Source organism: Coffea arabica, chromosome 7c, assembly GCF_036785885.1.
Source record: "Coffea arabica cultivar ET-39 chromosome 7c, Coffea Arabica ET-39 HiFi, whole genome shotgun sequence".
NCBI lineage: Eukaryota > Viridiplantae > Streptophyta > Magnoliopsida > Gentianales > Rubiaceae > Coffea > Coffea arabica.
This window is the reverse complement of record NC_092322.1, coordinates 7,231,928-7,357,282: the sequence shown is the minus strand read 5'-3', so window position 1 is coordinate 7,357,282 and position 125,355 is coordinate 7,231,928. Positions and strand designations below refer to the sequence as shown.

General features: G+C 37.7%; 16 protein-coding genes and 2 non-coding genes across 35 annotated transcripts; 11 read left to right on the top strand and 7 right to left on the bottom strand.

Annotated features, from left to right (window-relative positions):
- Nucleotides 1-10,487: 10,487 nt before the first annotated feature.
- On the top strand, nt 10,488-13,725 carry LOC113701916 (V-type proton ATPase 16 kDa proteolipid subunit). The gene is made up of 3 exons (XM_027222818.2): nt 10,488-10,784; nt 10,889-11,174; nt 13,253-13,725. Exons 1-3 carry the CDS (start codon nt 10,706-10,708, stop codon nt 13,383-13,385), a joined length of 498 nt encoding a protein of 165 aa, XP_027078619.1. The 5' UTR covers nt 10,488-10,705; the 3' UTR covers nt 13,386-13,725.
- A 2,203-nt stretch (nt 13,726-15,928) lies between these two features.
- On the bottom strand, nt 15,929-20,043 carry LOC140010102 (uncharacterized). Its single transcript, XM_072056438.1, has one exon. The coding sequence runs from the start codon at nt 19,566-19,568 to the stop codon at nt 16,170-16,172; it is 3,399 nt and encodes a 1,132-aa protein (XP_071912539.1). The 5' UTR covers nt 19,569-20,043; the 3' UTR covers nt 15,929-16,169.
- A 6,953-nt stretch (nt 20,044-26,996) lies between these two features.
- On the bottom strand, nt 26,997-33,482 carry LOC113701498 (kinesin-like protein KIN-7E). 2 transcript variants are annotated; one of them, XM_027222196.2, is made up of 13 exons: nt 32,979-33,482; nt 32,378-32,467; nt 32,161-32,261; nt 31,949-32,062; nt 31,798-31,879; nt 31,653-31,720; nt 31,499-31,564; nt 31,273-31,397; nt 30,340-30,676; nt 29,954-30,058; nt 28,927-29,874; nt 27,944-28,263; nt 26,997-27,617 (listed from the first exon to the last, which is right to left on the bottom strand). In XM_027222196.2, exons 1-13 carry the CDS (start codon nt 33,187-33,189, stop codon nt 27,296-27,298), a joined length of 2,889 nt encoding a protein of 962 aa, XP_027077997.2. In that variant the 5' UTR covers nt 33,190-33,482; the 3' UTR covers nt 26,997-27,295. The 2 variants fall into 2 exon arrangements, with proteins under 2 accessions (XP_027077997.2, XP_027077998.2); XM_027222197.2 differs by having other exon boundaries at nt 32,965-33,099.
- An 8,763-nt stretch (nt 33,483-42,245) lies between these two features.
- Nucleotides 42,246-43,559, top strand: LOC140010737 (glyoxylase I 4-like). Its single transcript, XM_072058109.1, has 3 exons — nt 42,246-42,506; nt 42,655-42,772; nt 42,969-43,559. Exons 1-3 carry the CDS (start codon nt 42,331-42,333, stop codon nt 43,275-43,277), a joined length of 603 nt encoding a protein of 200 aa, XP_071914210.1. The 5' UTR covers nt 42,246-42,330; the 3' UTR covers nt 43,278-43,559.
- A 2,308-nt stretch (nt 43,560-45,867) lies between these two features.
- LOC113701250 (B-box zinc finger protein 19-like) lies at nt 45,868-50,537 on the top strand. Of its 4 annotated transcripts, XM_027221810.2 has the most exons (7): nt 45,868-46,014; nt 46,117-46,325; nt 46,470-46,596; nt 48,705-48,801; nt 48,906-49,021; nt 49,114-49,356; nt 50,169-50,537. In XM_027221810.2, the coding sequence occupies exons 3-7, from the start codon at nt 46,504-46,506 to the stop codon at nt 50,175-50,177; spliced, it is 558 nt and encodes a 185-aa protein (XP_027077611.2). In that variant the 5' UTR covers nt 45,868-46,014; nt 46,117-46,325; nt 46,470-46,503; the 3' UTR covers nt 50,178-50,537. The 4 variants fall into 4 exon arrangements, with proteins under 4 accessions (XP_027077611.2, XP_027077612.2, XP_027077609.2 ...); XM_027221811.2 differs by having other exon boundaries at nt 45,883-46,596; nt 49,114-49,171; nt 49,262-49,356; XM_027221808.2 differs by having other exon boundaries at nt 45,884-46,325.
- Nucleotides 50,538-53,551: 3,014 nt separating this feature from the next.
- On the bottom strand, nt 53,552-54,138 carry LOC140010303 (protein Brevis radix-like 3). The gene is made up of 2 exons (XM_072056865.1): nt 53,995-54,138; nt 53,552-53,869 (listed from the first exon to the last, which is right to left on the bottom strand). Exons 1-2 carry the CDS (start codon nt 54,136-54,138, stop codon nt 53,552-53,554), a joined length of 462 nt encoding a protein of 153 aa, XP_071912966.1.
- Nucleotides 54,139-55,525: 1,387 nt separating this feature from the next.
- On the top strand, nt 55,526-61,504 carry LOC140010446 (probable serine protease EDA2). Of its 3 annotated transcripts, XM_072057481.1 has the most exons (12): nt 55,529-55,858; nt 55,974-56,099; nt 56,238-56,393; nt 56,604-56,786; nt 56,869-56,985; nt 58,230-58,283; nt 58,359-58,430; nt 58,839-59,044; nt 59,189-59,283; nt 59,645-59,719; nt 60,155-60,238; nt 60,852-61,504. In XM_072057481.1, exons 1-12 carry the CDS (start codon nt 55,634-55,636, stop codon nt 60,965-60,967), a joined length of 1,509 nt encoding a protein of 502 aa, XP_071913582.1. In that variant the 5' UTR covers nt 55,529-55,633; the 3' UTR covers nt 60,968-61,504. The 3 variants fall into 3 exon arrangements, with proteins under 3 accessions (XP_071913584.1, XP_071913583.1, XP_071913582.1); XM_072057483.1 differs by lacking the exon at nt 59,645-59,719 and having other exon boundaries at nt 55,526-55,858; XM_072057482.1 differs by lacking the exon at nt 58,359-58,430 and having other exon boundaries at nt 55,527-55,858.
- Nucleotides 61,505-62,122: 618 nt separating this feature from the next.
- Nucleotides 62,123-64,762, bottom strand: LOC140010447 (fructose-bisphosphate aldolase 1, chloroplastic-like). Its single transcript, XM_072057484.1, has 6 exons — nt 64,493-64,762; nt 63,404-63,673; nt 63,181-63,290; nt 62,999-63,089; nt 62,649-62,918; nt 62,123-62,549 (listed from the first exon to the last, which is right to left on the bottom strand). Exons 1-6 carry the CDS (start codon nt 64,667-64,669, stop codon nt 62,271-62,273), a joined length of 1,197 nt encoding a protein of 398 aa, XP_071913585.1. The 5' UTR covers nt 64,670-64,762; the 3' UTR covers nt 62,123-62,270.
- A 1,454-nt stretch (nt 64,763-66,216) lies between these two features.
- On the bottom strand, nt 66,217-69,948 carry LOC113698982 (protein CHAPERONE-LIKE PROTEIN OF POR1, chloroplastic-like). Of its 5 annotated transcripts, none has more exons than XM_072057486.1 (5): nt 69,646-69,948; nt 68,267-68,450; nt 68,073-68,185; nt 66,961-67,328; nt 66,217-66,660 (listed from the first exon to the last, which is right to left on the bottom strand). In XM_072057486.1, the coding sequence occupies exons 2-5, from the start codon at nt 68,398-68,400 to the stop codon at nt 66,514-66,516; spliced, it is 762 nt and encodes a 253-aa protein (XP_071913587.1). In that variant the 5' UTR covers nt 68,401-68,450; nt 69,646-69,948; the 3' UTR covers nt 66,217-66,513. The 5 variants fall into 5 exon arrangements, with proteins under 5 accessions (XP_071913587.1, XP_027074793.2, XP_027074794.2 ...); XM_027218992.2 differs by having other exon boundaries at nt 66,884-67,328; nt 68,267-68,466; nt 69,646-69,934; XM_027218993.2 differs by having other exon boundaries at nt 66,884-67,328; nt 68,267-68,434; nt 69,646-69,934.
- Nucleotides 69,925-69,997, top strand: TRNAE-CUC (transfer RNA glutamic acid (anticodon CUC)). Its single transcript has one exon. It is a non-coding gene; the product is annotated as a tRNA-Glu (tRNA).
- Nucleotides 69,998-71,112: 1,115 nt separating this feature from the next.
- Nucleotides 71,113-73,613, top strand: LOC113698604 (probable pectinesterase 53). 3 transcript variants are annotated; one of them, XM_027218481.2, is made up of 5 exons: nt 71,113-71,232; nt 71,800-72,190; nt 72,356-72,545; nt 72,678-73,120; nt 73,250-73,613. In XM_027218481.2, exons 2-5 carry the CDS (start codon nt 71,829-71,831, stop codon nt 73,398-73,400), a joined length of 1,146 nt encoding a protein of 381 aa, XP_027074282.2. In that variant the 5' UTR covers nt 71,113-71,232; nt 71,800-71,828; the 3' UTR covers nt 73,401-73,613. The 3 variants fall into 3 exon arrangements, with proteins under 3 accessions (XP_027074282.2, XP_027074281.2, XP_071913586.1); XM_072057485.1 differs by lacking the exon at nt 71,113-71,232 and having other exon boundaries at nt 71,469-71,896; nt 71,973-72,190; XM_027218480.2 differs by lacking the exon at nt 71,113-71,232 and having other exon boundaries at nt 71,466-72,190.
- An 857-nt stretch (nt 73,614-74,470) lies between these two features.
- On the bottom strand, nt 74,471-80,267 carry LOC113699297 (PHAF1 protein At3g51130-like). Of its 2 annotated transcripts, none has more exons than XM_027219550.2 (15): nt 79,886-80,267; nt 79,623-79,705; nt 78,621-78,695; nt 77,736-77,803; nt 77,536-77,641; nt 77,362-77,422; nt 77,106-77,272; nt 76,532-76,594; nt 76,313-76,360; nt 76,116-76,229; nt 75,920-76,019; nt 75,753-75,829; nt 75,392-75,496; nt 75,217-75,275; nt 74,471-74,703 (listed from the first exon to the last, which is right to left on the bottom strand). In XM_027219550.2, exons 1-14 carry the CDS (start codon nt 79,980-79,982, stop codon nt 75,228-75,230), a joined length of 1,212 nt encoding a protein of 403 aa, XP_027075351.1. In that variant the 5' UTR covers nt 79,983-80,267; the 3' UTR covers nt 74,471-74,703; nt 75,217-75,227. The 2 variants fall into 2 exon arrangements, with proteins under 2 accessions (XP_027075351.1, XP_027075352.1); XM_027219551.2 differs by having other exon boundaries at nt 75,759-75,829; nt 79,886-80,209.
- A 6,101-nt stretch (nt 80,268-86,368) lies between these two features.
- Nucleotides 86,369-96,344, top strand: LOC113698098 (zinc finger CCCH domain-containing protein 44). Of its 2 annotated transcripts, none has more exons than XM_027217781.2 (11): nt 86,369-87,182; nt 87,387-87,466; nt 88,738-88,925; nt 89,496-90,396; nt 90,496-90,623; nt 91,621-91,680; nt 91,761-91,811; nt 91,988-92,058; nt 93,305-93,438; nt 93,553-93,624; nt 93,715-96,344. In XM_027217781.2, the coding sequence occupies exons 1-11, from the start codon at nt 86,788-86,790 to the stop codon at nt 95,913-95,915; spliced, it is 4,281 nt and encodes a 1,426-aa protein (XP_027073582.1). In that variant the 5' UTR covers nt 86,369-86,787; the 3' UTR covers nt 95,916-96,344. The 2 variants fall into 2 exon arrangements, with proteins under 2 accessions (XP_027073582.1, XP_027073583.1); XM_027217782.2 differs by having other exon boundaries at nt 86,476-87,182; nt 93,721-96,344.
- Nucleotides 96,345-96,780: 436 nt separating this feature from the next.
- LOC113700138 (uncharacterized) lies at nt 96,781-101,964 on the top strand. 2 transcript variants are annotated; one of them, XM_027220642.2, is made up of 15 exons: nt 96,782-97,166; nt 97,383-97,464; nt 97,599-98,057; nt 98,397-98,562; nt 98,708-98,860; nt 99,088-99,185; nt 99,344-99,435; nt 99,760-99,830; nt 99,928-100,063; nt 100,573-100,632; nt 100,738-100,820; nt 100,899-100,975; nt 101,066-101,136; nt 101,355-101,412; nt 101,531-101,964. In XM_027220642.2, exons 1-15 carry the CDS (start codon nt 96,916-96,918, stop codon nt 101,651-101,653), a joined length of 1,980 nt encoding a protein of 659 aa, XP_027076443.1. In that variant the 5' UTR covers nt 96,782-96,915; the 3' UTR covers nt 101,654-101,964. The 2 variants fall into 2 exon arrangements, 1 of the variants encoding a protein (XP_027076443.1); XR_011817743.1 differs by lacking the exons at nt 101,355-101,412; nt 101,531-101,964 and having other exon boundaries at nt 96,781-97,166; nt 100,755-100,820; nt 101,066-101,103.
- A 693-nt stretch (nt 101,965-102,657) lies between these two features.
- On the top strand, nt 102,658-107,013 carry LOC113697771 (uncharacterized). Of its 2 annotated transcripts, XM_027217352.2 has the most exons (5): nt 102,658-103,260; nt 104,056-104,225; nt 105,277-105,340; nt 106,323-106,392; nt 106,525-107,013. In XM_027217352.2, the coding sequence occupies exons 1-5, from the start codon at nt 102,957-102,959 to the stop codon at nt 106,643-106,645; spliced, it is 729 nt and encodes a 242-aa protein (XP_027073153.1). In that variant the 5' UTR covers nt 102,658-102,956; the 3' UTR covers nt 106,646-107,013. The 2 variants fall into 2 exon arrangements, with proteins under 2 accessions (XP_027073153.1, XP_027073154.1); XM_027217353.2 differs by lacking the exons at nt 106,323-106,392; nt 106,525-107,013 and adding an exon at nt 105,867-106,185 and having other exon boundaries at nt 102,817-103,260.
- Nucleotides 107,014-107,861: 848 nt separating this feature from the next.
- Nucleotides 107,862-107,934, top strand: TRNAK-CUU (transfer RNA lysine (anticodon CUU)). The gene has a single exon. It is a non-coding gene; the product is annotated as a tRNA-Lys (tRNA).
- On the top strand, nt 107,917-111,748 carry LOC113698046 (protein FMP32, mitochondrial-like). Of its 2 annotated transcripts, XM_027217714.2 has the most exons (7): nt 107,919-108,429; nt 108,778-108,909; nt 108,995-109,054; nt 110,184-110,260; nt 110,991-111,047; nt 111,238-111,304; nt 111,410-111,748. In XM_027217714.2, the coding sequence occupies exons 1-7, from the start codon at nt 108,253-108,255 to the stop codon at nt 111,527-111,529; spliced, it is 690 nt and encodes a 229-aa protein (XP_027073515.1). In that variant the 5' UTR covers nt 107,919-108,252; the 3' UTR covers nt 111,530-111,748. The 2 variants fall into 2 exon arrangements, with proteins under 2 accessions (XP_027073516.1, XP_027073515.1); XM_027217715.2 differs by lacking the exon at nt 110,991-111,047 and having other exon boundaries at nt 107,917-108,429.
- Nucleotides 111,749-116,861: 5,113 nt separating this feature from the next.
- LOC113698140 (cytochrome P450 84A1) lies at nt 116,862-121,102 on the bottom strand. The gene is made up of 2 exons (XM_027217847.2): nt 119,661-121,102; nt 116,862-117,716 (listed from the first exon to the last, which is right to left on the bottom strand). Exons 1-2 carry the CDS (start codon nt 120,588-120,590, stop codon nt 117,093-117,095), a joined length of 1,554 nt encoding a protein of 517 aa, XP_027073648.1. The 5' UTR covers nt 120,591-121,102; the 3' UTR covers nt 116,862-117,092.
- Nucleotides 121,103-125,355: the final 4,253 nt, after the last annotated feature.

Genomic DNA, 125,355 nt, shown 5'->3' with positions numbered 1-125,355 from the left:
ATTTATAAAATGTTTATAGATTATTACACCGTTCACGAACAGTTATATGGACAATCATTTTTATTCCCCTCACAATGCTGAATGTGCCCTCGGAAATTCTGTCAAGAAATTAGAGGTCCAGCGGTAATCCTCTGTGTTTTATGTTCCGGGAGCTCGGTCAAAATAATGATAAGATCCACTCAAATTTCAGCTCCAAAATCGGATGCAATTTCCTACATTCGCCCATGAGGTGACCTGTAACCTGCGACGGAAGGTCTACGACCAAATCAACCCTGAAGTCCACGTGTCATTCGCCAGACGCCTAACACTAGTCCCACATTCCTCTCGTGGGGGACGCCAGATTGGATTGGCGGCTCACGTTTTTAATGGCTCCCCTCTTTGATGGCTCGGCTTTCTTTTCTTTCTTTTCCTCTTTTTCCAAATCCTGTTACCCTGTACCATATACTATTTGTAAAAGTTAACGATATTGGTACTCCCTGAACAGGGCAATAGGTTGTTATCGTTTGTTTTTAAAAAAAAAAAAAAAAAAGAATAGGGCAACAGGACAAGGGTTTTATATTGGTACTCAAAAAAAAAAAAGAAAAAGAAAAGCTTCAAACACTCCATTTGTTTGACTTTTTTTTTTTATAATTTTTATGTAACGGCACATCTAACCTAGTCTAACATACTCTAGAGTAGTTGGTCCAACTGAGCTGAAATAATTGACGAAAATTGAACCACCATTGAATCAGACGAATGCACAACATATCTGTATGAATTTAGAAGAAGTCACATATATAGTAGCACATTGGTGGTTTGACCTCCCACTTCACAATTTATGTAGTGGCCAACTTATCTAGAGGAAATTAGTTTGTTTTTTATATTGACTGAATTAATGATTACTGCTCCTAAATCGTTATTAATATTATAAGACTCCTCCTTACAATCTCTATCTCTAGTTTCTTCTTGCTTCTGTAGCCATTAACCACCGTGCACTGCCCTTAATCAAATGCAAATCAATACTAAAATTTTAAATAACCCAACAACCCAAAACTCCAAGCCACGGTTCTCCCTTACTTTAGGGTTGCAAACGAGCCGAATCGAGTGGAGTTTTGGCCTAATCGAATCGAGTTTTGACTTAATTTTATCGAACTCGAACTCGAACTCAACGAGCTGACAATTTTGAAACTCGAGTTCGAGCTCGAAAAAATAAAAATAATTATTTTATTTTGTAAAAAATAAAATAAAATAATTTTTTTCTTAATAAATAATAAAATATTAAGGATATTTATGTAATTTTACTATTAAAATAAAAAAATAAATCTATATACTCGAGATCGCGAGTCGGCCTGCGAGTTAACAAACTTAATATATTGAACTCGAGTTCGAACTCAACTGTAACTCGACCAGCTCGAGCTCGAGTCGAGTTTGAATCGAACTGCTCAATTTGTTTGCACCCCTACTTTACTTGAAAGATGTGAATTAGTAATTTGGATGAGGCGCGGAGGTTGGGTTAGCTGTGACTTATTGCCAGCAAAATTTAGAATGAAATATGGGATTAAGACGAAAAATGTAAAAATTTAAAGAGCATGCAATTAGAATAAGGCTTTTGGTATAAAGAAGGTTTAAAGAATAGTTTTGAAAGAGTAGATTTGTAAGTGTTGAGGTGCATATTTGTCAGTTTAGTTGACATAAAAAACAAAAATTAGAGTGCCTCAGACTCTTTATGGAGTGCTAATAATATTATTTGTCAATATAAATTATAGTGAAGAATTAATACCCTCTAGTGTTCGTGTTGTAATTAAAAATTGGTATTCTTGGTAGTTTTTTGACTGGAAAACTGGAATGATTTCGGTCGACAAGTATTAGAGAGAAGGAAGCATAGAAAACGTAGGGATTGGAGAAACAGTACTGTACGGGCAGCAGAGTCATCGTGGCAGGCAGTCGTTGGTTGGAAGTGATTGTACACTGCTTCACTTGGAAGAAAAAACTGGTAGGGTGGGGAGAAAAAAAGGACCCCACTTAGACAATTATGGACCCAATTTGAAAAACATCCCAAAATATCTCCAGGGTTTCTTAGTTTGGTTTCGATTGTCAGGGACTCATCAGGAGTCTACTATAGAAATTTCCCAGCAACCCAAGAAACAAAAATTGACATGTTACAATTTGTATACGTATATAATGTAGTTTTGACCTCCGTATGCTGCTTCGGAGCAAGTCTCTACGCATTTCTAAGGAATTAGTTTGATCGAAAAGTTAGAATACCCCAAATGAGAAAAAAAAAAAAAAAATATATATATATATATATATATATATATATATATATATATATATATATATGTATATGTAATGTGGCTTCCATTTGTTTCTTTTGCTGTTTGTTGTTTTTACTTGGGAGGGCTTAAATTCATAATTCTTCAACCCAAGTTCATATTTATTTATTTATTTTTTGCTAAGACCATTAGTGTGTTTGGATAGGAGATTATTTGAGGTATTTTTTTTAATGAAAAATACTATATTATTTTTTGATATGATGTATATGAGATAAAAAGGTGATGAAAAAATGCGTTGATAATGGAAGTGTAAATAAGGTGCAAACCATACAAATTCATTATTACTCTTGATCTACAGTTATCACTGTCAATGAAATTAATCGTGATTTGCAAAACAAGGTCCTCTCACTTGATAAAGATTGACCAACTAAAAGCAGGCAGAAAATTCTCGATCGCCATCTCCAACCCAACCTTTCTGCTTTAAAGGATTCCCTCATGTTTTGTTCTGAAAGGTTTGATTAGTTATCTCTCCCACAGCCATCAACATAATTGTCTCTTTCTTTAATAATGTGTTGTTGGGATGTATTCTGAACATTTCCTTTTCTGATTAGCAAATGAGAAACTCTTCACATAGTTGTCGAGAATTGAGATTGAAAACTGTTCAGATAAAAAGAAGAAGAAGAAAGAATCAATCACATAATTAAAGGGATAAGTTCCCCGGGACAGATTCCTTCAAATTATAACAACCCAAAACTTCAATGCATAAACATGACCTGAATTACGACGAGAAATTGTGGGTCGCAGACACCATTAATCCAAACAAAGCTCCAAATTCTGTTTAAACTTTGGAATTTGATTCCAACTATATATGATAACATAATTGGGGAACATTACATGCAAGAATGATTCTGAATAAGCTTGGTAAAAATGATTTCGATCGCCATTTTTTTTTTTTTGGTGCCGTAATTTATCATGCCTTCGTACATGAAGCAAGAGATTATACTTCATTGTCAGTTCTGTTTGAGTGGAGTCTGTGTGTGGAGGGAAGATAGCAACAGGAAAGAATTGATCGCATCAATGAAGAGGGTTGGCCGAATGATTGGTATAGTTTAGAAGAGAAGGGTTGAGGATGGAGATGGCATGGATAGTTTTTGGGTTAGGCTTTTCTCTTTTCATTATTACTGAAAGGACATCATTTTGGAACCACAGAAACATATTATTAGTGCTATGTGATTAATTCCAGAGCAAGGCATAGATAGTAAGATAATTTAAAGTGGTGCAAAAGTTAACATTCTTTTCTCTCTTTTTTTTTTTAGTTATCTTGAAGCTTCCCCTAACATTTTTGGAAGGGATTACTGGCTTATACACTAAGGTATGCCTGCTCATGAAGAAATTAATTTGCAGGGGATGCAGTACTAATCTAGTAGATGCACTCAACAAATCATCAGAGATGTAAGTGCCCTTTTGAAGAATTAAATATGCGTCTTGAAAACCATATCCGCCACCACTTACAATAATAGACTACTAGTACCACATAATTGTGACACTGAAATCCATGGCCGTCCTCAATCCCTTTGCAAGATATATATATATAGCTGAAGTAGTAGTGTCACAGCCATCTTTGTATTGGATGATGATAATAATCTTTTCTTCATGCATGCATCTTGCTGGAGAAGACAACTGCAAGCCCATTAACCGTCTTCGATCGAAACGTGATTGTTTATTTTTACGAACCAAAAGTTATCGCTTTTCTTCTTCGGATGAGGCTGACAACTGCAGTATCATATGCAAATGAATTGCACATTTAAAACGAAAGCATGCTGACAAGGTGATGGAGAAGAAAGGTGTCCAGGTCCTTGAACCTAATTATTTCGACCAGCTTTGCAACAGCTTCATTTTTGTACCAGAAACGGAATTAAGAAGCAAGAAGAGACCTATCATGCAGAAAAGAAGAAACGCGGGTTGGTCAGGATGGTAGAGTTGGTGTTATGCATTTCTACCAACTCGAGTTCAAACTTCTCTTGAGATATCTGTTCTTTCGTACCGGACTTATCTAGTGCGTTGTTGGCAGGTTATTGCATGAAGCGGATTTACTCAGTGCGCACTCTTGGATAGTAGCTGTAGGTTCCCTTGTCTAAAAAAAAAAAAAAAAAAAAAAAGTAAGAGGAAAGAAAACATTCCCCGAATCCACCCCTTCATCTTTGATCGGTCATGCGTCTGATATATTTACCACCGTGAAGAATGTTTCTTTTTCTAGACTCCTGAATTTAGATTGTTTTAAATTCATTTTATCTGTATTTTTTTTTTCTTTTAACGCTTGATATAAATTGATACAAATGCATGCATCAGATTCCGGATCTGCTCCATTGAGTTTCTTGCTTCTTAGTTGTTTTAGACTTCATTCTCTCTAGATCTCTACACTCTCCAATTATGAAAGTTGTGCTCGCAAATTCAGTTCGACCATCCAATGTTATCATCATGAATTGTTCCCTGCAATTACCACTGTGATCTGTGATTGCACAGGGTAGTGTGTATGTAAATGAACAATTAACAAAAGAAGAGGTTTTGGAATTCTGGGACAGAACTAATAAGTTATCAAAAAAAGAAAAAGAAGAAAATTTGTAGGAAGCCAGTAAACTAGCAAAAATGGAGAGAAGCTGGAGCTGGTCGAGCGGGGCGGCAAGCGTAGTGCGAAGTGTGATGTGGACGCGGCTATCCACGTAGGACGGTGCGGTCGGCCGTGCTCCCCAATCATGCGGCGGACCGCATCATTGAACTCAATTGGGACCCCCACTTTTATGGTCCCCCACCATAACCTCCGCTCCTGTTCCTAGCTGGGTCGGTGCCCTTCGCTGTTTCTTTAATTTAAACCCAGAAAATTTTCCTTTTTCTCCGAGGAGGGAAAAAAAATAAAAATAAAGAAGACGGCAGAACTACTAATGGCTCATACCCATGTGCGTATAATATAGTATTATTGGCGCCCTGCTTATTTAATCATTATTCCCAACCAATAGCATTGCGCGTGATGTCGTGAATGCTGTCCTGGCAGGTTGCTACTTGCTGACTTCTACGCCCTGTGAACCCAACAACAATGATAAGTACCTAACCATTAATGAGTTTTGATCCGATGTCAGGGATGGCATCTTAGAGTTCTCCCGTGCATTACAAGGAAGAAATGGTTGTATTTGAAAGAATATTGTAAATTTTTTTTTTGTGATACGAAGTATACGAGACAAAAATATAATAAAAAATTATGTTTATGATACATGGTAAATAATATTTATAAATTTCATTTATAAATTAGGGTAACCAAATTAGACCCATTGGGCTTCCTTTCTTCAAAAAAATTCAGAAAATGCAGTGTTTCGTCTCGAGCAGTGTAAATTGTTACTGTTAGACCAAAAAAAAAAAAAAAAAAGGGATAATAAGTAGTTGTCCATGCATGTGTACTCTTCTACAGAGTACCTCCCCAAAAACGAAAACAAGAAAAAAAAAAAAAAAGGAAACAAAAAGTAACCAGCAAGAGTGATACCCGTTAGCGTAACCAGCAAAAGAAGATCCCTTTGGGGGGTCCGTTTTAGATCTTGACCTCGGCCACAATTGACATTCCTCCAAACCACAAGAAATGAAAATGAAAAGTGAAAACCCCGGCCAGCCCTCCTCAATTCTTTTATCATTCTTCCATAACATTACACCTTAAATCATCTTTAAAATGTAGTGTTGGTTAATGACATTGATTTATGGTTGCTGGTGGTTGATAATGAGAAATCACAATAACGATGTCTTACATCCATTCCTCTAGTTTTCTACACCCTTCACTTTGGGATCAATTTCTCTTTAGCACAATATTTGGAGGTGTGAAAAACAAGCTTCTCCTGTCCAAGTATCAAGGGCCATACACACTATCATTGCACCTCTTACAGGTAGTAATTCAGACATCTCCTCTTGCTACTAAAAGAATTTATTGCGACCTGTTTTACTTTCAAGACTCCAACCTCTCAACCATAAACCCATGATTGAATTCAGCACTTTTAGGCTTAAATAATACTAATAATTAGCCAGCAATTTGTTTGACGCCAAATATTCCCGATTTTTGTTAAAGATGAGTAGTAATTCTTTTCAAAGTAGCTTGTCATTGTGAGGGATGATGATTGACCATCATGTGAATTAGAGTGGGATATCCTGTGGCTAATTAATGGACCATCGAATATAAAAGAAAAGCCAATTGACTGATTGAAAAGGGTACAAGCCATTTCTCCATATGGGTATATGTAGAGCTAATTAAGCTGCGAGAGGGCCGTGACTTGTAATACTAAAATCATTACGGCAAAAGCAAAATTCATGGTTTTTTTTGTGTGTGTGTGTGTGTGTGTAGGGACTTGGTTACATGAGGAGTACAAGTCAAGCAGATCTAAATGCGCAGGAGAAAGATATGAAATGAGTAAAGAAACGAAGAAATGTGGCAGACAGACAGATGATGATCAGCGATATAGTAGTATATATCTCTTCTTCTTTTTTTACAACCTAGAAAAAACTTGTAGGGAATGAAGCAAACGTGTGTCAAGAGAACAAACAAGAAGAAGGAAAATGTTTGTTGTTCTAGTCACTTTCAAATAAAACAAACTCGAGTGGCACATACTGCTTTTACCAATTAAGCAAATTCGTACCAATTTCTTGTTAAATAGTTGCAGCGCTCCTTATTCTTTTCCTGCAGTATTCTTCTTGTTGGGAAAATCCCTCGATATTGCAGGATCCAAAGACGTCGTATATTTGATATTTTAATCTTGAGAGGAACTCTCTAGCCAAGCGAAATTTTAGTGGTTTCAAGCTGGTCCATTCGATTGAGATAGCTAGAATGATGGTCACAGCTGAGCTGATAGGAAGGGCCTTTTTTTTTTCCTTTGGCATGGTGATCAATGGAGTATTCACAATTGGCTTAAACTGGACACTGCCCCGTGTAAATGGAGGAGCTTTCTAAGGTTTCAGTGGGGGGTCCGATCAAATTCACATCATCAATTATAACGCGTTGGGAATTGACTAATTTGATCTTTCTGCTGCGTATTCTGTTGCACAGACATACATGCCTGTGATTTGGTTCTAGACACATTTTTTTCCTTCTTTTTTTTGCCTTGATGAGCAATCTTTGTTCTTGCTGGACGAGTTTGTCAAAAGTTAATATGATTCTCTGTTAAAAAGCATTTTTTTTTCTGATCTACCTTCCCTATCATTTCAATTTTGCTGGTTGCTGAGTTTATGTGGAAGATTTCGATTACACTTGTCACGTACACGAGCTGATTAGACATCTCTCTATTATGAGCAATAATTTACATGCTTATCTGCTAAGTTCTCATTCAGCTCTCGCCTCGAAAAGTTTAGGAAAATTGAAAGATGATTGCCCCGTTTAGGAACTAAGGCAAAAATTTCAAAACCGTGTGATCATGATTCCCATTGTAATTTCAAAGAAAAAACGATCGTTAGCAAATCTCAATGGTTGCATGAGCTAAAGGCTTTTTTCTTTTTTCTTTCTTGATCGTCAGCCTAAAAAAAGAGAGAGAGAGAGAGAGACAGGTGGACTACTGAAATGATACACTGAAAATTGCATATAGAACATTCTTGTGGCCTGTCGGAAAGTGTTGCACGCGATTTCTGATCCTAATTTTCCCAACATTAAGGAATGACTAGGTTACGGGTCCATTAATTTAGGAATCTTTAGGCGATTAGGGGGCGGCGATATTTCATCAGCTTCGCATAATATTGATTAGAATGATTTGATGTTTAAGCAAAGTTTTATTTGCCCAGTTTAGCATCCCCTGATCAGGGAATTCTTTTGTATTTGAGGCACAATATTAATTAAGTCTCGAGTCAGTTGGCAATTTGAGGGAAAATCGCATGGAAAATAGGAACCGGAAATGTAAAAAAAATTAATGACTAGAAAGCGTATCAGCAAGGCAAGGGTTCTTGATCGATCTTCCCCCTGAACTTAATTGGATACAGTATTGGAGTTGCTTGTTCCTTCTGCCTCTTAAACTCGATCTCAATGACTTTATGATACCATCCCAGCATTTTTCTAAATGAACCTGACTGACATTATTATAAGAAGTTGACCCTCATCCTAGTGGTGGCTTCTTGGGATAAACTTTTTCAAGAAAACTTGGCATACAAACTTAAAAGCCAAAGCTATAAACTGTTGCAACTTAACCTTATATACTGCGAACTATGAGATGAAGACAACATGTCAACAGCTAACTATTTCTATTTGCTCATAAGATCGAAAAACAAAAACTAGACCCACTAAACTGTATGGTTACCTGACATTCTTCTGGTTTCGAACCAGTTTATAGTAGTATAAATTATCATCATGCATCAGGTTGAGTACTGGAAATATTAGGTCCAATTTTGAGACAGTCTCATTTGGATTCTGAGCCCACACAGTTACAGTGCTGAGAGCGAGAACAACTGAACAAAAATGCAAGGATGGTAGACCAACCTGGTGGTCTCTGTGGGGGCAATTGGTTTTAAGTAAGTGCGAAAACAACATATATGGAGAAGGATAATTAAATCACCTCCTCAGAATCTCCTAAAGAATGTTGGTCCTGAACGAAACTTGCCTGAATGCAAGGATGACAAGAAGTGGTCTCATCTCATGGGGTTCATCTACTTTAGTTCACCAGCCACACGGAGTACTGAAAACAACCAGAGAGAGAGAGAGAGATGCCATGCACTTCCTGGGAGTTAATTCCTCGAGCATTATCGGTGTTTTTGCGAATCCTTGCTTGACAGCTTAGGACTGGAAGTATTTCATTGTTCCTTGTCTTTGACTACTTTTTTAAGTAGGGGCTAGCCTGGCCTGCGCAGTCAGTATAAGACAAAGTTTAGTTCAAAAGTGGGGAAAAAGTAATTCCAAACTATTACATTTTACAATCAATGAATATTGAAGTCATCATCCTAGATTTCTTCCCCCGCGCCCGCAGAGTAATTGCCCAGCCAGATCAATGACTAATGTTGCTTCCTTCGAGACCATATATTTACACTAATGTTGCTACAAAATTAAAATAAAAAAAAATTCTACCATAGAGAGCTTAATTAACATTGTTTTTTTTATTTACACCAAAAATTACGAAGATTAAAAGTTTTTTAGACAGCATATACAATAAATAAGTAGAATGCATTTACGCTCCCATAAAGATCAACATGTTCGTATAAATTGTGATTAAGTGGCTTTTACAAGGAAGGAATTATTGAAGATAAAACTTATAGACTCGCAAAATAAAAAAGTTGAAAAATATGATCAAAGCAAAGACTGCATTTAGAACGAGATATGATCATTATAAGTTTTAATCATGCCCTTCGGACTAGGGGTGTTTCGCGAATCGAGCCGCTCGAGAGCCGATCGCGAGCGACTCGAATACGAGCTCGTCAATATCAAGTTCGAGTCGAGCTCGAGCCAATTAAGTCGATCTCGAGCTCGAGCTCGAGCTCAAAAACATTAAACTCGTTGGCTCGCGAGCACAATTATATATATTTTTTATTTTTTATTTTAATAGTAAATTACATATATATCCCTAATATTTTATTATTTGTTAAAAAAATTATTATTTTATTCATTTTTAAAAATAAATAATTATTTTTTATTTTTTAAAAATAAAATAATAATAATTATTTTTTAAAAATAAAATAATAATTATTTTTTTATTTTTTAAGCTCGAACTTGATATTTTGAGCTCGTCGAACTCGAGTTCGAGCTTCACAAAATTAACTCGAATTCGGCTCGTTTGCACCCCTACTTCGGACTGACAAGTGCACCTATAGCTTTTATGGATTTGATACAGTCTTATTTGAATCAGTTTGTGATTGTTTTCATTGATAATATTTTGATTTACTCTAAAAACAATGAGGAACATGAGAATCATTTGAGGGCGGTGTTGAAAATTTTAATAAAAAAGAAGCTGTTTGCCAAATTTAGCAAGCATGAATTTTGGCTCAACAGTCTTTCAACTGAAAATTTGGACGCTGCATATATGTCTGTTGTGGACGGTTATCATGTCTCTCCATGCTGGACTTCCATATTTTGATCCTCATCAGTCTAAAGGACTCACTGCAAGCCCAGTTATTCGTGACCCATGTCAGAAAACCTCATCTGTTACCATATGGATCCAACTTAAATACCACAATCAGCCCAGAAACTTTCCGTCCAAAGGAGCCCGCCCATAAACTGCACTACGAAAATTCACGAGCATAAATCGATTTAGCTGACGGAGGGAAGAAAACGTGTGATCTGGAGCGAAACAGCGCAGCAGCGTCATAACACCCAAAATTACCAATCGGATCGCTGCAACAGAGAGAGACAGAGAGAAAGAGAGAGAGAGAACCCCCAATTCCGGAAAGCTCCTTCGATCGAATTTCCGATCAAATTTCTAGTTTCTAACCTAAAAGCGATCTTAATCTGAAGAAAAATGTCATCAACTTTCAGCGGCGATGAAACTGCTCCTTTTTTCGGCTTCCTCGGCGCGGCTGCCGCCCTCGTCTTCTCCTGTACGATCCCTAACCCTAACATAGATGACTACTTTTTACATTTTTTTGTGAAATTTCATTTCGATTTATGTTTTTCATTTTTCGTGTTTATTATGGGGATTTAGGCATGGGAGCTGCTTATGGGACAGCCAAGAGTGGGGTGGGAGTGGCATCAATGGGGGTGATGCGGCCGGAGCTTGTGATGAAGTCGATCGTCCCGGTCGTTATGGCTGGTGTGCTGGGTATCTACGGTTTGATTATTGCTGTCATCATCAGTACTGGAATTAATCCTAAGACCAAAGCTTATTACCTCTTTGATGGCTATGCACATCTTTCTTCTGGCTTGGCTTGCGGTCTCGCTGGCCTTTCCGCCGGAATGGCCATTGGAATTGTCGGTGATGCTGGTGTCAGGTAGTTTAACTTGTTTTTGTCCTGATTACTGAGATGTATTGTTTATTTGTGTTGGTTCTTGCAGCTATTCTTTTGCTGTTGTTAGTAAATTGTGCTTCTACGGGTTGGATATCTGTGTCTAACTAACTTACTGACATTTAGTTTAGGCCTTTTTTGTTTGAACTATATAGCGGTCTCATTTTTTGGAGCTTGTTTCTGCTCATTTTGCTGGGATTTCCGGATAATATCCCTTGTAGATTAGCAGAGCTTATGAGAACACATGCTATTTTTAACAGATGTTATAAGGTACATGTTGGTATGGGATAAGCCTACTGCATTTGAGATTGTTCGACTCTAATTAGAGGCTTGTCTTCTTAGAAAACGTTATGAATGTGTTGTGCATTTCTGGTCTCCGTGCTTGATTGTAACCTTACTTCAGGGTTAATGCGCATTTCCATATTGTATTACTATTCATGTTCCTTATCATGTCGAATTTCTGGTTTTGTAATAAGTCAGCCTGCTATTTATTGTTGCCTCTTGAATTTCACTAGAAACCTAAAGATCATAAAGTGAAGTATGATAGTTGCCTTTTTGCATTTCAATCTGCATTAGATAGATGATTATTGATGAACTTCAGTAGATGACAAACTAGCGGTTGTGTTGACTTTCTAAACATAGTAGCTCTGTATCATTAGTAGACAAACATGTAGAGATCGTAAGCTGATGTGAAGAAACTTGATTTTGTTGCACAGATGAATGTAGTAGGTAAAATTATGAAACTATAATTACGAGAAACTGTCTCAAATGCCATTGTAAAGGGCATGCATTCAGTTAGAGGCTCCAGGGGTCTTGGGTAGGCCTGACATCCTCAATGCTCAGATTCTGCTACCCAATTGGCAAACTCAATGTCAATGAACTGAAAAGTTGGATTGATATGTTGTTGACTGTTAGATGCAATACCAGGACAGTGGAGTAAGAAGAATGAAAATGGAGATAAAGGAGGAATTGCGCTATGATCTATGTACTTTCTGTAATACCTCTTTGGAAAACTTTCAGATAGTGAAATACATGACAACCTTTTATGGTTATAGTTAGGCTTCTGGAAGTTTTAGCAATGCTAATTAAGAAGATTAGCATGTTGAGATGAGTATTGTCTCCTAGTTTTATTAACCAATGTTGATAGTCATAGTTGACTTACCGCTGGCACCAAAAGTATCTTGCACCTAATTACCTTTTCTATCTGAATTACTTGATAACCATGTCTCATAGGAGGTGTTCCTTCTATGATTATATTTTGGCTTCTTGAAATTTCAAAAATGCTGATTAAGAAGGTTAGTGTGTTGCGATGAGTATTTTGTTCAAGTCCTTTTAATTAATTTTCATAGTCATAATCGACTTCTTGCCAGCCGCAAAAGTGTCTGATACCTTGCAATCTGAATTAGTTGGTAACCATGCAGTCTTTTTAATCAATGTTATTATTGTATTATGTTTTATGAACCTTCTTTTGAAGGTAGCTGAGTTATTAAAAAAAATGAAAAGAAATTGAATCTTACAACTGTTCCTTATATTAATGTACCTAATACTTTCCAGTCTGTTTGTATTTTGGTATTTGTTTCATCAACCTACTTTTCAATGCAGTTGGGTTGAAAAATAAAAAAGAAGAAGAAGAAGAAAGAGAGACTTGAATCTCTGATGCTTTACATGACTTAAAAATATTCCTTATCTTAAAATACTTATGGCAGGTAAACATGCAAAAAAGAAAAGGAATTGTTGTGAGGTTACTTTGAAGGACTACTCTTTAGTGATCGTGTCCTTTGATTGCTTATTTCAACTGATAAACTTCTTGCTCTACTTGTTACAACCTGTCAGTCACCTTTGTGTTGTAATTAGTAAAATGGTTTCCCACTCTTAGCATAGCCTTTAAACTTAAAACAGAAAAGCTTTGAGTATGATTTTTGTTCATTTATGATTTATGATGAATCTCCTGGGCTCAGCAGTTATCATCCTGTTATGCACCTCCAGTGATTTTCTGCATCTAATGTTACTTATTTTATGTCCACTATCAAGTGTGCTTGAGAATTTTTATGTTACTACTGCAGAGCAAATGCACAACAGCCAAAGCTTTTTGTTGGGATGATTCTTATCCTCATTTTTGCTGAGGCATTGGCACTGTATGGACTGATTGTTGGGATTATCCTTTCTTCCCGAGCAGGCCAATCCAGAGCTGATTAAGAATTTGTATTCCGGTTTAACTTATAAGCTGGAATATTTTTGCTTGTCCACGTGTGGGGAGTTATGCTAGTCATGGAGTGGATTCTTTTTCTCTTATATTTACTTGTGTTTCTTATTCATCATCTCATTTAGTAGTTTTATGCTGCTTGTAAATCTGGAGAGCACCTCCCTCCCTAGAATAAAGATTTGTAAGGGATTGTCCCATTATTGCTCTGCTGTACTTTACAGGGAGCTAAAGGAAACTATATTGTGGAACTAGTGCCAGTGTAGTAGGATTCTTCTTATTGTTGTTAATCCAGAATTATAATACTCAAATGCAGTTTCAACTTTTAACTCCTAATGGTGTGTGGTACTCTAGAATGGAAGTATGTTGTCATTAGAGGATTGGTTGGTTCTATGCTACATTGGGTTTTGTTTTGCAGAATCTAATATATACTTTTCTGTACTAGTTTAAATTAAATTTGTGTATGCCAAACTGATACTGTACTTAGGTTAAAATAAATTTGTAGTAATGTAAAGTTGACCAGTGCGTCTCTCCGATGTCTGATTCTTCTTGACCTGGAATTAGATGGACAGGCTGCTGCGATGTGTTTTGTATTTTGTGTTCTCAGAGCGGACATTTGAAAGGATGAAATTGCTAAATTTCTTATTGATGTGCGTCTTTTGATTGAGTACGTCATAATTTTGTTTAAGTGATTTTAGAAAAAACAAATATAGTGATTATTAGCACTTTTTGGGAAGTTTATGTACACGAAATAAAAATGATGGTAGAAATGTACATTCCAAGGATATTCTAAAAATTCTTCCCAAAAAAAAGCTCGTGAATATGATATGTTTGAGCGTTTGCGCATCATTCTAGGCTCTTCAGAAGGCCACTGGACTTTATGAACCACTGATCTTCTTCCGAATTGCACTTTGAATCCGTCACCATTTGTGTTTGAGAAGCACCGGCTTTACACTGGAGCAGGAGCGATGAGCTACCTCATTGGTCGCAGCAGCTTGATCACGCGTACCAAATGAACAAATTATTCACTCTTTGCCAATAATTCGACTAAACTGTCTGCAATGCGCGTATATCAGAGACAAAAGTCTATCCAAAACATTACTACTTGGCCTCGTCTGCTTCCAGCTTTCCGCTAGGCTGCCTCCATCCATAAACTCTTGCCCCAACTATCAATTACACGTCGTACTATTTTAGTGATGTGGACCGTTACATGAGACATTAAGGTTTTTTATTTGTAATTAAATTTTGAGTTCAATGACATATAAATATAATCATAAAAAGTACTGTTGCATTATAAACAAGTTTTTTAATCATATTTTTACTCTTTTTTTTTTTAAATCTCACGTATATTATATATAAAAAAATGCTATATTTTCAAAAAAAAAAAAATTCAAAAAAACTCAGGGGAAGGGAAACACGAGGCCATACAAAAGTTGGAAATGAGTTCACCTGAAGGCCCCCAGATGAATCATCTTCGCTGTCGTCTCTCATCAGTCCCTATCTATGATCTCCTGGGCTCTCCCCACCTCCCACCTTCCACCTTCCACCTCCACCTCCTATAAAAGTTAAAAAAAACTCTTCTTGTCAGCTCTCCTCTTCCCCGGACTCTCTGGTCCCTCTCCATGGCATTTTGCCTTTAAACAGAGATAAAAGACAGGGCCAAACTTAAAACGGACAAGAGCCTCCACAATTTATATTTGGATAAGAGCTTCGAAATTTATATTTGGATAAGAGCTTCGAACTTGGTAGACACCAGAAGTTAAAATAAATATTGAAACAGTAGTAATTCTTCACTACGCATTAACAATTGATCAGCTTAGCTTAGCTGTCTTTGAATCTGATGAATGATTATTCATTAAACACAAGGGATTGTAGGTGGCTTCTGGCTCCGGCTATGGTAGCTAGAATGCCCTCTCTTGATCTAGCTTTGAACATGGCACGGGTCCCGTAGACTATTTTGACTTTTTCGCACACCTTAATGCACCTTTGGAGAAGGGAAACAATTAAACAATTCCTAGTAAAAATTTTGATTTTGCCTGTTGATGAATCTTCTTCACTGGTACTAACTCCGTAGCCTCTGGCATACTATAGAGAGAGAGAGAGAGATAGAGAGGGAGGGAGCATGGAGACTGTTCCTAAACGTTAACGGCTACATTTTCAGCGGCCCGAGAGGACCATTATTTGTCAGATGTTGGCAGATACAATCCACGTGACACGTGACGGCCACTGCAGCAAATTCAGGTACTTTCCGCTCGTACTTGGCGGGAAAGCCCTTTGGCGGGGACGGGACCCATCCCATCTCCCTCTTTAGTCTTTTCTGATTCCTCCGCCTCAACTCCGGACCAGTCCAAATCATTGACCCAAATCAGCAACACCCCATTCCCCACCACCACCAGCCCCCGCCTTTTTTTTTTTCTTTTTTTTTTTTAAAAAAAATGGATAATCTTTTATTGATTCATCACCCTTCTTCCCTGGTGGTCCAGAAAACAACCAACCACTCCTACTCACAAAATCCCGGCCGTCACGGGTCTTCATGCTCTAAAACAAAAACAATTAAATGCTGGCAAAAATCTTGCAGAATCAAGATTGTTGACAAATGAAATAAGATCCTGAAATTCAAATCTAACTATCGTTACAATTTTTTTTTTTAAATGTTCCCCCCCCAAAAATTTACTCCACTAACAGATACCCCACTAAAAGGGCAAAAAAAAAAAAAAAAGAAAAAAATTTGTGGAAGGAATTGGATTTTTGGGCCGCTTGCTGTTGCATTGTGTGACCTTTCATGCAGGTGAGGCTTGGGAGGTGGGGTCGGCGGAAGATGGCATATCGGGGCCAACCCGGCAGCCTTCGAGCATGTATACGATATCGGCCATGGTGGGTCGGTCTAGAGGGTCTGGTGCAGTGCAAAGTAAGGCCACTTTTATGCCTAGCAGGAATTCTTCCCATTCTGATGATTCGGGGTCTAGCTCCAGCAGTCCTGGTTCCAACAGTTCTGATATTTGCCCTCTCTGCAGTTGCCTTTTCACCCATTTCACTATGTCTTCGTCTTGAGTGAACATCACTGGCCGCTTCCCCGTTAGTAGCTCTAACAACACGATGCCGAAGCTGTAAACATCTGATTCCTTCGTAGTTTCGCCCGTTACTGCTGCCTCTGGCGATATGTAGCCTAGCGTTCCCACTGATGTTGAAGTTGAGGGCTCTGCTGGGGTTGCTACGGTCAGCTTGTTCAGGCCAAAATCAGAAAGATGAGCTTCAAAATCTGCATCAAAGAGAACGTCTTGTGGCTTGATATCTCCATGGACCATTGCAGCGGTGTGGAGAAAGGCAAGCCCCCGCGCGATGCCCAGTGCAATTAGGTGCCGCATTGGCCAGTTCAGGACATGGCCATCCTGGTGCGACGCTTCTTGAAGCAATGTGGCTAGATTTCCGTTGGGCATGTAATCATAGACTAGAAGCCTGACATCAGGAGGGCCGGCATAATATCCACGAAGAACCGTTAGGTTCCGGTGCTTCACTTTGCCTAGTGATTCAGCTTCTTTTCTGAACATGTTCTCGTCCAGTGACCCATCAGGGAGCCTGCGAATAGAGAGCACCATTCCATCATTGTAACATGCCTTGAACAATACCCCATATCGCGTTCTGCTCAACACATTCTCCTCGTCAAACTGCCTTGTTGCTTCTATGGTTTCAGCCAATGTGATCTTGTTGTTGAACATGACAAGTTTGGGACCTCCATTGTCCCCACTGCCTCGACCGCCACTTGTTCTAGTACTTGCTCTTGCTGGACTAGGCTTCTTTTCCCCAGTAGCCCCTTGTTTGAGCTTCTGGCGCCACTTCAAAAGACTGTAAACGTAGAAGCAACAGCAGGATAATGTCAACAAAGTCCCACTTGCAGCCACAGCAATAAACAAGATTAGCCTATTCCTCTTATCACCGTTATCAGCTTCCTCGCATTTTTTGTCCAGTGGCATCCCACACAGGGCCTGATTACCCCTGAAAACTGAAGAGTTGTTGAACCTGGAACCCACAGCAACAGGAATCTCACCTTCCAAATTATTATTTGAAACATTGAGGTTGGCCAAGCTCGAGATGAGTGCGAGATTTGCCGGAATATCGCCGGTCAAATTGTTTGAGGAGATATCGAGGGTGGATAAGTTCGACAACTTTGATAATGAATCTGGTATATTACCAGAAAGATCATTTGCTCCTAATTCAAGAGAATTTAGCGACGAGCAATTAGAAATCTCTTCCGGTATTTCACCTGTGAGATTGTTCCTACCCAAATCAAGCGCTTTCAAGCGTGACAAACGTGAGAGATCAGCTGGAATTCGGCCGCTCAAAGAATTCGAGTGCAAATCCAAATTTTCAAGAGCTGAACAGTTCCCCAGCTCAGAAGGAACCAAACCAGATATGTGATTCTTAGACAACGACAGAACTACTAAGGATTTCAAGAATCCAAATGTAGAGGGAATATTACCAGAAAATAAATTGGAAGAAAGATTTAAGTACCGCAATCCCATTAAGCTGCTGAAACCTTCAGGAACATCCCCAGATAAACCATTCTCCTGCAATGCAATCACTTGCAAGTTAGGCAAACCCGCGAGATCAGCCGGCAACTCCCCCGAGAAATTCTGTTTGCTTAAATCAATAGCAGTCAGCTTATACAGATTTCCAATACTAGCAGGAACAGCACCAGAGAAACCACTGCCACTCAAATTCAGTACAGACAGCTGCCTTAAATTCCTAAAATTCGTGGGCAAACTCCCAAAGAATTTGTTTCCAGCCAAATTCAACATGTTCAAATTGCCCAGGCTGAGCAATTCCTCAGGCAGGCTTCCATTCAAACTATTATCTCTCAAGTTAAGTGACTCCAGCTGAGTAAGGTTACCGAAGCCAGAGGGAATCGAACCCGAAAACCGATTTCCACCCAGCGATAAAGCCTTCAATGCCTTGAGCTCAGCCAAAAAATCAGGAAGTTCTCCGGCCAACAGATTTCCCTCAAGATCCAAAGCTTTCAAATTCCCACAATTCGTGATCCCAACAGGAATGTCACCCCTAAATGAATTGTTCGCCATCCTCAACTCGCCCAATCTCCGCAAGTTCCCAATCTCCACAGGTATTGAACCCGAAAAATCATTCTCAGAAACATCCAGGGCTGTCAATGTAGTAACATTCAGTAAAAACCAAGGAAAACTACCGCGTACTCGATTGTGCTGGAGCTCTAGAACCTCCAAAACGCTGAAACAGGGCCCTGCTGACTCAGCCGAATCAATGCCTGTGAACTCATTAAACCCCAGCTGAACGTTCCGAATAGAAGGCGGATAAATCGAAACGTTGCAAAACATCGAAACGGGTAATACACCCGAGAGATTGTTATGCGACAGAGAAATGACAGCAAGCTTCGAAAGAGCTCCAATCGCCGCCGGCATTACGCCGCCAATGGCGTTGCCTTCGGAGCTCAAATGCAAGAGAGACGAGCAGTTAGCGATTGCAGAAGGCAATGTACCTTGCAAGTTGTTGTAGTCCAGCCAGAGGTACTCTAACCGCTGAAGCTGCCCGATGCTGGCCGGAATCTCACCGGAGAAGTGATTGTAGGATAAGTTGATGAGCTGGATCTGTGAAACATTCGAGATGCTTCCGGGTATTCCGCCGGAGAATGAGTTTGAAGAGACGTCGAAGTACCGGAGGTTTGTGGGGAGGTCGCCGGGGATTTCCCCAGATAGTTGGTTCCCGGCGAGGTTGAGTATTTGGAGGTTGGTGAGGTTCGAAATTTCCGGCGGCAGGGCGCCGGAAAATGAGTTGTACTGTAGGAAAACAGAATGCAAGAGGACACATTTGGCAAGAGATGATGGGATGGAACCGTTGAAAAAATTGGAGCGGAGACTTAACTTGCGCAGCATGCGCAAGTCAGAGATTTGTGGGGCGAGTGCACCGGTGAGCCGGAGGCGCGGGAGGCGCAGCTCGTTAACTCGTCCGTTGTAGCAAAACACCCCCCGCCAGTCGCAAGGGGCCGAGGGGGTCGACGGGTCCCAGCCGCTAAGCGCCCCCAGCGGGTCATGAAGGCTGGCTTTGAAAACCGTGAGCGCCCGAATCTCGGCTTCAGTATCGGACGAAGCAGCCAAGGATGACAAAGGGGTGCAGATAAATAAGAGTGAGACAAGGATGGTGATTGTGGCCATGGTTGGTTCTTCACTTTTATGCGTCTTTCTGCGTTTCAGATGTGCTGTTGTGGGGAAGAACACGGGTGGGGTGCAGCAGGAGTTGATGAAAGTGCGCAGCGGGCGCGTATTTTAGCAGCAAAGAACAGGGATAAGAGGAGGAGGAAGACAGATTGGTGGCGGTGGCGGTGGCGGCCATATGGTTGCGCCACTATGGCGCAGGCTACAGCTTACAACACAAACACACACTACTACTACCACTACTACTACTTTTTGTTTTATTACACAAAATTAACTTCACTTCACTGTACACTCTGCACTGCCTGCTTTTACTCTCTCTCTCTCTCTCTCTCTGGCGTCTTATTATTAAGTCTGACAATTGCAAGTGAATTGTGAGGGTTGCAGTGGCAGTGTGTGAGTGTGTGTGTGTGTACAAAAACAAAACCAGGTGAAGGAACGCTTTTCAAAGGTGACCGGGGAAAGTCATATCATATGGGAGTGGGGGGTTGGCTACTTTTAACCTCTAATGGGTTGAATCATTGAACCCCCAATCTTTCTTACCGTCCTATCGCTCTTCCTAATTCTTGTCTTCATATCTCTCTTTTTTTTTCAATAATTTTTCTGCAAATCTTTCGCTTGTAAGTACTACGAACTCAAAGACTTTTTAACTCGCTTACGAAATTGGCCAGGACTCTCTCTCTCTCTGCTTTACAGTAGACCTAATTTACCGACTGCCTAATTACCCTTTCTTTGGTAACCAACATTAAGCGAGCGGCTAAACCAAATACTCCCACAAAATATGTAATGAATAATGAAGCATGGATGCGGCGTAATTAAGGAAGACGTTTAGAAGAAGGAGTTGATTGACCAATTGAAGCTGGCTTTTGGAAATGGGACAGAGAAATCACAGGGACGTTTTCTGATATGATGATAAACCGGGGGTTAAGAGATGCATTTGTAATTATAACCCAGAATTAAGAATAATAATACCGCAGCATACATCTGGGGCTGATTAAACAGTCTGGTGGTACTAATTCATAAAGTTTGGTTGATTTGATTAAGTGATGTGATGCCAGGGAGGAAAGGAAATGTCTCAAATCATGTCCTCTTTTTTGCCGGGATTTAGATCCCTCCATTTTTTCTTTCTCTCTTTGGGGGGTATTGACTTGCCCTTTTTGAGCTTTTTCCCTTAATTTGCTGAGTTGGAGCCTGCTTTGTGCAGGGGTTCTTACCTTTTTATTTGCTGCTGTTGTTGTTGTGGTCAAATCAGATGTGGTTCCAATTCCATTCCATCCAAAGCACTGCAGCAGGCCAATGAATGAATGCTGTTCCCACTTACACCGCACCTCACAGGTTTTTTTTTTTTTTTTTTTTTCAGTTTAACACATTTTTTTTGTAGTTCCAACCAACAACCTTTAGATGTTCTTCACTCCAAGACTTTAAGATTTGGCAAAATTCATACAAATGCTCGTGCACACTCGTTTGATTTGATGATGATTCAATTCCCGTCGATCTCTTTTAAACTCAGTTAAACTTTTTCTTAAATTTAGATTAAAACAAGATGATATATAACTATGGATGAAGTGACGATGATAAAACTAAAAAAAAAAAAATTTTGTAGTTCCGACTCAAACAAAGCATAAGAACAGCTATACTGTGCCTGTTTTGCTTGAATTCTTGAGTGAAAGTCCAAAAACGTGTAATATTTTGCCATACCAAAATGTTTCGCGATGCCAGGCGCATGGGCCCTATGGTAGAACCGGTTATTATTGATAGTGTATATAGTAGAAATTCAAACATGTGGGGCATCAAAAATCTAGAGCTCACAAGCCACGTGCCAGATGGATGACGGCAGTAACCATTCTATACTTTAAAAAAAACAACTGGAGAAACTGTGGATGCTGGGGAATTTTTTTCGTTTTCTTTTGGCGGGACTGCTTTGTTTGTGCTTCCTCCCAATTTCTTTTCAAATTGGATCATTTTAGCCCATTCCATTTTTCTTCTCTTCTTGTAATATTAGCATATAAGTTTTGGGTTTCGGTCACATACGTCAAATTTCTGAGTCTCATTCTTTAAATTTTCTTCTGCGAATTTGAACTTCAGACCTTTAAATCTAAAAACTTCCAAATTAAATAAGGTAGCAAAATTACAACATAATGACCCCAATTGGCTGTGTATTTATGTGTATGCTAGGGACATTAGCTGTCGATTTTCTCATCTTTATCATTTTCCTCTCAAACACTTAAAGTTGCCAAATACTCACTTGTTCGGATTAAATTTTTTTTAATTAAAATAATCACGACAACACTTTTGATGATGTGATACTTGTGAGATTAAAAAAAATGATTGAAAACAGTCGTGATGCAAGTAAAAAAATTTTTCAAAAATGATTGAAAACTGAGTTTGTTTGGACAAAAATAATTTGGTTTGCAAAATTTATTCTCACAAATCCCAATAACCTTTTTATCTTCCCAATCATCTTTTTATCTCACATACATTATATCACAAAAAGTGATACAGTAAATATCTCAAATAAATCATCCAAACAAACTCAAGTGACCCATCCAAGACACGAAGACACGTTGATATGAATAGGAATCCCATATATAGAGCAGCCAGATAGGAGTGATTCAAACCCGTCATTCGCTCCAAAAACCCAGTTCATAAAAAACCATTGGGTTTTTGGGCAATTAATCCAAAACCAACCACCTATTCCTCATCATATCATAAAGTGATGGTCTTCTGTCGACGTTAACACAGTGAAAAGTTTACCAACAAAAGAGAAGATCCATTGAAGACTCAAACCTAAAATTGCCAACAAATTAAGCATTGTCATAACTCAGAAGAGATGATGCTGAGCTTTTAGACTCTTAAATACGGTGAAGCCCACTATAACTACACAAAACAGCAGAAATAATTGCATTACTGGAAAAAGAAACAAATTTAAAGGGGAAAAAAAAAAAAAGAGAGTCATGGCTATGATCATAATTTTTTTTCTCCCCCTTTTGTCACTATGTCCCATCAAACAAAAAGTTTGTTCATATGATGCTACAAGGCTTGCTCCGATGACCAGACCAAAAATATAGCATGCACTGCATGCCATTGATTACCATTTCTCCTCTTTGTCCATTCTATTTTTTCCTTTTTATTTTTTGGGCGTAGTAAACCATTCATATTAAAAGGAAAAAAAAAAAAAAACTACCAAATGGAATTTATGGGGGAGAGGGATAATAGTAGTAGTGATTCTCGGAGAATGATACTACTCCCTCCGTCCCATTTTGATAGTCCTGTTTCTTTTTTCACACAGTTTAAGAAAAAGTAGTTAACTTTGTTGGAAAAGTAAATTTAGATTGCTATTTCCTAAAATACCCTCACATTAAATATGGTACAATTTTATGGGAACTTGAATTGATGGTAAAAAAAAGAATTAACTCTCATTAAATAGGATAGGTTTATAGTAATAACTACTTACATTGAATAAGGGTATTTTAGAAAAATTAAAATACAACTACATTCTTCAATTGAAAAGTGGACTACAATTTTGGAACGGATGAAAAAGGAATACATGACTATCAAAGTGGGACGGAGGGAGTATGTATTATTCCAAATTCAAACAAAGTAGACTGGGATTAATTTTTTCCTCCTCGGGTACAGCAATAACACTAATGAACGCCGGTCAAACCGATTAGTGTTTGGTTTAGAATTGTTGTAGTCTGAATTAATTAGTGTATAATATGGATGCCCCAATATGGATGCGTAATAGTAACTATTTGGTTCTCAGCTTCCATTGTCAGATGTGGCACTAAAATACTACTGAATTTGGAGCAGTAATGACAGACTAATTAGTTGTGGTAGTTGACTTCTCTTTCATTCCTTCCCACCATCTTCGCCCCCAAAACCCCCCACCCCACGCCCCAATGAGAGTTATTGATTGTTTGGAATTTTATTTTTAGAAGATTTTGTAAAAAAAAAAAAAAAAAAGAGTAGTATAATATTTGATATTTATAAAGTAAAAAAGTGCGAAAAATCATAATATAAACAAGGAATTTTGTAGGAAGCCCAAAGAAAAGCTATATGGAAGGATACTCATCATAATGTAAACTGACAGATTTTGGAGAATGAAGCCCACAGTCAAGCCCAGTAGCTTTGAGCGGTCTTGTAGTCTCCACGCCATAGACGAACCCAAGCAGTACTTTTAGAAATTTCTCTATATTAACGTGCCAACAACTAATTCCACGCCATGTATTGTCTTTTCTTTAAAGGTTTTTTTTTTTTTGTAATTTTGTTTAGCAGGAAAAAGATGGGATTTAAGAAATGGAGAGGGGGCGAGAGATTGGTTTTCTTTAAAGGTTAATGATTCCATATGTCCTCCATACTCCTCCGTGTCACTTTTAAGTCAATATAAAAACCCAAGAATAATAGACGAAACAATTGGAGAAATACTCATTGAAGTTGAATTTGATCAAAACTTGTGCTAACACCTGTGAAAGAGGTGAAGTTATTAGGAAAAATATATGAGGAATAATTTTTTCATTGCATGGGAGATATGATTTGTTGACGTTATATGCGCATCCAATAATTCGACTGTTGATTTCTAGAAATTTTTTTTTTTTTTTTTTTTTTTACCCCGAAGGCACGAAACGAGACCACAGATAGCATGTAAATGGCAAGAGACGTGGAAAAAGCACATGTTAAAGCAAGACCAAAAAAGGAAAAGACAGAAAGCCCGAGAAAAATGCAAGCTGCATTGGGCTGCACTTTAGCTTCGCTGAGTACGCCGTACCTCATATGACCCACTCGTTTGCTGACTCAAATCAATCGGCCCATTCTTCTACAGACAAAACTGGAAAAGCTGTAACAAAATCATCCCGAATCATAAGTCTGCATTGTAACAAGTGAAATTGTATTCTTATAGTCTTGACCAAAAAAAATATATTCTTATTTGAATTGAAGAATGGCAAGAAGAAAGAGTGACTAAGTCTGTTCTTGATGACATCATATCTACCAATTTTCGGGAGAAGACGAAAAAGGAAAAAATTGGGGTGTGAAAATGTGGATGTAAAGCAATAAGAAAAAGAGCATAACAGGTGACACAAGATGTCGCAACAAAAAACCGATAATTTGTTGGGCGAAACAGAATACTGAATTGAACTATGTCCTCTATATAACTAAAGCACTACTAAAAGTTGGAAAGCATTGCCAATTGAATCTCATAATCTTGCTTTTCTATTTTGTTTTGTCAGTTTGTCGTGCTCTTTTCTCATGCAATATTGCTGTCCATTCTTCTGTTTATGCTGCTCCTCCTCCTCCTCTTATCTCCTGCACATAGAACTGCTAAGTAGATGTATGTTGATATTTTTTTTTTCTCTTTTTTGGGAAAAAAAAGGAAGCCCACACCGCTCAATTTTATTGACAATGCTACTGGATGGAAATTGTTGGATCCTTTTTGTTTTTGACAGCCAAAATATGGCTGTTAAATGATGTAAAAGGAAGACAGTCTAAGCGATTATGAAAAGGATGAATCTTACATACACTATTTGTATAAATACCATCACCATTAGATATATATCACATGTGCAAAATTTACTCACGTATCATCCATTCAATCGTGATAGCTGTTTACTCTTAGGAAAGGTTAAAAGTACTATGTTGATCGAGAAAATAGAAAATTTATAAGAAAAAGGAAAAGAAGTCAGTTCATGGAAGAAGATACTACACTTTCTTTGCCGGCAAATGATACGGAGTGCACGCGATTAACAAATCTATGACATTGATCATAGACCTCAGTTCATAAACATTTTTATCTTTGTGTCCGTCAAGACGAAAATTACATAAACAAATATCCCCATTAGAAGAGCTTAAAAACCACAAAAGAAAGTTATATGTGGGCAAGACCCTTTTTCTTTTAGATTGTCCATCCAAATAGACTCACGATTGCGTGCATTCTTGCTAGTAATTGCTTTAAACAAAAGCATGCATGCACTCTTTTTTGTTTCACAATCCTTCGATTCTTCCTCGTTGAAGAACTCGGATTTTCATCTCAAAAACAAGCTCGAGACTTTTACTGATTATTTTAGTTGATATTTGCTAATTAAAAGGTGTAACTTGGTGGTTTTTTATTATTTTTAACTTTACTTGTCCCAAGAGCCAAGAACAAGACTTCATAACTATGCAGTTTAAACCATGTCTGCTACTGGCGGCTCCTTTTGTGCAACTGAACCTGTCGTCGTCATCATTGGATGGGTTTCCTGGATCATCCAGCAATTCCTAAGTGCTACATAGGAATCACGACATTCAAGCAGGATAGACCAGACTAGGCAACCACCAATGGGTACGACAATAAGTGTATAAACGATGCAGCTCGATATCGCTAACTTGGGGAGCTGTCCAGAGTGATCAAACCGCCTTATCATGAACTTCATTAACCAGTACGTAAATAAGCAGGCCAATACAGCTATTAAGCATCTCCATATAACTTTCAGCGGATGATAGAATGGTGAGTGATAATCCACCGTTAATCTACTCTCCATCTTTTGATTATCATCCACCTTTTCTCTTGTCTCCATCTTTTCTGCAGTCTCCATGTTGACACTTAGTGACCCATATTATAACTGGCCAAAAAATCAATTGCCTGCTTATTGGGATGTTTCACAAGACAATATTGTGTAACGAGAGGACGAAAGGATTCAACGTTATGGTAGTGTGAAAATTTGGGAATTAATGTGTATATATAGCAAGAGAGAGAGAGAGAGAGAGGATTTATGTTTTGATTCAGTTATCAAATTGCGTCACCCGCATCCTCAACTTTTTTTCTTTCAAGAATCATAAGAAAATCGAGAAAAACAAACTTTGAATCGAATTTTTGAAGTCGAACATGTTTAGAAATAGTGTGTATTTGAAATAATTACTGTGAGTTGGTTCTATATTTGCTAGAGAATTGGGAGTTCTTATCACAGTGCATGACTACTACTTAACAAAGATTCACTGGCAAATGCTAGCTTTGCTTGTTCTTCCTCTTTTTAAGCTCATCCTTCCCTTTAGCAGTAGACGACGACTTGCGAGCCTGAGGCCCTAAAGCCGTAAGACCAACAGCAGGATACTGGCACAATACAAAAACCGGGACCGGGAGACTTGCCTCTCTCTACTGGCTTTCCTTTCAACTCTTTCAGTGTAATTACACCCAAACCTTTATTTTCGCTCTTCAGCATGTGGTATGATGTACGCAAGACAAAAAGAGTAGGTTAAAAATTGTAATTGTGATGCAAACAAACTAATAATTGACAAAATGACGGCTATCCAATTCTTTTTTCCGTTTTCCTTTCTGGGCGGTCAAGAATTTGGATGGTACAAATTAATTCACAATTGGTGCGATGAACACTAACACAAACAAAAAATGCAAATCTAATGAGACTTGAACCAAAACCATAAGTTTTGGCCATTCAGCAGCTATTAGAATAAATTGCTCATGCATCAAACAAATCTTTATTACGTGCTTTAATTAGGCTGAGCATAAGTTTTGGCCAATCCTACTCAATGCAAGTATATAACAGGAGGAGTAAGAGAGTACAAATTGTAACATCACTGGGGAATATACGATGCTCCCTACAATCAATCTGCAATCAGCAAGCAAATTTAAGAATGTGGACAAACCAAAGGCGAAACCCACCCCATTAAAAAATTTGAGCCTGCAAAGGATCTGAACAATTGTGTGAAATCTTCCTCTCACGAACTCCATTCATATTCATCATTTACAAAAGAGCTATCAAACTCCGTTTGAAACTATAGGTTTTTGATGAGCTTCGAGGTGTAAAGTTGAGTCCAAACATCTCTTTAGGAGCATGTTGCCCTGGTTCAATAAGCCCGACCACCTTGGCAACAATATAGGCACTGTCAGCAATGTGGTTCATGTCTTCTGTGTTGGTCCACAAGCGCTGAGCCAACTGTAACCTCCTGAGTTTTGTGTCAAGCCCAATACCCCACTTAAGGAAGAGGCTTTGCCTTTCTTCTTCTGAGAACTTCTTCAGCATTAGCTTGCTTAGCGTCCGCCTTTCACGACGAAGAGCCTTCATACTGCATTTTGAAATTCCAAAAAAAAAAAAAAAAAGATTCAACACAAGCAGAGATAGTTTCTCCTTTGGCTTTGGTTATCCGACTCTACATGCAATCTATCAACACATGGAACGAGTTTCTCTATAACTGAATTTTTAGTAGAAGCTGCATATGCATTCACTTAAATGGTTTATCATGAAGCACTTTTAATGCTGCTACAAGTGCGAGAGATGAATAAAGAAAAGAAGAGGCTCGTTCATTGTGAGAGGCACATTTACATATATCTAGCTAATCAAAAATTTAGTTTTCTTTTCTAGTGAGCTTTCAGCTTAGAATAAGCACTTTACCTTGAAGCGAGAGATACTGTCTGACCATTTAACATAGTTTTCTCTCCTCGAGAAAATGTATCCTTGAGAAAGATCATCCTCCTCATCTCCACCTCCATATATATGGCATCTGTAGGATCACCTTGGAATAGAAGGTAGAAATAGGTTCTATGCGCTAGTGAAACACTACAAGCTTCCCAGAGTTCAATAATTTCTTTTTGAAGCCTCTTGAATTCAGTTGGCCAATTCCTAAGACCGACGTGCTCGTCTTCTATTGGATCCAAGCCAACATCTTTAACAATCTTCGTAGCTTGGCTGGATTTTTCTTCTGATTCTTTTATCTGTAAGTACCACAACCAATTGATAGATAATTCAAAGCCGCAAAACTTCAGGTACTCTACATTATACTACTAAATATATGGAAGTCTTGACTACAGGCCTTTAAATATAGCTCAAATCTATTTGGTTTCTTGCACGATCAAAATTTACAAGAAAATCTGTTTTAACTCCTTACTTTTCCTCGGCTAGGATTCATTGAACAAACCAGAATTACAAGTTGACAACAGTTTCTAGTTTTGCTAAAAGAATAAACCTCAGTTTGCTCAGAAAAAGCAACGAGGATAGACACCATGTGGTAGAGGAACAGGATTACCAGCAAAAACACTTATTCACTATCATAAAACATGGTTTATAAGAAAAAGACTTAGGAATCAATTATACACAACTATTATGCATGAACGTCTTACATGCATCATAACATTGGAGACACTTTTAACTTGGGCATGCCTCTCTGTCAATGTGAATTGCACTTGTAATGCAACTTTCACATTATTCTCTTCCTGTCATATTCATATTCAATAAAAACCTTTGAAGCTAAAAATAATCTTATTGAAGAGGATAATTTTAAAAGCCAATTTGTATATGTAGTAGGTGACACAAGGTTGAAAGCAGAAACGTTATTTTTGCCCAGATAGAGAGAGAAAGAGTCAAAATGCAAAACTTACAGGATTGTCAGGAACTTCAGGTTCAGGATGAAGCTCCGTTGTCCTTGGGCATGTATCAACCCTGATAACATTATCAGTGTTAGAAGATATCTCATTTGACGCTTCAAACTTATTATCAACCACATTCTCTGCAGAAGGGTGAGAACCTTCCCTTGATAACCTTTCCACATCAAAATCAAATTTCAGCAGTTTCCTCTTAATACCCTCTTTTCTGGCAATAAATTCTCTCTCAGACCCATCCGGTGGAGTATTGTTTGTCATAGTAATGCTTGCATTGCAGCTTCTGCTTTTAGTCAATGACAAGCCTTTTGAACCAACTGAATCCGCTAGAAGATCCTGAAGAGGAGATGAATTTGCAGTAGGAACATAAGAAGAATCAATACAATGTAACTCTTTCTCATCCTTCGATTGTGGCAACACCAATTGCTCATCTTCCATTAATGGCGGTGATACAAGTTCTTTATCTTCCTTTACTGCAATTGGTGCCAGTTGTTTTTCTTCCTTGAGTGAAGGTGATGCTGATCTTCTCCCATCCTCCAATGGAGATGATTGTAGTTCAGGAATTTCCTTGTCTCCACCAGTTATTGATAAAGCATTGGATTGGTGTTCTAAAGGACATGGATAACTAAAATCTTCCACTTCAATGCAACGAACTTCCTTGCATAAGTCTTCTGATGTTCCACTGCTTCTTTTGTCCATTTCCTCCCATCCTTGACATGATTCACTTTCGCTAAAATTAGAAGAGAGTACTAACATCCTTGGAGTAGTATTGTTATCCTGAAAGTTGTTTACAAAGTCTGGTACCCGGATAAAGTTATCCTCGGAACTACTCCTGCTGTTTCCACAAGAAAACGTTGGAGAATCTAACAGACTGGATGTATCAGGTACTGGGTGTTCAGAATCTGGTGACTCATGGATCCGCAGGTGAGGGTAATTCCTCAAACCAATCTGTTGACAGATGGTAACTAATAAATATGGAAAATGCGTGTCAAGTAAAACATATTTAATGGCTTTTTATACAACTTACCCCCCTAAGAGAATTTCTATCTTGTCCAAGAAGCTGTAGCAAGTCTTTGAGTTGAGATTGAGCAATATCACGCTGTAGAATCAAATTTTTTACCTCCTTCTCAAGCTACAGAATTGTCAAAGATTGATCGTGAGCTAGTTTGTCCCCAAGAATAATTTGTGACGTCCTATTGATTTCCACTAACATACTTTTCTTCTAATTATAAGTTCTCTACAAAGAAGAGCAGTGGCATTCTCCAATAAATTGCTATGACAAATTAAGCTGACAGCTGGTGAAATAAAAGAGATAATAAGTTGGGCACTAATGCACCAAATCTACAGCAAACCATCCACATTTCTAGCACAATATGTTTCCGAAGATGTGTAGCAGATTGTTAGAAGCATTACCTCTTCAATTTGATGATCTTTGTCTCGAAGTAGTGCTGCATAATCTGATGTTACAACAGTAGTTCCAGGACTTCTCAATTCACTCTCTAGTCTGGCCAATTCCCTCTGCAAATGCTTTACCAATGCCTTTTCGGACATGACAACATTAACTTGTGCATTGGTGGTTACTTCTTTGGCACAACTGGCAAAAAGAAGTGTATTTCTTGATTGCTCAACGTGACTTCGTGCAGGGCTCATAGTGCAAATGATGGCTGTTCTGGCATTACCTCCTAAGGATGACTGCAGTATGCGGGTTAGCTTAGAGTCTCTGAAGGGAACGTGTCCATTTTTTCCCTTGCTGCATCATTTATGAGAAGGCAAAAATAAATCGGGATAAATGAAACAGTACATCAGTCAAGGTGTTGCTAGAAGAATTTTGACATGCCTGAAAGTAGTTAATCTCTAATTTTCCTGTAAAATGGACAGAAAATTGAAATATGGAACTTAAATAACTAAAGAAAATCTTTCCAACCATCCTGGAATTAGCTTCTCACTGTTTTATCTCACTGAAAACATTTACCTCTTTATCTAGGAAGTTACAAACACAGAACAATATGAGTAATACTTCTGTGATACATTAAAATGAAATGATGCCATGAAGCCAAATTAGTAATTTGACTGTCCAAAAGGTGCTCTGGATTATAGAAAGCTAAAAATTAGAACAATTTAGAGAAAAAAAAAAACAACACTAACTTTGTTGAGTCATTGGCATTATGCAGGGAGAGTCAATTTAGTCAAATGTCAGATGCAGCACATCAGTGGTAAAGTGCCATAACGGTGTCAAGCTAACAAGCAAAATTTCTGGATCTGTTCAGGTGACATTAGTTATATATTACACAGCAGGGACTTGAGATTAATTCTTTTGCCACATTGGCAACTGCATAAAAGACTTACCTTAGCTTGCGAATCACAGTTCCCAGGGTTAGCAAACTGCGATTAATGTGGCAGCCTTCTTTTAATCTTGTTCCTGCCGATAATGATTGAGATGCACGCTCGCTTCCAGCCAGATCTACAAAATTCTAAATTAAAACAGCACAAAAAAAAATTACCACAGCCTTCATCAACAGTTAACAATATCTCATTTCCAATTTAGAGAATCAACCTAACAGAAAGTTCATACCACAGTAGCTGCAAGAGTGCTGTAATTTTCCCTGCCTAAAAATTCACGAGCAGAGCTTTCAACCATCTGTCAACAAAAGGAAAGCGTGGTTTGAGTTCTGAAGTTTTGGGCTCATGAATGGAAACAGCAAAGGACTTTTAACCAATAGGCGTACCAATCTGATGATTTGGTGAGATCTGGAGCTTGTCTCATTGAGCACGGTCTCTCCTATCTGTCTTTGAGCTGAAACAGTAAAAAAAAACAACATTATAACTATTGAGCTTCTGACTGACCCTAAGAACTTCTCAGGTTATTCTTACCTTCGCAGACAGAAAGGAGTTCAACCACATGGTCCCAGTCCCTTACAACTTCCTCTGTGAGTTTCTCAACAATGGTCCCTCGCTGTTAAAGTAGACAAGAATAAGGTAATTGCCAAACGAATACTAACACACACCATAGGAAGAAATTTACCTCCGGATCATCTAGAAGTCGAAGGGGAGTGGTATCTGTGCTAAGGAGGTCTCTAACACATTCATTGTAGATCTCCAATGCCGAGAACTTTAGAATGAATTCTCTTTCCCTATGCTGAAAACCAAAGCCACGATGTGCAAGACAGATTATAACCCCAGGAAAGAAAGAACTCAAAATACTGAGAAGTTCATGATAAGTGGGATTTAGATTACCTTCTGTATGTAATCATATATATCTCCTATGGTGTATTCGGTAATTCCAGTCATGGTAAACGTTTTTCCACTGCTTGTTTGTCCGTACGCAAAAAGAGTTGCTAACAAGAACATCATCTTTGGTAAGTACTAATACATTGAGCTTGAGAACACCAAGAAACTTGTAAAGTTCAGTCTAATGAGGCAAAAAAGGGAAGAAGTTCAGATATGTGCTTACCATTGATTCCGCCAACTACTGAAAGAGCAACTTCCCTAGCTCCTTCTTCATATACCTGCCTTGTGGTGCAATCACTCCTAAAAGCTCTGTCTAGAAGCAAAACAACAGAAACAAAGGAAAATCAGAAAGATTGTCCAAGTCATGAACTCTGGCATAATCGATACTGCTATAGCAGCACCACTTGCTAGCATAACAGAGCAGCAGTTCTGAAACAGCATAGACAAATTAAGCATGAATAACAGAAACAAAAAAAATTCACGTAGAAAATTAATCATACTAACTCTATATTAGGATAAAAATAAGAATGCTAAGGCAGATTGATCACATAGAAATGTTCAATAGTCTCATTTGCCACCTCAGGACCAAACTGGGAAAAAAAAAGGATGGAAAAGATCATAGTCAAGCGACAAATACCAAAAGGAAAAGTTTCTACCAAAGGCCTGTGACCTTCAATTTCCCCTTAAGATAGTTCCAACTCAAATTTTCCACCCTTTTCATCAAGATGCAACAAAATTGAAATCTAAAGAATTATCAGAAACATAAAAGACCATAACAATCAAAATAACTGACTGAAATTGAAGTCTTACATTCATCTCCTTACCAAATGTATAAGCTGTAGGGTACATTGACCGCTCAGAGGCAGAAAGATTAGCATTCTTGTAGATAATTGTAGTGTCATTGATGCATTCCCAATCTGAAACGTCATTCTTCAAAATCTCCTTCTCATTCAAAGGCCTCAGTCTGACTGACACAAATATACACTCCTCATGACCACCTCTCGTCACCTCCTCACCTCCCTCCATGATGCCCATGCTCACGGCAAACAACAACCTACCCCGGAAAAAAAAAAAAAAAGGAACCAAAAAGGCTATGCTTTGAACCGACACATTTGCCGGTCAAGAAGTGTATGGATTGATCTCTACAGCCTCTATTTCTTTCTTCATAACAAGCAAAAGGGCCGGCAAAAAAAGGCAGCAATCGACCATATAATGATGATTGATAGATAGATAGATATCTGGAAACCAAGAAAAACTAATGATAAGTCAATGGAAATCCAATCATATGTTAATGCCAGTGTCTTGTCTTATGCATTGAACATGGTTCTATATGTTCTTTCTTTCCTATGATATATATATTTGCCAAATGGTCCCCGTTTACAGACTGTCAAAACGAAGCTTGATGATTCTCTTGAATGTCTTATTCCGTTGGGTTAGTAAAATGCATTATTAGCTGTGATTGAGAATGTAATGTAAACAAATGCTTACTATTGAAGAACTCTTACCTGGGGGGGTTTTTTTAATTGCTATAAAAATCCAATCTTGACCTTGGAAATTGAGAGAAATTTCAGATTCAGGGTCATTTTCAAGAATGTTGGAGAATGACAGTGATGGTTTTCCAGGATTTTTGTATTCTAGTATTTCACCATCTCCTGTTCATAAACTCTCTGTTTCTTCTGCTCCTTTTGCGGTAATGTAGCATGAGGAGAGAGAATAAGATAAGAGACAGAAAAAACAGAGAGCTGTGAATCAAAATTGTAGGATTATGTAGTATTTGGAGGAATCACAAGGTGGAGGGAAGGTGTTGGGTCGTTTTTTTTTTTTTTTTTTTTTTTTTCAGTGTCCGGTTGATGAGCAAGAGGCATCAGCAGGCACCATAGTTTTCTACAGGCTTAACATTTTTGTCAGAGCCATTTGCAATCTAACAACCAGATCCAACAAATGGTTAAGCAAATTTACGAAAGATAGGAGAGCCTCGACTCCAGTGCATGTCATTTTTGTCACCAGTTGATAGTTATACCCAAACGAAATTGGTTATTTTGTCATTCGTGCTTTGATCTTTTCCTCTCATTATTGCACATAATTATATGGTTACTGATTGATTAATTGGCAATGAAGGGTTGCAATAATTGGGTGAAATGGCACGTAGTATATAGGTGGATAGTCTAGTCTTGTAATGTGTTTTTCTTGACCGTAAGTGTGAGCTTGTAAGTTATAGTAGTATATTCTTCTAGATCAAAAATGTATGCGATCCAACCTTGGTGAGTTATGGACACCATGTCCTTCTAGCTATGACTCGTAGCATAAACTTTTCCTAATCGTTTTGATGCCCTTGTAGTCATATTTACTTTATATGGATCGGAGCATCCAAATTTATTCACTTGCACCTTAATTGAGTCAAATTATGACTTTGCCGTGTGAAGAAGCCCAGAGCTTCCCCCGTGGAGGCCAATTGTGTGTTTTGTCCGCCCCCAGCATCAGGTGTGTGGAGGGGGGCCTCCCCAGGATTCGAACCCTGGTCCTTGTGTATAAGGGTCTTGGGGTTGAAGTCCTGGTACCACTTGAGCCTCTCCTCAGAGAAGTTCCGTGCTTCTTCACCGTGGTTTCCTTTTTATTTCATACTAGCAACTCTGATATTTATTGATTACACGTGAAAAGCTTTCGTATTGGGTTGTCAAAAGAAAAGGAAAACATGATAGCACTAGGGTTGCCTTTCGAAGCATCAATTTCTCAAATCAAAAGTTCCACAAAAGATAAGAAACTTCAAGGTCATGCTGTTTATTTCTAGCCAGAAGGGATAAACGCATTGGTAGTAGTCCTTATTATACTTTTTAAGGAAGATAAACACACTGACATTTCACTACTTTTTTTTTTCCCTCCGAAAATTGTTCTCACACCATGCGCAAAGAATCATTAAATAACACAAAAGAGAGCTATTACCCTTTTTCTTTTCTCTTTTTTAAGTTAAGCTCTCTTATAAATAGGGGTTGATGCGGGTCGGGTACCTGTCCCATCCACCATTTGGTTGATCCGACCCGCACCTTGCGATTCAGCCATTTTCTAATCCTTACTAGCCCCGCATATCAGCAAATATCCGATTACAGGATATCCGCTAAAATAGGGTCGGATCAACGAGTACCTGTCACACCTCATTTATCATTTAATTTTTTTTTAAAAATAATTTATATTAATTTAATTTTATATTTTATACATTCATCTAAGATTTAATAAAAATTCTTTTCTCAAAAAAAGTTTCCTATCAAGAAACAAGCATGCAAAGAGAATACAAGATAAAGGAAAAAAGTTATAATTTCTCATATTTGTAATACAATTTGTTCAATGAAATTATTTATTTAACTCTAAATTATTATTTTATAGTATGTGTATAAAAATAAAATATAAAATATATATATGCAGGACGGGTCGGATACTTGCGAATTTTTAATTATGTGACCCTAATTCGCCCTGAATCTTAATGGGTGACCCTATTTTAACCCGATCAAATAATATAAATTGAATATTCTAATTTTCGAATCGAATCGAATATGATGGATTTTCGGATTAGCGAATAATTTTACGCATCCCTACTTTTAAACTCCAAGTTGGTACAAATGTCATTGAGCTAGTGGTCACTGCCAAGCACTTAAGTCTTGATGGTGCGAAGAGATCAAGAGTTTAACTCTTGCCTTCCCACCAAATTACCGATATATGTGGCAGCCTTTAGTGGTTTTCTCCCATGGAGTGGAGTACGTATATTGGTCCACTGCACATGACGTCTTTGAAGTTCCAACCGGAGAAACGAATGAATGACTGCACAGGCCCCTGTACCTAAAATAGTGGGTTAAGTTAAGTGGTGGCACATAATTTGTAGTCGATGATTACATCAATGAAAGTTAAGTGGTGGCAGGTAAACTAGGCAAAGAATTTCTTAACGAAGATCTTCCGTCAGCATATTATCACTGCATTTTCTATGCGAAGGATATACCGTTCCAGAGAAGAAAACAACCTAAACTATAAAAAAAATAAAAAAAAAACCTCTATCATTATATTATTTCATAGTAAAAATCTTTTTCCAAATAGAAAATAGATGAAACTCAAGAAATCGAGAGAGAATTTGAACCTAGAACCTTTCAAGTGGAAAGATTTTTTCTTTTTTTTTTTTTACGGCAGAGTGGAGAACAATTCAATTTGAGAATAGGCAATTAATATTAAAAAAAATTAAGAGAATGGAGTCGAAATTCCTCCTCCTTAATCATTATTCCACTTCATAATAGATGCTGGAGTACTGTATTATTTCTCCAATATTCCGGACCATGATTGTTCTTAATTAATTAACATCAACAATGTGGAATTGCTCTACTGATTTTGTGATTGCTCTACTGATTATGTTAAGCTTCTGCCAAAATTGTAAGCTCTAAGTCTAATGGGGACGAGGGGCTTGGACGGTTGTCTCAGGCAGTTTACAGTTTGGATGAGACCTTAAAATTTTGTGCGGTTCAGATCACGTCTTGTAACTCGATTTTCACGTCACGTGAAACTTACAAAAATGTTGTTTTAATGTTACTCGCTGTTGTTCTATTATTACACCTTATACAGATGATATTACATCATATACAAATAATGTTACATCTTCCGAAGCGATTGTTCTGACAACCGCTCCAGCCCCGCGTCCAATGGCGACCAACTGACCACTGAATATTTTTTGTGGAGAAGAAGGCCAAAGCTATGGCATGCAAAGCAAAAAGCTGCTGAAACTGAAAGGTACTATCAAGGGAGTTGGTGCGGGGCCCGCTTTGACTCAAAAAAATTACTAGTAACATTACAGGCCATGTGCTTGGAAAGAGCGACGCCCTTTTCTCCATCCAAGCGAAGGCCCATCCATCCACACGAGAAAGATTGTATTCATCACAGTGCATGTGTCACGAGGAAATGAGTGTTGCAGTACAGAGAGACAGAGAAACTGTGTATGCCGCATTCCGCCATTACCTGTCAGCCTTATTCAGTTAGGTGAAGCCTTTAGATTCCTATTGCATGCAAAGGAGAAAATGATGCCATTAATTGTGTGAGAAAATGGGATCACGGCCTGATGATAAGGCATTTGTACAATTGGGATAGATTCAAGGGATTGAGGAATTGAGAGTTGGGAGCAAAAATTGCCGAGACACGTCTATGACTAGGAGCGAGTATACATTTATTGAAAGCTCATTGGCCACTACGGAAGGGACTTAAATCCCTTAGTTGGACTATAAATAGGGATTCAAACTTTGAAATTATTAAATTATTAAATATTAAATTTAATATTTTTTTTTGTATGTCGCATTAAGTGATAAGTTGTAAATAATTTATTACTTATTTTTTAGAGTAATTTTTGTGTAGAAAATTCGGTGCAACTTAATCAATTCAAATGTTTAATTATTAGTTATCAAACACAGTTGAACATGTTAAATATTTGAATTTAATAAATTTGAGTGTTAAATTGAATTATCAAACAGAATTAGGTGTCATACAGAATTGGAGCCATGAGCCAAATTATTTTATTAATCAGTAGTCTCTATTGGTTTCAACATTTCCCTGTAATCCTTTATGTCTGTAGTAAGCATTGATTTTGTGCGACTCCTCTTTTATATATATATATATATATATTCTTCTTGCTTAGGGTCTATTTAATAGTTCAATTCAACGTTTAAGTTTAATGGGTTGAGGCAGACAAACACATTTGATAATAAAAAATAGAATATTTTAATTAATTAAGTGGTTTTGAGTTGTTTAGGCAAATCTTACTCAAAGCAATGAACGATAAATTGCTTATAATAATCCAGTAATTTAACAGATTCAGATTTTATATTTCAAATTTTAATTTTATCAGATGCACTTTTAGTCGGTTGTGTTAATTAGTCTATACAGCCACCCTCTTTGAGAGGACTGTTTGAAAAAACTGTGGAGTATTAATTGTCCAAGCAGATGGTTGCGACAATTTTGAAGGGGAAGCAGTTCTAAAAGTAAATTAATGGACTTTGACATTTTTGGCCTGTGATGTATACTTCTCAAAAGCTGGGGGAGGGAGTCGAATTGGCAGTCACGGGCCATGTGTACCATAGAAATAAAAATTAATTGACCAATTTAACGTTCAAAAATTTTTTTTTAATACTTACCAATCGAATTTGAAGCTAGGAAGGTCCCAGAAATCTAATAAGTCGACCGAAGATTTAGATTGTGTTTGGATTGCATTTTCCGTCATTTTTCATGGAAAAATTATTGTAGCGATTTGATATATGTGAGGAAAAAAGGTGATAGAAAAACGTGATCACGAAAAACGACAATATTTTCCGACGAAAACAAGCAATCAAAGCATGACCTTAGAGAACAAAAGAAGTGAGGCGTTGGAGAACGGGGGGGCACAATTGACTAAGGACTGCCGAATATGAATGTAGTATTACAAACAATTTGGCATAGAGTGGCTTTGTGCACAAGGATCAAACCTTTTCGAAGCAACAATAAATAAAATATTCTTAGAATTTGTGGGACCAAAGTCATCATTGATCATGCTGATAATATGTGATCGTCAGAAACCCACAATTTCGGACCTGTCCTACATACTAAAATCTTTAGAGTGATTTTTAGGTTACTGGTTACGATCAATCTAAGCGACCATTGACATTGTTGGAAGTTTGGGCTTCGTCTAGATTGCATTTTTGTGAATTTTTTTTTTTTTTTTTAGAAAAATTACTGTAACGATTTCATAGATGAAATATAAAAAAGTGATTGAAAAATATGTCCACGAAAAACGTAATAATTTTTTTTTAAAAAAAAATTACAATCCAAACACGTCCACAGTTTTTGTTTGGATTGTGAGGCTTCAAATTAATTTTTTTTTTGAAAAACTATACTCATAATATATTTTTTAAACCATCCTTTCATCTTATATACACAGTTTATTCGTTATAATAAATTTTTCTATAAAAACATTCAATGCAAACGAGCTCAGCTTCTGATTTCACCTCCTTCAATTATTATTATTTTTTATCAGCATTCTAAAAGTTTCGAAAGTTTGAACCACATCCCCGCGAGCCCGAATGAATGCCTTTGATTTTTTTGGGATGAAAGTCACAAAGCCGTAATTATCAACAGTGGTCCTCTTCTATCTTGAAATGATGATTCTTCTTTTTTGATTAATGAAGTTCACCAAAGGAACAATAGCAAGCATGATAACATATACTAATTGTTTGGTTCGTAATTCAGAAATCGAAATTGAATTAAAAAAAAAAGAAAGAATAAGGATGAAACTTCGCTACTAGTCTGTTAGCATGTTCAGTTCAATTGGAAGTATCAGCAAGGTCCGTCTTGTGTTTGGCCCATGAAAGCAAACAAGTCCCACTCCCGCACAAGAAGGGCGCCTCCTCCATTACAATTTACAACCAACCAATAAATGAAAGTAGGGTTGTTCAGACCGTGACTCGACTGGTGATAATTAATAATAACTTTTTCTTTTTTGTTTTTTCTTTATTATCTGGCCATATGATAAAGATATTTCTACACGTACACGCAGTCAGGTCCAGTTACATACAGCAAAGGGCCTAATTTGTAGCACGGGTTACCTGTGCCTGTGGTCCAAAACGTTCCTCCTACTGCTACTTCCATCAAGGAAGTCCTGTACCGTGGACCCCGTTTCAAGTTTCTGAGCTAATCTTGCCCCACTTTGCGATGCTTTTAATTAATTCATTAATTGATTGATTAGGTCCAATAGTTGAGGGCTAATTACTAACCCTCTACAACTACAAAGTACACTATTACGGTACTTATTTCTTGAAAAGAAGAAGGCAATCGCAAACTCAACAATATGTATATATATATAGTTTGAATCTTCAAGTAGCGATTCAGTTCGAAACAGATATTAATAATTCGTTCGTGACAATGGAGAAGCATCAATATTATTGTTGGTAACCTTCTGTTGATCGATCGAACTTGCGAGAGTTTTGAGTCTTCAAAGCTCCGAGGATTTTATTAAAGTAGTGGTGCACGGACTCTAGGTTTTTTGGTTGCTAAAGAAAGTTTGGTGCGGTTAATGTCGTTAATCGTGGCTTAGTAGTGTCTTGCACGTTAGTAACTAACAGGTGAAGGCACATAATAACCTCCTTGATAACCTATTTTGTACTAAATCTGTTGGTGTAGTTGACTAATTGGGGGTTGCCTGATGTCTACTCAGCACTCCCCCACAATGATTAATTTAATTAGTCAACCTAATCAAAATGCTTTCAGCTGGAAACTTCGCTAAAGCCCCCCGACTTCCCCTTTTCATCGGTCGCTTGCGATCTACTCTGTTTGTTTGTCGAGTGAAGCACTGCTTCTTAGCTTGATTGCCCAATAAAAAAAGTCTAATTGCTTTTCTTTTTGGACCGACCCCTCAGGCCCGTTACTCGTAAGCCCTTTCGCTGGTCACATTCTTCCAAGGGATGTATGCGTCTGATGTTTGGATCAGCTAACTGCAATAATTCTTCAGAAACTAATTCATTTCAATTTCTTGGTTGCTGCTTGTTTTGTTTTGTATTTTTTTTTTTATATATTCTGCTTTCTGCATTCGATGGTCAAGATTTGTCAGATATGCGCCTAGGATTCTTCTTTTGATTCTTTTCTCGGTCATGAAGATATAAAGAGAAGGGAAAAGATGATACGTAAGTGTATTTCGATGATGCAAAATGGGCTAAATGTGACAAGCGACCTTCATTTCATGCTGCAATAAATCTTGCTTTTAGACGTATAGTAATTTTGGCAATTTCGTCTTAAAGCAGTATTGGTATGGACTTGCGCAGGAGTACAAACGATTGTTTGTAAACAAATCAAGCATCCTTGTACTCAAAGCTTGTTTTATTATTTTGACTAATTTGAAATTTTATTCAAACTTGATTTTATTTACTTCTCGAGTCGAGTTCGAACGAAGTTTTATTTAGTCGCAGTCGAGTCGAGGTCGAATAGCTTAAATTTTTTACATATAAATCTCACTCTTCTGCTAATAGAGCCGAATTTGAAAGTTCATCAAATACAAAAATACCATTTAAATTTGGTTAAGTTTGGCTTCATTAGTCATCGAACCAAACACGCATGAATTCTTAGAGAATAAAAATATCTCAATTCGAGTATAGAATAATTTTGTTTGTTTTTAAGTTCTGGACTCGCCATTATTCAGTGGTCCTCCTACATTTCATCGACTCTCAGGATCACAGTTAAATCATCAGAATAGCTACTTAAACACAGGCACTGATAGACTCTCTTAACGTACAGATTAAGATAAAACCATTGAAGAGCCGTGACTTCAGCTTTGGGGGGAGTGAAGAGGACAAGAAGTAAACATCTAAGAAGTTTCTTCAGCCTTCAGAACGTGGTCACTGCTACACTGGCTAGCAAGCGATGTTACAATCTTATCTATTTTGTTCACAAACACCATCCATTCCTGGAGCTCCTAGCCAGCGTCAAGGCAACTTTTCTGTTTTCCCTAAACTTAGTATCATGAACTATGACCTGAATCCACTGACTGGACAATATTACACTGCATTCCTTGCGAAAAACAGTTGTTGGAAATGATCACTGGAATTAGAAAAATTCGGGTGGTCAGCTTCAGAGACGATGCACAGCCTGCGAATTTGATTTTAAATCTCCCATAACATTTCCACCGGGCTTAGTTTGCTGCGATGAACCACTTTGTTGGGATCAAAATGATGCATACATTTTTTGTTCTGTTGATCAGGTTAGGAGCCATAATGTACAGTGCCAAGTAATTATCATAATGTGTTGGTACTAAAAAGCTTTGAAATAGCGTAATCTAGAACTCGGGAGAAGACGGGGCCAAATGTTACGTTGAATTCGGTGCGAATTATAGCCCGACGTGGCTGAAAACTTTACCGGTTTCACTGTCCTGTTAAAACCCAAGCATGTACTGTGGTATTCACTTGATGATGCTGCTTACTTGTATAATTTTGTCTGCAAGTCCAACAGCCGTGAAGAATAATGAACGTTCGTCCTATTAGTCACAGAATTTGCCGCGAAGTTTCCTTTACCCGTACAAAATTTTGGATGTCCTGCTTATATAAAGTAAAGGGCACTATCAGCAGAAGGTGCAGGAGATCAAGAAAACAGGGAGACTAAAGAGTTCGAGCGAATCAACACAGCAGCTAGCAAGCTAGAATGGCAATTTTGGAGATTGAGGAGGAAGTATGCAGCAGCCAAGCATTGCCTCTTCTCTCGTTGAATCATGTTTCACTGGTGGTAAAATCTGTTTGGGCTTCCGTCAGATTCTATGTTAACGTATTGGGCTTTGTTCTCGTCAAACGCCCTTCTTCTTTTGATTTCCATGGAGCTTGGTTAGCAATTCAGAACCAATTATCTCTATCTCTCTAATCTAAATTCTACTCGTAACTTTTTTCTTTTTTTCTTCCTCCTTTAAATGCTTGTTTTCTGAGTTCGCATTTACAATTGACTCGTCGTCGATGATGTAAATTGGCTGTCTAGGTTGTACAATTATGGTATCGGCATTCATCTCATTGAAAGAGACGCCATGGATTGTGAGTACCAGACCTCAATTGAACCGCGTCGCATTGATCCAAAAGATAACCACATTTCCTTTCAGGTAAGAAATTATAATGAAGGGTCCTTTTCATTTTTTTTCGCTCTCTCTTTTTATTCCCATCCTAAATTTGCAATAAGAAGGAAGAACAATGAAATTATTATGTAAACAACCATTCAATTACTTCCCTTACACACACACACACACAAACAAAAACACATTTTTGTTGTTAACTTGGAGGCATTTTGAATGCATGCAGTGCACTGATGTGAAGCTCGTGAGGAGGAGATTAGAAGACAAGGGAATGAAGTACGTGAGCGCAGTGGTGGAGGATGAAGGGATCAAGGTTGATCAAGTGTTCTTCCATGACCCTGATGGCTATATGATTGAAGTTTGCAACTGTGAAAATCTTCCAGTCCTTCCAATCTCTTCACCCTGCCCCTTCAAGCCAAATTTCAGCAGTGTAAAGTACGACAAGATGGGAGGGATAACAAATTCATGTGCTCTAGTCTTGGAGACTATCATGATGGAGAGCTTGACCACGGAAATGATGAACTTTTCCTTCTGAAAATCCATGGAGGAACCCGGTCTGCTAGCTCTCTCTCTATCTCTTGCCAATGCTTGTTCGTTCCCTCTTCATAAAAGGGATCAATTTCAAGTGGACAAAACTCTATTGCACCATATGATTAAGATGTGAGTCATGTAAGGATATTGGTTGATGTCTATCTGTTTTGTAAGATTGAGGTGATACACTTTTTTACATGTGTACTGCATGAAACATTTGGTTGTATCCTTCCCGCTTCGGGAACTAAACATGTAAAATTATGCATAACGATTATAAATTTGTGTCTTTTTTTTTTATATATAATTATAAAGCTGTGTCAATTAATTATATCAACAGTCGGAATGGAATAATAGAAGATACGCAGCCATTGAGAGTCTGCTAAGATGCTTCTAGCCAAAAACTATGTCCTGGCTTTGTATATTTTCGTTACTCTTTATCAATCATTTTCTTGGTGAGAATTGCGCTTGCAGGTTTTACTTGCCTGTTTGAGACTTTCGGTAGCGCATTTTCTTCTCCCAGGATTGCTTAGGTGTTCTATAACAGTACTCTAATTTTGCCTTGGTTGTTTGTTGTTAGATGTTTAGATATTGAAGTATTAATTGTGATCTTTATACGTTTATCCCCGTGGTTGTGTCGCCTTGTCTTAATTAGCTGATGCATCACTCATAATCTGCGTACGAGATTCAGTAAGCATATCTCTATTTGTCTATGTACTTTTGTAACTCCTATATTACAAGTATGAAAGGTTACAGTTAAAGCTTGTTAAAAATGATATTATGTTTACGTCTGATGTTAAAATCTTCTTTTTACTTATTGGAGTTTATCATTACTCTGGAAGTTTCTAGATTGAGTACATCTTATATGCACTGACAGTGTATACACTATCACGGTTGGATGCACGACACATATGTCAAAATTTGGATTTCAAATTCAAATTCGGATTATGTGTCATGCATTTAATGGTGAAAGTATATATATACTGTCAGTGTATAGAAGAAGATTAATCCTTTTAGATTCTCTGTAGCTTTATTTAGCTTTTAGTATTCCTGCATCTCACGTCTATGCATTTTGTTCCTTACTTTAGTTTTGAGAATGAAAAGAAAAAGAATTTTAGACAAAGGTTGAATTGAATAAGTTCTCAATTCATAGATTGAGCTCCAAAATAGCACACTTATCACGATCCCAATTGAAATCCACTGGGCTCCATGTAACCAGCCCACCACTGCTTCAATGCATGGTGTTTGGTGAAACTTGTGATTGATCTTTGATATATCATGAAAAGTTTGGCAAAGCCTGCTGTTTTCCTTCCATGCATAGCTGCTGCATTTGGGTGCGCATAATGGCAACAAATGCACTCATTTTCATTAACACACAAAAGCCATCGATCGCTTCATTCCTGCAATCAGCTGGATCATTAATCTTGATTATCATCAATACAAGAAAACATCGTCATTGCCCTCTTCCAAACAGATTCAGTTTTATCCCATGTCTCTAAAGCTCATAGCTAATGAAGCTAACAGATGAGCCCCCACATATGTGCCGCCAGTACTGAATTATTGATCAACTGCTAATGACGAGCTGTTGCTGTTGATTTTAAGAGAATTTTAAAGTTAAAGTTAGTTACCACGTGTCATAAATATATAGGCACAAAACATTTTTGTATATTCTCGCCACAGGTGCTAATCAGTTTAGGAGGGAGCAAAATACAGCAATACTAATTGCAAAGTACATGTTATAGTACAACATATGAACGAAACAACCTGTTTGGCACTTGAGTTTTTTTGTCAAGTTTGTCTGCTACAAGTTTTTTAAAAACTTTAGTTAAAAAAATTTCAAAATTTTTTAACTATACACTTCAAAATATTCAAAAATTTACACATTTCAAAAATTTTTTTAAAAACTTCTACAGTAAAATTTTAGACAAACATCCAAAAAACTTACTAGTGATGAGGAAGCCAGATCAAACATGCCATGCTGAGAATGAGAGCTGGGGTAAAGAAACTTAAATCTTCCTCCAAATAGCAAGGGTGTGGGAGAAATTTTTAGGTAGAGAGGTTATCAAAATGATTTTGCGGATCAGAATAGGTTCATTTTACACAACTAACAAGACGACTCTAATTGCAATATATAAATGCCCCTCGCCACTAAATAATCACTCGTATTGTTATCTCTAAGAACTTTACGTACAAATTAACTACTTGGATATGACTTGAGCGCTTGATCAAGAACCAAAATGAGCCATTTCAATTACGAAGGACTTGAAAACAATAACTTGGAAAAGGTGAGGGACTATTCTCCAATTATCCAAAGGAACTCCTTTTTTTTTTTTCATTTCATTCTCCCTTTCTCCCCAAAAAAAAAAAATGAAAGAAATAATAATATATGTTGTGATTTTGGGGATCCAAAAAGTAAAAATGAGTAGCAGCAGTAGAATGAGAAAGCGTCGACCAGATGATCCGGTGTAGGACATGGGCCAGGACTTAGATATGTAAGTGGTGGTCGAGAATTAATCTGTGGGAATTTCCACGCCCCCCAGCCCCACTCCCCATGCCCAGCCCCCACCCTCCTTTTGATTCTGTGGCCACGCTCTGCCTGAGTTACACACAGCCCCCCTCCCCCCCCCCAACATTTCTGTACTATTTGTCGTTGTTCCTTCCTTTCCCTTTCTTAAATTTCTGGAATTTCCCCCATCTTTCAGTGGTCTACTCTCTACAAAGAGACACTTGGTCGGTCGGTCCAGGTTAACTACTGTTTGTTTGTTGTTTGAGATCCTCGTTGGTTTTTTGGTTCACTGATCCTCAGTCCCATCATTGATCATATCCCCATTTAATTTATTGTTCAGGTTCACCCATCCGCCCACCAATCTTCTTCAATCCATCATTATTATTGAGACTGTACTACCTCAGCACCACCTCCACTGTCTCCCGCAATCTCACCACCATCATAAAACCCACCGAAGACAGAAAATAAAAAAAAACAACGCGATCACCATGGATATGTTAGTGTAATAGTACTTCAAAACTCAGCTTGATATTGGGCTCCATAAGAAGGGTTGGTGGGATTCTTGTGTTTCTTGTCTCAATCAGTCTTTAAGCCCCCCTGGAGACTATATATATATATACATATTTGGTTTCCTTCTTGATTCAGGAGTTTTTTGTTTTTAAATTTTTTTTTGGTTTAAATGTGTGGGACTAGCATAACTACTATTGTGGTATCGAAGAGATGAAGTATGCGGACGCTGTGTGACGTGTGTGAGAGTGCTGCGGCCATCCTTTTCTGTGCCGCCGATGAGGCTGCTCTTTGCCGCTCCTGCGATGATAAGGTCATCTGTGTTCTACACTTTCATTTTTTGTTTCTCTTTTCATTTGCTTTCTAGCTTAAAGTTTAAATTTTTATAGGTAATTGTTGTACTATCATCGCATGATAGAAAGTTCATTGTTTACATAATTAAACCGAAGTCCATAAGGAAGTTCCCGGATTTAAGATGCCCGTTTTATTTGGAAGTTCTTGTTTTCGTCCAGTTACTGATATTTTACTTATTCAGTTTATTAAGAATTTACTTGGTAATTTATTTGTTTCTTAGGTAACAAGTTTTGTGGGTTATATATGCGGTTGTTTTTTTCTGTTGTATTTAGTTGAGGAAAGTGTATTTAGTCGAGAAGGGGGAGAGCAGGAATAATGATCAAACAACCACCTCCTTTTGTTCCTTTCTGCAACCGTGCACTTTTGACGAGTGGACGAGTCCCAACTTGCTACCGTAGGATTTTGATAGAACCTCCTGCTTGGCGCAGCCAAAGAATTGGGAAAGTTAATGGCCATTTGTCTATTTGGCTGCAACAAAGGAGGAAAACGGCCATTAGTTTCCCCAGCTTCCATGGGGGACGCTCATCCCCTTGTGGGCTGGGGCTGTAAAAATTTTATTATCGCCAGTAAAAGGACTTGTCTACTTGTCAAATGTGTATATATTGGAGAGTTGCAGAAAAGAGAGAACCTTATCAATAGGAGGAGAAGTTTGAAGATTAAATTGCTTGGGTTGAAGTTGAAGCAGATCCCAAAGTCCACTATTCTAATGATGAAGAGGAGGAAAAGGACGAAAAACTATTAAGTGATTAGGGAGAGTCTTGTTTGTTGAACTTCATATGAAGATTATTAGAGATAATCGAGAGTCTTGGTTATTAAATAAACATTGTTAAACTTCTCTCCCACATATACTTAAATGTGCTATATATCTGTGGTTGCGTGATAGTAGCAGCAGTTCTATGATCAGTCTATGTTTATCAGCATGTTTCATGGTTGTTTTATTACATGCGAAGACTTGGAGGCTGATTGACTGTAGTAATTTATTAATGCGTATTCTTATTTTCAATTGTGGAAAAGGAAAGGAATGTCTGTTGGTGGATTAACAGCCAACATTTAGAATTGGATTTGTCTGATTTGCTCAAGGAATCAGTTGTGTTATCAGAAATACAGTGCATTTAGGTTAATAATTTGTTTAAGATTGATTGGGTGAGATATTGAATCTCATAGATCAAGTTGGGTCCATCACTCTCTGTTATGCACCTTGTTTCATCCCTACAACACTACAATCATAATCAATACAATGACATAGAGATTGCCTGTTTGTCTGTGGTGTGCCATGTGTCCTAGTTGCAGAACAGAAAAGATGAGCTGAGGAGGTAAAGCATCGAGAAGAACATTTTGGCTGTGATTGTGTTCTGTAGAGAGTTACTCACTATGGCATTGACTACCCTAGGCCTTCATGTGTCCTTTTTGTCTCTTTGTGGTTCTCATATTTGCCAGATGGTGCATGTAAATCAGATAGTCTCAGCTCACTACCTGGGTTGGGACTTATTAAATGCTTTTTGTCTTGCTGGTTTCACTGTCTATGTCAATTCTGTGGTGGAAACCAGCTGTTAAAAATCATTGGCAAGCTTTTTCACATGTAAATATCTTCAGCCACCTACAATTCTCTTGGATCTAATCCTATATTGGTAGAGTCTAAAGGAATACAAATCAAATTATTAATCAACACAAAACCAATAATATTATATTAGGAAATTGGTTAGGTTACAATTTTTACTATAACCTGTTACATATAATGGAAACCAAATCTTTGAGTTTCTGCTGATTTTGGCATTAGGACATCCATTCCACAATCAATACAAGTTGCAACTTGGTCATAGCGAGCACAATATTGCTTTGCAGAAAATTTAGTCTTTGCAATCCGCACTATTTGTTCATTGTTTTTGCATACTTTTGATTGCTATTCACTTTTTAGTTTACTAGCTGCATGCGTCAAAATATCTGAAGACTGTACTCTTCATGGTTTTATTTGATGACCTTTGACCAGAAATCCTAGTAACAGGCTATGGCATTTAATCTTTTTAATTTTGGGCACACTATCTAAGATATTGTAATTTGGGATTGCAGGTTCACATGTGTAATAAACTTGCTAGTAGGCACGTGAGAGTTGGGCTTGCTAATCCTAGTGATGTTCCTCAGTGTGACATATGTGAGAATGCACCTGGTATGGAAATTTTTATATTTTTGGTTATCCACTAGTATCTCTCCTGTCTTCATGGACTGTTATTGACAATTAGACTTTTAATCCTTATTGGATTGTATGTCTAGCATTCTTTTACTGTGAGGTAGATGGAAGTTCTCTCTGTTTGCAATGTGATATGATTGCTCATGTTGGAGGTAAAAGAACACATGCAAGATATCTCCTTTTGAGGCAGAGAGTTGAGGTTTGGCACTCTTTGCTAAATAGATTTTGGTTGTTTTACTTGCAGTTACTGAAATCCCCATAAGAACTTTCTTCTTGTTATTTGGCATATAGTTTCCTGGAGATAAGCCTGCCCGTTTAGAGGAGCCAGCTACACTAACCCTAGATCAAGGTGAACACATGAGGGAATATGGTCCGTCATATAAACTAGTGGTTGGAGATAAACATCAGAATCACAAGGTCCCTTCTATTCCGATTTCAGATGGCAGTACTGATGGGCATGCCAAGGTGGAAACTCAAATGATAGATTTGAATATGAAGCCAAATCGCCTACATGGTCAAGCTTCAAATAATCAGGTCAGGTTAATTTCACTAATCAATAATCTGTATCTTTTTCAGTTTAATCTGCAATACCAGTGCAAAGGCCTTTTTAAGTCTATACACTTTCATGGCTTCTCGGAGGTTATAAAACTGAAACAAGTTTCATGATGTTTGTTTATGAATGATTCTACTAATGTTTGCCAACTGTCTTGAGCAACAGCATTCTGTTTCTTAGACATGCACAATATTGTATCTGAAAGTATTCGATAGATTTTTGGTTTTATGGGAGTGAACAGAATTGAGTAGATAGAGTGAAGAACTCTTGAAGCATGTATTTCTTGAGCTACAGGTATATGTCGAATATTATCTGAGAATTCAAATTACAATTCCTTTCTTCCATTCTATTTGTAGTCATGCTAGTAACCCTGAAAATTTTTTTGCACATATATGACATGCAAAATGTGGCCTGTATATATGCTAGAAATTAGTGTCACAAGCTCTCTTGCAGGAGGGAGGTGGCAAGACACTAGTTTTGGAAAGAGCAATGCATGTCAACCAGGACATCTGATTTCGGTTTTGAATTTCATGAAAGCTTCAAGTAAATTTTGCAAAATGGAGAATTTGGAGACCACCTGTTTCGTAGTAGTAAATCAAATTTCTGTGCTTTAGTGTTACAGAAAAATGAAATCCAGTCATAATTGCTCAAAATGGATTCTTCTGTTTAGAAGAGCCAGATCTTTGAATTTTGTCAATTTTATTGGAGAACTTTCTTACTATTGTATCTAATGGTTGGTAGTTGACCACTTGTCTTCTCAAGCATTGCCATATATATGTCTTATGTTTAACAGGAATTGTAGCTGTGGAAGATCGTTTTTCTGCAGAGGATGGGCTAAAGCAACTCAAGACCATATAAGCACAACGTCCAAGCTTATTTCTACTGTTTTGCGTGCTTCTTACTTTTGTTTTTGTTTCTTTTAATTTCCTCCCTTGATGACATTCCTGGCTCTACTTTTGTCGAGATCTGACTATGTTCTTAGAATCTTGAAAAAGATTTGCGAATGCCACTAAGGAAGTAGATTATATCAGACTACATTATGGGTAGATTAGTGATTTTGTTAAAGAAGACATGGCTTATCATCAAGTGTAATTTGACATTTGTGTCTTGTTTGCGGTTATAGATATGTTAGAGAGACAAAAGCACGAGATACTTGTCTCAAGTTGCCTGCTGCTTTAGTGTATTTTAGGGAAATAATCTCTTTGGGCAGTCTTTTAAGTTTATACTATTGGCTCTGGCCTTTCAGCCAATTCGTGTCTCGAAGTTTGTTTTCCCCCCTTGGATAAGAATTTTGGATGAATACTACTAGGGGTGAGCAAATTCGGTACATAACGAATACATAATCGAATTCAAATTTAATTTGATAATTTAAAATCGAGTATTTGATAATTTGGTTCAAATTCAGTACGTCATCAAATTCTAATATGGTATGAAATACGTAATGAAATTATGAATTTGGTAATAATCGATTTCACATTCAAATTCGATAAAATGAGATTGGGGATCGCATTACTGCATTCGAATATCAAATTTGTTTATAAAATTATATAATATATAGATAAATGCTATTTAGTATTAATATATATTACTAATATATTATTATGTTATATAGGTAAATGCTATTAATAATAGTTAGTATATGGTATTATCATGTACTTATAATAATAATGATATATAATAATGTATAATATATTATTTTAATATTTGTTAATTGTTATATGATTATAATAATACAAATATATAGTAATACATAACAATATAACATAACTATAATACTTATTACTTTATACATTAGTAACATGATTAGAATTAGATAATAATTAATACATATATGTATAATACTAAATATTAAACAATAAACATAATTAGTAATTAGAATTTAGATATTGGTAATTTGATACATCATTCATGTTTGAATTATTGAATATTTAAATGTGTAACCTTTAACTTGCAAGTATTAATGTGCTCTAAATTTACATTACATATTTAACATAAAAATTCATATTCTCTATTCACTAATTTTAAGGCTTTAAGTATAGACAAGACAACTAAATAGTATAAGTGAATGCATATGAATTGTAAATCAATGTATTAGTGTATTGACTTTCACAATAACATATGTAAGTAAATAAGTTTTATTTTGATTTGAAATAAATTATAAGTTTGTAACTAATATAACTTATCACTAATCATTGTAATTTGTAAGTTTGTAATTAATATTACTTATTATTAATCATTATAAATTATAAATTCATAAATTATTATTAATCATTGTATAGTCTAAGGTTTATTCTAGTTTAAATTAATCACTTTTATGTGTTCCTTAAATCATAGATTAAGGATTCTAAGTATAAGTGATCAAATAAATGCCAATTAAATTAAACCACAAAATGATTAGAACATAAGTAATGTGTTAAAGTATAAATAAATTTGGAGATCAAATCAGTAATAATTTTTAAAAATCAGTTTTTTTTTTATATAAATGAATTCGGCTAACCGAATTTATTACCATTTCCGAATTCAAAATCGGTTGCGAAATGAATTCGGTTATAACTAATTTGAAATTGAAAGCAGTTTAGATTTTTATAAACCAAATAATCGAATTCACCGAATTCAGCTAATCGAATTACCGAATTTATACCGTTTGCTCACCCCTAAATACTACACAGCTGCCGTTAAATTTAAGGCTGTCAAGGTAGGATTTATTAGGGGTGGCAATCGGGTTCAAATTGAATTGACGGATCGGGTTGAGACCCGATTATGACAGAAAACTCATTGACCTGTATCTGACCCGCCAACCCGAAACGGGGTTAAGATACCTGACTCGAACCTGAAAAATTAGGGTTGGTGGATCGATCCGAAATGACCCGAAACTTAATTTTAATTTATTAATTTATCACTATAATTTCTAATAAAATCAATTTCGCACAAGACTAATTACATAACCAAGTAATAAAATTTTAAATAAATAATCCCAAACCAAATTTTAAATAAATTAAAACACCATAAAAGTATTTTATCCAAACCAAATATAAAATAAATTAAAACAGTATAAAAGTAAAAAAAATAATATAATACATTATTTGTTCAAATATAATAATTTCAACTTTACACAATTTTAATAAATTCATTTAGGATTAAGTGATTAATACCTTTGGAAAAAAAGAATAACTTAGTTTAGTTAGATAAAATAATTTTTATATTTATTAAATTTTTTTTAATTCATAAACAGGTTATCGGGTTATATCGGATCATCCACGGGTTGACTGGAATTCGATCTGTTTTCTTTTCGAGTTCATCGGATTCGACCCAATTCTGACCCGAACACGCGAAAGTTCAATTCAAATCCATTAATTTCGTGTTAGGTTCGTGTCGTGTTTTCAGATTGTGTCGGAAATTGCTACTCCTAGGATTTATGAGAGATATTTCAGCATGACTGATTTCATTAAACTTACTGGATGGATGCAATATGAAAAATTTTATGTCGGTCTTGACTAATTACTATTCATTCCTAGTGGTTAATCTCGAACCAATAAAAAGTTTTCAAATAAAGGCCTCACTTAATTCCATTTAACATGTTAATTAGTAGGTAGATCCTTGTATATCTACATAAAAATTTTCTACGAGTCTTGTACCAACTGCTAACAATAATGTCACTGCCTAATAGTTGCTCCGACATGATATTTCTCGTTGCAATACCTCCAAATTATTATTTATTCATTTAGCAGCAAATTCTTTATTCGTTCCCAACAAAAGTTCCACGCTCATGGGGCCCCGATGAATAATTGATCAAGGAATGTGTATATTTTCTTTAACAAAACATAATAGTCCAAAAAAAAAAGGGAGAATTAGAGTTTTGGTCCCCAATTTATTACCGACGCGTGAAACTAGTCCCCAATCGATTGCATATAACAAATGTGGTCCCCGATCTATTCAATTTTGCTCAAAAGTGGACAATTGACGGGTTTTCATCATTTTTTGACAGAAATAAGTCACGTGAGAGCATGTGCCCGTACTTAAAATCCTTTTTCCATTTTTTTAAGCAGGAAAACTCATAAAAAACTATTTCCTGCTTTCTGCTGCCCTCATTCCTAATTAGCAAAGACAAAACTCAATTAGCAAATGGAGTTAATTATATTAATTAGTGATAAGGACGCTAGGCTTGACCTGAGCGACCTATTCCTTAGGCTCGTCTTCTTCCATAAACACAACGAATTCTGTTCGGCCGCTGACGGAGGGGGGCGTGGTTTTGCCGCTAGAAAGCACTTTTAATCTGGATTCCATTTCCCTCTCCCAGGGCCTCCTTGGCGTAGAATTGGAGCTACCACCAACAGCAGCAGCAGCTCTAGCGTAGGAGAAGTGATAGCGGCCGGAGACAGAGCCGGGTTCGGAATCGGCGTAGTCATCCCCGCGGTTATTGTGGTGGTTGGAAGAGCTAGAACAAGGCTTGCAGTTCTTGTACGTACCTGAAGCCTTTATTCCAATGTCCTTGATCTAAAACACAATAATAATGCCTAATGATCAACAAATGTAAAGCTAGAATGAAAATATTACTCCTTAGAGAATTATGTAGCAGAATGAAAAGGGCAGAGTAATGGATGGACATCAAACTGCAGTACTTGAGAAGTGAGGGCTTTGATGGCTTGTCTAGTGGAGGGAGTGGAAATAGCGGCGGTGGCGGCGTCGTTGTCATCATCATGCTGGGGTTGGGGAAGAGATGCGGCATTGAGGTGTTGCTTAGAGCAAGCTATACAAGTCAACATTATTTGCTGCTTGACTGGACCAGAGCTGCGTGTCGAGGAATTGAGAATGTAGAATAGTTTTGCCTTTTGGGTGTGGGATCTCCGCTAGTAAATCAAAGTTTAGCTTTCGCACCCGGGGTATCAGGGAAAAAGTGGGTCAGCAAACCAATGGAGGAGTACATATACTCGGGAATTTGATCAGGGCATGATCAAGTGCGAAGAAAAAACGAGGAGGACGACTCAACTTATGTTATGAAGCATGAAGGGTCGGTTCAGAAAATTGCAGTAGAAGTTGGAGAATGAGAAGGTTGGAGAGAGAGAGAGAGGTAAGTGTTAGCTTCATTTGCAGCAGGATTCCTTCCATTTATTATTCTCTCTATTTTTTGTTTATCTACCCTCCCTCCATCACACTGCCTTGTTGGATATCATCTTTCATTAAAATTCTAAAAGCGAATCAAATACTACTGGGAGGAGTTCATAATAACTATAGAATTGTATATATAAAGAATTGTTTGATGTGATTCTTTACTTCTACTCCCACGGTGTTGACTACTTTAAAAGAAAAAAGAAAATAATTATAATAATAATAAATCAGAGCTAATAGTAATAATAATAAATAAGGCAATAAAAGAAGAAGAGAATGTGAAAGGGAAAACAAAGAAGAGCGAAGATGTAGAGAGAGAGAGAGACTAGTGTGAAAGAAAAGGTGTTGAGATTTGTGGGGTTTTCAATGCTCTCTCCGTGTGGTACTGGTGCATACAGTAGGGAGCATTTCTGCAAGGAAAAAATCATAAGAGAGGCGGGCAACGAGTTCTGCTGCAACCTGCAAGTTTCGAGCTTTTCCCGTCCGTCTTTGTCACATTTTGGGTTTAAGTTTCTGAGAGAAACACTTCACAACCTCCTGGGGCATGGCCTCATCTGGTTTTTCGTTCTTGTTTCTGGAGCCTGAAGAGAAGAAAGGGGGACAATTAGTGTGTTTTGTCTTTGCTAATTAGGAATGGAGGCACCAGAAAGCAGGAAATAGTTTTTTATGAGTTTTCCCGCTTAAAAAAATGGAAAAAGGATTTTAAGTACAAGCACATGCTTTCACGTGACTTATTTCTGTCAAAAAATGATGAAAACCCGTCAATTTCCGTTAAAAAATGATGAAAACCCGTCAATTGTCCACTTTTGAGCAAAATTGAATAAATTAGGGACCACATTTGTTATGTGTAATCGATTGGGGACTAGTTTCTAGTTTTGGTAATAAATTGGGGACCAAAACTCCAATTCTCCCAAAAAAAAATGTCAAATATGCTTCTACAGTTTTTTTTTATTTTCTTAATTTCTCCTTTGTAAAATACTTTTGCACCCTCGTCGAGAAAAAGAAATCTACACCTACGAGGAAAATATTCCACCAGAACATTATTTATACGTACATCAGACTACCTTAATTACAAAGAAAAGCTGAATAGCCTGTCAAGGCTCCATAAACTGGTGAAAGGGCACAAGCTTAGAAAAAGAGCCATCAATCGTGATGAAGCAGCAGCAGCAGAAGCAGAAGCTGTTTCTCATCGCGACCTTCATTTTCTTCCTGTCTTCCCCAACCTTTACCGATGGTGCCGGAATTTTATCACGCATTTTTGACCGCACGATCACGGCTTCCGACAACAACCACCTCAGCAGCGGCAACAGCAGCAGCAAATACTTGACCAGAGATGCTCTCTGGTTCAACCAAACTCTCGATCACTTCTCCCCTTATGTAATGTCTCCTTTACCCCTTTACATTCTACTAGTAGTAGTACTTCTGCGTTTATATTTCTGGTTTCAGAAATTGTAATCTACCTTTGCTGGTTGCTATGGAATTTGTTGTGTAGGATCACCGGCAATTCAGACAGCGTTACTATGAGTTCCTAGACCATTTTCGGGCTCCCGACGGGCCAATTTTCTTGAAAATCTGCGGTGAATCGGAATGCGGAGGGATATCCAATGATTACCTCGCTGTAATTAACCTCGTGTTTCTACAATATATTTTTGCGGTCATGGCACTATTTATATTTGCTAAATTAACTGAACTTTTCACCTGGTTAGCCAACCTCTTACAAATGGTGAACCCTTTAGTTAATTTGTCTGACTGATAGGTTTTGGCAAAGAAATTCGAAGCTGCAGTGGTGTCTCCTGAGCATCGTTACTATGGGAAGAGTTCCCCTTTCAAATCTTTGACTACTGAGAATCTGAGGTTTCTTTCTTCAAAGCAGGCACTTTTTGATTTAGCTGTTTTCCGTGATTATTATCAGGTGAACTCTTCTGCTGAATCGGTTAGATTCTAGTTTTCTTTTAAGTAATTAGTTTGTTTGCTATTTTAGTATTTAGGGAATCGAAAGGTTGGATTTTTACTTGTCTTGAAGATTGAGAAACTTACCTTTACTATTTCACATACTTTCTTCCTGGTTTTGATGTCTTCTTTTGCTATTTTGTTAAAGATTTCGCATTGCTACTTTTTGCAGAAATCCTTGAATGCCAGGTTCAATAGGACCGCAGCTGATAATCCATGGTTTGTCTTTGGTGCTTCGTATTCTGGAGCTCTTAGTGCCTGGTTTCGTCTGAAGTTTCCTCACTTGACTTGTGGAAGTCTTGCCAGCTCTGCTGTTGTTCTTGCTGTTTACAACTTCACTGAATTTGATCAGCAGGTAAAGATTGGTGTTTTGTGTTTTTTAATGCATTTGTAAGTCATGCTGTTATTTATATGTTTAATGGCTCTGCCTATTGCAGATTGGTGAGTCTGCTGGTCCTGAATGCAAGTCTGTGTTACAAGAAATTACTCATCTAGTTGAGGAAAGGCTTGCATCTAATGCCAACGAGTTAAAATCATTGTTTGGTGCTCTGGAGGTATGATATTCTATCTCATCACCATTAACAATATCTTTGAATTTGATTTACATGGTTTCTGCTGTTATTTAGTAGTCATTTGATGTTGCAACTCAAATGATTTGTCTGGGTCAACTGAACTGGGTGGCAAATGCTTCAACTGAAAGATAGAAGCAATCCACTTATTTTTCTTGCTTTAAGTGTGTTGAAAAACATCTAACAGGGTGCCACTTTTGGTTTGTGATCTACAGTCTTCAATTATTAGGAGAAATTGAGAGTCAAATCCTCCCCCAAGGGACGTTGTTTTCTCTTGAAGGGGGGAAGGATTAAGAGCTTATCTACAATCCAGATTATCAAAATATGAAATGACTGCCTTGCTAGTTGCTATATTCCCAAGATATATGGTGATATTAGGATCGACTTCCATGGAATCCTCTGGATATCCCAAAATCATCAGTTAACTTTCAGAATCTGGCAATTGGGTGATCTTTAATTATTGACACAATTTTGTAGGGAAAACTACTAAAGGAAGGGAGGCTACTAGTATTGGGGTAGAGGGAATATTTTCTTGTGGGACAGGTTGTGAGATGGAGGGGATTTTAGATTCACTCTTAATTCTTGCGTCTCCATATCTACCATCATAAAAGTGGTCAATTAGGAACCAAAAGGTCAATTGAAGATAACCAGAATGCCAAAAGAAAATTGGGACTATCTTATCTCTTAAGTGGTACATGCTAGACCTGAAAACAGGTGATCAATGAACATGTCCGCATGAACAGCATGCGCGCACTGCACACAGAGCACTATTGATCTTTATTTTTATCTTTTATTCGCATACCAGAAGTGGGTCAGTGAGATCTTGATTAAATGAGTCCATTTTGAAGGTTTGCATTTTTTGAGTTTTGTAACGGCAAGAGTTGGGATCTGTATGTTTAATAAGTTTTAATGTTCCCATAATACCAATTCCGAAAGACTGAAGTCCTAACTGGCCTGAGACAGAAAGATGGATAGTGTGAAATCTGTGTCCTTAGATATCAAACTGGTCATATATGTCCAGAAGTGCTCTCTCTCTCTTTCTCTATCTGTATGTGCGTGTGCGTGTGCGTGTGCGTGTGTTGGGGGGGGTTGTGGATTCTTGTTTGAGAACTTTAGTTCACATGTTAGTCTTTAGTTCTAATCAATTGTTTTCTTGCTGATTGTTTTTTCCTATTGTGAAATCTCTAGTCATATTTCTGAGTTACATGAAGACTTTTGTCTTTTTTCAGCTAAAAATAGATGGAGATTTCATGTACTTTCTGGCAGATGCTGCAGCTATAGCGGTAGGTGAGACTCAATTTATGTATTGTTCGGAACCTATTGTCAAATTAATGATCTGGAGCTTGCCAACAATGCAGTTTCAGTATGGAAATCCAGATAAACTATGTACCCCTCTCATTGAAGCAAAAAAGGCTGGGGAGGATTTAGTGGTAAGCCGGTGGGGTAGCCATTCATCTTTTATTGGAAATTGCATGAATTATCAATTCTGATTTTGTGTTCTTGTTTATCAGCCAATGTGATATATGAGAAATCCTAGTAGAGTATGCTCCTTATGAAAAGTTGTAGTAAATGTTTTGCCTGGTGTTTCTCTTAAATTTGGCATTTTTCCTGTAATCACGAGAAGTCATATGCTTTCTTGTTAGAACTCTTATTTAATTATTGGTTCGTGTATGATATTGCGTGTTAAAATGGAAAGGAAAGTTATTAACTGCATTAGATTATTCTCCAAATATAACTCTATCCTTGCCACTTGTTTTGTTCATATAATATTAAAATGTATTCTGTCAAAAGTGCACAAAGTGGTATTCAGCTTCTTCATGGTTTTCTTTTCCTTGCAGAATGCATATGCCATATATGTGAAAGAGTATTATGTCAAGAGCTTTGGTGCCAATGTTGAAACATATAACCAGCAACATCTGAAGAATACTGCTGTGAATGATGACTCAGCTGATCGCTTATGGTGGTTCCAAGTCTGCACCGAAGTAGCATACTTTCAGGTGGCCCCATCAAATGATAGTATTCGATCTTCGAAGGTTGATACAAGGCATGTATATGCTTGCTATCTGCATAATAACATATTTTAGCATATTGTTTTTTGATTGCATGTCAGAACCTGCTTGATTATTATACTCCTGTATATAGATTCTGTGTTCCAACATGAAGAAGTTAGTTTTGTCATCTCTGGCAGATACCATTTGGACCTTTGCAAAAATGTCTTTGGAGAGGGCATCTACCCTGATGTTGATGCAACCAATTTATACTATGGGGGTACTGATATTGCTGGTATGGTCAATACTAGTTTTCACTGTTTGAGGTTCTCAGTTTTGTTTTCTCATTTATAAGATCTTTTGAGTCTCTTTTCTTTGGTGGTGGGGTGTGTCATTACAATTTTGCTAGATATATTATGGTAAGAACTGAATTATGTATGTCTTGGAGAAGATCAGCGTTATTTCTATATTGATTAATTTGTATACAGGTTGTTGCATCATAAACTCAATAGATTTTTGTAGCCCTTGCGACATACTCACATGTTTCTCAAATTTATTTGGTGGATCTGTAAATTTGTGGAACTCTGCAATACTGCATATTATTATTATTATTATTTTTTGGTAGTGAATTATTAATTTATGGATTGGATTGGCAGGTTCAAAAATAGTTTTTTCTAATGGATCACAGGATCCTTGGCGGCATGCTTCCAAACAAACTTCTTCTCCAGAGAGTGAGTCCTAAATTTATCTACTAAAGGATATTGTACTTGAAAAAAGTATGCTTGATATCTAGAAAATCGTAGTGGCTGTACTGCAGCCCATATCAGTCTCACATTTTCTTTTTGACATGAACTGAGGCATATACTTTCTTAGCTTCATGTCAGATAAATTGATATTGACATTATTTACGATGTGATTACATGGTTCTTATCGCTCCTGAGTTTAGCATAAATGAAACTTTGCCATAAACATCGTCTTGTATATCTTGGGGAAGTTTTATCGCATTGTGTGGAGAATGAAGGGCTGATGCATTATAGCAAATTGAACTTGTATGGTTGAAAATGAGAAGGATAAAAAAAAATTCACAACATGTGGCACTGTCTTTTGACAGGATAACATAGAGCTTGTATGATGTGATGTTCTGATGGATCTTTTTAATCTTGCAGTGCCTTCATATATTATCTCTTGTCATAATTGTGGACATGGAACTGATCTGCGGGGTTGCCCTCAGTCTCCTTTAGTCATTGAAGGTATGTCCGTCAGAAGTTTGGAATGTGTTTTGATGCTGACCCAATCTTATCCATATCTGATGAAGAGTGAAAATATGATCTTTGTTCAAATGAGTGTTGATTATATTCACGTGGCATTTAAGTAAGAGTGGGAATTTAATGCAGAATGAAGGGAGGCAGAGTTTCTTTAATCTGGAAATATGTGATTTGGAATGAAAATGATCTTTCTGCATTTTTCATTCTGCTCTGTCAAATTGTGGAAAAAATTCTTTTTAAATCTGCTTTTCTTGTAAATTACCTTTTCCAAGAGATTGTCCATAAACGTTTTACTCAATAAAGTGGCCATTTCAAGTCAATTTGGCTCGGGAAATCTGCATTTAATATCCGAATCGATTCTTCTGTAATAGTAGTATTATCTTGTCCAGTATTAGCTATGTTCTTGATGCAGTTAAAGTACATAAAATATTTGAATTTTTTTGTGTTTTATGCCTTATGTGTGTGGTCAAGTCTAAATTTTGTGCTACGATATGCGATTCTTCTCCAACCCTTGGAAGGTGTAGTTGTGTATTTTGGAACCCTTTGATGCAAATGATAAAGATTGTGCTTCATGAAGCATATCACTTTCATGATTCAGGTGATGCTAGCAATTGCAGCTCCCCTGATGCTGTTCACAAGGTCCGGCAGCAGATCATAGAGCACATAGATTTATGGCTGTCTCAGTGTCGGTCTTCAGGCAGGAGTTCAATGTGATGAAGAACTAGAACTAGCTGGCTGGCCAAGAGAGGAAATTTGTAATTTTTAATGGCTAACCATTTACATATTTATCACTGGCAGCAGATGTATAATTTGCTTAGCCATTGATCCTGCCATCTGTACGAGTAATTGTAGCGTCCAGGCTAAATAAGAGAACCAACTCTTTCTGAAGCCGCACATTTCCTTGTGGAAGTTGGCTTCTTTTTGTACTTGCCACAAATATGGTGCAGCGGAGGTAGATATGAATGAAAACTGAGACGATGATCGCACTGCTTATTTACTACTTTCTCGGAGTCAGTTTGCTGAGCTAAGGGGCTGAGGAGATGAGACAAGCCGTTGTAACCAGCAGAAGGGAAAACAGCATTAAAAACAAAAAGGAAAGAGGAGCAAATTATGAACTTCCAAAGCAAGACAATGCCAGCCAAATTACTGAAAAGTAAGATGTTGTAAAAGGGTGAAAAATGTTGGTAGTTGTGATACTTGAATAGTGTCAAAAATTTCAAGCGCTTTATAATGGAAATTCCTTCTCTTCAAGTTCCTTCGTTAAATCAGCCGTCTAAAGAGTTGCCGAATTAAAGTATTGTAGGTTTCCTATCAGTTTATGGATGTGTACTGGAAGACGTTGGAGCCTGTTTTCCGTATCATCTGGAACTGAAGCTTCATAGTCAACTTCGGACAGAAATCAATAAAGCAACTGAATAAGTGGCCTTTTCAAGCCTGCTGACCTAGTAATGCATTTTTAGTAGTGGACAAGGATCCCTAGTTAACGTGATTTAGATTTTGCCTGAGTTCAGGATTAGTTTCTGTTGTAGAAGCAAACCAACCTTCTAAGCTGGAATTTGGGTTTCTTCTCCGGATCGTTTCCGGTCATGCTACAACGACCTATCATGCTCTAAACAAGTTATAGAGTGAACATCTTATACTAAAGGATATAGGCTACATTCGAAGGATTTATAAGTAGGATTGGAAGAGTCAGATGGACAGACCCTAAACCAGACGAAGAGCAAGGCTTTGTGTTTTCTCTTTCTCCCTCTCTCTCTTTTTCCCCCTCCTTTACTGTTTTGGAGTCGAGAAGAGCATAGTTTTGACCTGAACCTCTGAAAGGTGTACAAAAAACAAACAGGAGTTTCTATCCAACGCTTTCACACAAAATTGACTCTAACAAGAAGAATTAGATAGACTGCTATCAAGTGCATTGTCAAGCGAAATAACAGGCTTCAAGGGCTACAAGCACCCCTCTGCGTTTCATGGCAATACAGTAAGCTTCATAAGCAATAGTCTGCAGTTTGTTTCAGACAGCTTAGTAGACGTAACCTTTGACAAACATTCCTTTCTTGGCCTCTTCAGACTCTCCCTCCCCTGTGTATTTGCCAAGCTGAGCAAGAGAATTGGCCTGGGCTCGAACTAGCAAAGTTTCCTGAGCTGCCTTGACATTTTCGGGTCTTCCTCCCCAGGTTTTGAGGCATGTGTTCTGAAGAGCTCTGGCATATGAGAAAGACACATGCCATGGGTTGGGTGCTTGGTTCATGGCATTTAAGTTCAGAGTTGCCTCCACTTCAGATTGCCCCCCAGACAAAAACTGCGGATGGCAAAGATATTAAAGAATCAGGGACAAATCTGATTATGATCTTAAAATTAATAGCCTACGGGTTAACCAATATAATTTGTCAAAACTTGCCATGATTCCAGGGACAGCAGGCGGTATTCTTCTCTTAAGGAGCCTGAGGGTGTAATCAGCAACTTGCTCTGGTGTGGCCTTATCTTTGCACTCTGCTCCAGGAGTAACCATGCTAGGCTTCAAGAGGATACCCTCAAACAGGACATTGTTCTCGGCCAGGTAGAAGAAAACCTCAGCCCACACCTTCAGGGAAACTTCAAAGGTCCTCTCAATTCCATGCTCACCATCAAGCAAGATCTCTGGCTCAACAATTGGGACCAACCCATTGTCCTAAAAGTTAATTAATTCATTAAAAGTTGACTTATGATTTACATAGTAAGAGGTTACACCATCAGTCAAAAATCCGATACCTGGGAGATGGCTGCATAGCGGGCAAGACCCCATGCTGCTTCCTTCACTGCAAGTGCAGATGGACCATTGGGAATGCTCACGACGGTACGCCTACGAGTTTAGATGATACCATGAATTAACTTGACGAGTTAAAATTACATCAAGGTAGTTTGATAAATTACTAAGAATCTGTATTCTGTACCATTTAGCAAACCGAGCACCCTGCTGATAGTATGCTGCAGAGCGGGAGGCGAGGCCATCAAGACCTTGGCACCAAGATTCATTGTTTGAGCCAGCAAGAGGAACTAGACCCTGTAGCAATCACCATCCAGCTTTTTAATAAATCAGAGATGATTACGGAACACCTGAAATATGACTTATTCTCGTTGCCTGAAATGATTGATTAAGAAAAAAGCATATCTTACCTTGTCAACCTTAATACCAGGAACAATATTTTGTTCAACAAGTATGTCAACTATCTTCTTGCCATCGACTGTGGACTGGTAGAGCGTCTCCTCAAAGAGGATGGCGCCTGAGATGTACTGACCAAGTCCAGGAGCGGTCACAAGTAGGGTACGGTATGCTTGGCGGTTGGCCTCAGTGTTCTCCAAGCCGATGGAGGCCAGGCGCTTGCCGCAGGTGGCATTTGACTCGTCCATGGCCAAAATTCCACGACCAGGAGATGCAACAGTTTTCTGAAAAATTATGGTTATTAGTAAGATAGGATTAAGTATCCTTACACAAGTATCATTTTAATGCTTCACTGACTTTACCAGTCAATTCAACTAACATAAAAGCTCAAAAGAACCACCTGCACGGATTCTTGAACTTCAATTAAATAGTCTTAATCATGGAGATGCTCAAGTTTTGTCGGATTCATGCATCTTTCTACTGTTTCTAGAGTAACCATCTTAATTGCGAGGTGCAGTGCTCTAAAGTCTGCTTCAATTCCATTTAAAAGACGAAAAAGGTTCAGAACGGAAAGGACCTAAATCAACTTCACCGGGCTTGGGCTTTTACAGCCTCGTACATCTTTTGTTCCTTTTGCATACATGTCGTGATCTTCTTCTTCACTATTCTAATTTGCTTTTCCTCTGTTGCTCCTAAATGTGCAACTTCAGACTTCACTGATATAATTCCACGTACCATCTCAAAATCTAACTAACAAGATCGAGATATTGGATAGTGAAAAGTTTTTGGAATACTTCGGTAAACTTAAAAAAGGCTGGATTCTTCACATTCAGCTTTCAAACTAAATTCTTCCAAGCAATTCCTTTCTTCAGCTACTTAGCATTCACGGTTAATGATGCGAACCCCAACTAAATTGCTAGATTGATTCAAATATGACTAATACAGAACCAACCCAAAAAACAAAATTATGACTCGTACATTTAAGTGTAAATGCTTTACATTTTTTACATAGAATTAGCCCCTCTACTCCATTGAATCATTGAAACTTTGATGCATGTAATAACAGCTAGCCAACAATAAACAAGAGGTGATGTTCCACGTACCGCGGTTTTGACAAGCTCATCAGCATAGGAGCTAGCACGCACGGTGAGTGAAGATGAGGAAACTGGTTGGCACCGCACAACAGAAACTGCAGAAGGCTGGCGCAGGGCCTGACCCTTCAAGAACTCAGACTTGTCGAGGACTGGAGAAGACTTTAGGAGAGATGCTGATGCTGCCATTTCTCTTTCAGTCTTCTTGGACCAAAAAGATTAGAATTATCACTTGTGACTCTCCTCAAGAACTGCTACAGGATTTATGGGCTAACAAATTTAGCATGGCCACATAGTTCTAATCACAACTTATATAGTTCTAGTGAGATATGCGTTTTGAGGCCATAATCTGATTACCAATCAATGTGTGCCAAGTGGGGTGATAATTTTCTGACTTGGCTCCAGGCATTAGATCTTGTGGAATTGATGGCTTGGTTTTTCTGTGCTTCGAGTTTTTTCTTTTGTCTGGATGCTTGTCATGCTTATGATAACCGAGAAATGGCAAGACCAGAAAAAAATTAGGACTGGCTACGTGACAAGCCACAACTAGTTGGAGAAAACATGGTTTTGGCCTTTTGGGGAACTTAGATTATAGGCCAGTGAATTGGAGGTCCCATTAAACTAGACTCTCCAGGCTCTCATTCTCATGCACTCTACAGTCTGAATTGGAGTAAAACTGCGACCCGAACTCTAGCTTCTTCAAATGTGTAATCTCAAAACAAAACAATCGGGGAATCTTTGGACATTCATTTTTTAAATGGAGCAAGACGAAACAAAATAAAACTAGGCATAGGCTAAGTTCACCGAAAAAGAATAGAACATTAATTTCTGAACTTTCAATGCTGCTAAGAAATATGGAAGTTTTTTTTTTTTTTAATATAAGTGAAAGATTTCGAATCTTTCACTTACCTTCCCTCGCTTGTGCAACCCTACCGGCCACATTTTGCAGTTTTTTTTCCGCCCTTCTGTACTTTTTTCACAATTTTCAGTGATACAAACAAAGCCCGTCGTGCCATTTTCTCAAACGCCATAGAATTGCCAGAGTGTGCCCATGATTACTGTATGTAACCGGCATAGAATGGCCAAGTCTTCGACATCTAGCTGGGCCCTTATAAAAATCTCAGCAAAATGGCAAATAGAAAATCTTCTGCACCTTTCTCTGCCTGATTGCAGTCGTTTTTATGCCTTTCCCATCGCTAGTCATTCGTGGACAGGTTCTAACAAGAATACAAGAACTCAAACAACAATCAGGGCATCATTCTCGGTCAATTGTGCTCAAAAAGATCTGCCAGTTGGTTGAAGTTTGTCTTCACAAAAGTAAGGGTGAGAGACGAAGGCAAATCATTCTTAAAGAACATCTGAGGAACCTTTATGGACAGGGATGATGAGTCTGACCATGGTCCCCCCAAATTTCACAAGCCTATGCTTCGAACCATTCAATTATATTGCTGGAGAGACAAATAGAGACGGAATGTAGAGCTCCACACGGATCAATGATCCATGCATGAGTAAGCGCTAGGAGGCATGCATGTGCGTGTTTCTGTTTACGGTGGATTACGCCAGTGCAATAGCCTAGTCCAAGTAAATTCTAGGGAATAATTTGCTTACATCACCGTTACAATTTTCAATACAATTTTTTATCTTCCCAATTACCTTTTTATCTCACATACATCATATCACAAAAAGTGCTACAGTAAAAATATCTCAAATAATTTACAATCCAAACAAACCTAATATTAAGCTGCATCAATCCAATTTCTTGATAAATCTAAACCATTGACTGCATTGTTACGGGATCAAGAATTTCAACAGCAGAAATGATCCCATAACTGCTTTGCGCTCACCAATCAAGAAGTGGTGGTGAGTGAAGAATTACAAGTGTTTCAGAATTCAACAAGCAAGAAATTTTCCATTCTCTACTCATTCACTAAATGGAACTAGTATATTTTAAAATCCAAACCAAAGAATCACATAAAAAACTAAGATACTTTTTCCCTGACAAAATTGTGAAGTTGTTTCAAAGTCAGCGCTATCTAAGGTAAGTAGAAGCAATCCATAGGAAGACGTAGCTTATCAATGAAGTCGTCACTTCCAAACTTCTTAGTCCTTTGAATATAGGTGGGATCACAGAAACCATCAAGAATGTCCCCACAAACCAGGAGAGAACAAAAGTTCCAGCCCTGAAACATGGTAGCATTAAGCTTATTTTAGCAATCAACTCAGAGAAATTCAAAACAGGAAAAAGAAAGGAGACCAAAAAGTCATTGTGGAAATTCAGGAATTATTTTTCATTTTCATTCAGGACAATCAAGTAGAGAAACGATCCAAGAAACAAAATATGTAATCACGGACCAGCTTAAAATGGTAACAAGTTTGATTGTAGACTATGGCAATGTAACATACCCATAAGCAAAAGCCCAAAGTTTGCTCTTCAGCCGATCATATATGAGATACATGGTAATGATCAGGGAAAGAGCAACCTGAACTGTCGGACCTTCTTCGGTAGGAAAGAGCACCGTAAGAACTCCAAGAAGTACAAATGTGATTGAAGTCTTAATGATGAGACTTGTGGGAGGAGTTCGGAACCTGCTTGTCACAGCCTGCACATACCGAGATTGAGTTATCTCCCTAAACTTTTTCTTAATGTTGAGTTTTGGGTTCTTCCTTTCATTAAACTTTTGCATAATTATCTTGTTATGGGCTGATTCAATTGCATCCACACTTGGCTTATGGTCACCATATCTCTGTATTAGGAAGATCCTTGCACTTTGAATTTCATCTGCAGAAGCTTCCCTACTGATTCCAAGTAGTTTGTATGGATCCCTAACTTTGATTCTGGGAAAGATAGCTGCAATTTAAAAAGCCAAATACAAGATTAAGATTTTCAGATGCAAGATCACTCAAATAGTCACAACAGGAAGATAATAATCAGGACTAGATATATCAAAAGGCACAGAAGTCTAGGAGAACAAACTTTGCAAGTATAGAGTTGTAAATCTTAATAGGGTAATTTAGTATCAAAAGCAACAGAAGTGCCACCACAGATTACCAGCACCATGTACAAGAATACCATCTAAGATATGAAAACAAACGAGAAAGCATCTGGCTTTACAACAGCAAGGATGAAAATATGGAGATTTCACGACAAGCCACTGTCCATATAGGCTGAAGACCTCAATCTGTTAGTTAAAGAAATCACTAATCGGTGTGCAGATCTAACATTCCTTAACATCAATATCTGCACACCAATAACCAGGCAAATGCACCATGGGTAGTCCAACAATGCAACAAAAGCAGTTCATATACCACTGCCAGATTCACAACCAAACATAACTGGAGAAGAAATAGTTTATACAGGCATGTAGGCAACTATTCAGACAAACTGAATTACATTTTCTTCTTAACAAAATTTTTGCAATTGGGTAAAACTAAGAGGGGCAATCATATCAGCAAAAGTCAATGACTAGATCACTCAATAGTCTAGATTTAAAAACATTGATACAAAAATTAAATTCACATCTCCAGCAAGAGAGAGAAAAGAGAAGTAATTAAATGCATCAGTTAACAAAGACGGTTAGAACGTCCACATTACCACTAGAACCATTGGCTGCATCACCATAGGATGAAGCATCCATTGTACACCTCACTAAAGGAATTCTTCGTAGCCCACATCTCTGTGTGGAAGTAGCCCAGTTACTACTACCTCTGCATGGTTGAAACAACATAAACAATAATATGCACGGGATTATCCCTCATTAATCTGTATTCAATGGAGTATGTCAATACCTTTGCTTACAGAAAAATTCCACAGATTGAACAGGGGAAGACAATGAAGCTCGTTCTCGATGCACTGGACTGCAGGCAGGTATCTGAAGCTTATATCTTAAGGGGCAACCAGTTAATCCAGACAGTGTCATCATTTAGATGCCCTGATAGCTCTCTCAAATAACTATTCTGCGTTTAATATGTCCTGAGTAAATGAAAGTCTGCAATATAAGCAAATAACATGCATTTTCATAGCCTAATTTTAGTGAGGAAAACAATTACACAGACGATGAAAGATCAGAATATCGATTGGTCAAACAAAGCTGCAATATACTTCCACTTGAACCTCAAGAAATGAGGTGTGTCCTGAAAAAAATGATGTAACTTCCTATAGAAACTAGAAAATAAAAGGAGAAAATTAGGACTCAAAGCAAAAGTAAAACAAGAAGAAGGAGCAAAGGAATGAATACCGTGACCATTTCAAAGACAAAAAAAATGCCCAATCAGTCCATCTAGAAACTTGTATCGACCTCTTCTATTCAAAATCAGTAATCTTACATTCCTCTTGGTCTGTTTGACATGTCAGAAAGAGGATAACTAACATTACTAGTTCAATCTAATGCCCGTACCCAGGAACCAAATCCTTGCACAAGTCAAGCCATCCTGTTGTCCTTGCAATTAAGTGAATGCTTAAGGAAAAAAAAACCATCAGATACCACAAATGTGGTATACTACATGGTAGATGATCCCCTCAAATGTAAGCTTCTGTACATAGTAAACCTTTTACAATCTGGAGCTTCTGTACATGGTAAACCTTTTACAATCTGGGGACACACTGAAACCTAGCAGCTGTGATCATGCTTAATAAAAATACACATTCTTTCCCTTCCAGTATCGATGTTTTCAGCATAGATGCAATGGAGTCCCACAACAATTTGTACTCTGGATAATCAGTAGATTGAATTTGCACCCCGTTCATTCCATCCAAGATAAGATCTTTCGCGATTATGACATGCCTTTGCCCCAGTTCCAGAAGTCCTTATCAATCAACTCCAACTCACAAGTGCCAACTAAATGTAGAAACTCAAAAACGATACAAATTATGGTAGAGGGTTTTTTTTTTTGGTATGCGTGTTGGGGGGGGGGGTGCACTAGCAAAAACTCCATGTAGCTTTGCTCTTTTCTCAGTTGAAGCTCTAAAATTAACAAAAAAGAAAAAGAAATATAAAAAGGTTTCCAACCCAAAAAAAAAAATCCCAACTTTCCTCTATACCCCATTGATTTAATAGATACTACTATTATTTGTATCAGAATCGACAGATAGTTAGGGCGGGAGTGAATGGAAGTCATAAAAAAAAAAAAAAAAAAAAAAAAAAAAAAAAAGAGGAAGAATTCAGTACCTGGTAGCAATAGAGTAGAGAAATCGTAGTTAACTTTTGGTTCAGGTAATAGAAGTACTAAGCAGTAGAGATCATGATGATGACAACGTTAATTATCAGTGAATTGAGGAGAGGGACAGCCCGCCGGTTGTTTTTAAGTTCGAGCAACGGATAGGAAAACGAGGAGGAGGAGGAAGAGGTGTAATTTGTAAAGGAGGGAGAGGCATAGCCGCACCGCAGGCAAGAGGGTTCGTCTACCATCTCCTTCCAATTTTCTATTTTCATTCCTCAGACAGGCATTCCGTTGTAGTCTAGATGGTTAGGATATTCGGCTCTCACCCGAAAGACCCGGGTTCGAGTCCCGGCAACGGAAAAGTGTTTTGTTTTTTTGGATGAATGTTTAGATTTTACCCATTTTTGCATTTAGCTCTTTTTCAATCAATTTTGCCTATAATTTCTTATTTCGACTTCTTTCTCTTTCAATAAATTTAAATTATTCTTTTTTATCTATATATGGTAGCTTTGTTTAGTGTGAGTTTAGTTATTACATTGATAAATTCATTAAATGTTTTAGAAACCAATATATCATTCATGAATTAATAAATTGTTGCATTTTTTTTGTCTTTAAGTAAAAGTAAATAAAGGTGGGCGTATAATCATTGTAAATTTTAATTTGTGTCTCAAAAGAATACTTGCTATCTTCTTATGCGTTATAATATTTAACAAAAAAATTATTTAACAAAATATTATCATATTATATGAAAATGCATATAAAAGTTTTTCACTGCTAATATGGTAGTTAAGTATTTGGAATACAATTAGTTTTTTGACATAAATTTGAATAATATGTAAGAATATCTTTAATCAATTAGTTATGAATTGCATCAATTCATAATTAACAGTAAAAACTATTCCGAACTAATGAACGGGATAAATACAGTATGGCATGAAAACTAGCTTATGCTATTTTTGGAAAATCTTCGGTAATTGGATACTAAATAATTGTTAACACCCACATTTCATATGAATCCTTTTTTTTTTTTATGTCAACACGTTACGTTTCGTTTCGTTTCTCTCTTTTTTCATACTTTGGGTAAGTACTTTATAGTTATAAATGTTTTTTAAAAAATGTTACAGTCATAAAGTTTAAAAAAAAAATGATCCTATGATAAAACATCAACTCTTTTCTCCTCTCTCTCTCCCTCTATCTTTGGGTGACGGTGCGCAATTCGTGTTGCCAACCATGATGGAAAACTACTAAAGCACAAGGACTTGGCAGTGTCACGGGATGCACCTCAACTCGTGGTATGCTACAGTCGGAAGTCCAAAGAAATGAGGGACAATCTCACCGGCAAGAGTAAATTTTGCCTCAACACCGTCTCCCTTCATTCTTGTTTCTTTCTCCTATGACATTGCAACCTTAGCTTTATTTGCTCCAGATGTTATTGCATTTATTCATAGAATACATATTGTCTAATCCGAGAAAACTGCACAATTTTCTTTTCGTGTCTCCCGACTACTACAACACTGGGGAAAGAAAACAATTATCGCGTCTCTAACTTGCACCACTCATCTTTCTGTATCCGGAGTCCGGACCCATAAGCACAGGTTTTCTGTTTCTTGCTTCTAATTTTCGTCAACATTCTTGCTGTACAATCATATGCTCCCATTAATGGAATCCAACACTCAATACTAGTGTATTAGCAATTTGGAAACCAATAATATCTCGTATTGTAGATGAATATCAAAGTCATAGAGAACAAATCTTTTATCCCACGAATCTCAGAGAATGTTTATGGACGAATTATATATTTGTGTGGCCGGAAGTTGGATGGCCATGTGAGTTTCTTAATGCTTGTCTTGTGCACAATCCTCACGTCTCCCAAGCTCCTAACAGACAAAAAAACACACACTAGAAAACACTACTGTCAGTCAGTCAGTCATCGAGGGCAATGGTAAGGCAAGAAGAGATAATATTGATCGATACAGCCACTACATGCCAGATTCTCCTCTGCATGTCTTTCTTTACTCTTCTCTCCCTTTCTAGGCCAATCGTTTTATTATATACAGTCAGTAAATATAAAGGCAGCTAGCTTAGCTAATATATAGCTACTTCTTCCACTTTCTATAATTGCCTAAAACATTAGTAATTCTTCTGTTTCTCCAACCTTTCAGCTTCATAGTTGTACCTTATCCGCTAGGAAATGCCCAAGACTAGAATTCTTGAAGTTCAACACTGGCCAGCAGCTGGTACAATCATGAGACTGAAGTTGTACGTGCTAATTTTACTTATTACTTGTGGAGATTCTTTTGCTTCCTATTTCCACCGTGCCTCTAATGAGTTGCAGATTACTGAGGATGCCTATGGAAATTGGCTGCGAAAGATGGGCTCTCTCAATCATTCTGTTTTCGAGGAAGCGAAGAATCAATTTACCCCTTGCAAGAAGATTAAAGTGCATAAAAATCCAAGATTGGGAGATTATACTACGGTGCGGAAGGCCATCAATGCCATCCCAATTATCAATAATTGTCGAGTGATCATTTCTGTTAGTGCGGGGACTTACAAGTAAGATTTAATTTTGACACATCCTTCACATGGAGGATTTTGCATTTCGTTGTACTGTCTATTTTCTTTTTAAGGCTCTATAACCAAACTTGTTCTCTTACAAATAATGAACGTCTACTGGAAATTAAACTACACGTGGGATTTGGATTAAACGGGACAACGCAGAGAGAAAATTGAGATTCCGGCGACTATGGCTTATGTTAGCCTGGAAGGAGCAGGTGCAGGCGAGACGATCATCCAGTGGAACGACACGGCAGAGGAGAAGGGACCAAATGGGCAGCCGCTGGGAACTTACGCCTCTGCAACATTTGCCGTTAATGCTCCCTATTTCATTGCAAAAGACATCACCTTTAAGGTCAGCAAAATTCCAAGCATAAATTTGCAAGAGCCAAGTCATATTGTGTGAAATGCGAATTTCTTGACAAGAAGAAACCGGCAGTAAATAGCAAATTGACTGAATTTGAAGTATTGGATTGGTTTGTGACAGAATAAAGCGCCCGCACCGCCATCAGGGGCGCTAGGTAAACAGGCAGCAGCGCTCAGAATTTCAGCTGACACGGCAGCTTTCATAGGCTGCAGATTCATCGGAGCACAGGACACCCTTTATGATCACAAGGGCAGGCACTACTTCAGAGACTGCTACATTCAAGGTTCTGTTGATTTCATATTCGGGGACGGGCTCTCGCTCTATGAGAATTGTCATCTTCGTGCTAAAACAAAGAGCTATGGGGCCTTGACTGCCCAAAAACGAGAGAGTATGCTGGAGGAAACTGGCTTCTCTTTCGTTAACTGCAAGGTGACAGGTTCAGGGGCACTCTACTTGGGGAGGGCCTGGGGGTCTTTCTCTAGAGTAGTCTTTGCTTATACCTACATGGATAAGATCATCACCCCAAGAGGATGGTACAACTGGGGAGACAAAAACAGGGAAATGTATGCCAATTGCCAACCCTCATCTCTCTCACTATTTAAGGACTGAAATTATGGTCAATTTTCTTTTTTTTTTTTTTTATCTTCTCGGCTAGGAATATTGTGAATTCTAACGGATGCAGACTTCTGCAGGACTGTGTTTTATGCGCAATTCAAGTGTTCAGGACCAGGGGCAAATTTCGGAGGAAGGGTCTCATGGTCCAGAGAACTAACTCAACAAGAAGCTAAGCCGTTTATTTCGCTGAGCTTCATTGATGGCCGCGAATGGCTCGCGAATTTGTGATGATTTTCAGTTTTCCAGCAGCTGACCACGTCGGCCCTTTGAGCATAAGCATTTGCTAGAGCAGATAGCAATGTGGATCCATCCTCATTAAGCTTTAACGTAGACCCCAAATTTCTTACTAGAAATGTCTGCCTCGTCTCTGTTGAGATTTCTAGTGGATTAAGTTCACCATTTGCTTTCCCAAAAAAAAAAAAAAAAGTAAAAGATTTTGCTGCTAATATTTGGATCCTACTTCTCTCATCTTCATCTACTTTCCAGAAAAAAAAAACAATTAATTAATTGAATATCAACTGGTTTCTTAATTCCTCCATCACCACCATCCGCAGAACGAATATGGCGCTGTTCTACCGGACTACCTAACATACCCATAAAATCAGCCGTAACTTGACTACCTTGCATTCTTTTTTGTTGTCTTTGCAAGTTTCACCGCTGCGGTTTCTTGTTTTTCATTGCTCATCTCCAATGTAAATTGTTCGAGCATCCGAACCGGCCACCTAGGGAAAAAAAAACTAGCATCTTTCACGAAGCATAAGCTCCATTGCCCACCGCAAACGCTAGCACATAACTAGGTTTCGAAGGCCAAGCAAGTAACAATCAAAAGTCACCATTGGATTGCACATCTTTTACAAGCTGCGCTGTAAGCTCGAACATACTACAGCGCCACTTCGGATAACAAAAACCAATTGACGACGATCGGGTTTTGCTGTATAATCAAATTTCATATAGTTCAATCTAGGCCTAAGCCCTGGGGTTGGATTTTATTTTTTCCTTTTCTTTTCCTCCTTCCCAGTTGTTTTCAGAATGAATGTTTATTATGTCACCCTTTATAACTGAAACATCTAACGTCCCTGCAGACTATTAACCGCCCATCCCTTCCCAGCACTCAAAAGACATCATCACATCACCAGGCAACTAAATTCACTTCCTTCAAGGATCCACAATCCCAGAGATTAAGACCATCGAAAAGAACTGAAAAAATATATCAGACAGACAACTTCCCGTTGACCAACAGTTGCCAAGGTTATCAATCAGCAAGGGTCAGACAATTGTGTACCAGCCCCCCAGCAAAATCCTACAACAGCAATTAGCATAATTCAATTAAGCTGAGCCATCAGCAAAGCATCATAGCTATTAAAGTATTTACATTTTCTGATATCCATGTCCGGTATTTACATACGGTAAACATTACAAATCAACTATACAATTTTAGACATAAAACTGTTCATCAGCATTAGCCATCAACATAGTCATAAAGAGCAAATTCGATCTTCAATCTCCAGCGCCAAGGGGACTGTACATAACCCTGCACGATGAGATCACCCCCAAATTAAATGAAAATTCTGCAACTATACCCCAGATTAGTAGAATTATAATTAGAAAAGATAACTTTACAACATAGAAAAGTACATTCAAATAAAAATGCACACATTCCTTCAAACACCCACATTTATTTACAGTGTTAGTCACAGTATGCGTGCTATTGATGTATTTTGATATTTACTATTATAGATACTTTACTTTCATGCATTCAAGTAGCGATACCATTGCATATACCCTTAACTCCCATTCATTACCACTGCGACATAATTCGATGTAATGTTTCTTTGAGAAACTTAAACATATGAATTATGCATGCATTTGAGGCAGGATATTTCAAACAGAAGCACTATGCATTCCGTTCATTTACTACACACACAAATATCAAAGAATCTCCACAAAGGAGCAGAATCACCAATAAATTCGTGTCAAAGGTAGGAAACAGGAACATCTAGTATGTCTAGAACAGCATTCCAAAGGATGCACAGAAGTCACACACCAGAGATATCATCATGATTGAAAGAGAGTCACAGTTGCAAGATAACCATTCTTCATGACCTGCAAACAAGCAAAATATATTAAGCCAACATTGTTTATAATATCAGTCCAGGAACTAAGCTTTGTTGTAAAGACTTCAAATATAAAATATCATATACCAATTTCAAAATAATCACCTCAAAGGCAACATTCTGGTAGCCATACACAAAAGTAGATCCAAAAGGGTTGCTTGTGGAGCCTTGAGTCTGGATAGCTGCCCGACCACAGTCCCCCAGGATCTCCTGCAACATAATGTTAGAAATATCCCACTTGATATCAAAGCATAAACAGCAACTAACAAAATGGGAAATCGGATAATTGGAGGTGCAAACACATCGAATTTCAAAGAAGACATGCAAAAGTATAAGAAGTTTCCCAGTCAAAACAATGTAAAATATCCCAAAAGAAAGAGCAAGCACTTTTTGCAAATAAGCAAATATATATTAAGCTGCCAATCAGTAGGGCCAGACACAGAATATGAACTAAAAGTCAAATCACCTTAACTTGTTCCCATTTTGTGCTTGGTGTGATCATTCGTTTAGCAGTGCCCTCACCTTGATGAAAAGACCCACCAACTGCAAGAAGTTTAATTTTAACAACAAGAAAATAGTTGTGAAAATGAATTGGAAAAAATGAAACAAAATCTTGTACTGGAAATTACTCACAATCGGAACCATAGATAACAAAATTGCACTTCATGTAGGAATTGAAATCTGCATGCCCAGGATAGTTGGTATGCAAGACAAACTTCTTAATCTTATGGGTCTGAAAAATCAGCACAAGTCTAAGAGCTTTTCCACACCAATTCAATGCATTTAAAACAATCTAAAAGGTACAGAAAAACCAAACAGAATACATAACCTGCCCATCAAACAATATGTCCAACCCACGAGTGAAGTAATTGTAAAAGTAATCCACACAGAGAGTTGTTCGTGGCCGAGGATCTGAAGCAGAGTGAATCACCATTTGATCTACCTGTAAATTAAAAAAATCAATGTTAAACCTGACAGTAAAAGACCTAACAATCTATTACAAGTAACGACACCACTTGATCACACCTGCTTCTGATGGATTCCACAAGGTCGACCTAATTCAGTCCATACATCCTACATTTACAGATGAAAATTTAGAGAAACAAATTGAAAAGTATTGATAAGCCAGCAGCCAACGTAATTGACAGGTAAGAAACATCCAACTTCTATTGTAAAATGAATTAGACAAGAGAGACGAGGTACAACCAATCATGCCATGAAGAAATAGTTATGCCCCTATCTTACCTGTGGTGACGCACCAAAAGGAATATGCTGTCCTCCAACAGTGAACCATATTTCTTCCCCTAGCTGAACCACAAAATAGAAAGGGTCAGGTTTCAATTCTGCAGGAACCCTACAATCTTCAATACTCTAAACCAACCACCTTATACTGACAATAAATACTTGACAAGTTACATGATTTCAGGGCTGGTAACAGAATCCAAGGTAGCATATTCCTCACAATTTTCAATTTTGAAACATTTATATCCCTAATAAAGAAACTATAGGATTTGAACACTTGTCAAGCCATGCCGAAGTAGCAGAACAACAGGCTCATGAAGCAAGCCATGTCCTGTCCAGAGTCCTTGTGAAACAAGTTAATTAAGAAGTCTGCATGATGGTTTAATTCTTTCTTGGTAGGAAACCATCTGAAGGGCATTATTTCAAGAAGACAAATGAAGTAAGTACATCCAAACATAATTTCCAATTAATTCTTAAAGATGAAGCAAATTGAGGAGAATAAAAGACCATGCCTCCAACCAAGTGTGGAGAAGACGTACAGCAGACAAGCAAATGCTGGTCACAGTTGAGTACAAACCTTAACATGAACTGCTTCCATGTAAAGGCTTCCAGCAGCTAATGGAGGAGCACAAGCCTTGTCCATCAAGGCTCCCACACCAACCTTACTGTCTGTAGAACTATCATATATTGAGACACGGCATGTCACAGGAGTTGTGCCATCTGGAAACTCCAACGGCAGCTCCGCTTTTACAATAAAGAGCAGAAAATATCTTATAAGCTAATATAAATTGATGAATCTGGAAATCTTCAAAGAAGAAGTTACAATGAAGCACCTTCTCTTTCATGACAACACTCTGTATATTGTGATGGAATAGGGAAAGCAAAAGATAATCCCTGAAAAGTGCTACCAGATATCACCCACAGAAAGATTTTCCAAGTAAAAGTCAAAAAGACAAAACTTGTTGCGCAAAGAAAAAGGGAAAAATGCAAGTAATAGCTTAACATACGGGGTAAAATAAAGTATATATGCCTCGTCCTTTGTCATAAATTCCAGGAAATGTTGGCCCAAATAGAGCATAGACAGCAACAAAAGTAGCTAGAGTAGATGGTCCACTGAAAGAAAAGATGAGCATCAGAAAAGCAGTTCAGAGAGCTGGGGGAAAGGAGGGGTTGGAGTAGGGTGAGGTAAGAGTGGGCTTAGTCTTACCCTATCAGTGAAGTGGCATAGCGCATTTGAAGGCGTTTGACATCAAAAATCTCAATGAGGCGTAGTCTCTGAGAAAGATTACGTCTATTGTCAACAACTAGAGAAAATACCTAAACATTAGATGCACAACATACACAAGTTGGACAATCGGGTCACAAGTTGATTCAGACTAAATTTCACATCTCGTGTCCATAGACATGTGCAATTACATGCAGATAGTAATAGGCAATCTTAATGGGTACATTAACTAATTTTATTAGAAGAGATTAAGGAAATCTATAAGAAAAATCATAAATAGCAAAAGGAACCCTATTTAATTTACAGTTGTTTAACCTGTTTAGCTGTACATAATTGCAGCTCACCAGCCTACAAGACGTAAAGAAAATTTTAAACTGATTTCTGGAGCAACCCCATCATTGCACCAAAATGGGTCTAGAATTGGGGTTACAAAGAACACATGTATCATAACTTTAAAAAATGTCTGCTTATTTTCTTAGTCCCTTTACTAAGTATTGAAAAATCTACTTCACATATCAACCCGACTACATGGCTAACAAGGGATATTAATTTGTTTTTATCTCTGAATAGGATAAAGAATCTAAAACAAAATCCTAGACATCTTGTCCACTGATAAACTGCTAAACAACAGGAATCACAAGGTTTAGGCCACCCAAGATAAAGGGAAAAGGCGTAGAAGATACCGATAGTACCAATTAATTCCTCATATCTCATTTCCAAGGAATGTTAATAGATCTATAGTAGTATTAGTTTTTCCTTTTTTCATGTCATTCCCATTAACAGCATATTCCAACAATTTGGTGGGCTTGGCACAAACAAGAACGGTTCCAAAATTAAGCCATTAACCAGAAGAATTGAAAGGAATACCTGCGACCAAGGATCAAACCTGAGATGAAATCCATGATCTGGGAAGCTTATTACAATATCAAGTTTTAAAGGCTCCTGCGGCAACACCCATAAAAGATGAGAAAAGTAAGCTCTAAATAATCATATCTGCTGAGGCAATAATAATAAACAGGATAAAAAAAAACACTCAATCAAACATGAATTCAATAAGATGAAAATTTTAATCAATTAATCGACTTTGGGTTACAGATGTGCCAAATTGGCAGATAATAGTTGACAAAAACTACAAGAGACAAAGTAAAATTATTTACAAGACTAAAGTTCTCCAGAGGACAACGATGAACATATATTTACAGGATCAGCCACAGGATATTGCCGGGTAACCATCACTACAGAAATAGATGTACCATGCATGAATCTCGATAACATGTAGTTTTAACATGCAATCAACAAGAAAGTAATTCAACTCAGATCCTAATTGGATGCTGAAAATTTTAAACTTCTTGATGAGGATATACCACCACACAAAACAGAATAATGGCAATAGCATTCCTTAATTTGGAGATGAAAATAAAATAACAGTGACAAGATTGCTGATAACAACTACTATCGGACAAGATGACAAATGGAATTCTTCTAAGAACCTAAAGTGCATTTCTTCTGACTAAGTGAATATTTACAATTATATCTAAAGCGAATACCAACATCTTTAGACACTGCAACAGATTCCCCTCCAAATAAAAAAAATTATTATGATTGGTCAACATTCCAACTCCTCGAATCTTGGAGCTATACTCTCAACTCTCATACATAGAAGATCGAAAGTTCACTACATAAGTACTAAAGGAAACCTTTTTACTATCAGTTTTCCTCCACATTTCTGTAATAAAAGAGACATGAAAGCTAACATGCAAACCAAATGACAGAAATACTCTGCTGTAGGACAAGTAATTAAGTAGCATATCCCAGTCAACCCGTTGAAACGGCGTAGCACATAGAAAACGGCAACCACAAGGGCCAAACCTCGTCGTAGTACTTGACATGAACAACATCATAGATGTTTGGCTGTTGCTCAATTTGAGCAAAGGCATCGCAAATAGGCATCCCTGAAGCGTCATACAAAAAATAATCACGCATCAGCAAAACAAGTTAAATTACTCAGCAGAAAATCCCAAACTACAAACAAAGAAATAGTCAATGAGTACCGTCACGCGTTCGGAAATTGAAATCAATGCTAATTTCAGGTTGATAACTGAGTAGAAAGAGTAAAGAAAATAGAGAATTACCGAGGGAGAAAGGACCGATGCCGAGACCAGGGCGGAGATCGAGAACGATTGCGCCCATGGCCGTGCCCTCGCACCTGCGTCTGGGTCTCTGTAACATTTTCGGATTATAAAAGGAACTAGGTTAAAATAAAAAATAGAAATTGGAAAGTGGTGATATCAGGGTTTGGGCAATATTTGATTGGATTTTGTGGGGATAAGTCCCTGTTGCTTTCCCCAGGAGAAATCGTTCAGTTGAGAGAGAGAGAGAGAGAGAGAGAGTGGGGAGGTTGCTTTTAAGTAAGGGAGCTGGGTTGGGCTGGGGACGAAGAAACTACTACTATTAGCAATGCAATGCTAGACTGGAGGAGATCAGCGAACCGGTGGATTCGTAATTTGCCAACCTGCGCAAGAAATGTTGTCGGCTTGTGACGTCTTACTAGATTTCCAGTTTCCTTTTTTTTTTTTTTTGTCGCCTTTTGCCTTGGGTTGTTGGTGTAGACCGCAAATTTGTTCTTGCTTTTTTTTTTTTTTTTTTTTTTTTTTTTTGCTGTCGTGTTTCGCATTTTGTTTTTAGGATTAATTGCAAGTTTTCCTCGCCGAAATACATACGGCTCATTTGCCCCTCCAAACATGAAAACGTGACAAATGATTCAATTCTCTTCCGTGAACCTTCCAATTTTATTGCATTATTGATGTAACTTATAAATCAACGTCACAATCAGTATCAAGTTTAGTGAATTTAGACTAAAAATTTTTTAACTTTTTTAAATATCGAGTGAAGAAGCTACTACTCCATCTACGTTTGGATGATGAGTTTTTTTGGATATTTGTATAAAAATTTATTATAACTTACTTATTATGAAATTTGTAAACAATCTTTTTTGCAAAGAAATTGAAAAATCTTTTGATTTTTCTTTTTCTTTCTTTTTTTATCTTCTTTGGTTTCTTCTTTTCTTCTTCCTCCATCCCACTATCCTTGCTTCAACCATAGTCGCCTTGCCACCATTGATGGACTCCTTCACCTGCAATAACACCCTTTCTTGTTTTTTTTTTTTCTTCTCTCTCCCTTCCTCTTTTTCTCTTTCTTTCCCTACCACCCCTTCTCCTTCACCTCGCCACCCTTCTCATCTCTCGTGACCTTATTCATAGTTAAAATGAGGTAATCATTTTAGAATGATGAATTAGATGATATATTAAATAATACAATTTGTTTATATCAAACTCTTCTCCATCTACTTTATATACAGTACTAGGGCGCAAATGCGCGATAGACAATTCTAAAATTTACATGCCCAATTATGCCATATATATTATAGAATGCCCATAACACAATTAAGGAAGGATCGAAAAATAGAAAAACATGTCATTGAAAAAGCACAATAATATGCATAATAGATATAGATTGTAGAAGTGCACAGTGAATTGTTCATAATGCATATAGGACAAAATAGATCAAAGTCTAATAATCATCTGAATATGAATGTTCCTAATAAAAAAACATAATGATTATAAATCTTAGTTGTGAATGTCGAGAATGTTTAAGTTCGTGTTGTTGATATTCAAAGTTTCATCCATAGAGTTTATCTCATGGGATGAGCATTTAATGGATTCAAATCTGGAAGAAGAAGGTTTAATGTAGAACATATATATCTTTCCATGCAAAGTACATATGAGTTATGGACAATCTTCTATTTCAAGAAAATGAAGAGATATTATAAACCAACAAACAAAAATAAGAAAGCATCTGTTTGAAAAAAAAAGCTTTGGTAATCACTTCTTCGTATAAAATAGTGGAGCTCAATAGTTGAGTAATCCATCAATCTTTTGGCCTCATTACCTATAGCAATTGCACACAGAAAATCCAATCGGATCAATTATTGAAATTATAATACAGTATTTGGAAGCAAGAAGCAAATATATATCCCCATAGATCTTTCGCCAAGAGGGATTCACTGTGCAAATGCATGGTATGAAATTTTGATCTTGACCATTTAATTAATTTGCAGAGTGTGAAATTTTAATCTCGCCCAATTATTACCCTCCAAAGATAAATTTTCTATGAAAAAATATACTATTGCAATTGTAAAAGATTTTAAACTATAAATGTTGCATCTACAACTTGTCTAACAATGTAAACTTTGACATATGTTTACAGTCAAGAAATTCATAATAAATAGATTAAACAATAAAAGTAGTCTTGTGGAATCTCGAAACATGAACCTAAATTTCCATGATTCTGAAAAATACACATCTTAACAAAAAACGAAACTCCCTGTCATCCATACTCAACCAAAAAGTGTAATGATCACTTTCAAAGGAAGTTGATAAATTACCTATCATGTAAGGGTAAGATATAATCCATCGAAATTAGTTTACTGCTGTAACACCAAGTTAAAAACAATTCAGGAGACTTAAATGATGCCAACAAGGATGGGACAAATTCAACAAGCATCCGCACTTTTGGTTAGCTGAGCGAGCGAGGGCTGAAAGAAGTTTAAATCGTGAAGCATCTCAGGAGGTGCAATGCGTGCGTGCGTGCATATTTATTTTAATATTGCACTTAATAGCAATATCATCAAACATCCTAATCCGTTGCTTTAATGTTTTGGTTCAACTTTTGTTAAAAGCGCCTTTTTTTTTTTTAACTGGATCAACGGTGGCCTCAAAGTGCCCCAGCGCTCAAAAGTTGGACTGGTGGAGTTCGTCAATTCAACCAAATGTCGAGTCTCTCTCCATAATTACCAGTACGCGCTCGGCCGTCTTAAAAGTTAGGAGACTTCCAAGCAATTATATGTTGGTAGACGTATCCATAAACAATCCGAAAAAGTTTTTTTTTTGGGTCCAAAAGACAATTGGATTCTCGTAAAATGTGATGAAGTTTTTTTTTTTTTTTTGCACTTTTCTCTAGATGTTTACGAAAAAACATACTCTCTCCGTCTCACTTTGATAGTTCTGTTTCTTTTTTCACACAGTTTAAAAAAAGTAATTAATTTTATTGAAAAAGTAAATTTAGATTGCTATTTTTCTAAAATACCCTCACATTAAATAGAGTACAATTTTATGGAAACTTGAATTGATGGTAAAAAAAGAATAAACTCTCATTAAATGGGGTAAGTTTATAGTAACAACAATTTGTATTAAATAAGGGTGTTTTAGAAAAATTAAAATGCAACTATATTCTTCAATTGAAAAGTGGACTATAATTTATGATAGACGAAAAAAGAAAACATGATTATTAAAATGGGACGGAGCCACGGAGGGAGTATTAAAACACGACGACATGTTACTGATTATCATGCTACTCCTAATAAAACGTGCCAGTAAATGATGGAAGGATCTTGGTTGCTCTTCGTTGGCAACAACAAAAAAGATACACCTAAAAGTGGAATGTTTACTATGCTTATGCATGACAGGTGGAATTGAATTGAAAAACTTGGAGGTTACTGGCAAGCAATGGAATGGTTTTTTCTTCACAGAATAATGGCTTCGAAAGCAACCTATACCAAGACACAGCTAACTTGCAACGTGTTGTGCGTGGATAGCACAGTTTACAACTTTTTCACTATTGTGCTTTTGGGTAGAGTTAATTGCCTGCGGCCTGAGGCACTAACTAATGATTTAATTTAACCATCATCTTACAGACCTGCCCTTTACCAATTAAGTCATTTAGGACGCTCTCAAGCTTTACAAACTTGAAATCGATGCACTCACATGATTAATGGGAGTGTCAATGTCATTGTTCTCAGTAATTTTTGCCAAAAGAAAAGAAAAGGAAAGAAACACGTTTAATTAAATTCTAAACACGTTGATAGGACTATTAGTCAGGTAATCCAAATTTTTTTATTCGCCTTTTAAACATTTTAATTTTTTTCTTCTTGTAAAATTTAGAGTCTGTCAAAAACTCAAAACAACTAAACATGTACATCCAAACTTCTAAACCAGTTCGTATGACTATTATTTAAGTAATACAAAATTTTTATTCGGCTTTGGCCTTGTTGGAATTTTGATTTTCTGTCAAAATTTTTTTTATACTTTTCGTCAACGTATTTTTCAATCATTTTTTTTATCTCACATATATCAAATCGTTATAATATATTTTTGTACAAAAAATTCTAAAAATAGTAATCCTAAAAATAGATTTTAAATTTTTTGTTCTTGTAAAATTCGGGGAGTTTGTCCAAAACTCAAAACAACTAAACGTGTACATCCAAACTTCAGATATAAGATCGGATTCACTTAAACAGTTAAACCTATTTTTTTATTATTATTAGAAAACAAAATGTCGACAAAAATTTCTTCCACTTACTTCCTTACGTGGAGTGATCGCTCCACAGTGATAGGGACGGGTTTAGGCACGAAAGAGTCAAATAGTTTCGCTAGTCAGTAGTCACTGGCTGTGGCAGACAGTTACGTGGAACTTTGGACATTGGATCGCAGACAGCAAAGGGGTGATGATGAGGACTTTGTAAGGCTGAACCCCATTGGGCATTGGCAGCCCACGTTTGAGAGCATGTACGACCAGACCAAACCAGTTCTGCTTAGTATTTCTTTTTGGTTTTTCCACGTTCCATGCTTAAAAACCAATGAAGATGATAATTTTCAAAGTAGATTACTGATGTTAGTAATACAGAAAATTCTTAAGTGTCGACATAGAGAGTTTTTTTTTTTTTGCACTACAGAAAGGTCAAAAACCAATGAAAATTGAGAAATGAGCGCTCAAAAGGGCAAAATTTAGTATTACCTAATACTAAAGTGAATTGCTTATATAGCGAGCGTGGATTAGTTTTCTACCGCAGTCAATTTGATGTTATAGTAGCAGTCTAGTAAAACATACTCCCTCCGTCTCACTTTGATAGTGCTGTTTCTTTTTTCACACAGTTTAAGAAAAAGTAGTTAACTTTCTTGGAAAAGTAAATTTAGATTGCTATTTTCCTAAAATACCCTCACATTAAATAAAGTACAACTTTATGGGAACTTGAATTGATGGTAAAAAAAGAATTAACTCTCATTAAATGGGGTAGGTTTATAGCAACAACAACTTGTATTGAATAAGGGTATTTTAGGAAAATGAAAATACAACTACATTCTTCAATTGGAAAGTAGACTGCAATTTGGGACAGACAAAAAAGGAAAACAGGACTATCAAAGTGGGACGGAGGGAGTAATACAATAGCATATTTATCAATTGATCTTTAAGGCACTCTTCCGACCGAGGAAATGGAAGGGAAAATAAATGAGAGAAATTGGAGGGGTTTGATTTTTGTTGATTGAATTGATTTTTGAAGGAAAAAAGGAAAAGGATAGGGAGAGAAATGATCTAACTACTTTCTTTGTATTTTTGTATCGGCCTAAAAGTGGGCGAAGCCAAAATGAAGGAAAATGAAAATGAAATTTATTGAAATAATTTAAAATTTTTAAAAGATCAAATGTTTCCTTTTTCTTTCCTTTCTCTTCCTCCCCTAACCCAAACAAAAATGAAATATTTTCTTTCTTTTTTCTTTCACGCTTGATCCAAATAAGATGGATGGAAACCATTTTTCTCTACTCTTCTTTCTTTTAATTTTCATCGGTATCCTTTGATTCAATTCAAACGGTGCCTAAGGATATGTCAGACAGTTGGAGGCAGCAAAGGTAAAACAAAAAAAATAAAACCTTGATCTTTCTTGTAAAAGTCTTTTCTATCTCTGTCTCTCTCTCATTATCCTTGTAAATTGTTTGCTCCAACAGTGGAAAAAATTATGCATGTAGTTAATCATTATCCATAGTTAAAATGAAATAGTAATAGTATTTGTTTAAATAATTAATTTTTTATACACTGACAATATATATTTTTATTATTAAATATATGATACATAATTTAAAATTTTAAAAATATATTATGCATATAGTGTATACACTAGGGGTGGAGCTGATTCAAGCTACTCGACTCGAGCTCGATATGTATTCGATTAGAAGCTCGAGCTCGAACTCGCTTCATCGATCTCGAGCTGCTCGTTAGAGCTATCGAGTCGAGCTCAAGCTCAGAAATTTGATACTCGAGAGCTTGACGAGCTCTATCGAGTATCACATAAAAAATAAAAAAAAAATTATATATAAAATTACTAATATAGGTAAATAAATTCTGAGAAATTACCGGTGAGTACCCTTATCGAGTCGAACTTGAGCTTTTTGAGAACTCGATCGAGTTCGAGTTCGAGCTGTGATTCTCCGACTCGATCGAGTTCGAGTATAATTATATTATAGCCAAGTCGAGCTCGAGTATAGCGGTACTCGAGCTCGACTCGACTCGAATACACCCCTAATATACACTCTGTTAGTAAGTAAAAATGTAGGTAAGATTTACTTTAGTATATATACACTCTGTTAGTAAGTAAAAATGTAGGTAAGATTTACTTTTGTTTAAAAGGAAAACAAAAAGCAAAAAACCAGAAAACACGAAGAGTTGCAGGGAACTTGGACAATGCAAACCTTTCATGTGTTGGCAAATTAGATAAGTGAGAGAGAGAGAGAGAGAGAATCAAGGGTAGTATGAGCCGCGTTTGACGCTCCATTTGTAATAAAGCCTTTGCTCAATTTCGCATCAGTCCAAGTCGTCCCCTCACCGAAAGCTTAAACAAAACCAACTTAACCCCTACAACCCCAGCCCCCCCAGTCCAACATCCCCTACAACCCCACTCATTCTCCATCTCTCTCTCTCTCTATCTTACGCGCACGGCTGGCCTGAGCCAATCTTATCAAGCCACCGTCTAACTGTCTCTCTCTTCTCTCTCTCTCCCTCTGAAAAACGACGTAGTTAGGTCAATGATCGCTTCTTTGAATTCTCGATCATCGGGGCTTGATACAACCCCCAATTCTCATTTCTAGGTTTTCAATAAAAAGCTCATTTTGGAGCTCAATTTTCTTCTTCCTTCGTTCTCTCTCCTATGGACGGTGGAGATTCATCTTCTGCTCTACATGCACCGCGTGCAGAGACGACTGTATCTAGTCAAAGCTTTGACCAGTGCGGTTTGGTTCGGGAAATGGATGATTCCCAGCTCGTTGGAGTTCCCCTGGCGGTCGCCGGAGATGCTGCCGTGCCGGTTAAAGCTGGAGAACCCCAGCAGGTGCCTCCGTCAGCTGTGCAACTGAATAAAACCACGCTTGGGGCTGTAGGGCAAGTGATGGAGAAGAGGAAACGTGGACGGCCGCCCAAGGGGCATGCTGCCCTGGCTCCGGCCCCGGCCCCGCCTAAACCCCCGCCCCCGAAAAGGAATAAAGAGGAGGAAGACGTCTGTTTTATTTGCTTTGATGGTGGTTCTCTCGTGCTTTGTGATCGCAAGTGAGTGGCTCATTTGTTAACCTTTTTGTCTCCATCACTTTCTTTTTTCCCTTCACAATTGAGCATAAAAACTGGGATTTTGTCACTATTTCTGAAGTGCTTACCACAGTAAAATGGCAGTTTAAAGTTGCTTAAAGGGAGCTAGCTGCTTAGTTAACAAGAATTGATAGTCTAGTTTATTTATTTGTTGTTGTTAATGGTTAGGGGGTGTCCGAAGGCGTATCATCCAGCTTGTATTAAGCGTGACGAGGCATTTTTCCGATCTAAAGCAAAATGGAATTGCGGTATATTTTTCTTGCTCTACTTGTTGTGGTTTCTGGTTTGATTTTCATCATTTTCCGTTGCATTCTGTGGTTCCTGACTCGACATTTTAGAATCTTTTCCAATCAAAGTTTTTGCTTTATTGTATATGAGCTAACTTTTGCATGGAATGTCATTTAGGTCTTCTTGCTCGTACTAAAGACTGGATGTTTTACAAAGAAAGTTAATTCACCATGTAAAGAAAATGTGGCCTAGCAATAAACTGATTACTTTCCCATGCAGATAAACCTCTCATCTTAAGCCTCTAAGAAAAGCTTCTCGCTTTAATGCTTCTTTGTGGGGCTTTTGACTATTTGTATCTTTCTAGCAGAAAGGTGTCTGTCCCATGCACAAATATGATCAGTAGTTGGTAAACTATGAGAACAGTCACTAAGCTCTACAATCTAAAAAATGTCAGCATTTATTTTGCACTAAAAAAGCAATATCTTTGTTTTATGGACAGACTATAGATGCTTATAATTTAATATGGATGTTTAGTACAACATCATCATTATGTAGTTGTTCTTGTCTTAATTGTTGTTCAATTCCCATGGTAGACATTGTTCTAAGCATTAATATCTCTAAAAGAATGGTCTTGCACTGTGAGTGGAAAATCTCAAGCTGAGTTTTTTTACCACGAGTAGTATTCATCTCAACTATAATAATATTGTTGCTAAAGCTATCCATCTTGTTTTTCTGATCACTAAAACTTTTTTCCTCTGTTCCTCTGTTGTGTGGCCATCCTTTTATGTTCTTCTTAATTGTTGTATTCTTAGATATTGTTCTTGATATACGTTGCTTTTTTCATTTGTATGAACTTGAATGGTCTTCACTTGTTCTTCCAACTGGAATACTCTTTGGGCTAGTTGTGCACAAAGCTTTTACGATATGTTTGTCTGGAGGACCCTTTTGCAAATACAGTTGACTTGCAATTTTAAATCTGTTTGTGTGGACTACTTGCTGTCTTTGGTCGGGTTATTGAGTGCTCCACTGTAGGAAAGCCTTATCATGCTTCAGTGGCCTGAATTTGGAATTGGAGAAGAGGCTAATATCAGATATTGAAATGGCTACTTACACAAATCTAAGGGGGGTGTTTTTGCAATTTCTGTTACGAGTATTGCTTAAAATAGTTCTCCAAAATGAATATGTTGGTTTTCTGCAACTGCATAATTGTCTGCCTGAAAATGAGCACAATTTACTTTCATTTCCTGAAGTGATACACCATTCAAGATTCTAATGGCTGTGTTTCTTTCAGGTTGGCATATATGTAGTGTTTGTCAGAAGGCAGCTCATTACATGTGCTACACTTGTACCTACTCCTTGTGCAAGGGCTGCACTAAGGATGCAGAGTATGTCTGCGTCAGAGGAAATAAAGGCTTTTGCACAACATGCATGAGAACCGTTATGTTGATCGAAAACAAGGATTTAGGAAATAGTGAAGTGGTATGAGCTAAACTTTCTGCTCAAACTTTTGAATTTAGCTTGAAGAATGTTACATGTGAGAACTGAGAAGAAAGTTCGATCTTCTTTGCTGCTATAAGTTTGGCCTTTAAATTTGCTAACCTGTAGCCATGATCATGAAGATTAGACAGTTCTTAGACATGGCTTATATTGTGATTCATAGAGTACAGTGAAAATTCAGCAATACACTGAAGTTGTGATACTCAATTAAGATATAATAGTACATGATGGGCCACCGGTTCTATTTGCTTCCAGAAAGGATATGAGCTATGGAGTCAGGATGGGAATGAGATGCATTTTAGCAAGTGGAAAGTTTTTAGACTTTTAGACTTTTTGGTGCCTTATGTCTTGAGTATTTTTTGTTTTAAGTACAAATGACATTGAAGGCAGATGAAACTTATCGGATGTGCCTCTCATGCAATTATCGTAGCCATTTAGGTTGGATTATTGGGTTACTATCCTGGGTTGTGTGAGCTTATTCCTGTATGTCTTGAGATTTTGTCTCCGATATGGGTCTGTGCTGCCGCTTATGTAATCTATTGCCTTGTGCAGGTACAAGTGGATTTTGATGATAAAACTAGCTGGGAATATCTTTTCAAGGTATACTGGCTTTACTTGAAGAGTAATTTATCCTTGACAATAAATGAGCTCATGCAAGCTAAAAATCCATGGAGGGGGTTGGCTATGATGGATTATAAGCAGCAGTTACCTGCTAGAAATCATTTTGCAAATGGTGGCATGGTTCCTATATCCGACCACTCTGTGCATCTGGAGTCAAAGGTTCCCAAAGAACAACCTGAATTACTGAACCACGATTCCTTCCTAAACACAGAAAAGATAAACAGTGACAAAGTCACAAATTTGGCTGAATGCAAGGAATGGGCATCTAAAGAGCTCTTGGAGTTGGTCGCACATGTGAGGAATGGCGATACATCCATGTTGTCTCAGTTTGATGTCCAAGCACTTTTGCTAGAATATATAAAGAGAAACAATCTCCGGGATCCTCGTCGGAAAAGTCAAATTATTTGTGATTTAAGGCTCAAAAATCTGTTTGGGAAACCACGTGTTGGCCACATTGAAATGCTGAAGCTTCTTGAATATCACTTCCTCACAAAAGAGGATGATCAGAACAATGCATTTATTCCGGCTGGAATTGTTGGCAGTGTTGGGGGCAATGTGGGGGTGGATCAGAAAAATAGCCTTATGGTAAATCAAGGTAAGAAACGTAAAACTCGAAGAAAGGGTGAAGAGAAAACACCTCAGACCAATCTGGATGATTATGCTGCGATTGATCTTCACAACATTAATTTGATTTACTTGAGGCGTAATTTGTTGGAGAACCTCCTTGGAGATGAGGAGAAGTTCCATGATAAGGTGGTTGGCTCAGTTGTCCGGATAAGAGTATCTTGTAATGACCAGAAGCAAGATATATACAGGCTTGTACAAGTCGTAGGTATACACCTTGCTTTTCTTCACAGCACATTCAAACTATATGGTGCTATGTAGTCAGATATTTTCCAAATTGGTCAAGGTAGCAATGTCTTTGATACAGGTACCAGCAAGGCTTCCATGGCTTATAAACTTGGTGATAAGATGACACATGTCATGCTAGAAGTACTGAACTTGAACAAGAAAGAGACTACATCAATTGAAGCAATATCCAATCAAGAATTCTCTCAGGTACATTGTATTCATAATGTCGGAAACTCTTAGTTATTTCTCTCAACTTCCAGCTGCATCCAGAAGACATGTATTTGTAGAGTAGTGCATGATTTATCCATTCGTTGATGGCTTTTGATGCTAGCAAGTGGTTTTTTGAGTTTTTGTTGATTGTGTCACGATTTTCCCTCGTCTTATGTGATGTTGACCTCTCTTTTTAGTATCCTACTGACAGTAAATAACTTCTTGTTCTTTATACAGTATGTTACTGATTTTTATGGTATGTTAGTACCGTATACAGAAATGGAAACAATATTACTTGAAGTTTGATCGTCTTTCCCTTTCGGTACAACAGAGCAGTAGTAATTTACACAAAGCTATTAGAAGTATAATGGAAGTTCTGGTCATTGGGAAAGAAATCAAGTATTTTGGTGAAGTCCTTTTATTAAGGCCATATTTAAAATCATCATTTTCTACATCCCGAGTCTAGAAGAAGCAAAGTTTTACTTCAACAAAGCTGTTTCCAACTAATGGGAAAGAAGATTATAGTACCCAAGTTCATTTAGAATGAGGAAATTGGGATAATTTTGAATTCTATCTGGCATTGTAAAAATTATGTAAGATGTTGCGCTATTTGCAGTTCTGGTCACTAGTATTTATATCAATTGCAAATTGTAGTGGGTAGAGAGAGAGAGAGAGAGAGAGCTAGAAAATAGTGCAATTAGTTGTTAATTTCTCTCAGGTGGGAAGACTTAGCATCGATTTATTAGTTCATGTAATCTTATATATTAGCAAATTTCTGTCAATATTGCTAGTTGATTGAAATTGGAAAGTTAAAGGACTAGATACTTTTTCTGGCAAAACTTGAGAGAACAAGTTGTTCCTTTTTTCCAACAAATGGGGAGCAATTAGCCTATTAGATACAAAACGTATGAAGTTCACCAGTTTATGCTAGTATTGCATGTTAATAGTGGAAGATAATGACTTGAAGTGGCTTTTAATGAAATCTAATTTTCAGGAGGAATGTAGACGTCTTCGGCAGAGTATAAGATGTGGGCTTGTGAAACACTGGACTGTAGTAAGTGTACCTGCTGCTGTTGCTCTTATTTTAGGGTAGGCTACCTTTTCCATCTTTGCTAATATTGTGCTTTGATGTAGGGTGAAATTCAAACAAAAGCTTTTGCACTCCAGGCTGTGAAGCTTAATGATGTAAGTAGTTTCTTTTCAACTGGATTTCCTGCCTTCTCCTGTATTTGTTTAATTTGTTTTTTTCTTCCTGTTTATCACAAGCAGCTGGTTGAATTTAAACTTTCTTTAATAGTTTTCACTTACATATGATCTATAATGTTATATTTTCTTGCTTTTTTTTTCTTTTTTAAATGTAGGTGCTGGAAGCAGAAATACTGCGGCTCAATCATCTTCGCGATCGAGCTAATGAGAAGGGGCATAAAAAACAATATCCTTTTCTGGTAGATGTGTTTTAATTATATTGAAGTCTAATTAGTTAATATTCATTGCAGTCAACAATTTGGATTCCATAGGCTTTTTGCTATCTTACAAGGTTCTTGGGATGTATATGGAAAAGTTATGTATTTGTACTTTTGATGTTTAATCTTTGTGCCAGCCCAGTACGCAATTTCCCTGCCCCAAAGAAAAAGAAAATTGCTGGTTATTTAGGTCTGCTTTCACCTTTCATTTCCCTCTGTTGATAGCATCAAGCCCTGTAAAGTAGTTTATAGTGGGACAGTAGTATCAGTCTGAGATATAAATGGCGAAAAGATGACTTTGTTGATGTTGTGAAAAAAATTTAGAAGTTTCCAAGTGACTTAAGAAGCTGAATTTTTACAGAATCATTTACACAACATAATTTTATTGGTCATGATGTTATAGTAAGTTTTAACATGAGTAACTACCACTTGTCAAGCTGGGATTGAGAGCATATGGGTGTGGTGTAAAAGATTAAGATAAAGGTGATACAAGATATTTCTCTTAGATTTGTCATAATTGGCAATAGTACCTGAGAATAGTCATATGCTTACAATAACTGTTTGAAACCGGTGTCCATGCCTTGTGAGTAGGGTACTTGTTGTCCATCCCTTCCTTTCTAGAAAAAACTGTTCAGCTGTGTTCTTCTATCTAGTTTACTTGAAAAACTGACTAACATAGAATTTATTTGTAGACACGTCAGTGTCTTATGCGTACCTTGGGTTTTTTTTTTTTTTTTTTTCCTGACGAAGTAGAATTGCATGAAAATATACGTGGAAGGAAAAGGAAATATATATCAAGTACAATGTTACAAATTAATATAGAAACTTTTGTATGAGTTTCTTCACTATAGTAGTGCTTTTAACGAACTATGATTGGATGTCTATGTGGGTTGGAACTCGGAAGGAAATTGTTAGCCCTTTTTCAAATCATATTTTGCCTTTTAGTTAGCTATAGTCATTGACCTTGTAGGTTAAACAACTTTCTGGAAAATCAAATGGTGGCTTTTGTTGTTATTGTCAAGAACTTGTGCTCAAGGTGTATTCACATCTGATAAATCTAGAATTCAAATTTTCAAACTGTATTTTTTTATCCTCCTTGCGCTGAGTAACTGGTAGCTGAACAGTTGAGCTCAATATGTTATTTTTGTTCTCTACCTTCCCAATATATCGATTGAAAATCAAATTGCCTCAATGCAATTCCTTGACAAGTTTCACGCTTAGAGAATGCATAGAGAAGCTGCAGCTTCTTAAAACGCCAGAGGAACGTCAACGTAGACTAACCGAAATTCCTAAAGTGCATGCTGATCCAAAAATGAATCCGAATTATAAATCCGAAGAAGACATTGCAGGTACTGATGGCAAACGACAAGGTTGATTGCATATTGCTGTGACGTTTGCTTTTTTTTCCATTTTCTGCTTTAAGCTCAAGAATAGCTTGTGATTACCTGGCCTTTTATCTGCAGGTGAGTTGTTGAAGTCAAAAATTTCTTCATTTAACAAGAATGAAAGCCAATCCATCTCTCCAAAGAGCAGAGGTTAGTTTTTAAACTTTTCTAGGAATTGGTATGCTGATATAACTTTTGAGTTGTGATCTAATCAGAGAATCATCACTATTTCTTACCCAGCTAAAGAGGATGGAATGAACAGATCTCACCAATCCAGGCAAAAAAGAGATGCACGTGGACTGAGTGGTCCTGCAAAGAATGAAATGCAGGTTCCTGTTAGTGGCTCTGAAAGTGGGTCAGGTAATCAGCAAGTGGTAAGGTTTGGATCTGAAACTTCAACTGCAACTTTACCAACAGGAAGCTCAACCCCTGCTAATACTAGTGAAACGGAGAAAATTTGGCATTATCGGGATCCAAATGGTAGAATTCAAGGACCATTTGCGATGGTGCAGCTGCGGAAGTGGAGTACAACTGGATACTTCCCAGCTGACATGAGGATATGGACTATTAACGAGTTGGATGAATCTGTACTGTTGATTGATGCATTGAATGAGTTTTTCCATAAAGATTACCGCTCTCTACATAATGTTTCTCGTCCTCAAGAAAATGGGCCTGCCTCCTCTGATAATGGTACATTGCATTCATTTAATCCTGACCAGACATTTGTAGCTCCTTTGCATCAGGAAAGAGGGTATGGAATTGAGGAGTTTAAGTCTGTCTTGGATCACGAGAATCAGAGTCCACATGAGACTCCAACAGATCAGGCAACTGGTGTACAGTGTAATGAAAAGTCATCTAGTAGTCAGAGCTATGTAGGCCAATCTTCTGGACAGAATTGTAGGTCAGTGCCATTAAACTTAGATTTAAACTGCAAGGACTGTAACTCTAGTTTGGCTTCTGTTACCACACCAAGTGATTCAGCTGAACAGCAAGGTGATATTGATATCTTGGATCTGCCAAGCCCAACCCCTAAGACAAGCAAGTCAAACGTGGAAGGTCAGGATGTTGAAAAGAAAGAGTCTGGCTTTGATGGTCATGTCCAGGGTTCAGAGAAATCAGATTTGCCTAGTCCCTCACCTAAGCCAATAGATGATGATGTGCCGGATCCTACACCAGAACCAATGGATGAAGACCTGGCAGGTACTACATATCCGCCGAAGAATGAGGTTTTACCAAGTCCTTCACCAATCCCAACTGGTGGAGATGTTAGGGAACAGATTGACAAAACCAACCAACCTCCGCTGCCTAAAGTTTCTGTTCCAGATTCGGGACCTGGCTGGAACAGCACTTCTGGCCTGCGAGTTGGTGAGGCACAGCTTCAAAAAATAGCTGATGAATGGGATGGATATTCCCCTACTGATCCAAAGCCTTCTGTACAGGAATGGGATACCAGTCTTGCTCCTGTGGCTTCACTTAAACCACCTGAGGTCCTGGGTGATCACGTTACTCCAGGTTCTATAAATAATACGACCCAACTTGTACATGCTTCTCCATGCCAGCCTGCTTCAAATATTTCTAGCTGGCAGGCAATTGTCAATGAGCCGATTGAGTTCAGCACTTTGGCTGAGGAATCAGTATCGGATCTGTTGGCTGAAGTCGACGCCATGGAGTCGCAAAGTGGCTTGGCTTCGCCTACTTCTGGCATGAAATGCAGTGACGAAATGATGGATAGTTGTAGAAATGACTGTTTTAGCTCCATTGAGGAGTTGAGCCCAACTGCTGATGCGGGCAAAAGTGATGCTGTGAGCTCCAATAGAGAGGTACAATTTCCTCCCTCAGTGACAGATGATCCAGGCGGGACTTCTCAAGCTGATGGTTTTGACCGCTTGAAAGCGTCTGGTGGGCATTCAACTTCAAGCAGCGAAGGAGAAACAAAATCTGCTGATGCCCCTGTTGATCCAAGGGAAACTGGGTTGGATGTCCATCCCCCCCCAGCATGCACCATGAGTCAAGGCATGGTTGGCTCAACTATGGCACGGAATAGGGGTATGGAGTCCATGGATGCTGGTTGGGCAGGAGTGCCAGGAAATATGAATATGGGATGGGGAGGATCTCCTCAGGGTTTTCCGAACATGGGTTGGGGAAGTGGCATGGTTCCTCCGTGGGGTAATCCAAGCTACAATCTTGGAGGTTATAATGGTAGCCTTCCATGGGATAGCCCGCGGAGATACAATGGCGAAAGGTTTGCTGGTCCAAGAGACTGGGGTTTCCAAGGCGGGGACTCGGGATTTGGAAGGGGAAGGCCAATGTGGAGTAGACAGTCGCATGGTGGTGGAGGTGGTGGATATTCTAGACCACCGCACAAGGGGCAGCGGGTTTGCAAATTTTACGAGAGCGGGCATTGCAAAAAGGGTGCATCATGCGATTATCTTCATCCATGAAGTCATCTGTCAATCTGATAGAGGTTTTTTTTGTACAATCAGCTTTCACCGGAAGCTGTTCTTCACGTAGTTAATGGTCTAATTCAACTCCAAAGATTGTCGAAGTTTAAGCCATTTTTTTGTCCAAATAATTTAATTGTAATGTGGTAGTAAATTATTAGTGGGAAAGATATTGTCTCGGTTTCTTTTCCCTTGCACACGGTCTGTCGAGGAGAAAAGTCTGGTGTGTGTCAGATGGAACCCCGACTATAGTTATTAGCCGTAGGGCTTGATAATAAGCCTTGTATAGATGAGTAATTCAAGGTTGTCACCACCTAGGAGGCTCTGTATCGAATGCCGGATTGGATGCATTCCCTTCCCCTTGTAAACTACTATATGAACATTTAAATGTAGCTCCTCTACATGGCAAATTGCCGTTCTTTTGATTTACCCTTTTCTACTGAATATTGATTGATTAATTGAGGGGGATCTTTTATTTTTTTTACCCCCGTCTGCCCAGAACGTCGCGATTTTTCTACAGCCTAATATCTGCAAATTTCGGTGTTCTGCTATTTTTTTTTCGTAACCCGTTGGTAAAAGGTGAAAGAATTAGAGTATATTAACGAGATTATTATTAATAAGCCTGTTTGTTGGCTCGACCAAACGTCACCCATGCAAAGGGTGGAAAAGGAGGACCGAAAGAGAGAAAAAAAAAAAAAGATGAAAAAAAACGCGGAGTTGGACATGGTCTAATGAATCCCATCGGCTTAAGAACGTTGTCGTTTTCGTCTTTTCTTCCTCCTCAGTCTCCTCAGAAAACCAGAACTAAAATGCAAACGACAAACAATTCAAATTACACAAATATAACTGAAGTTTGACCAGCTTCATCATTCAATTCTTTTTCGTTTAATTTTTACAGCAAACATCATTCAATTTGACGCCAACTTATAACTGTCATTGAATTAGTGCATTTCTACTTTTAGCTTTTCTTCAATTTCTTAATAAGTTGAACCCGAGATAAATGTCATCGTCTTCTTCTTCTTCGTCGTCGTCGATGTTATCACCGACGCAAAGGTATGCGGCGGGAGCTCTCTTTGGGCTGGCCCTTCACCAGTCTCAGATTCTCCAGACCTCTCAATTGGGCTCAAACGACGACGATGCCGGACCAACTCACGACCGCACCAGCAGCGGCAGCAGCAGTAGCGATTCTGTCGCCGACGATCCTCAGCTTTGGGTCCATCAGTCCTCCCACCTCCTCCGCCCCATCTTCAAGTACCGTGCTTTCCCTCTCTTTTTAAATATTTAATTGATCCATTTACGGAACATATGCGTACGCCATCTAGAAATGTTATTTGTTTCCTATTTGTTAACTCAATGCTGCAATAGTTAGATGCTGTTGCGAAGATTTAGACCCGCTTGTGACTACACTTTATGTAAGATTATCCGGACTGGGATTAGTCATTTTTATAACTGATGCGGGCTGAATAGGTATCTGGACTTAGATAGTAAAGCATGGTCAGGACTCGAGGAAACTTCTGCTTGTACACCCGTTAAACATCACGTTGGCGCGGTTAGTTCTGTTATCTCTTCAATTTCTGCATTTTTGTTTTTTTGGAAAATTTAAGAAAGTTTTGGTCATTACTTGCTTAAGTATATTGATTCACATCGTGATTATGAATTAATTATTCAATCTTGTGCCATTAGTTTTTGAGGCTGCTTTCTGAGGAAACGGGTGATAGATCTTCGGAAGCAGCTGATAAGGAGCTTGCTTTGTCAAGAGGTGTGGATGCAATGGCATCAAGTTTCGAGAGCAGTCCTGTTGATTACGAGTCTAAAAAGGAGAAGCGACGTGAGTACGAGAATGAACGTCGGGAGAAGTTTTCTACTGCTGAAAATCAGCAGGAGATGGGTGGTAAGCCATCCACCATTGAAGACATACATGTCGAGTCAACTGGTGAATTTGATGACAAACCCTCGGAGGAGTTAACAATGCTTGACCACACAAAGAAAGTGGCAGTTCTCTATGAGCTTCTCTCAGCTTGTTTGGCTGACACACCTGAAGACAGTAAGAAAGTCAAAGGACGAAGAAGGGGCTATGATGCCCGGCACCGTGTGGCTTTGAGGTTGCTGGCAACTTGGTTTGACATAAAGTGGGTTAAAATGGTATGCTTAGTATTTCTATCGTTGTCACTGTACTGCAAAATGGCCTTTACATACTATTTGAGTGCAAATATTTCGTAATTTTTCTTTTTCTTACTGGGAACTCATGCATGAGAAATATGTATGAAATATAAATTTTTTGCTATGTTTACTTTCTAGCAGATGAAATGAATTTAGTAGAGGGACTTTATTTGTAGTTTAGATGATTGACTTTTCTTTCTCTTTGCCTTTGCTTTTAACAAGTAACTTGTTTTTTTATGTTCTATCAGGTAATATCAAACTACTTAAAAACTACGCCCTGTATTCCATATTTGACTTCACTTAGAAAACATGTAATTGCAGGAAGCAATTGAAACTATGATTGCTTGTTCTGCAATGGCTCTATTAAAAGATGAAGAATCAAGGGAAGAGACACAACCCCCACAAAGCTCCTGGTCTAAGTGGAAACGAGGAGGTATCATTGGTGCTGCTGCATTAACTGGAGGGACATTGTTGGCAATCACTGGTGGTATGATATTTGCCATTCTGAGTCCATGTTATATCCTAACTTGGCCAATGAACTAGTTTGTTCATTTTTGTATCTGGAACTAGTTTTGTTTGAAGTTCTGAAACAATGACCTTGACGTCTCTGCTTGTTATTGATTCTTCAACAGGTTTAGCTGCTCCAGCAATTGCTGCAGGATTTAGTGCTTTAGCACCGACATTAGGGACCCTTGTCCCAGTGATTGGAGCAAGTGGGTTTGCTGCAGTTGCAAGTGCTGCAGGAGGTGTTGCAGGATCTGTTGCTGTTGCTGCTTCATTTGGGGGTAAATGCATGACTGTTTATCAGAACTTCTATTGAGATTTGTTTTTAATATCCTTTTTCCATACTAATTCAGGTTTAATCCAAAAGCTATGAATGAGTATTCTGCTCCATGAAGGACGCCAAAAAATATGACGTTTTCCATCCCATAAACTGAAGAGGAATCTATTTCACCTTTTCCTCTTTGTTTAATTTTTAAAATGTTCTAACTGATGGTTTGGCAAAATGCAGCTGCTGGAGCTGGACTTACTGGGACCAAAATGGCCAGGAGAATGGGAGATGTGGATGAGTTTGAGTTCAAAGCTATTGGACAAAACCATAACCAAGGGGTGAGTCCCTCAGGCATATTTGACCAGTATCTTTTGTGTCCTTTCTGCTATTTAACTGTTGTCTTATTAACTGAAAAGTTCTGTCATCATCTGGAAGCATTCAATTTGTTCTTGGTGATTCATGTGTCATGTTTTTCTCCTCTTGATGTGAGTTTCAGAGGCTGGCGGTTGAGATCTTGATATCTGGATTTGTGTGTGAGGAGGAAGATTTTGTAAAACCTTGGGAAGGAATAGATGGTAACTTGGAAAGGTACACCATCTCCAATATTGCACATTTAAATTCTGTAAATTTTTAGCACATATTTTACGGTAGTCTTTTCGTTGATATGTTTTTTGGCCTGTGGTACACTATCCAAAGATGATTTGTCATAAAGAAATTGACTAGTATTTAATCAAATTCCAGAAATTGAATGCTATTTAGTCAAATTCCAGAAATCAAGCAAATAAACCAGGGAAATAATATTCCCATATCTCATACCCATAACTCTGAATTTGAGTTTGTTTAAAGCATTGTGATTTGCTATTCAATAGGCGGTTCCCTTTATACTTCCACACTCATGATTTTTTTCTCCAGGTATGCACTGCAGTGGGAGTCTAAACATTTACTTGCAGTGAGCACAGCAATTCAGGATTGGCTTACTTCAAGTAAGCATTTTCATATACGTAACTTTTACTCGTCATTATTTTTTTATTAGCATGACAATAAATCATTACTGATCGATATCAATACTTTTTTTTCTAGAAATATCTACTGAATTGATGAGGCAGGGGGCTATGTTGACTGTGTTAAGTTCACTTGTAGCGGCATTGGCTTGGCCAGCAACTTTACTTGCTGCTACTAATTTTATTGACAGCAAGTGGACGATTGCTTTGGACAGGTATTACTTGTCAATGGACTGGTACTTGTCGAGAAAATGTAAATCCCAGGGAGAAACTGTTTTAGATGTCTTTTGCGTGCAAGTTGTGTCTGAGGAAGCTTTTACTGTTTACCTTACTGTGTAAGATCGGGAACATCTGACGCCAAATCTAATGGGATGATTTAAATTAGGCAAAAATGTTTCATCTGTCATAAACAAATTTGCAGTTCCATGTTTTTTCCTTTTTGATTGTTGAAGTTCTTTTTATTTTTCCTTGTGGAAATTTAAATGCTAGTAAGTGGCATATTACGCTACTACTGTTGGGTTCTGGATGGGTTGGGTTCACATCCTCAAGAAAAGTGGACGTTGTGGATTATATCTTTTGATGTTAAGTTTAGTGAATCATGCCAAATAAGTCATAAGCATTGTTCACTTTCTGATTAACACTAAATTTCTGTGGCATGCCATCTAACTCATTTCAATCAATTCCTTGTGGCTTGCAATAATTTCTTACTGATTGGAATCTGTAGATCAGATAAGGCGGGAACACTACTTGCAGAAGTGTTGCTTAATGGATTGCAAGGAAATAGGTGAACTACTTGAACAAAATTGGCTTATTGCTATTTCATCACCTTGAAAGTTTGATAACTTTGTAATTTTGTCCTGTGTTTCGGTTGCTCTTTTGAATATTTCAGGCCTGTGACCCTTGTAGGATTCTCGCTTGGAGCCAGAGTTATTTTCAAGTGCCTCCAGATGTTGGCTGAAAAAGATCGTAGTGGTAATTAGTAGTGGCTAAGAGGTACTGTCTCTAGCCTTCAGTTCATTTGATTGTGATGCTGCTCTTGGATTTTGGCAGCTGGACTGGTTGAACGAGTTATTCTTCTTGGGGCACCACTTGCAATTAAAGATGTTAATTGGGAGGCTGCAAGAAAGGTACCGGTAGTTTGGCAATGTTCAGTTTTATTACATACTTCCAATTGCCTATCTTATCGCTTTTCAATGTTCTCTTTGGCTATTTTGTAGGTGGTGGCTGGAAGATTTGTGAACGCTTATTCTACAAATGATTGGATGCTTGGAATTGCATTTCGAGCTAGGTATGCTGCTAAACCAAGCCACCCGTTATGAAATCCTGAATTGACTCTGGGAATGATTGGACGCTTGTAGTTGAATATGTTATATGTGGTCTTTCCATGATTCTTCTATTGATGGCAGTCTTAATATTCATATCAGTCTGCTCTTCTTGTTTTCATTGTTCCTCTACTACTTGGGCTCTTTAAAATTTCAATGACTCCCGTTTTGTGTTTTTGAACAGCCTTCTCACCCAAGGGTTAGCAGGAATTCAGCCGGTTGATGTTCCGGGAGTTGAGAATGCAAGCCTTTATTCACCCTCAAATGCTTTACATATATACTCACGTTCATTGATAAGACAAAGTTTCATTCTTTACCTTGTCCTCTAATCTCTCTCTCTCTCTCTCTCTCCGTCGACAGGTTGATGTCACTGAACTCATTGATGGCCACTCTTCCTACCTATGGGCTACTCCACAAATTATAGAACAACTTGAACTGGATACCCCCTATCCTGTCCTCAATCGTGCTGTTGTGAAGACGTAGCGGTACTTTTGATTGAAATCGGTTCTTGATAACATTGGAGGCCTTCCAGTGCTTTAGGTGTTGAGTGCATCAAAGTAATGGACGAATCTGAGGCAGGGAAACTTGGGACCTGCTCGTACATTGTTTAAACTGGGAAAAATTTAAGTGTTGATAAGGACAGTCAAAAGTCAAAGTTATGAATGTACAAATTGGTAGCTACAATCTGCAGTTTTTGCAAAATGGACCTCGGAGTAGCGGGTTGCCTGTTGTTATTAGTACATCTCACGATAAACTGTTCTCTCTCGTAAATAATAACCGAACACATTTTTTCATTTCTTTTTTCTTTTTTTTATGCTGTAAGTTTTCTTTTTCCTCTCTCGGGAAATGCCACAGTCCTTTTACGAATTTTTTTGGTTTGAGTTTTAATTGGGTAAACTTAATAAGATCCAAACTCCGTTCATAAATTAATCAAGCCCTTTATTTACACCCAAGTTGTTAAATGAAGCCTCTATTTCTCTCAAAAACCCAGCTTTCTATTTTGCTATTGTCAAAAAAAAAAAAAAAAAAAAAACTTTCTCCTTTTTTGCAGGTCAATTGACGAAATCATGTGTGCTTCATATGCCAAATTCAGCCTGAAATTAGAATGCTCAACCCAATTGTATCTACTTAAAAAACATTATAATAGAGGGTGGATTGATTCAATTAAACATATAGATAGGTAATCTGAAGAAGAGGCATTTTGTTTTGGAGGGATTAATTCCGATAACCATCGTGGTAATAGTTATATTTGGCAAAAATTTTGAAAGAGTTACTTATAATATGTTGTTAAAAAGAAAATTTATACTATGAAACTATAACGTAGAAGTCCTTCTTGGCTACGGAGGAGGAAGAAGGAATTTCAAAAATAATGCAAAAGTAGTTCTTCCGCCAATGAGAATCAATCAATCATGGATACCATCTTTACTAAAGATGGAGTAATCGATTATACAAAAAGAAAATCGAGCCCAATTTTTTTTTTTTTTTTGGGGGGCGGGGGTTACCATGAATAGTTACATTCCGAATTACTGATAACGCAATATGCCTAATTTCTTCTTCATTTTTTTTTTTTAAAGATTTTTGGTACAACCGTCAACTTCCAGAAATACAAACCTTATTGTCTGTAAAGAAATCGAGTAATCGATCATTCGATTCGTTTTCTAGCGCTGAGTCTCGCCCTCGAGCTCTTTCGTCGTCGTTCCCCGGAGTCCCAGTTCACAAATTGCAATTGACAAAAGAGTTGTACAAAAGAAGCAGATAGACGGAAAAAAAAAAGCAAAAAAGGTTGATGGGTGAGGAAGCGGAGCTGGAGAGGATTGTGGCGGGTCAGGAGGATAAGATGACCGCGGAGGCCGGAAGCGGTAGCCGGGGAGATCACTCTCCCCTCGACAACAGCAAGAAGAATTGCCATCAAAATGAAACAGATAAAGAAGATGCTGCCCCAGCCTCCTCCTCCTCCTCACCATCATCGGAGGATAAAATTAGTGTGAACAAGGGGAAATCTTGCAAGGGCTGTCTGTATTATTCTTCAACTTTTAAATCCAATTCTCGCAACCCTCTTTGCGTCGGCATCAGCCGTTCCCTTCCCCATGGTATTACACCAAAACGATTCAATTTTTATGCAATCCTTTCACTTGAAATGTTCAAATTCTCGGTTAAATGTTGTGATCTTTTTCACAGGTTTAGGACTTAATTACATTTCGTTTTTGTTCCAAGGTCTGAACTATAGGTGCCCTTTGTTCTTTGTTGGTGCCAATTACTGGTTTATTTTTTTTTAATCCTATAGTTGAAAAGATAAAAATTCTTTGCTTTTGAATGCACTAATTTTTTAGCATTAGTGGCGAGGAAAGTGCAGTTCTTAGTTCTTTACATCTTTGATTTATTAGGAGACATCAAATTTTTGTTATTGTTTGGAATGAAGTAGATTTGTAGAATTCACAAACATCGTGATATTCATGCGTGCTTGATTTTCTTTTAGCTGATTTCTGTTGAACATTTCTTTTCTCTTTGAATGCTTTGAATTCTGAGGATACATTGTTTTCCACTGGATGGTTTTTTCCCCCATTTTGAAGCTGCATGTACGTATGCAAATTTGTGGTGTCATTTAGGCTGCAGTTGACCCCCTTATGCATGGTATGTGCCACTAATCTTGATTCAATTCACTTCCGTGGGTGGAGTTTTGAGTTGGCGCATTTTTTTTTTCGATGGGCTCATGTTGATGTGAGAATTCTATGCTTTAGTGCCACTAGCTTAGTCGCCTGTTTTAATTGATGCATCAGTTTACACATCTCACAGATTGATTATTTGTCAATGCATTTTCTTATGTGTGGTTGTGCTAAGTGAAATATGCATCTGATCGACTCGTGTTTCTCTTATTTGGCTGCTAGTACCTCGATATATGGTTAGCCAGTCTGAGATGGAGGCCTCTAAAGAGGGCAGAAGCCTTACTGATTTTAGATATGCATGTGTTGGTTACTCGGTTTACCCTGATCGGAAAGATCATCCACGTGATGTAAAAGAGGGAGAAACAGAACTGCCTGTGTGTGTTGGAATTGAGGTTAGCATCCATTTGTCTGCCCTTATCTCGTTCTTCTCATAATCAACTCTGTGCATTTGTTTTTATTTCTCTATGAAGCGAATACCTTTTGCGGACTGATGTATAATACAAAGGCAGGCTTTTGGGTGGGGGATGATGTGGTTGATTTGAGATGTGGCTTTGTGTTGCTTCTTCAAATTTTGGTATTTTTTGAGTTTCTGTGGGTTAATGTCAGTAGAATGTACAATTTCAACTGCAAAAAAGCTTCCTTCTCTCCAGTTAATTGAATGTCTAGCTAGCAGCTCAACAAGTACACGTCATAGACACTAATATATGAGCAAATTTAAGGATGTCTCCCAATTTCTGGACAACATTATCTTCCAGTTTCATGTTGTCCTTGCCTTTTCATCCATCATATGCTGTGTACAGACCACCAAGTTAATCGGGTGATTAGTTTGCTGCAGCCTTAAAAATCACGATATCATTATTGGTTTGTGAAATGCCCAACATGTTTTTTTAATTTAATAACTTTGTTTTTTATTGTTTGGGTTGTGGAGGAGGATGGGTTGTGGGCATACCATTGTATTACACATACTGGATGCAAAATTACAAAGGAAGGTTATCCTCACCATGGACCGACTCCAAATTCTCTGTTTCTTTCTTCCCACTCACCCAATCAGCTAGAAGTAGAACTCATGTAACCAAAAAAAAAAAATCCTGATTTCTGGCGGACTAGCCCCCATGTTATGAATTGTTACTGCCTGCTTCAACCATCAAAATTATTCGAAGGGGAAATTTTGTCTGAGTGAGCCAAGAAACTGAAGACCAAGGATACTATCCTGTGTGTCCAAGTTTCATGCAAAACTGAGAAGGGACACAGGAATAATAGGTGATTTATTTGCAGGATCTGTACACCTTTAATTTTGAACTGCTTATTATACAGTGTTGGTGGCGAGTGCGCTTTGACTCCAGAGATGATATGGATTCGTCTAATATGATGTTTGAATAGAAATGCTTGGTGGCTTCTTATTCTAAAATACAATGTTGCTGGAATATTAATGCCTTGCCACAGGTTCTAGTGGATAGAAGAGTCACTAATGCTGGGACTACTCCTGCTCACGTCCATAACAAAGAAGGTATTTTTCATTTCTTACCCATGAATCAGGATGTTAATATGGCATACAGAGGACTTCGATGGTATGCGTCCATAATCAATCATGGTTTACCTGCTTTGGTAGTCACCAACTAAGAGTGAACTTTAACAATTTATTTTCAGTTTTATGCATAATTGACATTATGAATTGAAAGCTGATATTCAGCTTGCTTTTCAATGAATCAAGATGAAAAAGATGTTAAAACTAAACACATGAAAAAAAAAAAGAGGTGAGAGAAGTTTTATGAGGTGCTACATGTCCGCTGCTTCCTTGTAAATCTATCAGCTATGTTTGAAACCAACCAAAGTTTTGACTCAGAACTAGGCAATTCAATTCCTTGATGTTGGACCATAAGTAATTTTGCAGTCTGAATGTCATGTTTTCCTGTATCTGATAATAGAGAAGAATGAAATGGTCTACGAAATGGTTAATGCATTTGTGACCTAAGTAACATTTGTGCAAAGCCAAATTAGGAGTGAGTGAGTGATAATCTTCAAAATGTTTGTAGGAATGGCTAAACGAAGAGAACTTTGGAAGGCAACCCATCTTGAAGTGAAAAGCACAACCTAGGGCCTTGATTTTTTTGGGGCCCTCGGATGCAATGAGTTGGTGGCCTTGTTAGAGGTGGGGGAGGGAGAGAGAGTTTGGGGCTTATAGAGCAAGGGGGAGCAGAGGTCAGTAGAGGTCCAAGAGGCAGGGAGGCTAGAGGAAGATGGGTTATATTTTCTGTCGGGTCTACTTTTACTCTTTGTATAAGCTGACTGGGGAAAAAAGGCATCTGAAGCAACTTTGATTGATGATTAAACTGGGACTTTGAAAATTGAAAATGTTTTTGGAACTATTTGGGCAACTTTCCCATTTGTTTCTGATTTTTTTTGTGGAGTATTTAGTCTGGATGGGCGCTTGATTTATACGTATATAGATACTCATCGCTAAGTAGAGATTTGGTCATTCTTTGGTTTAGATGGTGCTGGAATTCCACAACCTCGTCCGCGTAAACCGGCACAGCCTGCTGGGGATGAGTTCTTAACCAGGCAAGCACTTTTGATACATAGTTAACTTGGAATTATATTGCGTTTATAGTTCATTGCCAATACTTGCAAGCACCAATTCATTAATTCATATCAGAGACTTCATTACTTGACTCGAATAAAATGTAAATGCAGGTTCACTAGAAATGCGAACCTGGTTGCCATGGGTGTGGTGAAGAACATGCGTAAAGTAGGGAACCGAATAAAAGAGAGTGTTGATGACATTCTTTATCCTTATCGAAGACGCCCAAAATAGGAGGCGAGGCGAGGCGAGGCTTGTTTAGCACGAGTAAAAGCGGTGGAACCTTGGAGCCGGAAGTGACCTCAATTTAAATAATAATAATAATGTATGTCATATTTTCTGTAGTGTTGCGTCTTCCTCTCCATTCAGCCCCTTCGATTTTTCTTCGTGCAATGTTGTAAAACTTAAACGCGGCTGCTAGGCCTGGGAGGAAAATTTTCAGCGTCAGTTTTTTTTTGGCCTATACAACTCTTGATTAGAACATCCGTATCAACAACGCTTGGTTAAGTTATGATATGATCTGGGGCTGGTTCATTTTCGCCTTGCGATTCTGCGAGTTGAATAATGAATCTGTCAGACCCCCATGATCCAATTTCCGGAAAGATGTACTATTACGCTGGACGAGCACCTTCAATTCTTTCCCTGAGAAACTTCTGCTGCATTTCTTCGACGCATCCCTTCTGGACTGGAATTTTTACGACTTGTTTGGGGATGGTTACCAGAACCACTCGCCAGTTGGGCATTTTGATTCTAATAAGAGGAAGTGAAGAAGGCGTTGCACTTTTGGATTTGGCGGAAGCCAGCTGCTACTCGACCATTACGAAAGCAAAACATAAACAAATTTTCTTGCACTGAACAAACTTGGATCCTTATCGTTAAATTGGGAACGACAGTGATATCCATCATCTGGATTCCTGGAGTCTCAATCAAATATGCAAATGGGCTTCCTGCATTTTGTTGCCAGCGTCCACATCCTGCCTCTGAAAATGGGGGCGAATCAGTAGTACTATTTTTTTTTTCCCTTGCTGCTTTGTGCCATGTGCTAAATTATCTATCATCTTCTAGCACTCTTTCAGGTTTAGTTCCTTGAACAATTAAGACAAGCGGATTTAGGATACCACAAATTAAATGAGTCTCTTATTGACCTTGTCAAAGTCAATCCCCTAATTCAATTATAATAAGGAGTGTAGCCTGTAGAGTATGCAAGAATTAAAAGTTGTGTTCTTTCTTAATGGCTTTTGAGTTTTTTTTTAAGTTGGTGACATATTGGGAGAAGCATTGGGTGGAACCATAAATAAGAGATTTTAAATTTAAGATCTCTCATTTAAAAAATAAAATAAAATGTGGTGACTTTACAAGAGAAGTGCGAATATTGCAGTGGTCGGTCTGGATCTGATGTGATTTTGCTCAATAGTACCCCTAAGTAATAAAGTGGTACACTTGACATCGAGCCCGTCTAGCTCAGTCGGTAGAGCGCAAGGCTCTTGACCTTGTGGTCGTGGGTTCGAGCCCCACGGTGGGCGCCTAATTTGACTACAGCTGTTTCAACTGGAGGTCGAAGCTCTTTTCTTTGTTTTTGGTTAGGATTTCCCGCATTCGAGGAGCGAGGCGGGGGTAATGCTCTTGCCTTGTCATCTAAAATCCATCAAATATCACCATCCCTAAGAAAAGTTTCCGACCGGTCACTTGAGCAATTTACGCGCCATCTTTCCCTACTCCGCCCCCGATTTTTAGATACTACAGTGTCCTCTGATCATACTCCATTGTCAGAACCTATTGTCATTATTTTGGGCCAATTGTAGTACTTCACTGACAAGGACGACGGTGATAGTTCTGGTCGAATGGCCGCGGCCGCTTATGCGGCATGTAAGCGCGTCGGGCAACAATTAGGAACCAATCCCAGGATCAACTCATCTTTATTCGGATCCTTAGTTTCCACCCGATTCGACTCCCGATCCGTCTCTCAGCTCGTCAATTCCAACGGCAAGCGTGTCTTCCTCGTCGACACCTTAGCTCTTGTAAGTCTCCCCTATCACCTCTCTTCTGTCTGCAATAGCAATAATCCATATGATTAATCATTCATCTGATTTAGATAAATATTCTACTTCCGAGTAAAAAGATTTTGTTGATGATTCAATGGGTCATAAAATAGAGAAATCAATTTTTCGGTTTAGAGTAAATTATTGATGGTTTATTGGGGATTTAATGAGGAGCAGGGAACTTTGACAAGAGAAGACCAATATAAAGAGGAAGTCTATTTCTAAGAAATCATTTCCTATTTGGAATTCAAATTAAAGTATCAGTATTTATATAAATTGGAGAAAAAATATACACTGTTTATGTGCATAAGCCTTCATTATTCTTAGGTCAGGAGATTAGAATCCCAAGGCTTGCCTTCGAAGCACGCCGAGGCGATTACGGATGCCATAATCGAAGTCCTGAATGACAGCCTGGAAAATGTGGCTCAATCCTTTGTCTCCAAAGCACAGATGCAAAAGGTAAGAATAATTGTGTTTCCCTATAGCACAATCTTATCCCTTTTTTTTTCACTTTTTTATGGAGTAATTACATTAACATGTGTAGATTGAGATGACACAAGATGCGAATTTAGCCAAATTCAAGACCGAAGTTCAGAGCTCTCAGGTGATTTTCTATACCTAGTACTACCAAAAAAAAGGAAATATGATTGTTCTTGTTATTTTTTATTTTAGTTTAGGTTGATGGTTAAAATGTAGCTTTTTTTTTTGGGTTGGGGAGGGTTTCTTTTTTTTTTTTTTTTGGGTGTTGTTTTGTTTTGGTTGTTTTTTTGGAGGGGGGGGGGGGGGGGTTGAAGACTAACATCGTTATATGGGGGACTGAGTAGAAAACTAAAATGTCATTGCTGAGTCTAATTGCAGGCATAATATGAAAGTGGTTATTTCAATTGTAATGATTATTGTCATTGTTTTACATTTATGAAGATTTTTCGAGATTATATTGTTGCCTTTAGTTGGTAACTGGTATTAGATTTCTAGGATGACAGGGCTTCAGTTCTTTGATTAGACAAACTTCTTTTCTAATGTACCATCTGCAGCGTGATTTCACAGTGTTACGATCTAAAGCGTTAATATATGTAGTTTCAATAGGTTACTGGAACAAACAAAATCAAGCAGATGGTTCTAAATGTTTAAAGAGTGATATTTGTTTTAATCGGTCATGTCCAACACAAGTCCTCCATGCCAGTTTGCCACTACGTTGCTTCCCATAGCCTAATGTCATTCATAGATATTTTTCATCAGTCAAGGCAGCTAGCTGTTGGCCCAATACGTTCTGCTCTCTTCCTGATTTGGGATGATTAAATGGTTATCCAGCTTACATGTTGCTGGCTACATGTTCTTAGCTTTTCTTTCACCAAATAGGTGCTAGAAGGATATATCATGTTACCTGCATAGATAAGTGGATGAAAGAAGTCAAAGGGAGACTCCACCCAAAGAGCAGATTGAATATTTTTTTCTTTTTCGTTTATTTGGGTGGTCCTTTTTCTTTGGTTTTCTTCCGAAACTGAACTTTAATTACTCATGTGGCTTTGCATTTTCTGATAAGAGTAGTCTGTCATGATGGATTTGGAAATTTTCAGTTTCCATAAATATATGGAATGATTGTAAATGGATGGGTTTATTATGTGATGTCCACAATAAATTGTATTTGGTCCCTCATTCATGTGCAACTTATCTTCATTTTGGCGACTATGGATCTTAAAGGTACATCCCGTTGTGCTTGAATGATGATGCAGGGACACCACTTTTCTTTGCTGCAACATGAAACTGAAAAACTGAAAGGTGATATAGAGAAGATGCGCAGTGAATTGAGGTCTGTAATTGATTCATTATTTATTTGTTCAAATCCAGTAGCATGGTTAGAATTTGAGGTCTTTAAGCAATAAATATTTCATTTGCTCAAAACCACTAGCATAGCTGGAATATTCCAGGGGGATGGGATGGTTGGCAAAATCATGACTGAAAAAAAAAACGATTCTTGTAATTATGCATTACAGGTCTATTCTTTGTATCTCCCTTTCAGATATCCAGTCTTTCACTATGTCAAACTTGAATCAAATTCAGAACAAGTCATGTTTTCTTTAATGCATTTAACCTTGTTGAAAGGACTATTCAACTTTCAGAGTGTAAATCCTCTCACTTAAACACCATGATGAGTTGCCCTCTGCCCCTGGGCCTCTGTTGTTTTATTTGTTTTTTCTGGAACATTGTACAATAAATTTCAAATTTAAAAATAAACTATCTTTTTTAATGACAGAATATACACAGAGCACAGATTCTATTACTAAAGCCTGGTAATACAAAAATATGGAGTTAATAGTTATTTGTGAAGGAGAATATCTGAAACTGTCCAGTTAGGACTTTCACAAAATTCAATTTTCCAAAATCTCAGATTTTCTAAAGGATCTTGTGAATTGGGTGCAGAAGGTTGGTGGGAATCGCCCTTGCTGCTACTTCCGTTCTCTCTGTTACTTTTTTGAAACCATAATTAATGTCTGAACCTCTTAGTTTTTTCATTTTTAAACAAATTGATTCGGATGCAGACATGAAATTGACAAAGTCACTGCCGGACAGCGTTTGGATTTGAACCTCGAAAGGGGGTAAGTTAGTAAGCAAACTTCCTGGATTACTCTGTGTTCCTACTAGTGCGAAGATGCAAATTTGCAAACCCCCTCACCACTACCATCAACTGTGATGGATGATATGAGTTACCTGTTGATTGTGAAGTTCTGTTTCAATTCTGTCTGAATCCTTGTTTACAAAGGTATTGTGGTTTTTTCCCTTCTACAGAAGGATACGAGATGAGCTGTCAAATCAGAATCAAGAAACTACTAACCTCACTAACAAACTTGATCGGGTAAGTATAGATTGTGTTAATTAGTTTCCCTTTGATGGAGGAGTTTGCTGAGTCCTTTGTAACTTTTTTTTGCCCTTTTTGAACATCAACTATACACAATTTCAGGAAATTCATGCGCTGAGGGCTCAGTTGGAAGCAGCCAAATACGATGTAATAAAGTACTGCATAGGAACTATTGTGTCCATCTCTGCTGTTGGTTTGGCTGTCGTCAGAATCATAATGTAAGGCTGGAGAGCTAAACTGTTTCTTTTATTCAAACTCTTTAGATAGTGAATCAAAAGAGAAAGTAGATTCGAAGTCTTATCACGGCACAGCATACTAGTGCATTCTGTTTAGAGCTGAAGCTTCCTGCAGTCTTGTCGGTGGACCAAAGTTTACAATTTTCTTTCATTAGTAATCTGATTTAGTTAATCGGGCGCATTTGCTGGGTCCGGGGTATCATAATTATGAATAGCAATTTTGGCTGCATATTTTATTGGCGGATGTGTATCCTGCGTTGTTGGTAAAGGATGTAAGGTCTGCCGTTTTTCTAGACTAGAAAGCTTAAGGAAGTAGATTTGGCAAATCATCACCATTGTTTTTTTTTTTTTTTTTTTTTTCAAATTGTGACAACACCAGCATTGCTTTACTCGTCATCAAGCAGAGTACAAGATACTGGTATGAACTTGGTTTACAAGTTACGACTCTCGTCTTGACTTCATTCAAATGATTTGTAGTTTCTTACTATATCTTGGGCGACTGACATACATTGCGTCAGATGTGGGTTCTCTCTGAAACTACTAGGAATGTTCGTTGAAGTTGATCTTTCAAAGTACTATTTACTAAGAGGTTAAGGGGGAGCTTTTACGGGAGGTGGGGACGGCATGTGGCTCAATTGCGTTTCTGTTTTCGTGAAAGATTATCCCATCGTGCCCTGGGCTGCCGAATTTGCATTTTTTTCTTCTTCTTTTCTTTCCTTAAAATCATTTCACTGGCTAGGGCCCTGAAATTGAAAAGCTTTTTTCTTTAGCATGGAAGGCTCTGCGAGACCTTGAACGAATTAATTATGGATTTGGGTACATTGATTGGGACTGATATTGCCATCTTCAAGGGAACAAGAAAGGCTTGGGGTATTTCTTTTGGCTTTGGGGAAGCGCCTATTCCGGACACTTAAAATCTCATACCATGGGCGCTTCTGATTATATATTTCTCTCGGGGAGATTTTTTATTATCTCTAACGAAGTAATTGGACAAACATTCATATCAGCCTAGGCAAGAAAAATTATGTGATTATATGTTTTAGAAGGTTGCAAGTTTACTGAAGTTGCGAGTCCTGCTACTACGTAGAGGTGCTTTTCTTTTTTCTTTTTTTTCCCCTTAATTATTTAGGTCTATTACGTAGTGTGTTAGTTTTAGGATGCTGACACTGGATTATATCGTATTTGGGGAGATCATTGGTGGCTGTCAAACTACCAAAAATAAAATTAATATCAATACCTACTCCCAAAACTAAATGAGTATAGCGGTGAGTAGGGTCGTCTCTTCAAGGAACTAGTAGATTTATTACACACAGAATTTGGAAGATTTTAGGAAGGAAGATAAAAAAAACAAATTAAAGATGTAAGGATACTGAATTTTCAATTCGCAAAAGATACAGTAGCCAAAGAATATAATAAATAATTAATTGACCTAACCTAGTAAAGTAAGTAATTTCGGCATCGGCCTAAAGTTAAGAAGGAAAAAAGAAAAACTCCTCGTTTGTTACTCTCTGCCTAAAGTTTTCCGCCGCCCCCCTTTTTAGTCAATCGCGTGTTTGTATCTATCTGGGATATCTTCCCTTCTTTTCCTCCTTGATTTGTTGCCTAATGTTTCCTGCTCCAAACACCTCCCAAAAATAGTAGCAAGCTTCTAGGGATAAGTTCCGTAATCCGTTTATTCGGGCTTCACTCTACTGTCTCTGACGTGAGCACGCTCTGGAACGACTAGTTTGCTCCTGGAATGACTAGTTTGCTAGAAACTCGCCCCTTTTTACTATTTTTGACACCAATTGCCTGTAATTGATACAAATACCAATTTAGAGCAGAAACGCAGTACTTTGCATAATAAATGATCAAAATTAAGATCAAATACCATCAAATAAAATGCACAATTGTCTCAGTATCAATCATATAATTTATTTGTTCGTGATTTCTTGAGACCTGCATGAGCCTTTTGCTATGCGTACTCAAAGACGCAGTTTTTACGTTTTACCCATGATTATCTGAAGAGTGACTGCTAGAGAAGGAAAGAAGATGCTATAGGTCTATCTAGAAAATTAATTTTTTTCTTCTCAAGCTTGGACCCGTGGAGGCAAAGAAATGAAAATTAATGTGCAAGACGTAATGCATCTAGATGTCTACACGAACATTTGGCACCACATTCATGTACCTTACGAAGTTAGTGTTTTTTTAATTTATTATATTTTAAAAAAGAGATCAAGGTTACTAGTTAAATTGGACTTGACTTCTCTCCATTTTCATGGGGGTGGGAAGCTGAAAATTGTTCGTGAAACATAATAATAGTGTGTAAAAAATATGTAGATAGCAGTATATAGATAAGTTTCAGGGGAAAATGCTCCGGTGCCAATTCTGTGGAGTGTGGACCATTCCCATGCGAGACACAGGAATTTCGACACGGTGACGCCTGGACCAACCCCGGAGGTAGACGGGGAGTAGTTGAGTCCAACTTATCATGCCATAATCCTGAATTCCCTCCCCGTCTGTGATTTAATTAAAATAAAAACAGAGAAAAGAAAAGAAAAGGAAAGGTGAGGTTGCAATAATTTGCTCTTGCAGAAACGGAAAATTGCTTGAAATTTCACCGGCTGGCTACGAGAATGTGATATGGGTTCGAGACTTCGAGTAGACGGAGATGGAGACATCCAAGAACCGTCCAGTCCATCGGATGAGAACCATCACATCCATTTGCCTCTCTCTTTCAGTTTAAGAGCTTCTGGCGGCCTCCAGCTAGCTAGCTATCACCAATTGATTACAACATTTACTGCTTACTGCTCCACCGGACTCGTTGATCATATCTGCGTATGTAATTGGCACACGTAGTACTTGTTAAAGGCCAGTTCCAACAAATTCATGTCAAGTTTAACCTAAAACTTTCAATTTCCTAAGTGCCCACCCCGTTTTCCCAATATGGTGTGTACTAATCATGTGGCTGGCTCAGTTACCTTGTGGTCATCAACAAACGTAGAGTACCATTTTCGATAGTATATTAGCACGAAAGCTTTCTGTGGTGTTAGTCAATATGTCTGTACATATAGTAATAATTATCCGCAGAGCAGGATGTGAGGTTTGTTCTGTGGCGGATTACTGTTCGTTCACCTGCAATGTAAATGTAAGACTACTAAGAGGAGTGGTTAAAGATCCTTTCGGGGAAGATGACATATCATATCAGGTTCTGTTCAGTGATGTCAAAGCTCACAACAATAGAAACCAATATCTAACCGAACTGCTTATCCAATCTAATTAATCTCCTCTTGAGAAACAAGCGGTATTTAATTTGTGGGAGTAAAAAAATTATATCGAGAACCTGTTAGCATTGAAGTGTCGTCAAGTGTACCTTTCTCCATTATATTACTCCATTCTTGATCTCCTCACTTCTTGTTCTTTTATTTTGCTGTATATATATATATATACCTTTCATTGAACAAAGTGTTCAAAATTGTATTCATATTTGGTCTGACTTGGGCAATTTTTAGCAACATGCATGAGTAAGCTAGAAGAACGTAACATTCTGGCCGTTGAGGTTAAGGAATATTTCGACGACAAAAGATGGCAAATACACACACACGTGAACGCTGTTCACTTAAGACTTTCAAGTTTCATCATGGATTGTCTCATTTATTTGCTTATTTGTTTGCGTCCAAGATTCCATGCATTTGTCGAGTTCTTGTGCTTTAATTTCTTTTGGATGAATTTTCTCCATGCAACTGCAAGCTGGATGTCCAAGGCAGGCGCTGTAGTAATCAATCAAATCAACCCTCCGCCCTCACCAATTCAACAGCTCTCAAGCTGAGCTCTAAGGTTACTGTCTCCACCATTCACGTTTCAAGGTCCGGCCGGTTATGATCTTGACAAGTTCTTCGAGAAATTTAAGACATGTGTCTAGAAATTACGCCTAAACGCAAGAAGAGGACTGATTCCGTGAAACCATCAACATAGTAATAATGATGTCAACCTGGCTAGTTTGATTTAACGTTACGGCCTAGAGAAAGACAGCACCACCAACAAATTAAAGCGTAATATTCTGACCATTTTAGAGCAAGTGGGGAATCATCGATCCTGAAAGATGGCTTGCGAGTTAAAAGGAGGGAGAGAAGTCCACATCATCAGACATTTTGCACCTTCACCCGCTAATTAAACCCTCGTACGTGGCGTGAAACTAATGATATATGCCAAGTGATGCAAAATCACATCCTGCATTATGTAAGCATCTATCTATAATAATCTTAATTATACGTACGTCCTATAAAGTTTAATGCACCGCCAATTATTTTAAACGGGTATTCTGTGAATATTTGTTAGCATATCTATATAACACTTTCTCCAATTAATTTTACCTTTTATAAACAATCAGATCAATACCTAAAGGCTCAGCCCTTCTCTCAAGTGCTCACTTACTTGTTACCCAAACCCTTGTGTTATTTGGATCAGGCAATTATATCATACTCCAAACACACTCTAAGGAAATAAGAATGTCAAATTGTTTATGGATTTACTTTCTTATGAACCTAAGGAATGACGGTTTTGGTGATCAAATAAATATGATTTTCTTTTTTTTTTTTTTGTGTGCAAGGGGGACCATATTGACAGGTCGTTTTCTTCAAATGCCTAATGTAAGGAGGACCGCTATCTTATTTACTACACACAAACATTAGAAAAAGGAGGGTAAAAACAAATGTCGGCCTGTACCCACATCACCAATAAAATGTGATTGTGACTTTTTTTTTTTTTTTAAATTTCAAAGAGTTTGAACGTATTCGATTTCGATCATCACCATTATGAATCGATATATGATTTTGAGATTATAAATCATTAATAAAAATTTTTATGAATCACCCATCAATATTATTATAGTAAAATTTGAATATATGAATTTTTGCGATGAAATGATTATTCTTAATAATTGAGTCAACTCGTACGCAAGAAGCGATTGCGATTATCTCTTATTATTGATTTTGGAGAAATGGGCGGCGAAACGACGAAAAGATGTAAATGCGCTGAAATTTGACGGGGCTGTGCTTGCTGGGTGGCCGGGCGCGACTTTTTCAATGCCCCTTTTGATGTGGTGGTACGAGAGGAGGAGGAGGAGGAGGAGCCTCGTCATGCATACGCATTAATTGCGTTCCATAAGATCTTGGCATGCTTAAATTGCAAGTATTGCGCCATTAATTTTTATTACTACGTTGATCGGATACGTACAGACAGAAGTATGTTTGTTATCGAATTCAATATACTTTACAAAAAAAAAAAAGTTGACAATTTAAAGAGGAATGCAAAATTTGTTGGCAATTGCGAGAAAGAAATACCAAGAGAAATTTATAGCCAAATTTTGCACATAGAAACAAATGAAAATTAGAGTTTCAAATATCGACATACAATTCAAGTCTACCCAACCTCTCATTCATCGACCTTGCAGTCCATTATTTCTCTCTCAAACATATAGTAATATCATTTTGACAAAAAAAGAAAGAAAGAAAGAAAAGGAAGAAAACCACCCTGTTCCCCCGGTACCAATCACGAGTACTCAGCCTTCTCTAATAGAGAGGGCAAAGCAGACGCGGAGTCGGCACGGCCACGAGGCGAGTCGCCCTCGGAGCAGTGAGTCCGAACACGTCGTCCATGTCAAGCTCGCTGGGCTTCATCCCATCAGGCAACTCCCACGTAAAACAGTGAAGCAGGTGAGCCACAGCCATGTCCAATGCATAAAGCCCCAGTTGCATCCCCGGACAAGACCTCCGGCCGGACCCGAACGGGATGAACTCGAAGTTGCTCCCCTTATAATCCGGCACCCCATCTTTCAAGAATCTGGAGGGCTTAAACTTGTCAGCATCTTCCCATGAATCCTTGTCACGTCCAATCGCCCATGCATTGATCAGAACCCGGGACTTAGCCGGAATTTGGTACCCGGCCACCTCGGCATTTTCGGCGGTCTCGTGGAGGAGGAGAGGGATAGGAGGGTGGAGTCTGAGGACTTCTTTTTGGCAGCATTTGAAGTAGGTTAGTTTATCCAAGTCACTTTCTTCGACTTTCCGGTGGAGGCCAACCACGTCCTTCAGCTCTTGTTGGACTTTCTTGAGGTCCTCCGGACTCTTCATTAGTTCGGCCATGGCCCATTCGATTGCAGACGCGACTGTTTCTGTTCCACCGAACATTACGTCCTGTAGAAGGAGATGGACGAATATTGAATACGGACAACCATCACCATAAGTGCTAATGACACAGGAAGCTAGGCATGCAGCTCTAATTCTAAATCAATCTATTCATTTCATTTGGTGAGCGGAAGGCATTTGTTGTTCAGGATGAAGTAATCAATTTTTTTGGCACATAAGACACTTTTTACCTACCAATGATTTGATAGGTGGGAAGATTATTTCGAGGGGTCCCAGAAAATATTGAAGAAATTAATTTTGCGTTAGACTTTTCGATCGATCGTATTTTTTTTTTTAAAGGCTTTAATTCATTTAATTTTGTGTCAATTCAGCACAAGTATGAAATGGACTACTAGCTGATTTAGCCATGGGGTTTGAAGGCTGTCATAAATTTGGACGGACTTGAAGCAAAATAGAAATGTCAAGCAGACAAGGGACTTGCAGATGATGCAAATTTTAAGAATTTTGAAACATTCCAAAGATGAAATTTTCCCAGAAGAGCTTGATAAAGTTGAGCAAGTCATGATAAGATTAATATTTCAACATCGTAGACGTGAAGGTCTTACTGATGGTCCGGCGAAACCAGAACAGCACGCAAAATATCAGCTGAAAGTTCAATATATATAATTCAGATGACAAGTTAATCTCGTTATTTATATCTGGCATTGATGGATCCTAATTATAGTAGTATATTATGACCATTCGTGCATATGAATAACTGAAAAAGAACGGGGTGACTGGCATCAACATCCCCCTGTGTCAAGCTGTAATAAAATATGCAAGATTTAGTTCTCCCTATAGTAGGGAAAAAAAATTAGAAGTTGACAATTCAAAAATAAATTAAGTCCTGAGTAACCATAGATGATTACTTGAGCTTTTCAATACGAAGATTGAAAGGGCTTCTGATTTTATTAAAGCACAAGTAGCCATAGATGACTACTTAAGCTTCTTCTTCTTCTTCTTTTTTTTCCCAAAAAAATAGTGGTCTATTTATTAGTAGGCAAACCGCTTATACAAGCAAATAACAATTGCAAATGAAGTTCTTAGAGCACAAAGCAAGCCATACAAGGATCTATTCTCTAAGAAAATTGATTACTTAAGCTTTTTTGTGATCATTAATTGGTGATTACTTTGCTAATGTTGAAGGATTTTCTGTCACCTTATAGCTAATTTTTTCCGGAAAAAGTGGGGAATATGTGAGATGACGTTGGAGCTGTGTATGACAACTGAAAATAAACCACTAGCAACTTTTTTGTTTTTTTTTTTTTTTTGGGTCTGGAAGTGGGGGTGAGGATGTAAAAAGAGCCACTACATATTTCATTTTTGTTTTTTCAATGGATAGGGAAAATAAGCAACTAGCAAAATTTCATTCATTTCCTCTCTGGGCTAGGGAAAATAAGCCACTAATAAATAAATAAATAAAAATAAGAGGCAACTCTTTGGACTAGGAAAAAACCACTAGCAACTTTTTCACATTTCTTTTGGAAAGGAAAGCAAGCCTTTTTTTTTTTTGGGGGGGGGGGGGGGGGGGGGGATCACTAGAACACCAGAATCTCCGGGTCCACCCATATCAAATCTGCTGTTTGGTAAGAAAACATAAGGCTGAACAAATGGAAAGAATTTTGTTGGTGAAAAACCAATCTGAAGAAAACTAAATGAACAAAATTAATCTCGCGGATAAGTACAAAAGGCTTCTTGCTTATTTATATAGGATTGCTACTGCCTACGCATGAATAATACCGTTTAAGTATCAACCATGCTTTTCTTCTTTTTCGTAATGAAAGCACAAAAGACCACCTTTGGTTATAATTTAAAAAATAATAATAATACAAGTTACTCAAATCTCATGCACAAAGAAACGGTTGCAGATGTTTATTTGAATCTTCTTCATACCCTTTTTTTTTTTTTTTTTCCGATGCAAATGCTTGAATGATGCGATTGTAAATATCTTACCATGATGATGGCTTTAATGTGATCCCTGGTAAGCTTGATTGAGTTCTGCAAATCTTCTGATTCACTGACTTTGGCCTCCTCACTGTAAAAAGCCAATAGTTCATCCACCATGTCGCTGTCTCCTTCAACAGCTAAACCATTCCTTTTATTCTTTGCCTCGATGTGATCATCGATGATAGAGTCAATGAATCCATCAAGCGAAGCCCGAGCCTTAAGTAGCCTCTTGTTTAAGCCTTGTAAATCGAGCCAGTATAGCCAAGGGATAAAATCTGCCAGATTAAAAGCACCAAAGAGCCTGGAAAATTCTTGCAAAATCTGGATGAACTCATCTTGGCCCTCACTGCAGCTCGACCCGAAAGCTGCCCGGTAAATGATATTTCGGGTAAGCCCGAATACCAATTCACCAAGGTTAATTGCCGAGCCAGTGTTGGAAGCCGCATATTTGATCATGTCATCCACTTCATCTCTTACAGAGTCCCACGACTCGGCTCTTCTGCGGCTAAACAGCTTCATCACGCAAAGCTTTCGCATCTGGCGCCAGAACGGGCCGTAGTGAGCAAAGGCCATGTCAGCCCGATCATAAGTTAGATAACTGATGGCTATAGTCGCCGGACGGTTTGAGAATATGTTGTCTTGAACCTGAAGCACTTGCCGGGCTGCTTCGGGGCTGGACACCGCTACCATGTTTAGAAAGCCCATTTTGAGACGACAAAGGCCGCCGTATTGGTGGGCAAGCTTTGCCAGTCCCCTGTGAGACAGCTGGTTCACCATCATCATGTTGCCGATCAAAGGCAACCCTCTCGGCCCTGGTGGATGGGGTTTACTTCGAAATCTTGAGAGAAGAAATAGGAAGGCTAGAGGGAATATCAACAAAAGTAACATGGTCTCGGTGTCTAAAGCTTGAACAAGAGAATCCATTTTCTTTTCCATGATCAGTTTTGTGTGTTTGTATGCTGTGATGGGAGTAGCGTTTTAGTGTGTGTGTGTGTGTGTGTGAAATCGAGCGAGCGCAAGTGAATCGGCCAGTGACCAAGAGCGTTGCTGGCTTTTGGTGGATAGATATCAGGGAGTTGCCTTATATAAAAGATTGGTGGTGAATCCTACTTGCGGGAGTTGGTTCGAGAACTGTTTGGGAAAATGAGTTAATGATAATAATGAAATGGAGATCTCTTTTTTTTTTTTTTTTGAGATTTCTTTTTCACATTTATTAGGCTGAGAATACGTAGTGTAAGTCAATGGGTCCCCATCGGTAAGCGATAATATTGGTAATTATGAATTTGTGGGTTTGAGTGAAGGAGTTGCGGAATTGAAAGTTATCAGATTCACACACTACTGCCTCCATTAGGTTTCATTCATCAGAAGTCTGCATTTTCGTTTTCCTTTCTATTTTCCCCCTCTGTCTTGTCTGAGATTTCTTTAACAAAAAGAAATTCTGTAATTTGCCCTCGTAGCTAGGGAACAATTATAGTCGTAACAAATGGACAACCTAAGATGTATTTGAAGGAAAAGGACTAAAGGTGCGAGCAATGCCACGGCATGCCGAGGGACACCGCAGACTGGTTCATGCGGATGTGTCAAATTTCTCCCAGCCCGCCGGTGGATACGGGTTTGGATAAGAGAACTTATATTTTTAATGTAATGTGTGCGAGATAAAAAAAATTATTAAAAAAATAAAAAAATCGAATGCGAATTGAGAGTGTGATGCAAGTAGACTAATATTTGAAAAAAAAAAATTACAATCGAAACACACTCAATTATTTCTTGCACTATGATAACATAGCTCTGTGGTCGCGTAGAACGTGAACTGCGTTGCACAAATTTTTTGTATTAAACATGAATAAATCTTTTCTTATAGTATATATATTAACGAATTTAAATATATATACATATAAATTTCAAGTTCAAATTTTACATGTTTACAAGCGTATACACTATTGACATTTTAAATGTGGCAAATTCGCGTTACTTTTTTTTCATGATAGCCTTCCCAAGCCTTCAATCCAAAAGGGATCATGTCGTAGAAGCTGGATATCGTTGTGGTTATGTACATTTCAAATTGCTTGCTTCATAAGTAGACTGTTGTGTATTTGGCATGAATTTGTGTTATCGGCTGGGTGAAGGATCTCTCCAAGACAGATTTAGACACGTGGTGACAGTACTGAGATAATTTATTCACTCAGCACCCCATGCTGCTAAAAATTTCTTTCCAACTGTCCCTACCGACATAAACTGTTTGCTAAGTTTTTGAATGAGAGATTCGCAGTTTTTATAGGAAATGTGTATTTGCTCTCCCACATTTATTAATCATATACACACTATCTATCATTAGTAATTTTAGAGCCAATACTACTATGGATAATAAATATGTTATTAAGTCAAAAATATCTCTTTCAAAACAAGAATCTTCAAATTTAAGTAAGCTCAAAGCAAACAAGAAAATTGAAATGTGCTTCTAAGTTCAATTAAGAATAATAAAAACACGGAAAAAAAAAAAAAAAAAAAAAAGGAATCGACGGAGGTTGCAGCTGTGACTCGGACAAAGTAACAGTCAAAATTTTGGTTTCTGCTGTTTCGTTAGTTAGTTGATGGCATATGGTACTAATACTATGTTCGAACACGACGAAACAATTTACTATAGATTGATGATGAGAACGCAACGAAGCCATCGAACTATGAACCAAAATGTTGTACACAAAAACAATTAGAGAATGCCTTGCCTGTTTTCTGGGGGGAAAAAATCACAATTGAATTGTTCACACGTCCTATGGAATTGACTTGTTATGATCAGCTTACTTTAAAACAGGCACAAGCTAACTTTATAATCAAGTTTAGGACAGGCATAAACTCACTCTGCATATCAAAGTGACAGTTCAGGATAAAGTGTTAATACCATACAGTTAGTCCATTACTTTCTATCATCGATAAGCACAAAGATAATGGTGTTAGTTTTCCATAATTAACTTGCTAATGTGTCAAAATTGTTACTATTATTAAGAAACAGCTAAGCTAGCAATTCCATACACAATGCAATTGAAGAAACAGGTGAGGGACATTGATGCAAAACCTCACAGATAATTTGGAGTCATTTTCAAGAATAGACACTGGAACCAGAGAAAATATCATTTCACCACTTCTGAGTTGTCAAGATTTTCTCGTCTAGATTTTACTTATCCAAATAGCTGAGATCCGCGAATGGAAGTAAGTATGTATATCTATGATAATTCGGCATCTGATTTGATACAAATTGCTAAATGATTACTCTTGCTATCTAAGCCAAGATTAGTTGCGACATATATAGCCTTTGCGTCTTGATCAGTTTAACGTCTTTTTTTTTTTGAAATAATGACGTTCCAGAATTCTTGGGCAAAAGACTTGGTAACGTTTTAATTTTTCTGCTTTTGCACTCAAGCCATAGAATTAAGACAACTAAGTTATTCGGCAGGTATTAATTACAGCAGGGTTCCAAACAAGCTTCGAATCCCTTTCAGATTTTTTTTTTTTTTTTACGTACATTATCCATACGTTTCTTTATCTCACTCACTTTCAGTTTCAGTGGCTTTCCGCCTCTTCCAATTTCAGGTAGCTAGCCTTATTTACCAAGTTGTGAGGAGGAGGAAGTCGAAGGAGACTGGAAACTAGAATTTTCTGCCATTCTAAGTGATCTTACTGCAAGCAAACAAAACATTCGGTGGTTGCAGTCAAAATCACCAACAAGAATGAACGAACTAGTTATGTACTCGCCACTACTCGAACTAATTAGGACCCAACTAATCCGCCCAACCTCGCAAATATAGGAATTTTGTGGGTTGTATAGGATTTGGAGTTGTACTAACATGCCCCCCAAAAAAAAAAAAAAAAAAGTTTCCTTTTCTTAATTGCATTGTTAATAGTATATATCCTGCATGAATGGTTGTCGTAATTCGTAAAAACAGCATTTCAAATAAGCAAGCAGTGCCCGTACGTGTTGAACACCTACCAGAAAAATTCTTCGAACTAATTAATCAATGGAAACTCGGTGAGCAGTAAAGGATTTTCAGCCCTCCACCAAACAATGTAGCTATGTAAACCAAACCAAAAAAAAGAAAGACAACGAGAATGTTGATGTGGAGCCTACAAGCTTTTCATGGTAGAACGTTAATTAGAAAAGCCCTTAAGAGGATAATGGTGTAAACTCAAAGCTTAGGGGCCGGGCACTATATTAGTGTTGTATAACGTGTACTTGTGATATAGAGAATAATAAGAAGTGGGTTTTATGTAGAGAACGAAATGGGTCTAGTCGCGTCTTGTTGATCTCTTTGCTAAAGAGGGAATATTTTTCGCGAAGGATCATGTAATTCAATGGATAAGTGACGATTCTAGAGTTTTCATAGTGACTCATCCTTCTTTTTTTTTTTTTTTGGTGCTTATCCATCAATTTTGGGGCTGAAAACAGAAAATAATACTATATGTTAATGGTGCGTCAAGGCAACTCTATATCAAGTAGTTCTTGCGGGAGCATGAAAATGTCATCCACTTCTCCTTTCCTTTTAAGACCTCCTCTTCGTTAGGACAATAATTTTCCACTTGATTACTTCTATCCTCTTCATACTGGAAATCAATCATAAACCTTTTTTTTTTTTTTTAACCAGCTACTTTACTTTCCAGAACATTCGTACAGTCCAGTAGCTTTTGGCCATTAATTGGACCAGTGGAATTGCGAAGACTAAAATGAAAATGGTGAGCCTCTCCTCCCAAATCTTTGTTTTCCTTCGTTGCCCTTCTTTGAATTGACTTCTATTTGCTCTTAGTAGACGGCACGAATATCAGAAGATTTTAGGTTCGTTAGTACGTACAAAATTTTTGGCTAGTTTTTATTACTTGTGACTTCAAAACAAAAAAAGGAAAGAAGAAACAAAACCAATTTTTTAGAAGGATACACTGCTACACACTTTGACTTGAATATAGCAATAAGTATCAGCAGTAAGTAATAAACGATTGTATTTTTGCCAAGGCAACCGAACACAAATCTTCCAACATATCATTTTGATTTGTGTTTGGTTGCCTTGGCAAAAATGTTTAAGATGACATTTGTTGAATATTTTGTTAAGAAGAGTTTTTTCTATGCGTATTTGTTAATATAGTTAAATCACATCTAACCTATCATATAAATACATACACTAACAGTTATTGTCTTCTCTCACAAACTAGATTATTGATTCTCAATTCGAAACATTGGGTAAGTTTATCGAAGGACTAGAAGAAGAAATCAAATCATCAAGGATACTCGTCTATCACTTTTTTTGAGCCATTTCTTTTGTTCCTTATTGTTGTTAGACGTACAGTCAAAAATGTGTGGAGGCCACAGATAAAGATTTTGGTAAACTTTCTAACTTGTTAGGTGGTACTTTAATAGATTTGGGATCAAGACATCATCAACAAGTCGGACTTCTCTACCTAACTAATAAAATTTATCAGCATTCAGCATTAGCTCCATTTAGAAAAACACAACACATGCATGCATTTTGTATACATTGTTTTCACATACAAACTTTTGTCCCATTTGTGACCAAACCCGGGGTCTTGTCATAGTTGCAAGAGCAATGACATACAATTAGTCAGTTCCTAACTTGTTCCTTTCTTTGCCTCTTCTCTCTTTGTTTCCCCTTTCTTTTTTCTTTTTTTTTTGGGTCTTTTCCTGTCTTTGGCTACTTTGTGA

Bases quoted from the DNA above. Each gene is read 5' to 3' on its own strand.
- LOC113701916 (XM_027222818.2), top strand. From the start codon at position 10,706: ATGTCATCAACTTTCAGCGGCGATGAAACTGCTCCTTTTTTCGGCTTC. The intron at 10,785-10,888 runs GTACGATCCCTA...ATGGGGATTTAG, and splicing joins TGCCGCCCTCGTCTTCTCCT to GCATGGGAGCTGCTTATGGG. The intron at 11,175-13,252 runs GTAGTTTAACTT...TTACTACTGCAG, and splicing joins GTCGGTGATGCTGGTGTCAG to AGCAAATGCACAACAGCCAA.
- LOC140010102 (XM_072056438.1), bottom strand. From the start codon at position 19,568: ATGGCCACAATCACCATCCTTGTCTCACTCTTATTTATCTGCACCCCT.
- LOC113701498 (XM_027222196.2), bottom strand. From the start codon at position 33,189: ATGGGCATCATGGAGGGAGGTGAGGAGGTGACGAGAGGTGGTCATGAG. The intron at 32,468-32,978 runs GTAAGGAGATGA...TTTTGCTTCTAG, and splicing joins CCCTACAGCTTATACATTTG to ACAGAGCTTTTAGGAGTGAT. The intron at 32,063-32,160 runs GTAATCTAAATC...TTTGGTTTTCAG, and splicing joins TATATGATTACATACAGAAG to CATAGGGAAAGAGAATTCAT.
- LOC140010737 (XM_072058109.1), top strand. From the start codon at position 42,331: ATGGCAATTTTGGAGATTGAGGAGGAAGTATGCAGCAGCCAAGCATTG. The intron at 42,507-42,654 runs GTTAGCAATTCA...TTGGCTGTCTAG, and splicing joins TTTGATTTCCATGGAGCTTG to GTTGTACAATTATGGTATCG. The intron at 42,773-42,968 runs GTAAGAAATTAT...GAATGCATGCAG, and splicing joins ATAACCACATTTCCTTTCAG to TGCACTGATGTGAAGCTCGT.
- LOC113701250 (XM_027221810.2), top strand. From the start codon at position 46,504: ATGCGGACGCTGTGTGACGTGTGTGAGAGTGCTGCGGCCATCCTTTTC. The intron at 46,597-48,704 runs GTCATCTGTGTT...TTGGGATTGCAG, and splicing joins GCCGCTCCTGCGATGATAAG to GTTCACATGTGTAATAAACT. The intron at 49,022-49,113 runs GTTTGGCACTCT...TTTGGCATATAG, and splicing joins TTTTGAGGCAGAGAGTTGAG to TTTCCTGGAGATAAGCCTGC.
- LOC140010303 (XM_072056865.1), bottom strand. From the start codon at position 54,138: ATGTTGACTTGTATAGCTTGCTCTAAGCAACACCTCAATGCCGCATCT. The intron at 53,870-53,994 runs GTACTGCAGTTT...ATTGTGTTTTAG, and splicing joins TCAAAGCCCTCACTTCTCAA to ATCAAGGACATTGGAATAAA.
- LOC140010446 (XM_072057481.1), top strand. From the start codon at position 55,634: ATGAAGCAGCAGCAGCAGAAGCAGAAGCTGTTTCTCATCGCGACCTTC. The intron at 56,787-56,868 runs GTAAAGATTGGT...TGCCTATTGCAG, and splicing joins TCACTGAATTTGATCAGCAG to ATTGGTGAGTCTGCTGGTCC. The intron at 56,986-58,229 runs GTATGATATTCT...GTCTTTTTTCAG, and splicing joins CATTGTTTGGTGCTCTGGAG to CTAAAAATAGATGGAGATTT.
- LOC140010447 (XM_072057484.1), bottom strand. From the start codon at position 64,669: ATGGCAGCATCAGCATCTCTCCTAAAGTCTTCTCCAGTCCTCGACAAG. The intron at 63,291-63,403 runs GTAAGATATGCT...TGATTGCTACAG, and splicing joins CTGGTATTAAGGTTGACAAG to GGTCTAGTTCCTCTTGCTGG. The intron at 63,090-63,180 runs GTACAGAATACA...CTAAACTCGTAG, and splicing joins GGTGCTCGGTTTGCTAAATG to GCGTACCGTCGTGAGCATTC.
- LOC113698982 (XM_027218992.2), bottom strand. From the start codon at position 68,400: ATGATGACACTGTCTGGATTAACTGGTTGCCCCTTAAGATATAAGCTT. The intron at 67,329-68,072 runs GTAATGTGGACG...TTTAAATTGCAG, and splicing joins TGCAGCCAATGGTTCTAGTG to CTATCTTTCCCAGAATCAAA. The intron at 66,661-66,883 runs GTATGTTACATT...ACCATGTTTCAG, and splicing joins CTTTGGGCTTTTGCTTATGG to GGCTGGAACTTTTGTTCTCT.
- LOC113698604 (XM_027218481.2), top strand. From the start codon at position 71,829: ATGCCCAAGACTAGAATTCTTGAAGTTCAACACTGGCCAGCAGCTGGT. The intron at 72,546-72,677 runs GTCAGCAAAATT...GGTTTGTGACAG, and splicing joins CAAAAGACATCACCTTTAAG to AATAAAGCGCCCGCACCGCC. The intron at 73,121-73,249 runs GTATGCCAATTG...AGACTTCTGCAG, and splicing joins GGAGACAAAAACAGGGAAAT to GACTGTGTTTTATGCGCAAT.
- LOC113699297 (XM_027219550.2), bottom strand. From the start codon at position 79,982: ATGTTACAGAGACCCAGACGCAGGTGCGAGGGCACGGCCATGGGCGCA. The intron at 77,423-77,535 runs GTATGTTAAGCT...AGCACTTTTCAG, and splicing joins TATATACTTTATTTTACCCC to GGATTATCTTTTGCTTTCCC. The intron at 76,595-77,105 runs GTTTGTACTCAA...TTTGTGGTTCAG, and splicing joins TGGAAGCAGTTCATGTTAAG to CTAGGGGAAGAAATATGGTT.
- LOC113698098 (XM_027217781.2), top strand. From the start codon at position 86,788: ATGGACGGTGGAGATTCATCTTCTGCTCTACATGCACCGCGTGCAGAG. The intron at 90,397-90,495 runs GTATACACCTTG...TCTTTGATACAG, and splicing joins CAGGCTTGTACAAGTCGTAG to GTACCAGCAAGGCTTCCATG. The intron at 91,812-91,987 runs GTAAGTAGTTTC...TTTTAAATGTAG, and splicing joins AGGCTGTGAAGCTTAATGAT to GTGCTGGAAGCAGAAATACT.
- LOC113700138 (XM_027220642.2), top strand. From the start codon at position 96,916: ATGTCATCGTCTTCTTCTTCTTCGTCGTCGTCGATGTTATCACCGACG. The intron at 98,058-98,396 runs GTATGCTTAGTA...ATGTAATTGCAG, and splicing joins ACATAAAGTGGGTTAAAATG to GAAGCAATTGAAACTATGAT. The intron at 100,064-100,572 runs GTATTACTTGTC...TGGAATCTGTAG, and splicing joins TGGACGATTGCTTTGGACAG to ATCAGATAAGGCGGGAACAC.
- LOC113697771 (XM_027217352.2), top strand. From the start codon at position 102,957: ATGGGTGAGGAAGCGGAGCTGGAGAGGATTGTGGCGGGTCAGGAGGAT. The intron at 103,261-104,055 runs GTATTACACCAA...TTTGGCTGCTAG, and splicing joins CAGCCGTTCCCTTCCCCATG to TACCTCGATATATGGTTAGC. The intron at 105,341-106,322 runs GTATTTTTCATT...TCTTTGGTTTAG, and splicing joins TCACGTCCATAACAAAGAAG to ATGGTGCTGGAATTCCACAA.
- LOC113698046 (XM_027217714.2), top strand. From the start codon at position 108,253: ATGGCCGCGGCCGCTTATGCGGCATGTAAGCGCGTCGGGCAACAATTA. The intron at 110,261-110,990 runs GTCTGTAATTGA...ATTCGGATGCAG, and splicing joins AAGATGCGCAGTGAATTGAG to ACATGAAATTGACAAAGTCA. The intron at 111,305-111,409 runs GTAAGTATAGAT...ACACAATTTCAG, and splicing joins TCACTAACAAACTTGATCGG to GAAATTCATGCGCTGAGGGC.
- LOC113698140 (XM_027217847.2), bottom strand. From the start codon at position 120,590: ATGGAAAAGAAAATGGATTCTCTTGTTCAAGCTTTAGACACCGAGACC. The intron at 117,717-119,660 runs GTAAGATATTTA...CTCCTTCTACAG, and splicing joins ACATTAAAGCCATCATCATG to GACGTAATGTTCGGTGGAAC.